The following is a 144,179-nucleotide window of genomic DNA, read 5'->3' on the forward strand; positions in this document are numbered from 1 at the left end:
CAGAATTTAAAAATACCACGACACCGCTTCTTATTTGAAACATTAAAACTCCCGATTTTGCTAGTTTTAATGGCATAATGTTTTGTGTTTAGATCAGTCTGTGTGTTTCCATTCATTCCTCGTCCAATCGTCTTTTATCCTCCACGTCACTTTCACGTCACGTTTCCACGTCCTACTGATCTACAGTACGGTGTTGTGCCAAAAAGTGACATTGGAAATCAGTTTTTGGCAGGCAATCACTTTTTGGCACAACAGGCAGCAGTGATCAGTGCTTGGCATATACACTGCTCAAAAAATAAAGGGAACACTTAAACAACACAATGTAACTCCAAGTCAGTCGCACTTTTGTGAAATCAAACTGTCTACATAGGAAGCAACACTGATTGACAATCAATTTCACATGGTGCTGTACAAATGGAATAGACAACAGGTGGAAATTATAGGTATTAGCAAGACATGTCCAATAAAGGAGTGGTTCTGCAGGTGACCACAGACCACTTCTCAGTACCTATGCTTTCTGGCTGATGTTTTGGACACTTTTGAATGCTGGCTGTGATTTCACTCTAGTGGAAATCACTTGAGATGGCGTTTACAACCCACACCAGTGGCTCAGGTAGGGCAGCTCATCCAGGATGGCAGATCAATGCAAGCTGTGGCAAGAAGGTTTGCTGTGTCTGTCAGCGTAGTGTCCAGAGCATGGAGGTGCTACCAGGAGACAGGCAAGTACATCAGGAGATGTGGAGGAGGCCGTAGGAGAGCAACAACCCAGCAGCAGGACCATTACCTGCACCTTTGCGCAAGGAGGAACAGGAGGAGCACTGCCAGAGCCCAAATGACCTCCAGCAGGCCACAAACGTGCGTGTGTCTGCTCAAACAGTCAGAAACAAACTCCATGAGGGCTCGACATCCACAGGTGGGGGTTGTGCTTACAGTCCAACACTATGCAGGATGTTGGGCATTTGCCAGAGAACATAAGGATTGGCAACCTGTATGGTGGCATTTCTTTGGGGGCCCGCACAGCCCTCCATGTGCTCGCCAAAGGTAGCCTGACTGCCATTATGTACCAAAATGAGATCCTCCGATCCCTTGTGAGATCATATGCTGGTGCGGTTGACCCTGAGTTCCTCCTCATGCAAGCAGATGCTACACCTCATGTGGTTGGGGTGTGTCAACAGTTCCTGCAAGAAGGCATTGATGCTATGGACTGGCCAATTCCCTAGACCTGAATCCAACTGAGCACTGTGGGACATCATGTCTCGCTCCATCCACCAATGCCACGTTATATCACAGGCTGTCCAGGAGTTGGCAGATGTTTAATCCAGGTCTGGAAGGACATCCCTCAGGAGACCATCCACCACCTCATCAGGAGCATGCCCAGGCATTATAGGGAGGTCATACAGGCATGTGGAGGCCACACACACACACACTACTGGGCCTCATTTTGACTTGTTTTAAGACCATTACATTAAAGTTGGATCAGCCTGTAGTGTGTTCTTCCACTTTAATTTTGAGTGTGACTCCAAATCCAGACCTCCATGGGTTACTAAATTTAATTTCCATTAATAATTTTTGTGTTATTTTTTTGTCAGCACATTAAACTAAAGAGCAAAGTATTTAATAAGAATATTTTATTCATTCAGATCTGGGATGTCTTATTTTTGTGTTCCCTTTATTTATTTATTTATTTTTTTGAGCAGTGTACACACACACACACACACACACACACACTATTGAACAACAACCATGTTCTCAATGAACCCAAAAAACTCATTAATATCAAAGCTGAATGTTTTTGGAAGTAGTTTTTAGTTTGTTTTTAGTTTTAGCTATTTTAGGGGGATATCTGTGTGTGCAGGTGACTATTACTGTGCATAATTATTAGGCAACTTAACAAAAAACAAATATATACCCATTTCAATTATTTATTTTTACCAGTGAAACCAATATAACATCTCCACATTCACAAATATACATTTCTGACATTCAAAAACAAAACAAAAACAAATCAGCGACCAATATAGCCACCTTTCTTTGCAAGGACACTCAAAAGCCTGCCATCCATGGATTCTGTCAGTGTTTTGATCTGTTCACCATCAACATTGCGTGCAGCAGCAACCACAGCCTCCCAGACACTGTTCAGAGAGGTGTACTGTTTTCCCTCCTTGTAAATCTCACATTTGATGATGGACCACAGGTTCTCAATGGGGTTCAGATCAGGTGAACAAGGAGGCCATGTCATTAGTTTTTCTTCTTTTATACCCTTTCTTGCCAGCCACGCTGTGGAGTACTTGGACGCGTGTGATGGAGCATTGTCCTGCATGAAAATCATGTTTTTCTTGAAGGATGCAGACTTCTTCCTGTACCACTGCTTGAAGAAGGTGTCTTCCAGAAACTGGGAGTAGGACTGGGAGTTGAGCTTGACTCCATCCTCAACCCGAAAAGGCCCCACAAGCTCATCTTTGATGATACCAGCCCAAACCAGTACTCCACCTCCACCTTGCTGGCGTCTGAGTCGGACTGGAGCTCTCTGCCCTTTACCAATCCAGCCACGGGCCCATCCATCTGGCCCATCAAGACTCACTCTCATTTCATCAGTCCATAAAACCTTAGAAAAACCAGTCTTGAGATATTTCTTGGCCCAGTCTTGACGTTTCAGCTTGTGTGTCTTGTTCAGTGGTGGTCGTCTTTCAGCCTTTCTTACCTTGGCCATGTCTCTGAGTATTGCACACCTTGTGCTTTTGGGCACTCCAGTGATGTTGCAGCTCTGAAATATGGCCAAACTGGTGGCAAGTGGCATCTTGGCAGCTGCACGCTTGACTTTTCTCAGTTCATGGGCAATTATTTGGCGCCTTGGTTTTTCCACACGCTTCTTGCGACCCTGTTGACTGTTTTGAATGAAACGCTTGATTGTTCGATGATCACGCTTCAGAAGCTTTGCAATTTTGAGACTGCTGCATCCCTCTGCAAGATATCTCACTATTTTTGACTTTTCTGAGCCTGTCAAGTCCTTCTTTTGACCCATTTTGCCAAAGGAAAGGACGTTGCCTAATAATTATGCACACCTGATATAGGGTGTTGATGTCATTAGACCACACCCCTTCTCATTACAGAGATGCACATCACCTAATATGCTTAATTGGTGGTAGGCTTTCGAGCCTATACAGCTTGGAGTACGACAACATGCATGAAGAGGATGATGTGGACAAAATACTCATTTGCCTAATAATTCTGCACTCCCTATATATAACTGTATACAACTTTCAACCAATCTGACGATTCTTTAAAAAAATAACTAAATAAAGAAATCAACACATAAGTCCACTAGATTAAGTTCAACTCCCTAATGAATCTACAAGGACACTTTCACATCAATTGATCACATCAATAACTGGCTTAAATACCAGTGGTCTTTTACTTAAATTTTAAAGAATAATACATGTCATTAGGAAATATGATTATAGAAAAAAAAATAATAATTATAAATTTATTAATAAATTATGAATATTATCGCTTCTATCAAACTTTCCCTGCAAGATCATTGTCACTCTTGTGGTGGTAATCACCAGTGTAGAAAGTCTGCATTTTACTTTAGTTTTTATCAATTCAGTTTTGTTTTATTTATATAGTGTCAAATCGCAACAACAGTCGCATTATGACTTTTTTTTAGTGTAAGGTTAAGGAATAGGGTTGATCTTAGTCCTAGTTACCTTCTCCATGGAGTGTACTGCTCCTGCTCCTCCTTCTAATGATGGTTATCATACTGCATTCACATTTTCTTGTAGACTTTCAAGGGGATATTCAGTTCAATTTTATTTATTTAGTAAGTGTCGCAGTCTGGCTGAGAAGCTGACTATGTGGAGTGAGGAGGTGGACCCAAGTGCAGACACACAAAGAGACAAAACTTGACGTAATAAAACAACAGCCATTCAATAAGGCTGGCAAAAATAATACAAAGGCAAAGGGAGAAAACTAAAACCAAAACTAGTTGAATTTAGGCTAAACATATAAAACCATGGAACATAAACATTAACAAGAACATAAAAACCTGACATGAAGTCCTAGCATAAAATCAAAACCCTAGAAACATGGCATGACGTGGAAACAAGGCAGGATAACAGACAACTGGACGAGAAATGAATGGAAACACACAGACTAAATGCACAAAGGAGGTGATCAGGGGAAGTGGAAACACACGGGGAAGCAGCTGATATGAATCAACATAATGATGCTACAGAGGAAGTAAAAATAAACACAATGAACATGGAACACCAGACCTCTTCAAAATAAAACAGGAAACATAACCGGACGCAGACATGACACAAGCTTGACAACATGGAACACGCAGACATGAAACACGTGACAGACTGAGACAAGTGGACTTTACATGACGAAGTGACAAGGAACACGCGCACTATAAATACACACAGAAAAAAAAGGGAACTGGAGAGGCGACATAGACATAACCAAGCACAAACAGAATATGATGGCTGCTGAAAATCAACCATGAAAGAATTGAGACACAAGGGACACAAAATGTAAACAAGAGGAGAAGATGGGAGACAATGACATTACTGAAACACATGAAGGGTGCGGGAGACATAAACACAAGGGGAGAAGACACAAGGGGAGTCTAATAGATAATAAACTATAACTGGGTAGCCTAGACAAAATAGATGCGCTAAAAATAACTACATGAACTAAAACATAAACCATAAACATTCAAATATATTAAAACTCAAAACGCTGGGTCAAATGACACAAAGTTTTCTTTTTTTAATGTCAGCGTTTGTTGATCAGGTGCTTTGATACAGGACTCTCGCTAGCTTTTTCCCAGTAAATGTTTTAATGATGATCACAGGAAGAGTCCTGCTGTTTTGGACGCTGGAAACATGTTTGCTTTCACTCTTCCTGAGCTCACTGTCTCGGTAACAGCTTGGCCTCTTTGCTCTTCGCGGTGTGTCAACAATTTTCCTCCTGTTGCTGTTGTTTGTAGTCTGGAACCGATTCAGAGGAAATTTGAATTGATTTGTGGAGAGAGGTCGTGCTCTGAAGCAGGTAAAGCAGTGAAAAACATAACAAACTCCCAAAGATATTAGAGCTTATAAGAATTCAGAAGCTGAGGATAAGTGTTTCAAACAAGTACAATGGGGTGATTGTGTGAAAAGTTAATGTCTGGAGATACAAAAATGAAATGTTAGAGACAAAACAGTTTGGGTGAGAAGTAGGGGGCACTGCTAGGCAGCAGAAACTTGCCAGAATTAGGGGAAGGATCGATGCATATACAGAAAGGTCTAGAGGCAAACCAACTGCAGAGCGTAGCATCTTGGATAACAGCTGATCTTTTAGCACAACAATCAGTGACCAGACTATTTATTTGTTTCAATATGATTATGTCAAAAGATCAAATGCCCTGTAATAATAACTTTATTTATTTATGTAGCTCTTTTCAAAACAGTTCATGCTCTGTTCATGCCAGCCACAATGTTCTGCATAAGTTCATCCAAGGCATTGTCTGTCTCGTCTGCATACAGTGACGTATGGATAAAGTGAAACAAAAAATGAAAAAAACTTTAAAAGTAACTTATAACAACCCCAAACAGCACATTTAAGTACTTGACTTATGATGCAAAGATATTCACACATAATTACGTGATGTTCCACATTAAAACTTTCACAATTATTTTTTTCACTAGCTGGGACCACATCCTCATGGCAGATGATGTGAGCATGAATTGAGGCTGCGCTTTGGAAGCCTTGATGTATAAGCCTTCATACAATGTTGTTAGATACAACATTGAAAAGGTAAAGTTGCATGGGCAAGTTGAGGTGTCACTACCATTTCAAGGAACACATAATAACACATAGTTTAATTCATGAAAGTTGTAAACACAAATATGTAGTATAAGCACACTTAAATGCAAATGAACTGATATATCTGGCAAAAATGATCAGGAAGGCTGGCTCTGTGGTTGGCATGAAGCAGGACACTGTTGGGACAGTGGCAGAGAAAAGGACACTAAAGAAACTGCTGGACATTATGGACAATGCTGGGCATCCTCTCCACATGGCCATAAACAACCAGAGGAGTCTGTTCAGTGATAGGTTGCTTTTCCCAAAGACAAGAACCAGCAGACTTAAAAACTCCTTTGTCCCACACACCATCAAACTGTTTAACTCCTCTCTTGAGGGCATAGGGAGGGGAAACAGGACAAAGGGGGCGGGACAACTAAGCTGTAGTGCCTTTTCACTGTGCAATACTTTTTGTTAATATCCAACGGTGCAATAGACTCACAATACTTGAAATGTGCAATTCCCTTGTATTCTTATCCTATTTATTCTATTTATCCCTTTTGTATACTCTGTATTTATATATATCTCTGTATTTATATATGTGTACATATGATATATTTCTGCTCACATTCTGTAACTTCTGTCGGTGCTGTGCTATTGGAAACCGAATTTCCCACCCGAGGGATCTAATCTAATCTAATCTAATCTAATCTCTATTGCAGTTACTCAAGACGGTGTCTAAATGAACAGAATGAACCTTTTTATCTGAAAGTGTATTGCAGTGTGATTAGAAATCAAATGAAATGACAACATGATCTGTGGTTAACAGGGTTGCCAGCATGATCCAGCAGTTCCTTCCTGTATTTACAAATGGTAGACGAAAAGTTACAATGAACAGTTTCCAGAAACTTTTCATCTTTGCCTGGAGTCCTGCAAGGGAGCAACAAATGTGAAGAGGAGGAAGCCACCACCTTCCAGTGCAAACGGTGACTCTGACTTGAGTCCATCAGAGTCAAAATCTCAAACTTCTGTGCTGCTCCATGATCTGCTACTGCTGTAAAAAAAAAACAAAAAAAAAAAAACATTCCATTAAAGTGAATGGAAATGCTCTACTTTATGCATGTGGGTGCTAAGTTCTGTGCTTGCAGGTTGTTGAATTTGTTCTCAAGCTATTTAATTGTGCATGTGAGGTTAAATATTTTCCTTGGATTGTATTTTTTTTCCTCACATGCAAAAAAATAATAATTTGATAGTTTTCTCAATATTTGCAAACACAGTTGATCCCTACAGTTGATCCCAAAGCTTGCAGTTTCTCGGACTGTGCAATTAACATTAAGTCAAAGAAGTCCAAGAAGCTGGGAAAGAAAAGCGTCTGGACTTCTCTAAGTTTCTTGAAGACGTTTCACCTCTCATCCGAGAAGCTTCTTCAGTTCTAAGAGCACAAGATGTGAAAAAGGGGGTGGGTCACACACACACAAACACACACACATACCTTGGGGGACACTCCTGGCTTGAAAACCTAACAAAACATTTTCCAAAACTTTAAATCAGAGGATTTGGAGTTGAAAGAGATTTCCACCTTACCTCTCGCGTTCTGCCTGGCTGCCATGTTCCTCATTTGAGGGAGCAGTCCCTCATCTTTTTCCTCAGACTGACTCATAGGACAGTTGATACCTTTACAAAAAAACCAAACCCAACATGCTCCATTATTATCAGGACTTGCTCATAACAGGGTTGTTAAATAATTTAAGGAGATTCATAATGAAGTAATGTTTAAATGACATAGTCACACAACAGCCTGTTCTTCCAGCTTCAGCAGGAGATGCAGGATTCACACATCTCGTACCAACTGACAAATGAATTTTTTTTTCCGTTATAAGACAGTTCAATAAACATGCATGAACACATGACAAAACACATACATTAACTCTTAAATATGAAAGTGCTATTACATAATCACACATTTGTGCACTGCTTTTTATTAATTGTTTTCTTCTTGAACACCTTGTATTTGTTTTGTTACGCCTATGTGCCTTCAGTAATGAATAAACTCAGTAAACTGATCATCAGGGAATACAGTGAGTGGCGTTTGATGTGCTAAGCTAGTGTGAGTGTGTGTTTCCTGGACCACAATGAGATCATACCTGGCTTTAGGACTTTTTAGGAGAATACAGGAATTAATCTGACATTCTCTTTTTCATTTCATCACTTCCACTTTCCCACACTGTAAACCTCAATGCTGTAGTCCAGTCATCTTTCTGCCCACCTTCTTCAAACCAATTACCCTCCACGCACCATACTTTAAAATCACACCGCTCATCTTTGATTTTCCCTTGCAGAAACCTATGTGCAACCCACCTCATGCAAGTCACTTCATCCAAGCCTCCATCTTATTTTCACCACCACCAGAGGGTACCAGAGGGACCTGCCTCGATTTACGAGCCAAAGAATTTCATTATGGGTAAATGTGGCTACACTGGTTATCTGTACATGACAATAAAACTTGAAACTTGATTCCTATCACCGCTGAGATTTCACTCTGTGATGAGCCATCGGAGTCTGATCAATTCTTTATTTAATTCCTTCTAATAATCTGGCTTTACTGAACTGCCAGCTGCTGGAATCAATATTATTTGCCAGTCAAAGTCATCATTGTTGCGACTGTTTGAATACAGTTTGAATTAATACGTTTCATTCCACCATCATCTGATTAAGATAGACAACTATGACTGAGATATATATATGATTGCAAATAATCGTGATGCTCAAAAGAGGGAGGTGAAAAGAGAGCAGAATAAGTACAGTGCCAGGCCTTTGGGACTGAGCCGTTGTTACTGACTTTGCCAAGTGCAAGACCTGAAAGATGATGTTCTGATGGGTGAGTAGTTTGTGTTGTTGCTCAGTATTTCATACTCTATTTCAACATTTTATAGTTGTTAAAAGCTGAATTCGTGTAAACTTAGTCATCTAATCAATTTCGGCATCAACGAGAACGACTGGGCTTTGTATCAAAAGATATTCTGATAAAGCTTTACCCCAAAAATTCTGTTACAGCTTTACAAAAATACGTATTTATATGTTCATACGTACTAATTATGATTGGCAGCGAAGGCAGCTTGATCATTGTCACTCTTGTGGTGGTAATCACCAGCATAGACTGTTTGCATTTTAACTTTAGCTTTTATCAGTTCAATTTTGTTTTATTTATAAAAAACAAAATTGAACTGATAAATTCAATATATATTTAATGTGTATATATATATATATATATATATATATATATATATATATATATATATATATATATATATATGTATATATATATATACAGAGGATCGCAAGTTCGATTCCTGCCTGGGGCGTCTGTATCCAGTAAGGGTCCTAAGGCTAGACCCCCTATGCTAAGCAAGCCTACCGCAGACATGAGCGAGACAGATAAATATGAAGGCATGCCGGCTCGGACGTCGCCCGGATCAACAAGGTCCGCGTCAGGTGTTGAGGAACCAGGGCACCCTGACGAAAAGTGGGCTACTGGAACAAGAAGGCATCGGTGGGCAAGAGACGAAAACAGGGCGTTGTTGGAATGCTACTACGCAAGTAACCCCGGCGGAAGGGGCTACATGAATAGGATGAGGGACCTATGGATTCTTCGATACCCAACATCCACAATGACGGCGAAACAACTAGTAGCTCAGTGTTCCAACATTCGAAAGAAGGGACTGCTCTCACAGCTAGAGATTGACGAGGTACAACACAAATGCTACGGCAAGGAGGAGTCAGGACGCCAGGTCAGGGGGGAGATATCATCACCCCCACCCGAGATTGGGTACACAGCCCCAAGTGCGATAGGAGAAGGATCGTTGAGTGCGAAAGGAACTGACCTGAAAAATAGGATCATGGCCAAGCTTGAAACCTTGATCCCCCGTAGCCGGTTACCAAGATTACGTGAAGTACGTACGTGAAGAAGGTCTGCTAGATAATGTTAATGCAGCACTACGGGCAATACCTACAACCACGATTACCGACACTAACAAGCTGATCTACAATACGGCAGCAGTGATCAGTGAGATGCTTGGCTACAAGTTGAACAGCCACAAGGTGCAGTACCCCCCATGGAGAAGGAGGCTAGAGGGCAAGATCAAAGTAGCACGGAGGGAGGTTAGCCAACTAACGAAGTTGCAGAAAGGTGCGACAAATGAGGTGCCTAAGAAATACAGCAAGCTGTCCATACCTGAGGCCTTGGAAACTGCCAAGCAAAGACTCACAGCCTTGGCCAGCCGCTTGAGGAGGTACACCAGAGAGATAGAAGGCAGGAGAATAAACCAGCTGTTCTCCACAGAACCAGCAAAGGTGTACTCTCAGTGGCAAGGGAACAATAAGAGAACAGCACCACCAAGGCTGGAGATGGAGCAATACTGGAAGAGCATATGGGAGAAGGACGCAACCCATAACGGCAATGCTCAGTGGCTAGGGGATCTGAGGGCAGACCACAGCGACCTCCCTGAACAGGATCCAGTAACCATCACAGTGGCAGATATCCAAGAAAGGGTCTCCAGTATGAAGAGTTGGACAGCACCAGGGCCCGACATGGTTCACGCCTACTGGCTGAAGAAGCTGACTGCACTCCATGAGCGTCTGGCAGCACAAATGAACCAGCTGCTAGTTAACGAGAGACACCCGGAATGGCTAACCGAAGGCCGGACGGTCCTGATCCCCAAGGACCCCAAGAAGGGACCGGTCCCCTCCAACTACCGACCAATAACCTGCCTCAGTACTACATGGAAGCTCCTGTCAGGCATCATATCGGCTAAGATGAACAGGCACATGGGTCAATACATGAGCGGGACACAGAAAGGAATTGGCAAGAATACCAGAGGCGCAAAACACCAGCTACTGGTAGACAGAACAATCAGCCGAGACTGCAAGACCAGACTGACCAACCTGTGCACTGCCTGGATTGATTACAAGAAGGCCTATGACTCAATGCCCCACAGCTGGATACTGGAATGCCTAGAATTGTACAAGATCAATGGGACCCTAAGAGCCTTCATCAGGAACTCAATGGGGATGTGGCGTACAACACTAGAGGCCAACTCCAAGCCCATAGCACAAGTCACCATCAAGTGCGGGATCTACCAAGGAGATGCTCTGTCCCCACTGCTGTTCTGCATAGGCCTGAACCCCCTCAGTGAGATCATTAACAAGACTGGCTATGGATACCGACTACGGAACGGAGCAGTTGTCAGCCACCTCCTGTACATGGATGACATCAAGCTGTATGCCAAGAGTGAACGAGACATCGATTCACTGATCCACACTACCAGGCTATACAGCAATGACATTGGAATGTCGTTCGGACTGGAGAAGTGTAGTCGGATGGTAACAAAGAGATGGAAGGTAGTCAGAACTGAGGGGATTGAACTACCAGAAGGCAACATTGCAGACATAGAGGACAGTTACAAGTACCTGGGGATCCCGCAGGCAAATGGGAACCATGAAGAGGCCGCTAGAAAAGCTGCAACCACCAAGTACCTGCAGAGGGTCAGGCAAGTCCTGAGGAGTCAGCTGAATGGTAAGAACAAGATCCGGGCCATCAACACGTACGCCCTGCCCGTGATCAGGTACCCTGCTGGGGTAATAGGCTGGCCAAAGGAGGAGATAGAAGCCACTGACATAAAGACAAGAAAGCTCCTTACCATGCATGGAGGGTTTCACCCCAAGTCCAGCACCCTGAGGCTGTACGCTAAGCGGAAGGAAGGGGGCCGGGGACTGGTGAGTGTCAGCACCACAGTCCAGGATGAGACAACGAACATCCAAGAATACATTGGGAAGATGGCCCCAACTGACAGAGTGCTCAGTGAATACCTCAGGCAGCAGAAACCCAAGAAAGAGGAGGGAGACGAGGAACCATCATGGAAGGACAGGCCCCTGCACGGTATGTACCACCGGCAGATAGAGGAGGTGGCTGATATCCAGAAATCCTACCAGTGGCTGGACAAAGCTGGACTGAAAGACAGCACAGAGGCACTAATCATGGCAGCACAAGAACAAGTTCTGAGCACAAGATCCATAGAGGCTGGGGTCTATCACACCAGGCAAGACCTCAGGTGTAGGCTGTGTAAAGATGCCCCAGAGACAATCCAGCACATAACAGCAGGGTGCAAGATGCTAGCAGGCAAGGCATACATGGAACGCCATAACCAAGTGGCCGGCATAGTGTACAGGAACATCTGTGCCGAGTATAACCTGGAAGTCCCGAGGTCAAAATGGGAGATGCCCCCAAGGGTGGTGGAGAATGACCGAGCTAAGATCCTGTGGGACTTCCAGATACAGACAGACAAAATGGTGGTGGCTAACCAACCGGACATAGTGGTGGTAGACAAACAGAAGAAGACGGCCGTAGTGATTGATGTAGCGGTTCCGAATGACAGCAATATCAGGAAGAAGGAACACGAGAAGCTGGAGAAATACCAAGGGCTCAGAGAAGAGCTCGAGAGGATGTGGAGGGTGAAGGTAACGGTGGTCCCCGTGGTAATCGGAGCACTAGGTGCGGTGACTCCCAAGCTAGGCGAGTGGCTCCAGCAGATCCCGGGAACAACATCGGAGATCTCTGTCCAGAAGAGCGCAGTCCTGGGAACAGCTAAGATACTGCGCAGGACCCTCAAGCTCCCAGGCCTCTGGTAGAGGACCCGAGCTTGAAGGATAAACCGCCCGCAGGGGCGTGCTGGGTGTAAAAGTATATATATATATATATATATATATATATATATATATATATATATATATATATATATATATATATATATATATATATATATATATATATATATATACACACACACACACACATATGTGTGGGCAGATTATGATACAGCTGACAGTTTTGGAGATAGTAATTGTCATTAATGAGAACGATTTATGTGTAAAGAATAAAAACTTAAAACAAGTGCTTATAAACTGTTAACACACGACCTATTGAACCTGCCAGATTGTTTCATGTTGTAACCTTTTAAACTTACAGAGTTCTGCAAGAAAGTGAAACTGAAATCGCGACCGCATTTGCCAGTTCCTGTCATCTCACCACAAAGACATGTTCTGCAAGAACAGAATATGCTGAAGAAGTCACGTACTGCTTGAAAAAGATACTGTATAACCAGTCAAGTGTTTGCCTTATATGGGATTATTTTGAAGCTTCTGGAAACGTATGTGACCCCCTCTGCTTATTCTTTATTCTTAATTCTTTAATGTTACAAAAATGAGGAATTGTATCCTGGTTGCTTTGACATTTCACCTTCTGGTGGTCACAGTAGTAGAGATTAACGGTGATGTTACTTCTTACTTTTTTTATTTCTGTTTTGTATAATCTGAATTATATGTCACATAGAAACCATATTTATTTGTGTAAGACTGCCAGTGTAACATGTAAAATGCTTTTTTTTAAAGACTGACAGAAAACTTCTGATGGAACAAAAAAAAGTAATACTTTTGCAAGCTGCATGAGTAGAAAGTATTCACAGTTTTACTTTTATAAACTTCACTGTGTTTAGATTTCATTCAAAACAATTCCCTTCAGTGTGCATTCAGTGTCCCTTAAGGATGTTGTAAATCCACGATTTTAAAAATTAAGAGTAGCATCATCTGTTGAGGTGCGTTTGGCAGTAGGGATAATGATGACACCTGACCTTGGATAACAATGCAAATGTCTAAATACTTTTAGAAGTTACTGTTTACATTTGAGAAGTCTTCATACTATGATTTTGTAAGTATGTTATTCTCTTTTTATTAAACAACCTATATAAACACAAATAATCCAAAATAAACATATAATCAAGAACAGACGTAAATAAAAAAAATAAAAATAAAAATAAGAAAGACAGACGGGTGTACCCTCTAGTGTGTATGTACTCGCACACACATATTCACTCACACACCCATATTCTTAAGCATACATACACATACCTACTTACATATGTGTTCACTTGTAGTCTCATACATACTAACATATACATATAAACACATAACGATTCAGAAATGTGGCATATATAGTTACAGAGATTCAAACAAGATCGGGTCTCCTTAACCGGATGTAGTGTTTCCATTTACCCCAAATTTCACTAAATATATCAAACTGGAGTCTTTTAATGAAGGTAATTCTTTCCATTTTAAACATCCCATGTACAGTCTCATGCCAATCACCCAGTGATGGAATTTTCGCACTAAGCCATTTCTTGGTAATAATTTTACGGGCAGCCAAACTCAGGATACCATACAACTGCTTAGACATTTTATCTACATTTACTGAGTATAAATATCCAAACAAAGGTTCGTCCCAATTAAAGGGAAGCTGCATACCAAAAATAATCTGCAACTCAGAGTGGATCAATACCCAAAAAATGTTGATCCTTGGGCAAGACCAGAACAGATGAAAATGTTTTACTCCTTGGGCCCCACAATTTCTCCAGCAATTAGAGTGATTAAAATAATGTTTACTTTGTGCAGGGGTAATAAAAAAACCTACAGATACTCTTCCAACCGTAACATCTCCATGTATTAGAACTAGAAATTCTCCACTGAAAAGCGCACTGCTCATACCAAATGTTATCTGATATTGCTATATTTGTTTCATTTTCCCATTTTTTTTTGATGTAGGTAGTATTCCACTTCTTAACCTCTTGTATACCCTTGTACAATCTTGAAATCACCTTAAGGCCTGTGTCAGCCTGATAAGCCTTGACAAATATACTCAGAACAGGTAAAGAAAAAAGATCTGTTCTCTTAGGTATAAAATTATATAGATGATGCCTAATTTGTAAGAACCTAAAAAAGTCCGTTTTACTTAACTGGTATTGATCTTTTATTGATTGGAAGTCCCTAAGAATTCCCTTATCGTAAAACATACAATATGCCGTTAAACCTTGTCCAGACCATTTTTTATATCTTACGTCTAATTCATTAGGTAAAAAATCACTGTCAAAAGCGCACCATCTTAAAATCCTAACCTCTTCAATCCAATCATTCTTATTAAGAAATTGTAACCAGAGTTTTAAAGGTAGGTTAATCCATTGGTTTCCTTGATGAATTTGTTTTTTAATAAGTGTCACATCCCCTAGAATTGCCTGAATTGGAGAATCTTTTAAGGTCACTGTTTCTAGTTCTTTCCATCTCGCTTGATAATCTACATTACACCAACACACTAATGTCCTCAATTGAGCAGAAATATAATAGTCTTTCAAACATGGGAACCCCAACCCTCCTTTGTCTTTAGCCAACTGAATAGTTTGGTACTTGATTTTGTAAGTATGAAGAAAGTACCAGATCTGGACACCTGCCATTTTATCAGCGATGTTCCACAAAAGCTTTGTGGTACATCCTGACCCCTAATCTTTCAGTTTACTTTACTGGAATAACAACAAATAAATGTAAACCTAACCCACACTATTGTTGCAGTGCTGTTGTTATTGTATTTTACTGGATGTATAAAAAATGTATTATTATTAAAACATTCATTCAAATCTTTTATTATTTGTAGAGAAAATATTGCTATTTTTCTTGTTATGCAGTCAGTATCTGACTATTTTCAGTACACATTTGGAGATATTTCATTTCCAAAGGGATGTTCCAGAGTGAAAAAAAGCTTACAAACACTTTGCTGTTTATGTGGGTACAAAGAATTTATTTGGCCAAGGAGAAGACAAGGACATATTTCACCACATATGTATATGTATTATTTGAGCTGAAACTATATGAGAAGTACAGTAATCAGTTGATACTGAAACACATAAATGTTAAGATATTGTAAAAATTCTTTGTGAATGCATGTCATCATATTCTAAATTATTAACTAATACGAATTACAACCAACCAACTACCTGATCATGTTTGGCTGGCTGATTTTGGATTTTTAGTTGACATAACGCGCTGAACACGAGCCTTCAGGGGCTAAATGCTGTGGTAAGCCAACTGTATTCACACATCAAACTGCTACTTTTCCAAAGACACCTCTCACAAACGCAGCCCAATACCACACATTTCCCATCACTGCAGGAAATAATGACCAGTTTTCCACAAACCAATATCAGTACACAAATGAGGAGGTATGTAGCAGACATCTCTTCTCTGACTGAGGAGTTTCAACACCGCTTTCAGGATTTTGCAGCTGTTAGGAGATCATGTTTTTTTCCTCTCCTTTGTCCGTGGACCCTGATGACACCGAGCATCGCAGTCGGAATACTCGTTGTTTATCCTGGTTGTTGGTTTAAAATTGAAAACACATCCATTTTTGTTTTTGATATCTGACTCAAAATAAAATAACATATTGTAGTTTTTTGAGGACTTTTGATGGTCAATTAAAAAACTAATAAACGAGTGATGTACGGATTTATATGGGCCATAATGTTTTGTACTTTTGAATAAGTTGACTCTTAATGTTATTTTCCTGTTCACGTGTTTTGAATTCAGATGTTTATTTTTTCTTCATTTTATGTGTTCTTCAAATACATGATTTTGGTGAAAACGTTTAATAATAAATCGATCATAATAAAAATTTGTGTTTGAAAAAAGGAAAAAAAATATTGTAAAATCTTTCATTTGCATTTAATGTTAATGGTTCAAAATATTTCAGGCTGAATGGTTGGCCCCCACACATCTCACCTTCCCAATCTGGCCCTCTTTGCAAAAAGTTTGGACACCCCTGGTGTAGAAATACAGAAATAGCAGTTACATTTATGGTACAAATGGAAATATGAAGAAAAACAAAAAAGCTAATGAAACAAATAAGACATGGTAACAGGCTTGCTGTCAAATTATTATAACGTATTTCTAACGGTTTCTTCTAATCATTACAGATAAGCCCATTGACGGTAAATACTGTGCTTTCGATTCTCTCACAAATGAGGAAGAACATAAAAAACGAAAATGATCTGGATAACAAGTTGACACCATCACGTCAAGCTGACATAATTAAACACATCGAAGTCATGAAAGCTGAGGAAAACTGTGGAAAATATAAACTCCTGAAGATTACATGAAGTCTTCATTGGAAATAAAACAATGAGCAAGATTCTGTTTTGATTGTGTCAAATTGAAGCGCTTCCATGCAGTTCTTATTTGTCTCATAAACGTGGACCCAACACAGACTGTTACTTACTATGTGGTCCTTTGCTCTTTCCCCCAATGCCATATAGTTCACTACTGTAGACTAAAAGCTAAAATGTTATTTAAGGGGGGGTTAAATAGCCTATACTTTGTGGTTTTGTGCATAAGTTTAAGCAGACATGTTGCAATCATTTGTTTTTCTAGATACATATTTACAGTCACTAAAACTAGTTTACATATAAATGTTAAATGTTCAAATGAAATAAATCCCAATAAAATAACTCACAAGCTAATAATATAACAAACAGTGTAATTAACCTGACGCTTCACTGAATTTATAAGCACCTTTTTGTCCTTTAATTGCATGTCTTGCATGCATTTAAAGGACAGAAAAGATAGCTTTAAAAGGACAGAAACTTAAACCAAAGGTAACAGAAGTAAATAGAAGCAAAGTATAAGTAAATTCATATATTTCTTTATTAATTCCATTAAAGTTCACATGCCACTGACCAGCCTGCGGGTTTACATCGTTACTAGTGGTAAGAGCCCATGCATATGTAAGAGTGACACTAATAAGCTCCAGTATACAGGCACTCAAATGACACTAGCACACACCGAGGTTACTTGTTCTTAAGTTTAACACTATGCATTACTTTACAAAAGGTTTTTGGTAAAATGGAATGTTTCAGTGACATTTTGTACAATAATGTGTGTAAAAATACATATGAAGAAATGCCATTAATATAAGATTTTAAAAGGTGGTGGGTGTCCCTCTGTTTCGTGCTGTCCTCTTCAAATGCTCATGGTGACCTGGATAAACTACGGAGACAAAGATAATATGTTACTCTACAACTCTTACACAGTTCTCCAGCAATTCTTTTCTTTACTACATCACATTTTTATTAGGATGTGTAATAACTTTAATAATGTATCCAATTGTTTCAGTTTTTCAGGCAACTGTTTCTGTTTGGTTAAGGCATGTTTGCAGCTTCCTGCTGCCACTGTAAGAAACAAGAAATCAATCAATTCATATTTGGTGTTAGTATCTTGCCCAAGGATATTTGGCATGCAGACTAGGGGAAGCCAGGAAACGAACCACCAACCCTCCGATCAGTAGATGACCTGCTCTACCACCTGAGCTACAGCTACCCCGTAGTCTTTGTAGTCTTTAGGAGATTTTTTTTTCTGTAGCAAATAAAACACTGTTGCTTACAGGTTTTCTTTATAACCTTAAAATGTGCCAAGATGTCTATATATTTCTAAAACATACTAAATATAAAGACAATCAGCATCACAAATCTGTAGAAAGGATGCCAAGACATCTCAGAAACAGGCACTGACATCCTGTTTTGGAACCAGATTATGCAGAACAGTTCTGTGGGATCGACACACGGTACTGAGGTCCCACGTCCAGCCCAGCCCCTCGAACCAAACTAGGAGCTAAACCCATCTGTAGTGAAGAAATAGCTGATATGTTGCTAAAACAACACAGCAAGAAGTTATTAATAATTTCCATTCAAGAAGGAAAGGCTGAGTGTATAACAAGTGTCAACAACAGTACAGTCAGGATTGTGGCAAGAGGGAATTCACATGGAATATTATTTCCAAGCACAGGGTGGCAGTGTTCATTTCCAACATACTTTAGTCTCACTTGTTCAACTTTAATGCAACTTCCAACTCGAGTGTTTCGGCTGGCAAACTAAAGTTCTGTGATGTCATCAAAACACAGTTTTACATTGTTTGAAAAAAATAGTTATCAGATTTTTGTAATTATTTCAAGTGTTTTTAAGTAATCTGTCTGAATAAAAGCTGTATTATGGTTAAAAAAAAAAAGCATATTTAGGTTTAATGAACATATTTACTATATAATGAACATCTTATTCCTTAAACAGTGACCAAAGCCTTTATCTGAAATTAGTCTCGAGTCTCGGAGTCTTCATTTCTAATTCTCTTTGTATAATTGGGTACAACAGTTCATGAGTCTTGTTTCCAACCCAGGAGCTCTGTTTTTGTAAGAGGGCTTGTTTTTTGTCTGCCTTTCAAACTAACAGCATCACATCTGTTAATACAAACTCTACACAAATTTCAAATTAAATACCCTCCAGCATTTGGTGACAAAATTATAAACTGTGTTTATTTTGACACAAGAAAACACGGCATTAAAACAAACTCTTCAGACAAAGAAGAAACACGTCAGCTGTAAAAAACTTACATCGTCATACTGAAATGAGGCGTTGCCAGTTTGGGTTGTGTCCCTCCTTCGAAATTGATCTGAAAAACAAAGACACATTAAAAAAAAGCCACATGAGTTTTATTACACAATTTATTTCTTTTGCTTTTCTGTCATTGTGGGTATTCTTTTCTTTTATTGTTTTAACAAAGCTGTATGACTATCTATAAAAACCTCATGAAAGAACATAATTTTATGTTGTCCTCTTAATCCTGTTTACAACTTAAATACACGTTAAAAAAAAAAGGATCAAGCAATATTCAAGGAGCCTAAGAAAGGTCCTCTGTCAAGAATATTTACTGCTATGTCCAGTTTAATGCATTTCTTGACCGACTCACCGGTGAGGGCGCGGAGCCTCACAGCGCAGCTCACAAACTCATCAAAGGGGATTCTGCCGTTCAGACTGTAGCGCTTCATGATGCAGTTCATAGCCTGAGGGCTCAGACTGTAACCTGAATGAACACACATACATTATCTAATGGTCATAGCACTTGGCTAACATCTACTTTATTGCCACTCTAAAACCCAAGGCAGTCTGTGCATGTATAGTCCATATATACAGAAATATGCGGGACAAAGTTCAAAGTCCTTTTCCCTTAGAGACCTTCTAGGCAGTCTCTACTGTCCAGAGAAGGGTCAGTATGAACTTTTGGAGAATTTTGCACTAAAATATTTTAACTTTAGATAACATCCTTTCTATTTGATGTATAAGGTTTAGAAAAACTTTGACATGTATTTTTACATCGAACAAGGATGCTGGATTCTATCCCTCATCACAGCTAAACTGACTTGTACATATACAGCACCTCTTTGGGATTGGTAAGAAAAGTGGGAATAACTCAAGCAAGCAAAACATGCTGCAATGCTCCAGTGGACACCTGACTGTTGTCAAAGTCATAACTTAATTTTAATTTTCTCTTACCCATGGAGTTGATGGCCTGCTGCAACTCATGGCCCTCTATTGTCCCACTCTGGTCCCGGTCAAAGGATGCGAAGGTCCCCCTCCAGCCATTCAGAGCCTGCCACAGGTCCTTGAACTCATTAAAGCCCATAGTGCAGGACAGATCCCTCTGAGATAGCAGAGTCAGTCAAGGACCCTTAATACATCACCCAAGTTATGGTTTCCTTTCCTTCCTATAGCGCACTGTGTCACATAGTGTTTTTCCATTAGCAACTGTCATCATATCAGTTAATCCACTAAACATGTCTTTTGGATGATTAGCTGAAGGATACGTCCAACATATTGATCATCAGTCTGCATGTCTCAAGGCTAAAGGCTGTGGAAAGAAACAAAGCTCATAAAGATACAACTGATAACTATGTTTGGATTCATCTGGGCAAATATACAAATAACATTAACTGTGTAATAAGGAGATCACTGTTATTAACAGGTATGACAGACCGATACAAACACTGATTTTAATCTGTATACAAGGTGGTTTAAAGATTGAACAAAAACAAACACTAACTGCTCTCATATGTAACCACAGTTGTGAAGTCACGCAGAAAGAAATGTGAACGAACGTTGACTAACTACAACAAACCACGTTCTCTTAACCCAACACCTGTCCCCCCATGTTTCCTGTCTGCATCAACTGTCACATACAAAAAGACTTCAAAAGCAGAACTATTATGGGCTGTTCGGTGTTTTTAAGCTATCTCATTGAATTCATTAACAGTGCAAAACAGTTCTCGAGGTCTCGAGGCACTGAATACAATACCAGTGAAACTGGTTAGCACTTAAACTGCTGCTTGCCAACAAGAGAGTTCCCCTTAATGCTAAATGATTTTTAGAGCAAAGGTTTTTATAACTATGACCAAAAGTCACACCACAGTACTATTTAACAAGAGGTACAGATATAATTTAGATATAAAATGAAATGACCAAAATCAGTATTGTGTTTGAGGTGCTTTTTAAATTCTAAACAGCCTTTGCTCTTACGTTGGTATGAGCCAGAGATGCCAGATTGCGTGAGGCAGCGCTGCAGCTCATCTGCTGAGATCTGTCCATCCTGTCGGGGTTTATGAAAACACGGCAAAGTGGGATACACAACACGGTTAAGTAACTATCAGCTACTTTACAAAGGTTTAAAGAAGCATGAATGGTCATTACATCAACAGTTCATCAGGTCCAAAATCAGTGAAGTGATTTGAGACTTTGACTTTTGTCTCTTACCTGACCAGCAACAGCTGAAAAATAACCATAGAGAGGATCTTGTTGCTGAAAGTTAGAACGAAAGAAATCAAAATCAGCGAGATTTAGCTGATTCTTCATATTATTCTGTATTTGTAGATATACTTGAGTTCCATAGAACTCAATGTCCTGCTATGAAAATAACAAACTATACTTTATACAAACTTTATTATAAAAAAATCTCAATATAAATAAACATATTATTTTTGAATTTCTTAAATGCTTTTAAATGAAAACCTTTAAATGAAAATAGATGATTTAGATATTTCACAAAAACAACAGGATCTTGAAGGATATCAATATAATATACTAATAATAGTATACTATACTCGTGTATAATAATACACATATAATAGACATTATCTGTCTGTTCATGGGGGCTTTTTTACCACCCAACTCCTCCTAAACACTTATTTATTTTAAGTTATTAGTTACGGAACCAAATATGACACTTTTTAGCCTTTAGCATTTAGGTTATATATAAAGGGCTTTATCAATTAGTATGACATCATCATGTTGCCTAACAATGGACTAAAATGTTTTTAGCAAAGGAATTTTAGCATAAAGGCAGGTGTGGCTCAGGTGAAGTAGATGGTCTAATGATCGGAAGGTTGTAGGATTGTTCCTGGCTCCTCTAGTCCATGTGTTGAAAAATCTTGGGGTAATACCCCGAAATGCCCTCAATCCATTGTAGTGTGACTGTGTTAGATAAAAGCGCATTATGAATGTGTGTCTGTCAACCAACAGTTCAATCATCTAATTACTTCAGCTGTAAAAGTGACACACACTAACAATAGTTAGGTTATGTAGGTTACCAACCTCCAGTTTCAGTCATTTTAAATCAGCAGGCAAAATCAATCATGACTGGGTGAAAAACTTTCTATCAGGTCTCCTGAGAGAAACTAAAATGTAACCACAGGATTTATAAACCAAAACCCATCTAGCTGATCATTTCACAATCCTGTTTGCCACTTAAAAGGCTTGAAATGATTCAGTGTATTTTCTAATTTGCGTGGCTGCTTTCTGAGGCCTCATTGAAGAAGATGTGCCATCCTTCTCCAACACCATTATTTCTGTCATTAATGGACACTGTAATCTAAATAACAGATATATAGATAAATAAAAGCTGCACAACACATCTGGATACAATCATTACAAGAGACTGTCAAATGTTTGAAGTCCAAATTTGTTATATAATTAGTATAATTATTAGCATAAATCTAACTGCTTTAGACTACACTGTGAACAAACTGCTATCTGCTCTGATGAGGTGTGGCAGCTTCAGATGTGCTATGGTTAGGATTTTAGAAACAATTAGGTTAGAAATATGATCCACTATGAGCTTATTAAATCCTACTTGATGCTACTTAAAGTAAAATGTGATAATATAAGAATCATGGGTATTTGTGTGATTAAAATTGTTCCCTCACAACAAGAAGATCCTGAGTTTGACTCCACCACCTGGTGAGGGGCTTTCTGTGTGGGGTTTACATGTTCTCTCCGTGTTTGCATGGTTTCTTTCCGACTTCCTCCCCACAACCCAAAGACATCCAGTTAGTGGGGTTAAGTCAAATGGTTAATATAAATTTGCTAATAGGTGTGAATGTGAGTGCGAATGCCCTGCATCAGGCTGCCGACCTGTCCGGGTAGTAGCCCGCCTCTCGCCTTTGGTACCTGGGATAGGCCCCAGCCCCCCGCGACCCTCATAAGGATAAGCGGAAGAGAATAGATGGCTGTGTGTTTGCAACACAAATGCCTACATCATCTTATACTCTGAGTACCTTTTAAGTAAAAACACCACTTTTGCTCGATTGCGGAATGCATCCTTTATACAGTCATTAGTTAGTACGAATCTAAAACACACAAATACTGCTCGAGTTTCATTTTAAAGCCGAAAAATTCTTTAAGATACTTTGAAACCAAATATATTGTCAAAATGTTTGCATGTTATTTCAAATGGAAACCTGTATGTAACGGATCTAAACGCGGAATTTCTGTCAGACCGTCCAACTTCCGGACTGGTTGGAAAAGACGCCCATCCCGGGACGAAGGTCGGCTACTGCGGTCAAGTGAGCCCTCACTTACGAAGTCGCAGTCAAGCTAGCCGCCCCGCCAGCCGCACCGAAAATGTGGTTGCACTACTCTTACGTATATTACGGTATGGGTGAAGACCGGCTTAGAAACGCAGTGTTTTGTGTCCTGACACTATTTTACTTCACAATCCACTCCCATTTTTAGTGTATCTCCACTTTCCCCCCTGTGATCCACAGCCCAAATTACTGTATGATTCAGAGAAAATTAACAATAAAATTTACCCAATTTGCTCAACTATACTTTTAATGTCCTCATCTTTGACCTCAGATTACAGGAAAACTGTAAGAGGTGACGCAGATATTTCACTGGATTATGACTCTGGGTGACCCCCACTCTGCACCCTGTGATCCACAGCCAAAATTACTGTACGGATTTTGAGAAAATTCATAGCAAAATCTTCCCATTGTGCTTTACTGTACTCCACATATTAACATCTTTGAGCTCCGATTACAGGAAAATTGTAAGAGGTGACGCAGATATTTCACTGGATTCTGACTCTAGGCTGTCGCCACTCTTCACCCTGTGATCCACAGCCAAAATTACTGTACGGATTTTGAGAAAATTCATAGCAAAATCTTCCCATTATGCTTTACTGTACTCCACATATTGACATCTTTGAGCTCTGATTACAGGAAAACTGTAAGAGGTGACACAGATATTTCACTGGATTCTGACTCTGGGGGACCCCCACTCTGCACCCTGTGATCCACAGCCAAAATTACTGTACGGATTTTGAGAAAATTGATAGTAAACTTTGCACAATTTACTCTACTGTACTCTATATATTCTCATCTTTGAGCTCAGATTACAGGGAAACTGTAAGAGGTGACGCAGATATCTCACTGTATTCTGACTCTAGGCTGTCGCCACTCTTCACCCTGTGATCCACAGCCAAAATTACTGTACGGTTTTTGAGAAAATTGATAGTAAACTTTGCACAATTTACTCTACTGTACTTTTAATATCCTCGTCTTTAACCTCAGATTACAGGAAAACTGTAAGCGGTGACGCAGATATTTCACTGGATTATGACTCTGGGTGACCCCCACTCTGCACCCTGTGATCCACAGCAAAAATTACTGTACAGATTTTGAGAAAATTGATAGTAAACTTTGCACAATTTACTGTACTATACTCTATATATTCTCATTTTTGAGCTCAGATTACAGGAAAACCATAAGAGGTGACGCAGATATTTCACTGGATTCTGAATCTAGGCTGTCGCCACTCTTCACCCTGTGATCCACAGCCAAAATTACTGTATGGATTTTGAGAAAATTCATAGCAAAATCTTCCCATTATGCTTTACTGTACTCCACATATTGACATCTTTGAGCTCTGATTACAGGAAAACTGTAAGAGGTGACGCAGATATCTCACTGGATTATGACTCTAGGCTGTCGCCACTCTTCACCCTGTGATCCACAGAAAAAATTACTGTACGGTTTTTGAGAAAATTGATAGTAAACTTTGCACAATTTACTCTACTGTACTTTTAATATTCTCATCTTTGACCTCAGATTACAGGAAAACTGTAAGAGGTGACGCAGATATTTCACTGGATTATGACTCTGGGTGACCCCCACTCTGCACCCTGTGATCCACAGCCAAAATTACTGTACGGATTTCTGATAAAATTAAATCCTATTCCATTACCAAACAAAATGAGTTCATTGAAGTATTTGCTTAGCTACAAGAAATGTCTTTCCACACACAATTTAAATTTTTCAAAATGTCATTCACACACCACCTCAAGTATCAACTTCAGTTTTAGACATTATTTATTCAGTGCTTAATCACAACAATAGTCAACTTAAGGCACTTACATAATAAGTTAAACCTTACAATAATACATACAGAGAAAAACCCAACAATCATATGACCCCCTATGAGCAACAGTGGGAAGGAAAAACTCCCTTTTAACAGGAAGAAACCTCCGGCAGAACCAGGCTCAGGGAGGGGCGGCCATCTGCCTCAACCGGTCAGGGTGAGAAATTACATTTCTCAGATTACTGATTTCTCATATTACTACTACACAGTTTAGATACACTCAACAAAAATATAAACGCAACACCTTTGTTACTGCTCCCATTCCCCATGGGATGGACGTAGAGACCTAAAATTCATTCCAGATACACAATATAACCATCCCTCCCAAACAGTGGTCACAAATCAGTCCAAATGTGTGGTAGTGGGCACATCTGCCATATTGAGATAATCCATCCCACCTCACAGGTGTGCCACATCAGGATGCTGATCTGACATCATGAGTAGTGCACAGGTGTACCTCAGACTGCCCACAACAAAAGGCCACCCTGGAATGTGCAGTTTTTTGCGCTATTGGGGGTCTGGGGACCCAGAACCGGTCAGTATCTGGTGTGACCACCATTTGCCTCATGCAGTGCAACACATCGTCGCATGGAGTCTATCAGATTGTCAATTGTGGCCTTTGGAATGTTGGTCCACTCCACTTCAATGGCTGTGCGAGGTTGTTGGATATTCGTGGGAACTGGTACACGCTGTCGTATACGCCGGTCAAGCACATCCCGAACATGCTCAATGGGTGACATGTCCGGTGAGTATGCTGGCCATGCAAGAACTGGGACATTCTCAGCTGCCATCTGCCCTGAACAATGTGAACCATGATTCATCCGTGAAGCGCACACCTCTCCAACGTGCCAGACGCCATCGAATGTGAGCATTTGCCCACACAAGTCTGTTACGGCGACGAGCTGGAGTCAGGTCAAGACCCCGATGAGGACGACGGGCATGCAGTTGAGCTTCCCTGAGACGGTTTCTGACAGTTTGTGCAGAAATTGTTTGGTTGTGCAAACCAATTGTTCCAGCAGCTGTCTGGGTGGCTGGTCTCAGACGATCTTGGAGGTGAACCTGCTGGATGTGGAGGTCCTGGGCTGGTGTGGTTACACGAGGTCTGCGGTTGTGAGGCCGGTTGGATGTGCTGCCATATTCTCTGAAACGCCTGTGGAGACGGCTTATGGTTGAGAAATGAACATTCAATGCACGGGCGACAGATCTGGTTGACATTCCTGCTGTCAGCATGCCAATTGCACGCTCCCTCATTGCTTGTGGCATCTGTGGCATTTTGCTGTGAGACAAAACTGCACATTCCAGGGTGGCCTTTTGTTGTGGGCAGTCTGAGGTACACCTGTGCACTACTCATGATGTCAGATCAGCATCCTGATGTGGCACACCTGTGAGGTGGGATGGATTATCTCAATATAGCAGATGTGCCCACTACCACACATTTGGACTGATTTGTGACCACTGTTTGGGAGGGATGGTTATATTGTGTATCTGGAATGAATTTTAGGTCTCTACGTCCATCCCATGGGGAATGGGAGCAGTAACAAAGGTGTTGCGTTTATATTTTTGTTGAGTGTATCTAAACTGTGTAGTAGTAATATGAGAAATCAGTAATCTGAGAAATGTAATTTCTCACCCTGACCGGTTGAGGCAGATGGCCGCCCCTCCCTGAGCCTGGTTCTGCCGGAGGTTTCTTCCTGTTAAAAGGGAGTTTTTCCTTCCCACTGTTGCTCATAGGGGGTCATATGATTGTTGGGTTTTTCTCTGTATGTATTATTGTAAGGTTTAACTTATTATGTAAGTGCCTTAAGTTGACTATTGTTGTGATTAAGCACTGAATAAATAATGTCTAAAACTGAAGTTGATACTTGAGGTGGTGTGTGAATGACATTTTGAAAAATTTAAATTGTGTGTGGAAAGACATTTCTTGTAGTTAAGCAAATACTTCAATGAACTCATTTTGTTTGGTAATGGAATAGGATTTAATTTTATCAGAAATCCGTACAGTAATTTTGGCTGTGGATCACAGGGTGCAGAGTGGGGGTCACCCAGAGTCATAATCCAGTGAAATATCTGCGTCACCTCTTACAGTTTTCCTGTAATCTGAGGTCAAAGATGAGAATATTAAAAGTACAGTAGAGTAAATTGTGCAAAGTTTACTATCAATTTTCTCAAAAACCGTACAGTAATTTTTTCTGTGGATCACAGGGTGCAGAGTGGAGACAGCCTAGAGTCAGAATCCAGTGAAATATCTGCGTCACCTCTTACAGTTTTCCTGTAATCTGAGCTCAAAGATGTCAATATGTAGAGTACAGTAAAGCAAAATGGGAAGATTTTACTATCAATTTTCTCAAAAACCGTACAGTAATTTTGGCTGTGGATGACAGGGTGCAGAGTGGCGACAGCCTAGATTCATAATCCAGTGAAATATCTGCGTCACCTCTTACAGTTTTCCTGTAATCTGAGCTCAAAGATAAGAATATATAGAGTATAGTACAGTAAATTGTGCAAAGTTTACTATCAATTTTCTAAAAATCCGTACAGTAATTTGGGCTGTGGATAACAGGGTGCAGAGTGGGGGTCACCCAGAGTCATAATCCAGTGAGATATCTGTGTCACCTCTTATAGTTTTCCTGTAATCTGAGCTCAAAGATGAGAATATATAGAGTACAGTAGAGTAAATTGTGCAAAGTTTACTATCAATTTTCTCAAAATCCGTACAGTAATTTTGGCTGTGGATCACAGGGGTGAAAGTGGAGATTAACCAAAACTGGGAGTGGATTGTGAAGTAAAATAGTGTCAGGACAGAAAACACTGCGTTTCTAAGCCAGTCGGCACCTATACCGTAATATGCGTAAGAGTAGTGCAACAACATTTTAGGTGCGGCTGGCGGGGCGGCTAGCTTGACTGCGACTTCGTAAGTGAGGGCTCACTTGACCGCAGTGGTCGACTGATGGCTGTAAAACCGTTTCATCACAATTTAACGGTTTCTTACCATTCCTGGAAATCCACCGGGGCCAGCGCCGTATCCGGGAAAAGCCATCTTATTCCTGTTACAAAACGAAATAAACATAAGAATAGTAACGACTCAGAGCAAAACAAATCTAGCGACTGAGGGCGTGTCTGGTGATGTACGCAGGAAAACACCGAGAAGTGAGGTTATAAAGTGCCGTGAAGTACAATGACGCACAGATCTAAATGTGAACTTACCTGATATAAAAAGTACGACCTCAGAGAAGAAACAGACAACTGTGAAGCCTCAGAGGGGCAATGTCCACTTTCCTCAGTGCGAGCCACCACATTAAGTTCTGATTGGAAGGGAGAGGACATGTGACCTCTAATTGACCAATATGATCAAGAGGGCTGGCTGTAAAAGTGAAACCTTTCTGCAGTAAATTAATGGATTAAAAATGTACACCATAAATATCAGTCAATACTTCAGTTTTAAAGTGGTTAACCACCACAGTCGAATTATTTCTAATCATAATTTTTACGGTAAAAGCCTTTAGTGACATTTTACTATCTATGAGCTGCTGTACAAAGCTTTTACGTACATACGTGTGATAACAAGATCATATTGCACATTTTATAATGCAAAGTGTCGTGATCTTTGTATTATTTCTGGTTATGTTGTTATTATTCTCTTTCTTCTTTTGTCTGTTTTTGAATATTGATTGCTGGGTTTTCGTTGTTATTCACACTTCCTGTTTTGCCAGTGGTTTTCTCTATGTGACTGACTCCTATGTTCGTCTCTGTCTGCAACTCTTTGTATGTGTTAGTTTCATTCTGGACCCTCATTCAGTTCACATATTGTTTCATTTTAAAGCTTAAATCGTCATGTGGTTTTTTGTGTTATTATTAATCCCATGTTTTGTTCCCACCCTCCCTAAGGGTTTTCTCGTTTCTCTTTTTTTGTCTCCTCTGGTCTCGTGCTCATGACCCAGAATCAATCATTGAGGTCTGTTCACCAAAATCTCGATTCCTTAAATGCATCTCGAGGACAGAGGAGCAGGAAGAGATATTAAACGGGAAAAATGGGAATGAGAGAAATTAAGTTTAGTTTATCCCCCTGCCCTCCTAGTGTGTTTGCTTTCTTTGTTTTCTGGATTTATCTTTTAGCTTAGTTGACATGATTTGTTTTTGTCTGTTTGTTTTGCAGTACTTTGTTCATGAGATTGAAGTGTTTGCATCAGTAAGTATCCTCAAGACCAAAAAATGAATCAGGAGAAATGTATTGATAGAAAAAGTTGTCAGTGGTTTATAAAGTATAAAGCTACCATGATAATGCCCTGGAGATTTTAAATTCCACTTTAAATTGCTTAAGACATACAGAATGGTTTTTTTTTTTTTTTACTTATAGTTTTTCTGTGATAAATCCTTATAATCTTTCCTTATGTTGGCCCTTCCTTAAAGATAACCACTTAAGTAAAAATAAATTCTCAGATGTTACTATTTAAAAAATGACTGGATTTGCCAAAAAGAAATAATTTTATTGCTGAAAGCTAGGTACAAAACTAAGAAGTTGATTTTATTTATTTATTTATTTATGTTTTGTGATTAAAATACAGGACTGATCCTTTAATGTAAGACATTACATCAGAGGCAGAAACAAACAGCCCAATCAGCTTCTTCTCTCAAGTGGCTCATACAGTCATTTCCTCTGCTTCCACCTCCAGTCCAGAGAAAACCCAATCAGAGGCTCCATCGTTTGTTTAGGAGGCAGAAAGGCAATCTGTTTCACCGCTTTAACCACACGCGTCAGTGGACGGTGCTGAAGTTGGCGCTGGGATGTACAGACTTAGTCATGAATGCTGGAATTGGTCACCCAGACCTTCTCTGTGTCTTCATCCTCAGCACTCAGGGAGCCTTGTTTCTGTCATGGTGAGCCACCGAGAAGAAGAGGAGGAGGGTGAAGAAACAGGAGAACTTCCAGCTGTATGTTGCTATAATACAGGTAGGTCTGAGATGTCAGGTTTTTGCAGCTGTAAATGCAGAAGGACAGGTTAAAAATGGGAAACATAACAAAAAGTAGGCACTAAAAATGCATAAAAAGCATATCTAATTATTAAATGACATCATACAGAACCTTACTCATTGAGAGCAAATCTACATGGAACGTATGACAAACATAACATTTTTTTAAAGAAAAAAAAGAAAATGCATGTGTGTTCAGTTGATCACAATGTCATTTAAAAAACTGAACGATATCACACATACTATCTGGCCTAGACTAATAAAAAGGATGTGCTGTTGTATTTAGTTATATTAACTGATAATAAAATAATAGAAATATCAATAAGGATCCAAGTCATCATTGTGGATAAAATGAAAGTGTAGGTTGATTTCCCAAGAGGAGAGCTAAACAAGTACACATGCTCAATTTTTTCTCTCCTTAGCTGCCACATTATGTAACAAAAGTCACATTCAAATCCAAGTATCTCTTATTGCTGAAGAATGAGTTTGCAAAGACTTACTGTTGGTAGCATGACTGCTTTCACCACTGGAGTAAATGGTATAAATTACAAATCTTAACAAATCTAATCCTATTTAATGTTGCTTTTTTGTTTGTGAAACCCCACACTCCCTGCTATTTCTGTATATTTGTTGTGTGTGTATGTGTGCGTGGGAATGTGTACCAGTATACTGCTGACTGCTGACCACGGTTTTAGTCCAAACCCAGCAGGTCTAATCAGCAGGTGGAGGAAACAGATGGTTCAGACATATGATTCAGCCATGACGTGTAACTCTAAGCCACCCTCTGCATTAATAAACCATGTATATTTTGGTTGTTGTTTAGTGTAATGTATAGCTCGACCTCAGCCACTGATTGGTCAAGTTAACTTTGTATCTCACATATCTTTCTTCAGGATGTGGTGACATTATCAGTCAGTCTGCTGATGGTCAGTGGTCCATCTATGAGCCTCAGGTCCACTCAGGGATTCCCAACAGCACAGGGCTGTGTCAGCATGACGCGGGTGCTCCTTTGCAGCAAATAACAGTGGTTGAAGCTGAGCAAGGAGATGTATTCCAGCATTTCATGGGTTGTCAGTGCTGTGGAGGTCCAGGGATGGAAACCCAGAGATGTGTTTATAGACAGAGGGAACAAGCTGTTTTGGGTCACTGCTCATCAGGATCTCCATTTATCTACTGTGGAGGTGAGATTACACCTAGTTTCTAGGGTCTTTTCCTTAATGATATCCTTTCCCTTTACCTTAGCAATTGTGATATTCAATGTACTGAACTAAGATGTTCCATCGGAGTGTTTAAAGCTGAGATTACTGTTGTCATTCAGCCAACACACACATATATTTATGCAGGCATCCATTTGAGACATATCAAAATGTTCTTGTATTTGATTTAAGCAGTGAGGAGGAACGTGATCATTGGAGTGGAGGTTGTAGAGGAGGTTGCAGTTGAAGACACTCTGGAAGTAATGTAAGTATTTAAGAATTATTATATCATATACCAAAATCATTACAGCAAATAAAGTAACTGTTTAAACATTATTTTGCACAACTAACACTTGTACACCTCATAACCTTTTTTTGTCTAACACATAAATACACCGCAGTTCATACAAACATACTACATATGGTTGAAAAAGTTTGTTGCTTGTGTATCTCTTCCCAGAACAGAGGATATTTATGCAGATGATCTGCTGGATCCAGATACATCACAAGAAAACCAGCCGTACCCCACATGAAGTGCCTTTCAGTGTTTCTCAGTTTCACTGTACGCTCTGTAAATAAAATTTAATTCACAGTCAGACGACAAATTTAAATGAAATGCATTTGTATGTATTATGAAGACGCAGGGCTGAAAAGCTTACCTGGTGTTAACATGTCTCCAAAGCTTAGGGAGTCAATGCCACTCTTCTAAGAAATGCCATCATTTGGTGTTATACGATGATAGTAAAAAATCCAATAGAAGATGTCCCATAGGTGTTTGATTTGGGTTAAAATTTCATCACTTTTCACCACTCACATCATATGACCGAAGTAATTCTTATGTTTATTAAACTGTACAGTGACAGGGTGACACCTCACACCCAATTAAAGTCCTACAAAGCACTAACCTGTTACAACGATCACCAATGGGACAGAAATATTATATCATACCGAAATGAGCACTTGGAGAACAATTTTCCATCAGTGTGAATTGAGTATACTCAAGGGGACAAGAAGAATCAAACTATGCTGCACAGTTCTAAAATCCACTGCGTTATGACTGTATGGTTTAGAGTTATGTATTTATCAGATATGTTTGTATTCTACATGAGTCCTTGTCTTTGATACTTATGTATACAAATAAAAAAGTTACAACTAATTTCTGAATTGCTATTATTTTTTATAATATAATATAATATAATATAATATAATATAATATAATATAATATAATATAATATAATATAATATAATATAGCAACTATTGGACTTCAACTACCAGCATGCATCGCTATTGTTCTTCCGTCATCACTGCGCGCAGGATGTTCCGCTCTCCAGTACAGTGAACGATCCTTGTGATGATTTCAAGGGAAAATCTTTGTTCATTTTGATATAAAAACCCATCATGTCGGATTCATTACCGCCGCCAACTCTCCAGGACCGCATGGAGCGTCTTCAGGAGCTGACGGAATTTACTGAAAAGTGCAAAAAACAGATAAACGACATATTTGAAACGCTGGGATGGTCGCTAGACTACAAGAACTCCAACCAGGTAGCTAGCGTTTGTTTGGCTAATGTTAGCATTTATTGTTCAGTCAAAACAGCAGAAAACCTTCTCGGAATGTTTTGTTTTCCGTAGCAGCAATAGAGCAGCATCAGATTTAAGCGTTTAACTAAGTTTGAGTCCAGAGAGATTTGCTTAAGTGACTATAATGGAGTTTTTCTCTGCTGCCTAAGCTAAGCTTGGGGCGTTTTCGGTGAGTTTCTAATATTTTTTTTTCTGAAGTCACTCAAGCTTGGTGGTAGATTTGCTGGTTGCTCTCGCCCAATTGGCACTTTTATTTGCTGTAATGTGGTTCTATTTTGGCTTTTTTAGTGGTCTACGTCTGATGTAATAAAAAAAAAAACTATAATTAATATGTCATGTGTCTTCTAATAGTGTTTTTATGCTTGCATCTTATAATATTTACCGGATTTTTTTAAGGCCGCTTTTCTTTTCCTGAGTTTTTTGTTATTTATTTCTTTAATGTGCTCTTCTCAAAAGTTTCAACGAGGATGCTTTTGAAGCTACACTTTGGTTTAAATGTCTTTGTTTACATGAAATAGTACAAGTTTTCCTTCTTTTGATTACCACATATACATTTGTATCTTCTTGGCGATCATTTTCTGGTACTGAAGATTCAAAATAGTGACATTTCAAGTCATAATTCCCGCTCTGAGCAGCATTTGTCAATGACTGAAAGGAAAAACTCCCTTTAAACTTTACATTAGGAACAGCATTCAATAGAACTTGGCAAGGAAAGAAGGACATACAAAAACAACGGCAAAACGCAAAGGGAGAGAGCAGACAAAAGTTAATGACATCTAAATCCAATTTTTACAAAGACATTTAATTCTCAGCTTGAATTAGACCTATTTTAACGAGTTTTGCTATGGGGTTAATTTGTGGTGCTAGTTGTTACATCATAGGAAAATATGCTTATTATTAGCTTTCATACATATTTACACAATTCAGATTGTATTGAATTCTGGCCATGAGGTTGTTTAGTCCTTATAAAACAGTTTTAATAAACACTGCAGAATAAAACCTTTCAGAAGGTAATTGTGTTACAGCAATGGTATATTAATAATGCTTCTGTGTAATTCATACCTGATGTTAATTTAAATTCATTATTTGCTAATGTAATATGCTTGCATTCTCAGGAACCAATGGAGCAGTGTCCCTATGACCCTCACCACAGGGTCCCGGTCAGGACCATGGAGAAGCACAAAGCCTCCTGCAAGCTAAAAAAGATGGGCTACTCTGCCGAGGAGCAGGTAACACAGTTAGTTACAGATTAATGTGTTGGTGCTGGAATCTGCTGCTGTAACCTGGCAATTGGACCAGAGACAGCAGGGCAAAAGCAGTAAAGTAGACTACAAAAGCTTCTTGTTATTGTGCAACAGACTACTGAAAACCTCCTAACCTCCAGTGTTAATGTAAAGTTGTGTTTAATAATTGAAAGAGCTGTAAAGCTTATCACTACTTTGCAGGCGGAGATGTACGACCCCTCCGTGAGCTATGAGAACACCAGCGTCAGAAGCTTTACAATGGGTAAGTCATCACAGAGGACTTTCTCTGGAAATTATCACCTTTCTTTAGTATAACCAAAGTTCACCCTAGTGAGATTAGATCTTTTTAGAAGACCACCTGTTTTCTTTTGAAGTTTTGCAACTTGTGTTGCTAAAAGAAGGAAGAGATAATTCATTTTTGAAAAAAATGAAATAAAACAATCTCAACAAGAAACACTCAATTTAGTTTTCTTCGTTCTTTTTAAATGTACTTTAAAAAGTTTGTAGTGCAGTAAAAAAGATGTATATTGTTATGTGCCCTGTTGAAAGCCATTTTTATCTAGTTAATTATATAAATCATTTTGAATATTACTGTTTTTTTTATTTCTTGGAAAAAGAACATATGTCTCCTTCATTTCATTGTTTACTAAATGTTCTTTGAACGTTAAGTAATAATGCTTTTGTCTTGGCGCGTAGTGGAACTCATTTGTAGTAGAAAGGAAGGTAAGGATGGAATTTTTCGGTCAGGAATGTTTTAGTAATGTTTTTTCTGTTCTCATTCATCATGCAGACAAAACCACCCAGCATCAGGTGATCCTACAGGCGAGATCTGCTGCACCAATGATGAGGATGGAAGGAGTCTTCTGGCAAGGTAGCGGCTCATTTTATTCTGTGCGTTATTTTTCTAAGTACAACACACCAACGTACATTTACTAGAAGCAAAGGTACAAAGTTAACTCTGTCATCGCCAACTCATCATTGGCGATGACTCAACCCCGCCACCAGACCTACATTCAGAATCCAGACCTGTTGTTAGATGTTGGAAAAAGAAAAAAGTTTGTTTTTTTCCCCCCTTTGACATGGTCAGATAGAATGGTTAGGATTAGGGTCATGCCTCTCCAGTGATAAACATGCTTTACAGGGTTATTCTTGAATATTCAGATGTTTAATTTTATACACCAAGAAAAATGCCATTAGTTTTAAAGTCCTCACTAAACTCATTGTAAATTCATTGTTCACTTTTTTGGCTCTCACCCTCACCAAATAGTAACTAGTAATTAGTACTAGTAATTAGTAAAAGAGGAGCTTTTACAATATCAATTTAGGATCGGCACGTCTTTTCTAGTTTTGCTCCTAACATCCATGTGTTGTTTGTTCTGTTTGCAGCGATTGGGGTGAGTATTAGAGGAGATGGGCTCTAGAGAGGTCTGCCACTGGTTTCATGCCTCATATCCTTTACTGTCATATCCTTTCAAACCACAGGGGTTTGGGTGCGGGAAGCTTATCAGTCACATCTGCATCCTTGAACATACAAATACTTTTCCCTTTATGTGATGGGGAAAGTCCATACATGTAGACTCATCAGTCATATTTAGACTGAATGTTTAAAATACTTATGTAGTTTCTGCTTTCTGTCAAATCTTCATCTAAAAGTATTCCAGTAGAAGGCCACAGTTCCTTACTGATGCTAAGTTATCAGTCATTGATGTTAGGTAATAACTAGGGACTAAACTTTAAAGTAACTTCTGTCTTTGTTCCTCACCCTAACATTAGAGCTAACAGGTGAATTTCCTCTTATTAGTGCAGCTAGCAAAACAACCAATTACTGTTTATTCCTTGATTTTAACATAAAACTCATTGTTACAGCCGGGGGCAGCACAAACGTGACCCCCTTAAACCGATTTTTAGTTAAGTCCCCATGTTTTCCCCTCAGTTATTGGTCCTGTTACTAGTTAGCTAACATAAACTAATGTAAGTCTATTGACTGCAGCCAACCGACCCAATGATGTCATGCTCTGTGCTGGCACAAGATGGCGCTAAACATAAAAAAAACCCCAAAAAACTTTAAGCACTTATTTCCTGTCAGTGTTAAATCTATGTCACTTTTTGAGAACAGGGTCCATGGTGTAAATTCGCCTTTTATGATTTTCTACTTTAACACTTAAAACCAAATTACTTTTATGTAGAATCCAATTTTGGCTGAATACAGAGCTACTTTGAGAAGTGATCTTAGGAATAATTAACCATTTGACTTGCATTATGTGGACGTGTTTTTGGTTTTTTTAACCTCATTAATGTCTTAAGAGCAAACAGGTTATTGGCGACTCATCTGGGGTTAGAGTTTGGTTTCCTGCAGAGAAAATTAGAAATTTAGAGAAACCAGAAAGATTGAATTTTTTGTTTTTCAGGATTCCAAACAAGCAAAACTTTAACTTATCTCAAACCTCTGACTCTGAGTGATCAGGTGGTTGTTTTGAGGTTGAAGTCCAGGATTTGAAATTAGATAAATTAACTAAAATCTTGTCAGTTTAGTTTGTGTTTTCTCACTTAGCTTGTAAAACTTGTCTGATCCTTTATCAGGTCAGTACTCCGGTGAGCCGGTCGACGTGCCTCAGAACCACAAGCGAGCCGTGTGTGATCTCACTGTTGCCGACCGATTGGCTCTGTACAATCATGTGGTCGGCGTCATCAATGAACAGAAGGAAGCATCGTCCTCCAACGACGATCTCTACGTAGATTTGGTGTCCAAACTCCAAAAAGGTGAGATTTAACTAAGTTTAACTCTACACTTAGAGTTGCTGTAATTTTAGTGAAGGAAAACTTTTTTTGGCTTTCTCTGGTGCAGTCCACATAAAAATTGTGTGTGTTTTTGTTCAGGTGAAGAACAAAATGAACCAAAGACTAAACTGGAGCTGATGGCAGAAATGAGGGACTACAAGAGGCGGCGTCAGTCCTACAGAGCCAAAAATGTTCACATCACCAAGAAATCCTACACTGAGGTAGATGAGTTGATAAAGAACAATAAGTGTTGTCCTGATTCTAATCATTTACTTCATTTATATATAATCCATGATGAAGGTGAAATAACTTTTTCTTTAAATTATGAAGGGTGTTGTGAATCACAAGAACCGCTTTTCCCATCTTTAGTTGGAAATGTCAAAAGTAACAGTACTTTAAAATGGTGAAAACGAAAGACAGCACAGTATAAATGACCAGTGGATTTGGTGAGCCTGATTTGGAAATCCAGTTACTGGAGCTATTATTGTGCTCTTGAGTTTCAACATATAGTGTTCATGAAGCTGGACACGCTTTTTTAAAATTTATATCATTTGACTTCCACAAAGCAGCAAAAGAACGGACTGTCTGATAAATTGTTGAGTAGTTCTTTTCCTCAGAAAACTCTCAGCCTCTGCTCCACTATCAGTTTTTCTGCTACATCACCCTACCCAACTCCAATTTGGACAGTTTCTCAAAAGGCCCAGAGACAAAACAGGCTTTATCTTGATGGACAAGAGGGCGAAGAATTCAGTTTCGATTCTACTGAGCAAGATGCTGGTCATCTGACTGTTGACTGACTGCCCAGATCTCAACAATACGTGTGTCTGTTTCACACAGGCAGAGAATTTTCGGTGGGAGCAGTATAGTTTTGAAAGACATGTTAGCTTATTCTGTTGAGCAGGGTAAACATTTATGGGAAGCAAGGCAAAGTTTGTTTTATAAGTAGTTTTCTTGTCTTCCTTCTCTCACCATAACCGGTCGCGGCAGATGAGATCTTGTTTAATGTGGCATTAATAGACACGTTTATTGAAACTCGGGATTTTAACTGCTTTCAGTGTGTTTTTCAATATAATATCTGCACTGATTTTCCAGAGTCTTGGCTCTAATATATTCCCTTCACACTGTAGCAATAACAAGACTGGAAGAAATAAAACGAAACATTTTTGAACATTAAAAACTAAACTGAAATAAGAGAGTCAACTGGAAACTACAGATTTTTATTTTTTTTTTAAGTCAAAATGAAATAAAAAAAGAAACTAATTAGAAAATGCTAAACTATGATAACTCTGACTGGAATACTAAATAAACTCTGCCTGGGAATCTCCGAACTGAAAATCTGATGCTAAGCTCAGCGTGTCGGTCCTCCTGTTTGAACCAAGGTTAGGAAACAGTAATGTGGTCTCTATGATCGCCCTGCAGGTGATCAGAGAGGTGATCAACGTCCATTCTGAGGAACTTGCCAGACAGTGGAAAGAGGAGGAAGATGAAGAGGAGTCGATGAGAGTGGAACAGTCTTCCCACGGGTACACGAAGCACTCCTCATGATCACTTTTATGCTTCATTGACGATTAAGATATTGCATCAGAGGAGTTTATAGGTTAAAGACAATTTTTTAAAATTGTTTTGTTTTTCAGGCGGCAGGTGGATGAAAGACGCTCACCATCCTCAGAGTCTCACCACTCCCACAGTAAACGTCACCGCAGCCGGGAGCGAAGCCACGAAAGGGAGAGCAAGAAGAAGAAGAGTAGGAGGGACAGGTGAGAAAGGACTTATCTAAGGGTTGTGGATGTGTATGGGAAGTTCTATCTTCTGTTCTAGCTCTTGTATACCACACACCAATTACAGAAACAACCACATAACATAATTTGCATCATCTTCACAGCTTAACCCTTTAAAGCCGGTCGGAGCGGACACGCTCCATTTTGCGTAACTATTTTTAAATCCTGGTAGCACTGCAACCACGTAAGCTAGCGCAATAATTTTTTTTGCATATGAAACCGGAGGAATTGTACTCACATCTTATGCCATCAGCTTGTCCTCGGTCACAGTTTCCTTCCACATAAAGCTTTGCAAAAACTGCATAAAAATCACTTGCAGCAACAAAAACATAATATTCCAGAAACACGCTTTGCCGATCCGATCAGCTGTTTGTAACACTTCCTATGTCCATCAGCGTGAACTGTCACATGACCGCATGACCTGCCCGAAACCGGAAGTGACGTCATTTTGCAGAAATGTAGTTTTTACCATTGTGGCCTTATGAGCCTATACTTGTGTTTTTAAAAGTTATGTTTGACTTTATGACTTTCTGTGACGTTTCTGGGATGCTGAGGACTCATATTGCACTGCTGGAAATATTTTATTTTGATGCATATGCTGCTTTTTTGCAAATTTGCACTATAATATATTTTTTCGTTTTTCCTGCAGTATATGAAAATTGATGTATCTCAAAAATAAAACTATGAAGACACTTAAAATAAATTTCCTTTGGTGGGAAACTAGTTTGTGCAACTTTTTTGTATTTACAGTTTTGAGGGATAAGCCTCTTAAATTTCTCTAACTAGAAATATATGTTAAAAAAATCAAAAACAATTTTCAATCTTTTTGTAGTTTATTGCACTTTTTTGCAATTTATGTAATTACTATGCACTTAATGCATGCATATTATTAAAATTTGGGCTATAATGGTTGTATTGATGTATAGCAACTTGAAATGCTCCAAAAAATGGCTCCACAGCATGTAAAAATATACTATAAGCTCTGGCGGACTTGGTTCTATGGTAGGTCTTAAAGGGTTAATGATTGAAAATATCTTGTTTTGTAACACCAAAATGTATTATGCATACTGCAGAGTTAACTTGGACTTTTTGGATCTTCACAGGGATTCCCATTCCCCAGATGACCACCACCACCACCACGATAAAAAGAAGAAAAAGAAGAAGAAGAAAGATGAGAAAGACAGGGAGAAGGAGAAGTGAGAGTGCTGAATCTGCAGTGACTGAAGTCGACTCTGAAGTCGCAGTGTTCACAAGGCGAGACTAAAAATAGGTTTACACACTGACGCATTTTGTAAAGATTTAAACGCAATAAAGTCTTTAAACCGAACATTCACTGGTTGAGTTTTATTTTGCTTCACTGACACCATTTTCAATCAGCACTTTGGCGTTTTACAACACAGCCACATCTTACCTCCCTCTGCATGATTGGCTGGGGTTTTTTTTTTTCTTTTTTTAATGATAACTTGGAATCTCAGACAGGAGTGTCTTAACTGTCCTACTTTCACCATAAGTTCAAAGGTTATTTTTTGGCCTTTAGTCTTTGCTGTAAGTTTGGGTGTGTTTACCTGGAAAGTCATTAAGAAAATGGAGTAAAGGGGGTTTGTGCAGTCTGTTTATAAAAAAACAAAAAACACTGCAAGCAAATGTAGGGTGATCATTTTACAGATATTTAAATTAATAGTCTGATAAAGAGTTCAGACTTTCAGGAAGAACATAAAAACTAAATCTGACTGCTCACTGAAGAATAGTTGCAAAACTATGCACCTGTGATTCTTGTTCCTAGGTTGAAGAATATAAAAATGACCAATTTATACAACAAATTATTATTATTATCATTAATTGTCTCTATAGTCACACAATCTATTTGTGTTGGCATAAATGACATCATTGTTTGAAATTGCAACACAGCAAAACATTCGGTCTTTTGATTTAAGAAACCTTGTTCTGAGGGTAAAATGTGTTCCTCACTAAACTAATTTGAAAAAGTTTTACTGAAGCTTGAAAAATCGTTAAATGACACAGTTTATTTTGAATGCATTTTTTATTTAGCTCATGAGAGGAAATACAAGACATGATTATGGGTGCAAATTGTGGTCTAGATGATTACAATCCTCAAAACAGTTTTTTTTAATCAGATGTTAAAACTGTTTTGCAACTCCAGACAGCAGCACATGGAAATGTGATATAGACATTAATGAGAAGACACAAAACCCCAAAATCTATTCATCTTCCTTCTGTCCTGGTTTTTCTCTGCTCATGCTGGATTCTGGATCTGGTATTTCTCACCCTTTTGAGAAGCACAGATAGAGGACGAGAAGAACAAAAAAAGTCTAACAGGATCCCGTCCGTGCCTGGGAACCTGACGGATCCTGGAGAGACGAGAGTACAGGGGGAACCGTTGGGGTGATAATAGTGTAAGGGAAACTCCTCAGGGAACGTAAAATCTGGCTGTTTTTGTTCTCATCCATATCCCCAAAGAATCCTTTAGCAGGTCTGGTCTAGAGGGAATCACTGTGCAGCACCATGGGGGCCTCCTGTGATAAGGTAAAATGAGATTATCATCATATGTGGATTTGGCCCTGCACATTTTGAGGGAACTGTTAAATGTTGTTTATGGTAAAATAATCAGGGGAAGGTTTTAGTTTGTCCTTAGTCCACTGGACAGTCTATAAAGTGCCTCTCAGGCTGTTAGCAAGACCTTAAAATGTTGATATAGGCCTTAAAAATTTCAATATAATTAATTTAACTTCCATATTAAAAATGCAGATCTTCTCTTTTTGTTTGTGTTAGCGTCTAAATCTGCAAAATCTGCAGACAGAATTTATCTAAAAAACTTTTTTGTTGTTGTTTACTGAAGTATAACTTGTGGTAATTTATTTTCATTTTTAAAGTCATTTTGGTGCAATACATCATAAACTAATTCTGTATTCAGCTGTTCAGTAAGTCATCTGTGTGGGAGTCATTTTGCTGAGCAGAAATTTCTGATGAATGTTTGTGGGTAAGTTTTAGGTTCTGGGGAAGCTTTTTAATTCACAGAGCAGGCTTTGTTTAGATTCTTTGCTGACTTTGGATTTTTCTCTAGAATTCACAACAAAGCCAAAGGGAAATTTGTACATGGTGTAATGTTTGGCCATGTGACCAAATAGATTTTGCACACATTGGGAATGTTGGAGCAGCCTTTGTTTCTTTATAGCAATCGACAAATATGAACAAAAAAGTTAAATATGAAATGTGAGAGTATTCACTACCTCACAGCCCCAGAGGTCCAACAGGGCAGAGTTAATTGGGTTTGAATTTGCTTGTATGGTCTGTTACAGCTGTTCTCTTGGGTTGTTTAAATTCATGCACAAACTAGCCTCTAATAAAGGTTAACAAGGCAACATTTGTCTAGCAGAAATGTGGCAAATGTTCTTGTTAAATTATTGGATAATGAGCTCTTTTTGCTACTTTATTCGGATCAATATTATATGAATAAATTGTTACTTGAATAAAGAAACAATATAAGAGTGAGGGATTCTTTAACACCAGAGAAGCTGAGCTCATTTGACCTTTTCAAGGTTTGAATCTTCCCAAAATTCTTTTTCAAACAGGTTTGATCTGAGGTTTCAGAAATGATTACAACAATGTGGTTGTGGTCATTTTTATCTTCCTTTTATCCAGTTCAGTGACCTTGTGTTAAAATCTAATACACAGCCTTCCAGGTACAGGGCAGGTTTTCCTGTGCTGGTCTGCAGCCTCACAGTGAGGCTTCAGGAATGTCAGATGAGTCTGAGAAGTGCTCAGCAGTCTTCCTCCTGACAAAGAAACCTCAGTCTGTTTAATTCTCAGGCAAACAGCAGCAACTCAAAACTCAGCAACCTCATTGCAAATAAAGAGTCCTTTACAGTGATTCTCCTTTGTTGGTGTAGCCCACCCAAACACTTCTCTGATCATATTTGATGCATCAAGTTCTGCTCTGAGGTCAGGAGGTTCATCAGTGAAAGCGGTTGCTTCACTTCTGATGTTTTTGATACTTGTCATTGGTTGTCCAACAAGTGGCAGTGTAAGATCTATGACTGTGAGTTAGAACTTAAAGTAAACTTTTAAATAAAATAAAAAAAGACTTTAAATACAAGAAGGAGTATTTTAAAATCACTTGTGCAAAGATTTTCTTATGCCAGTGTAGCTCTGCTAAAACTGGTTAACATGGTTATTAGTTTTAGTTAATAACCTTTCAACATAAATTTGAATAAGCTGAAGCCAATGATGGTCCTTTTAGGAAGTCCTTCAAAAAGAGCATTTCAGGAATGCAGCCTAGAGGTGAATGAATGAAAAACCACTGTGAGTCAGGAAAGGCTTCACAGATAACCTGCCTATTACTCATTCAATCAGACTGACCGTGTGGGTTAAATCAATATTTGCACATAGCGTTTACAGTGCTGGAAAAAATAACATGGAAATAAACAAAGGCCTTTAGAATTAAGGAGTTTTGTTTTTCTATTAAAAATTTGTTTGGCTAATACAAAAACTGCCATAGGGTTGTATTCTGTCAGTATCCTACCAGTAGTTTACTATGCTAGCTCCAGAGGGCAGTATAACACCTGTCACTGGTCTAAGCAGAGCCATAAAACCTGACAGTAATCAGTCACCTGAGCTGAGGCAACAAGACTGAAGACTGGAATTAGAGCTGAATTATGCTGAATTTCTGTTGATCAATATACTTAACACTCCCTTTAGGCTGTTTATGCAGCTCATGATTACTCTAAACTTTTTCTTTTTCTGAAATAAAATAAAGTTGGTTGGATCCTATATAAAAGTTTACAATGTAAAAACACTTTACATGATGCACTGAGTAAATGGAAGAAAGAATCTGACTTATCAAGTCCCCTGGAACTAAAAAGCCCCTATAAAGCAGTCAAAATACTCCCAGTGTAAAAAAATGAGGTCAAACAAGTCTTTGCTAAGTCAAAGTGGTGCAAAACGACATCAGCATGATTGCAATCTTTTTTCTTTTCTTTTTTTTTTTTTACCTTGTTTGTTTACAGTTTCCCTTCACAGAGAAAGAAGCACTGCTGCAGTCCCTGTAGAATAATTTGTTTGTTTTTAGCCTGTGAAATATGATGGATCACGAGATGGATGAGCTACCTCACTGACAGCTAATTCATACCCTTTTTGTGCATAACGTTAAAAAAAAAAAAATACCAACAAGGGACTCAAATCTAAAAACATGAGGTTCAGCATGGGCACTCTTCAAAGTAGAATAGTTTGCAACAGTCTTTGTGTAGTTAGGGCTTGTCTACGATTTAAAACGGGGACCTATCCCTCAAAGGATAGACCAAAGAGCACCTGCAATGACAGAAATGCAGAAGTCAAGCAGACGAGTGATTCTTGCAGTTGTCAGTGGGGGGGATCTGGCGCTTTCTCTGTGAATTTCACATTCCCGTGGCAGAAGGCCAGGTGCTTGCTCAGATGTTATTTACACATCTGTTGCTGCCACTGACGTCGCACGCGCTTACGTCATTGTCAGCAGACACTCTCACACACAAAATCACGGTTTAGTAACGCAGTAATGCAGCGTGCTTACGGGAAAGTAAGAGTAATCTAATTACTTTTTGTAGTAATCAGATTACAATAACACGTTACTGCCCATCTCTGGTGGTCATTAAATGCACTTAACTGTTTGTGAATACAGGAGCCCCACCCACCTGCCATTCAAATTCTTAGTGTGCAAGAAGCAGCCAATCAAAAGTTAGTTGGTTTAATTATTTAATTAAACCTAATTTAATTTAATTAATAGAGTCAAATGAAGGGATTTATTTAAATACAGCTAACAGCACTTGTAGTAGGAACAGTGGGTCAGAAAATAAACTCATCCAGCAGTGACATCTTAGTTTACAGTTTAATATTCATTCAGGTTGTGTGAAATGGTGAATTGTGTTGCATGAGTCTATCTGCTGTATTTGATGTGTACCCTGCAGGCGTCGCTCCTCTCGGGGCTGCTCGTGTTCATGCTGTTTGCCGTCTCTTCTCACTGCCAGGAGGAATTTTCTGGATACCACTCAGGTCAGGGCTTCCTCATGCTGACACTGATTTAACTTTAACCTCAGGTGAAACAATAGCTGTTTAGCCTTGTTTTACTAAAGAACAACAGGTGACAGATAACGCAATTATAGAATCCAGCTGAGGAATATTGTAAACTGGTTTCTTCTAGGTAACTAATCGACAGTTAATTATGATAAACACTGCTTAATTATTTTTAAGTAGTAAAAAGTACCTTCACAACTCATTAGTAACTTTCTTGTTTAATATCGTAGTCAAGTAAAAGCTTATGTGGAGAAAAAAAGTAACAACTTTAAATGAATTGCATTGTTAGGCGAGCACAAAATTTATCACACATTCATTACAAACTCATATTTATTCAATTATTACCACAAATTATTGTTTGTTTCTTTGTTTTTTCAACAAAAAAACCCTTCCGATCTTAGCTTCACTTTATTTGTTAACTTTAATGCACTGACTTAAATCACAGTTTTGCAAGAGAGGAGAGATGTTTTTGGAAGTTGTTGATCTGTATGTACAGTATGATGCAATTTTTATTCTCCCACATTTGCTGTAAGTTAAGGGCTCATCAGGGAATTGAACCCGGGATCGTGCACACTCAAAACAGGAATCATACCCCTAAAACGAGTCACATTTTCCCATGTGTCTCATACTGAGTTCTTACCTCATGTATTTTGCATGTCTATTCAGGTGAGGAACACACCTATGAAGAGTCTTCTGCAGTTGACCACTATGACAACTTAGCTGCTCCTCAGCCAGGTGAGATCAGTAACACACTTAGTGTAAACTGTACCAGAGGACACTCTCTGACTGTTTGAAGTCCTCGGGGCTCCAGACCAGGACTGCTGACTGTAACAATGCACCACAAAGTCCAAACAAAACTAAATGTCTTAATATTTCCTTAGAATATCCACCAGAGCCGACTCATAGCTATGATGTGGACCAGATATTCGAGGAGGAGGATTATGACACTTATGGCCCAATCCCCACCCAAATCACCATGATCACCGAGGACACCTTTCCCTACATCACCACCACTGAGTCCCACTATGCCAAAGAGGACACTGAGATCGTGCAGGTGGGACAGCTGTGTGCTTGGAGTGTCAGGGATAGCTCAACAACAATATTAAACTGCAGCAGGAAGAAATGTAGAGAGAGCTTTAAAAAACAACAATGCTCTTTGTTGCTCTCTTTGTTCCAAGCCCCTCAACAATTTCATATCTGCTAAACATAACTAGGAACTGAGTTTTAGTTTCATATAGCATTCATAAAAACCTGACCTCTCTCTTGCATAAAAATCTTCCTATTAAAGGGCATTCAGCCCATTGTTAAGGGTCATTCAGTCCCTGTACAGCCAAGTGAAAGCTTGGTCTGCATTGTTGGCAATAAGTCGGATTTATTCCTTATGGGTTTTGGACTTTGGCAAGTAGCAGAAGGTTTGTACTTTGGTGGTTTCAGGATCTTATCTATGCTTTTTTGCAGATGATGTGGTTCTGTTGGCTCCCTCAGGTGGGAGCCTCCAGCTTTAAGTGAGGTGATTGGCAGATGAATGTCCGCATTTCCAGGTCTGAGGTCATGGTTCTCAGCTAGAAAAGGGTGGAGTGTCCACTTCAGGTCACAGGCGGGTGGCTGCCCCCTGGAGGCACTTAAATATTATTACCAGCAGTCTTCTGTAATGGGCTAGATTTTCTACAATTTTTGTTTAGTGATGCTGAAAGCAAACTGCCTGCCAGAACTATCGGTCAGTAATTGCTCCAAAGTAAGGGCCAGGATTTGAACCTATGAGAATCATAACCCTATATCATCAAGCCTCTTCTGCAACTTGTGGTTCTTCATGATGAAAATGACATACTTGTTCCAAAGCATAGCTAATCTGAAGCACTGCACAAGGCCAATAAGCGATTAAAAAAAAAGAAAAGATTTTTACGAATAATATAAAATTATGATTATTGAATATTCCTCACCAATAATGAGATTTAAAATTAATTTAATGTGTCCATTTTAGTTTAAGTCAAGCAAATCTTACTATGAGGTTGATTTGGTAACTGTTCTCTTATCACACTGCAAAATTGTAGCAGCTTGATTTAAATTTCTTTAAAACAAGGAAAATGGAATCAGGAATGTCTACAAAACCATGTCTATGCAGGTGCAGGGCATTGGGTGTAGTGAAGCTAAATTTGAAGGACACCATAGGTGTGATAATATTTGTTAATGTTGTGTTTTAGGTGCCATATGAGCCTGACACTGGCTCCTCAGAAGAGTCAGGGGGCGATGCAGAGCTTGGGCAGGTGGGGCCAACAGAGTGTGACTGTGAGCCCGGAGAGCCTGGATTTGCTGGCTTCACAGGACCGAAGGTACAGCCACATTGCATCACATCACTGGCTAAATGCAGTCAATGGCCCCTTTGTTTCATTCTTACACTGCATGGCCTGATCCAAAACTAGGGTCAAATGTAGGTTTGTTCATGTTGTAGTTTTTGTTTTCCACAGTCTGATTCCTTTTCTCTTTCTCTCAGGGATCCAGAGGCCTGCAGGGTAAAACCGGTAAACCAGGGTCTCAAGGGAGAGAGGTAAAAGTCTTAAACATGAATAATGGATGTTTGTTTATGACAAGAATGCCTGATTAAAGTGATACTAAAGCAGCAGCTGCATATTCAAGTAGTTTAATTACTGGTTATTTATCCGTTTTGTGTTTTAGGGCTATAAAGGGACCAAAGGTGTTCAGGGAAGGAGAGGAGATACTGGACCAGTGGTGAGTAAATCATGCTACAGCAGTCACAGTTGATACTACCATGCAAAATAGCTTGTATTTACATTTGTAGCTCCCATAACACTGTGAAAGTAATGACAGCATTGGTGTTGTAACATAGAGTGAAAGTAAAAACTAAAGAAAAAATAAAATGAAACTGAAAATACTGAGTTTTAACGACCATAAAAGCCAGTCAGCTAAACAGAAAGTAAAAGAGGTATAAGCAGTGAAGGAAAGTTTGTTAAAAACCTGAAGCCAAACTGAAAGTGAAAGCTCTTCATTTGAAACTTAATTAAATTTAAAGTAATTTGGGTAATTTAAGTAATTAAAGACTAAAGCAGAAAAAAAATCTTGTCTATGACAGGAAAAGGGAAAAAAGTGTTTTCTGCTGTTTTAGTGTTATTTTACACAACACCTCGAGGTGCCCCAACTAAAGCAGGATTAAGATATAATCAGTCATTCCAATAATTTCATTATTTTTATTTTTTAAATTGATTTCACCATATATCAAAAATTCACTGTTTATAACTTTCAGCTGTTGCAATTTTTAAGACTATGAAACTGCTTTGTTGTGTGAGGAGAGTGAGTGTTGTGTATAAGCTTTGGAAATGTTTTTGCCCTTGTCTGTTGTAACCTTTGACCTCATTTTGCAGGGTGACCATGGTCCTGAGGGAGATGAAGGAGCTTCTGGTTTTTCTGGAGCCACAGTGAGTTAACCAGTCCATCCTGAAGTGAAAGTTAACTGGCTACGTTTACATTTTATTGTGACTATTAAAAGATATAAGTGCAGAGTGTGAGCTGTTAAGTTTCATTTAAAACCTTTTAAAGTAATAACTGAAATTTTTTTTTCACCAAAGAGTTAAGCTCTGTAAAGCTGCAGCTCCATCTGTGAGGATTTTTAAAACTTTCCTAAGCTTATTCATTGAATCTGTCAGGGAGAAACTGGACTTCCAGGAGAGCCAGGTGAGCCTGGAGATGTGGGTCTAAAGGTAAACACACACAAACACACACACGCACACTCTATCCCTCCCACCCCTCTCGCCTCAGTCATGTGGTTGGAGGGATGTTGATAGATGCATCACTGTTGAGTTAATGCACTGATTACAGTATACATTTAGTATTTCCACAATGTCATACCTGACATAATGTTTTCACAGTGTCAGGTATTTATCTACAAGTTACAGCATCTCTTCCCTTTGGAGCATTATTTTTTTCTGTGCATTATTTACAATATTTTTGTTTGTTTAAATGTCTTCTATGCTCCTGTCAATAAATAAGCAAAATATTTGCATAATGATAGACAGACAATACCTAAGCAGACTGCAATACCTGCAACAGCTACATTTAGAGAACTATATGAAGTGTAATTATCAATTGCATCAACCCCATCAGTAAGTTTAAAATTCACTGAAGTGACATGTAATATAATAATAATTTAAAGAAAGCTCATTTGACCTGAAATTATGTGATTTTATGCTGAAAGAATTACAGTTCAGGGCTTCATAATATTAGTTTGTGGTAGACGTCATAATTATTAGATCTATCTATTGCTGTTTATATGATTTATTATAAATATATAATTAATTAAAAAACATTATGGTTTTAAATTACAGATTTACATTGAACCATTGTATTTTTATACTGTTTTGCATTTGTTTAGCCCAGCAGTTATTATGTGTTATTAGCAGCTCAAGTAGCCAATAATTGCAGTGCCTCTTCTTGTTGACAGGGTGACATGGGATTGGAGGGACCCCGTGGAGGAGTCGGACCTCCTGGTGAGACTGTAAGGAACACAGCTACCTCTCAGCCTCTCTGTGGTGGAAAATTTAACATCTAAGCTAAACTTCAATAAGCTGAATAAGAACAGGTTTTTAGTGAAACATTTGCTTCAGCTCAACTAAATCAGACTAATTCTGATAAAAGTGAAAGTAAGGAAGTCGTGACTCCACGATGAGTCACACTATTTTTAAACTGGCAGATGTTATTTAGTCTACACTGAATCAATGGGTTTCCGTGTTGGAAAAAAAAAACAGTGCAAAAGTTACACAGAAAAGCTTTAATAATTGGATTTCAACTGTTGTAGATGCTATGTAAGCATAGCAAGCAAATTATGCAGGCACATTTTTAAAAAAAAGATTAAATTAGATTAATTTAAGGTATTTCACTGACATGCACTGACACATTCAGGAAATGAAACTGAAACCACCTCCCACTGCAGACTGAGACAACAGAGGTTGTGTCATTATCCTGGAAATCACCCAGAGTATCAACAAACAAATGACACATTTAAATAGCAGATTGGGGTTTTGGGGATTTTTCTGGCAGTTCCTGATAATAAACTTTATGACCCCTAACTGCAGTTACACACACACACACACACACACACACACACACACACACACACACACACACACACACACACACACATTTATTCATGCACAAAAACAACCCATTCAATCCACACATGCTAAGAAAACAAACCATAGATGTTCAAAGTTATCTGTAATAATGAGAAATGGCACAGGAAAATAATATTGAACACGCTGACTGAAATGTATGTAATACTTCGTAAAGAAGCCTTTGTCGGTGACAAGATGTCTCCTGTGTGGAGAAACTAGTCACAAGCATTACTCAGGTGTGATTTTGGCCCTCTCCATTACATAGTTTTCAAATTCAGATGTTCTGTGAGTTCCTTCTATGAACTCTGAGCTTTAGTTCTTTACATAGATTTTCCATTGGGTTCAGGTCAGGTCTGAGCCATTCTAGCAGCTTTATTTTCTCTCTCTGACACCAACTGAGTTTCCTTGCCTGTGTGTTTGGGATCACTGTCTTGCTGAAACGTTCCACCCTTGTTCCATCCTGGTATATGGTTGCAGATTTGAAACCATGAAATTCCCACCTCCAAACTTCAATGTTGCTCTGGTGTTTTAGGGTGATATGCAGTGCCTTTTGACTTCCAAACATTATGTGTATTATGAGATCCAAAGAGCCACTCCGTACTGGCTGAAGAATTGTAAAATATTATTACTACCATAGTTAAATAATATAGTTCCCTGCTCATGTATGAAAGGAGTTATTATCACTTTATCACAGCCCATCTCACATGATGGCCAAGATGATTACTTCATCTGTTATGATGCTTGTCGCTACCCGATCTGTACCACGCACGCGAGAATCTTTCGTCACTTCCTCTCTTTGCCAACATTGTGACAGTTAATGTATTTCAATGACATGGTTAGCGCCAAGTAAGCTCCTAGTATTTCTGGACATATTTCCTTTTCGACTGCCCGGGACATTTAAACAATGGATACCTCCGTATAGAAGCCTATTGTGTCTAAAAATAAACATTTGTAATGAGTCATGTGAAGATTCATTAGCCAAATTAAGTGTTTACTGACAATTGTCAGTGATAGCGGACATCATCGTCACAATTCCAATCAATCCTCTCCACATAGACAAACATAAACACACTCGACTATTACTAAATCAAATTTAACACGCATACACAACGAAACAGAAGAAGAAGAGAACATCTGCACGTAGGCGGTAAGATCGGGTAGACCGGATCTGTACGGTCTGACTTTTGAACATGTGAGTAAGGATTGGGGAGTCCTGATCCGTAACTTTTTTTTTTTGGTCTACATTGTATTGAAATGTTTCATTATTGCAAACATTTTAACAGATACTTATTATTGTTAACATCTTAACAGATACGCTGACCCGTAACTATAATAAAATGCTTCGAGTGGAAGTAGATGCCTTTCGCACATGCGTGGTACGGATCGGGTTTCCGGTACGGATCGGGTAGTGACATGGTAAATCACTGAAGAGTTTTTGCCTGCAAAAGAATCCTGCTCTTGTGAACACAACAATTTCTTTCAAACCTCTAGAGTCGTTCTTCATATTAGGCACAAAGTTTCACTTTGACTCAGGAAAGAACATAAATTTTGATGTTCAAATTAGGACAAAAAATAAATGAATAAATGACACAATTAACTAAAATTATAAAGTGATGATGCAATTTTTAACGAATGGATGAGACAGCATTTTCCAGTTAATGTTTCAGTGCCACAATTCACCATAAATCACCACATTTTACCTTTGGCTAGACCCTGGATTGGGGAGATTAATATTATAGACATGGATTATATATTATAGACCCTAGAACTTGATGAGCTGATGGAGCCACACAACTGGAAAAGGTGGTAATTGAGTTTTTTGGTTATTTCAGGGTCGTCGTGGTGATGCTGGGCCTGCTGGAGGAAGAGGGACTAAAGGTATCAAGGTAAAAGAAAAAAAAAGAGTGATAACTATGTCCTCATGATAATTACACGACTGGAATACAACAACGCAGCTGTGTTTTATGTTCAGTAACATTTTGATGAGGCAAATGCTGAAATTATTTTATTAATCATTTATTAGTATCAGTATTTATAAACTCAAATATTAGTGGTTCTTTTCAATTTTTATCTTTATTTATTTATTTGGCCAAGTCAATAGGCCCATAAAGACATGGAAATAAACTGATTTTTATTGTTTTGTTTTTTTCTTAATAAATTATTGAATAAAATACTGGTTTAACAAGTAATAACAGTAACAATCAGTACTTGTTACTAAAGTGTATACAGTGTGTATATGATTTTTTTTTTATTTTAAGTTTCTGTATTTTATGAATTTATTTACACTGAATAATATAATAAAGTTTTTAACCATGTGTTTTGAATGCTCTGGTGGTTTATTAGTTTTTGGCACTTTGGATGGATGTGTTTTTTCTTTTTTAGGGCGCTCCTGGTGACAAAGGCAGACAAGGTCCTCAGGGAAGAGACGGACCAAAGGTATATAAGTATCACGTACTTAAATTCTTCAAAAAAGAAAATGTTTGGTGATTTCCCCTGGCACACAACTGAAGGTGGTTTAAAATGTCTATGATCAAAAACTGACAGTTTCTTTGCTTAAAAAAAAATAAAATTCTTTTTATTCTTCTGCATTATGTCTAGCTGTTTATTGCACAGTTTTTTGCTAACCAGCAGTGCCGGTTAAAGTCACAGCTGTCTTGGTGTCGATCTAAACATGTTTGTTCTTCGTCAAAAGGGTCAAACAGGAGCACCTGGGTTTCCAGGTGATGTTGGCGAGAGAGGCTACACTGTAAGACACATCATTACTGGTCATGGAAACTACCTAAACATCTTAACATTTACTCTATGTGTCATCATTTGATTTGAATTTTAATCTCATTTGACTTCCATAACCTTTCCTTTCTTGGCAATTTTTTTTTAAATCAAAAAATCGATTCAAAAAATTGTATCAAAGGTTTTTAAGACATCTGAAGATGCAGTTTCTCTGGTGTATTAATATATATCTGGGACTCTATTCAATTATGCATTAGTTATGTTATGCAATAGACAAAATATCTTCAAATATCTCGGCATGCTTGTTTTAATCAGCATAAAAGTGTATTAATAACTTCTCTGTCTGTGCAGTCCCAAGTTTGCTCAATCTGAGACGCACAGTAGTTAGTTTTACCTCTATTAGCAAATGAGCAGGAGGAAATTTCATTAGCTGTGAGCTGTGAGTTTGATTAAATCTACACGAAAGGCAGAGCGTACAACTTTTTTTTCCTAAGTCCTCCAAACACGCTTTTCAAACTGTCCCATTACACAGAACAGAGTCACAGATATAATTCCATAAACCTTTCCTGGGTTGAGGAGATTCACGTTTCTCTTTTCTTCGGGTTTCCATTACAACAAATACTGACGCATACTATAGCGGTACACATGTGACTCTGTCAAGGGTTGCCTTGTGGTTTAATCTTCCTTTATTTAATTGTGTTCCATCTACGTAGCAACAGATGATATCACTCAGACTCCTCCTTTTAAAGTGACACAAGCTCCTAAGCTTCAGGCTCTAGTACAAAGCGGCTTATTTAGTGTTTTCATTTCTAAAATTTCCCGAATTCACTGTTTTATATAATTTTCTTCTTCACGTCATATTTGAACTCATTTCTCTTTTTTCTCCTTTGATTTAAAAAAATCTGAGAACAATATTTCTTGTTTATCCTCCTCAGGGTTATCCTGGACAGCAAGGCCCAATCGGAAAGAGCGGTCCGAAGGTACACAAATAAACTGAGGCACTTTTATTCTGCTCAAATCTTTTTTTTCATGCCCAAGTGTCTGTATTTAAGTTCACCCAGTCATCCTTTCAGTTTCCAGATTATGGCCTTCATGATTCAGCCTGGGAAGAAAACTTTTGCATTTTATGAGTCTGAGAGTCACTCTGGCTCCTGGCCACATTTCACAGGAATCTCACATAAATATTATTACTGCCCAGAGGGTACTTCTTTTGTTTTTCCAGTTTGGATATCTCATTTCTGCCCTTTTGCGAAACCCACATCACAAACTAATGAATCAGCCATAAAAATAGCAAAACTGTCTAAAGCCAAGGCACACTGTTAAGAGCTGGTAAAACTCCCTACAAAAAAGCTAAAATAAAGGGAATGATGTAAATATGGGCAATTAAAGAATTTAGTATTAATGTAACACACAAACATATGCAGTGTTAGTTGACTCTAAGTACACACTTTATTAAGCTGAATAAATGACAAAAACACTTTTGTATAACAGTATACATCACTGGCTCTCAAACTTTTTCTAACCTATTTCAGCCTAGAAGCCAAAATAAGTTATAGCAACACACAATAAAAAAACAAAAAGAATAAAAATGGTTGAAGTTGAATTTTACTTAAATGTGCCAGCACAAGCACATGTATGTTTCCTTGCCTTCCCCCCCAAATATTGTATTGTAATTTATTCATTTGTTTAACTTTATATTTTTCACCTGTTTGCTGGCACCTCACCAGTGGTCCTACTGAGACTTCAGAGTAGTAGTCAGAAAAACTTCATGTTGACTGAAGGCTTTCAAAAGCCTCCTTCAGGAAAACCTTTTAAATAAATGATTAACAAGAAACAGAAACATTTTTATCGTATTAAAAATAAAATTAAAATAAAATTAACCACAACAAGAATAAAACAAGATGATTTGTAGGAGATCTTAATAATCTTTTTGCTCAGTTTTATCAGAAAATCAAAAAAAAAAACAAGATTTCTATCTTAATGCATGCTCAATCATCCAGGTAAGTAAATCTCCAAAAAGTTGATTCTGTTCATCTGGACGTAACGTTTTCAGTGGGAGAAACGTTTCGTCATTCATGCAGGTAAACAGCATATTTGCATAATGACTGAAACCAGCCCACTGAAGGAACAATGGCCTGGGAGGTCAGTTCCTTCATCATGATTATGCAAATTCTCATGACCATTGATCAACAACCACTGATCAAAGCCCATTGATCAATGGCCATGAGTACCATTCACAGAGAGTTGGGGAATGGCTGCAATCACAGCATTGTACGATGGCGAAAGATGTACCCTTAGGCCCCCTCCTCGATTCAGAGATGGTCTTTCCCTTTTCACGTAAATGGCCTCCTTGACTCAAACCAGCATTCCTCCCTGTCCAGGATGTGTACATCCTCATCATTGAAAGAGTGTCCACTGGCCTGTAGGTGTAAATGACAAAAGTCCAGCTGGGATAACCACATTTACTCAGGGCCTTCTTGATGTGATGATGTGATGTTCTTCTGCTTCCCTGGCTGCTGTGTCTGTGGGGATGGTGTTCACTCTGTGTTGTAGTGTCCTGATGACACCCAGTTTATACTCCAGTGGATGATGAGAGTCGAACCTTAAATACTGATCCGTATGCGTAGGTTTATGGTACACATCAGCTTTTAGCTGTCCCCCATTACAGATGGAAATCTCACAGTCTAACAAGGCTAACCTGCCACTTTTCATATCCAGATGAACAGAATCAACTTTTGGAGATCTCTATCAATGGAAATCACTGACTGAAAAATGTGTATGTATATTAAAAATTCTATCATATTGAGAAAAGTGTGGAAATATATAAGAAAATTTGGGAAAATACATAATAAAAGAAGAGGATGCACAGTTTCCAGTAACAAAATTCCAAATATTTAATGTGTGTCAGCTATTAACTAAGTGGATCATGTGACAAGTTGGGTTATTAGGCAACACGGAGCCAGAAAATGTGCTATATAAAGCAATTACACTAATTAACTAAAGATGACACACACACACACGAGATGAAAGGATGAAGATACCTAAAAATCTGTTTAACGAGTAGAAATCAGGAGTGTGCTTAGCTTATCTTAGCATACAGACTGGAAATGGAGGGAAAAGAACTTGTGTGGTTTAGACAGCAAAACCACCTACTTACTAAATAAGAAACTCTTTGGCAACCCTTAGTTTTCACAATATTTTTTTATTGCAACAAACTAAACTTATGACAGACGATCATGTTTGTCAATCAGTCACAAGCGGAAAAAGATAATTTCTTCCTGTGCTTCATATGACCTTTGTAATCTAAATGTGACACTGAAAAACGGGAAATATATTTGATCTGATATAACTGATGATAAGAAGATTCAATAAATCAATGTAGATTCTCATTGGTGGCAGGCAAAATCCCCATAAGCTGTTTTTCTCTCAGTAGGAAAGAAAGTAATTTTCTTGTGAGTCATTTCTAGCTCTTATAACTTTAGGTCTCCCTGAAACTTTAAGTTCAGAGAGGAAAAAAAATACCATATATTACACTTATTGCTATAGGGTTTTAAAAAAGTATATGTTTACCTTTACCTTTTCTGTCTATATGTAAGTGAGCTATAGAAGCCAAAAAGAAAGTAGAAAAATGAAAAGTTTCAGTGATGTAATCAAAGTAAAGTAGAAACTGGAAGCACTGGATTAAATCACTGTATTAGCTGTTTTGGCAGAGAATCAAAAACACAGAGTAGTTTCTGAACTTTCCCAAAGAGTTCTCTATTACTTTGATCTCAGCCATCTGACTTTTTGTTGAATATTTTTACACTTACAGAGATGTTTACTGAAAAGTTTCTGTACAAAATTCTCACTAAAATACTGAGTCAAACTGAGAAATGCATGAACACCGGTGTCTAATAAGAGTGCCAGTATAACAAAACTGAGGCTAAGGTTCTTTGAAGAGCTGTAGTTGAAGGGTAGTAAGTAAAAGTGAAAGTAAAGAGTAAAAGTGAGTACAGGAGTTATCTTAATTTGACTTGGTTCCCAGAAAATCTATTTAACCTGTTTAACCAGTTCACAACCATTTAACAGTGTGCTGCTGCCAAAGTTATTTATAATGTGTAATGTAATGAACAACCCAAGTTTTTGTTTAACTAGTTTCACACACAGCAGCACGTCAGTGTGATTCACTGACAGGAACAAACAACTCAAAATTTCATTAATCGGTTTTCTCTTAGGATTTCCTGAAGCTGAAGCGGTTCTGATCATTATATGATTATCAGTTGATTCACTGAGTCGTTAAAAAGTAGATTAGCTAGTTACATTTTCTGGAGCCCGTTATTCTTACCACTCCTTTTTATTTTACTTTTTTCCTGAGTCATTTTACCTAATTTCTTTCTGATTGCATCTTGATCCTTGAATCCTAATCCTATCCTAAGATAAAGTGTAGAAGTAGATCAAAGATACATCTTTTACTCTTTGGGAACATTTTTGTAGCGTTTTGACTCACACATAGTTTCCTTGAAGTCTGTGTGTCAGAATCAGAATCAGAATCAGAAACTTTATTGTCATTGTCATGAGAACAACGAAATTAAGAATGGTCCCCGATCATTGCATCATCCCTAGCAATATCAAAATATAAATAAAACAGAATGGGAATAAAACTGTGTTCAGACTGTTCAGATTCAATTAAGTTTGTTGCTCACAAAGTTTTTAAAAGCACATTATGTAATATTATTGCTGTTCATACACTTTGTGCTTTCAGTGATTTTTTTTTTATTGTGTGATACAGGGAGTGCAGAATTATTAGGAAAGTTGTATTTTTGAGGAATAATTTTATTATTGAACAACAACCATGTTCTCAATGAACCCAAAAAACTCATTAATATCAAAGCTGAATGTTTTTGGAAGTAGTTTTTAGTTTGTTTTTTGTTTTAGCTATTTTAGGGGGATATCTGTGTGTGCAGGTGACTATTACTGTGCATAATTATTAGGCAACTTAACAAAAAACAAATATATACCCATTTCAATCATTTATTTTTACCAGTGAGACCAATATAACATCTCCACATTCACAAATATACATTTCTGACATTCAAAAACAAAACAAAAATAAATCAGCGACCAATATAGCCACCTTTCTTTGCAAGGACACTCAAAAGCCTGCCATCCATGGATTCTGTCAGTGTTTTGATCTGTTCACCATCAACATTGCGTGCAGCAGCAACCACAGCCTCCCAGACACTGTTCAGAGAGGTGTACTGTTTTCCCTCCTTGTAAATCTCACATTTGATGATGGACCACAGGTTCTCAATGGGGTTCAGATCAGGTGAACAAGGAGGCCATGTCATTAGTTTTTCTTCTTTTATACCCTTTCTTGCCAGCCACGCTGTGGAGTACTTGGACGCGTGTGATGGAGCATTGTCCTGCATGAAAATCATGTTTTTCTTGAAGGATGCAGACTTCTTCCTGTACCACTGCTTGAAGAAGGTGTCTTCCAGAAACTGGCAGTAGGACTGGGAGTTGAGCTTGACTCCATCCTCAACCCGAAAAGGCCCCACAAGTTCATCTTTGATGATACCAGCCCAAACCAGTACTCCACCTCCACCTTGCTGGCGTCTGAGTCGGACTGGAGCTCTCTGCCCTTTACCAATCCAGCCACGGGCCCATCCATCTGGCCCATCAAGACTCACTCTCATTTCATCAGTCCATAAAACCTTAGAAAAATCAGTCTTGAGATATTTCTTGGCCCAGTCTTGACGTTTCAGCTTGTGTGTCTTGTTCAGTGGTGGTCGTCTTTCAGCCTTTCTTACCTTGGCCATGTCTCTGAGTATTGCACACTTTGTGCTTTTGGGCACTCCAGTGATGTTGCAGCTCTGAAATATGGCCAAACTGGTGGCAAGTGGCATCTTGGCAGCTGCACGCTTGACTTTTCTCAGTTCATGGGCAGTTATTTTGCGCCTTGGTTTTTCCACACGCTTCTTGCGACCCTGTTGACTATTTTGAATGAAACGCTTGATTGTTCGATGATCACGCTTCAGAAGCTTTGCAATTTTGTGACTGCTGCATCCCTCTGCAAGATATCTCACTATTTTTGACTTTTCTGAGCCTGTCAAGTCCTTCTTTTGACCCATTTTGCCAAAGGAAAGGAAGTTGCCTAATAATTATGCACACCTGATAGAGGGTGTTGATGTCATTAGACCACACCCCTTCTCATTACAGAGTTGCACATCACCTAATATGCTTAATTGGTGGTAGGCTTTCGAGCCTATACAGCTTGGAGTAAGACAACATGCATGAAGAGGATGATGTGGACAAAATACTCATTTGCCTAATAATTCTGCACTCCCTGTATGTGCATCTTCACCAGTAGTGTTTCTTTGTTTTTCTTCTATGTTTCTTCTTATGTATAGTATAGTAGAAAAAGTGCTATATAAGAACCAGTCCATTTCACATTTATCATCCTTTCAATATGCCTTTTGAGTTTTGTAGTTTTAGCAGTCATTAAAACTTTTCATTTTGGATGACGTTTTGCAATATATTAAAAAAATTTATAGACAATCTTTGCTTTTTGTCTGATTATATCCTTCTCTCCTTCGGTCTCTTTCAGGGGACTAAAGGTTACAGTGGCTTGCCAGGACGAGGTGGTGACCCTGGAGAAGATGTGAGTAGATTAGAAGTAAAAGAAAAACTGTGCACTTGTTTCTATGTCTACAACCATTGACTCCTACCTTTTGTTTCCACAGGGTCCTATAGGAGTCCCAGGGTTTATGGGAGAACCGGGGCCATTTGGTGCCAAGGTAACCACAGGCAGAACAAGGCTTTGTTGTAAACATCCAGTTCATGTTTCTAAGAAATTGCATGAACCTCAGTAGTCATTTCATTGGAGAACACAGAGCTACGACTTCAGAACATGTAATTCCTACATGAATAAAAACATTGCGCTCTATCTGCTCAAGTACCAAATAAGCAGAAATAATTTGGTTCAAATTGCAAACTTCTCATTTTGTCTGTGCCCCACTGTTTGGAGTAGACATCATAGTTATAAGTTAGTTTTTACTTCCTGGTATTTTCTGAGTCAGTGTCTCTTTGTTTTATACTAATTGCATAAATAGCAGAATTTTTTGCGAGTCATAAAAAGAGTCTGGACTATTCAGTGTTGTCTAACTTACAAAACATGTTGCAGGGTCTCTGATTATTCCTCAAAATGACTCATGACATGACTCATTTTCCTGATGAAGTACTACGCAATTTCGTGAAAAACTAAACACATGTCAACAGATTTTAGAACTACCTTTAGCAGAAATAACCAGAATTAATGGTTTTCTGTATGACTAGAAGTCTCTCATATCGTTGTGTTCATGTACAGCATTCTTAAGGTCCACATCATTTCAGTCAGTTTCAAGTCCGGACTTTGACTGCACCATTGCAACACCTCAATTCTTTTCTTTTTCGTTCATTGTGTTGTAGAGTTACTGCTGTGCTAGGCAGCATTATCCTGTTTCATGATTGACATTTGACCAAGCTTTAGCTGCCAGACAGATGGTCTCACATGGTTGGGATTGAGGGTCGCGAATGCCAATAGGTTCAATCCGGTCTTTAAGTGATGATGTGATGAACCCTCCTTTCGGGCCCAAACTACCCTGCGTTTATTAAGGCTGTTGTGTTTTTAACATGTTTTAATGCTTTGTATCTTATCCTATCTTATCCTATTCTTATCAACAAGCCCTAAAAACTGTCAGTGATCACTGTTGGCCTCTCTCGGTTTTTATTACCGCTATTTATTTTAAAGCTCAGTTTTTAAAACCTTACGTTGTAACTACAGCCCAGCTAATAGAGCAATAAATTAATGATTAACCTCGCATTGTGGATGGATTATCTCAGTTTTTCTCTTGACTGAAGTTTGGTCCGTTTACATCATCCTGCCATGCAATTGCATTTGTCCCTAACAATCAGGATCCCTCACTATTGAGTGGAAAAAAGTTAGCGTTCATCCTCCAGCTTCACTGTGTTTATATTATGCTAACATAGCTGTGTCGCTAGTGTCGTAGCACATCATTATATACCAGCTAGCCCAACTTCAGCAACCCTACAAACGTCACTTCTGTTTAGTATTTTGTCTTCATTTATGTTGGACGTGATAGCAGAGGTGTACGTCTTAATTTTTTTTCCAGAAATCTCTCAGTCAGAACATGGTATATTATATTTAGACGGAAACTAGCAAGCTAACTTCTAACGCTGTTGAATTTAATAAATTCTGTTTTCATGGATGCCTGGATGTTAAACTTCATTGTTACACCTGGTAAAGCAGCCACACGGATCATAGTATTACAGATGAAAGAATTTAGACAGTTTTTCAACTCTCAGTGATGCCGCAGTGATCGTTTGACTTAGGGACCTGCGGCAGAGTTTGGGCACAGACACGGCTAATGACGTCAGACTTAAAGACCGGATAAACTGGTCCACAGGGCAAGTACCGTTGTGGGGATGGACTCTCTTGAGGTGGTTTCAGAGAGGCGGCTGTACAAGACAAGGACAATGCTGGACAGTACCGCCCATACACTCCATGAAATCTTGGCCAGTAACAAGAGAGACACGGAGATTACCCCAATGCACTACTGAACGACGCAGGAAATCATTCCTGCCTGTGCATCTCTGTACAACTCATCCATGTAAAGCACAAGTACACACTGCAATAATTGTACACCCATTGTACATTCTCTACAAAAAACAAAACAAAGTACAGTGTGATAAGATGGGCACCTAAATGTCAACCATATATGTTTAATTTGTGTAATATACTGGAATATTTATAATTAGGGCTATTTATATCTATTAGAGTCATTTTGTTGTATTTTACGACTTTCATATATGGTATTATTTATTTAGTTTATTTTATAAGAACAATAACTAATGTATTCTGGTTCTGACTCTAGAATACTTTGGCATACACAGGAAATCATGTTCAATTCAATAATTTTGAAGTGCCCAGGCTCGAAAACAAGCTCAAATCATCACCCCTTTTTTTTTTTTCTTATTGGACTGTCGTCAACTTTGACAGTTTGCTGAGGACTTTAGGATCTCAGATGTAGCTCTTGGGTTTTTTGCAGTTTCTTTGAGCACTGCATGGTATTGTGTTAATGCACACCTAAATGCTCCAGAAAAAATTTATGCTTTTTATAAATGTTCACACTTGCTGATGATCAGCTAATCAAGTGGATTTGATTTGGATTTCCGTAGTTAATTCCTATGGAAGCAGTAAATGTGTACCTTTTTTCAAAGGACTGTAAAATTCCAGTGAAAACCTTTTTTTTTCTTTTTTTTTTTTACTGTAGTTCTGCAATACTGTGGCCTTAACAGCAACACACAGCTGTAGCATATACCCTGGACCACCAATGTTTCTTTCACCATATGACTCCTTTTGTAAAAGTCATTGGAAAAATAGATCCTAAAGCCACCTACTGTACCAGGAATTAGCCCCAAAGGTGGTTTCTATACACTGAATGGTGCTTAAATGTCAGGACAGGTTGTTGTTAACATGATACTGAAATGTGAACTGTGGAAGTTACAGTCATAAAACTTTATAGGTTATTGTCATCCAGACACAAACTGGGCTCTAGTGTCTATTTTGTGTTTTCTTCCTTTAACCTGTTATTACCTGCTCTTCCTTGGCAGGGGAGTAAAGGCGATGGTGGCATCAGAGGACCTCGAGGCAGAGTGGGCGCTGGGGTGAGTGAGTGGCGTCACAGTTATAATACAATGTGGGAAAGACAAATTGCAAAATTTAGATACCCATAACCACTTAAATGTCTTGAAACACCAATCATGAAAAACACATAAATTTTCAATTGATCACACTTAGGAAAGCCCAGTCAATTAACTCAAAAACTCACTTTCAGTTTTTCCTTTTTTCTCCCACAGTCCATTTCCGTGTTTGGTTCTTTTCCTTATTTACAAACATACAACAGCTCTTGTGACAATTCCCACAATAAATCACGCCCATTCCAGTTCTTCTTTTGTTCCCTTAAACTGGAGGATTTTCCCATGAGCAAAAGAGTTACTTTTGCACATGTGTTTTACTTACAGGCCAGTCCAGTCTTTCTAGTCCAGTGATCTCAGGTCCCTGCCTGTCACAAGTGGTTCTCAGACTTTTTCTGGAATGCCCCGCTGCAGGAGCTGAAATACAGTTTATTCCCAATGCCCCACAATTTTTTATCAATCATTAAATGTAAGAAAGGATCCAAAATGTACGCTATATGGACAAAAAAGACCACCTCTGAATTCAGGTATTTTTAGCCCCATTTCCACAAGGTGCACAAAATGTAGCACCAAGCCATGCAGTAATGGTTAAAAAAGAAGCCATTTTGCGAAAATCTTACCTTCTTGATATTCAGTGATAAATTTTAAGTGTTGTTATTGCTTAAGAACGGCAGCAATTCAGACATGGAGTGGAAGATCACTGTTCAAATTACAGAGCAGGGTTTCTGAATACTGAGGTGCATTGTGCGATAAATTAAAGTAAGAGTTCCAAACCCCCTCTGGCTTAAACAGTAGCACAAAAACTGAGCTTCATGATACGGACTTCGATGGCCAAGCAGTTCCTGTACATCTATTATGCAGCTGCCCCAGTGCTTTTGTCCATGTAATGTTAGTGAAATACAACAGGTAAGAATTATAAGAACATTGGCAACATTGTCTTAAGAACAACTTATTATTTTTAGAATGTCATGTTGCCAGTGCCAAAGTTTTCATTTGGGAAGGTGGGTGACAATCACTTAACAGAGGTGATGACTTACGACACCAGCTGTCATTCACCTACAGTCCAGTCTCGAGATCCCTCCCCAGGTGTTTCAACCGCAACTCGCACCTTGTCTGGGTGACCTCCAGAGCTCAAACTATGAGCTCTTGAGCTCGATGATGGAGTTGGGCAACATCTTACAAAGATTTCACACTTTCACACAACTCAGTGACCGAATGACCCAATGCTTTTTTCACTCCTTGACTCATGTGACATCTCAGATGATTATTAATGTGTCAACAACCCTGAAGACCACTTCCAGTTCCCACTGGAGGTTAATACTGCATACTGTGTTAATTCTAACCCGCTCCTGAATAACTTGGAAGTCGGGTTAGAATTGTGGAACAAAGTTCCCAATTGAAAAGATGGAGCATACCAACATGGCAGCACTGAATGTAAACAATAGTAAAACTGCAAACTTTTATTCTGTACTCCAACTCTTGTGTATTTTTCACTCATTAAATAAGTCCTATGCAGAGCAGTGATCAGGTTCTATCCACAAATGTGTTTTTTTAAGCATAAAGAATAAATATTATGCTTTATTTCTAGTGATACCTGAATGGCTCTAGCTTGCTGACAGTCAAAAGAAATTCTGTTTTTCTTGGAGCGCTCTAACTCTGGAGTGATGCCACTCCCGACTTCCAAGATATCTGGAATCTGGAATGCAGCATAAATCCCTGGAACTTTAAAACAGCCTCTTGGATGAGAGGAGAAACATCTTCACAAACCTAAAAAAGTCCACTTGGTTTCTTTTTAGGCACTCGAGACTACCATGTCCTGGATGACTAAGAACCTACACTGACAATCAGTAAACTAAATACATATAACCTTTCATCAAAAACAAAACACAAATCTTCATAGCCAGTTTGTAAAAGTAGTTTTCCCAATAACAGAAACAAATTACTGAGAAAGAACCCTATGACCACCTGGGTTATCTGGTCTGAGAAGCCAAAAAGTTACACATGGGTTTAAATTGAGTAATAGGGACAGACCCTTTGGTTATCGCGACATCTGCTGCTTCGTTGTTATTCATTGTCTTACCACTCTTTGGCCAGTCCCATGTAAATGTCAAACTAATGTTGTGTGAAATCTATGGTCTCTGTAGGCTTAGGGGAACTTTAGCAGTTGCATTTAGCCTTTATATGCCAGTGTTTTTTTTTTCTTTTTAATTTTCTGGGAGATACCAAAGGGAAGTGAAACATATTGCTAGACATAAACAAATTCATATCTGTTTTTATCCATGAAGATAATATGAATAATAGGGCTGCATTTTATTTAAGAAATAGAAATTGAAAGCAGAAAACGTCAAACAGTTACAGATGAATGCGGTGAGATTATTTATAATCCTGGGAAATATCAAACCTAACAAATTATTTACAAAAATATATTGAATCTGAGTACATTCAAGCTATTTACTGGATGCACAGAATAGATACTTAGCAGTGGACTGATTTTTTTTTTTAATTCTTTCTCAGTTCAGCTGATCTAAGTTATGGAAACTGTCCATAGATCAGTGAATTGCAAGTCAGGGAAAATCCAGAAGTGGAAGTGAAGATAGCAGTTTTCATTAAAACATAACACTGTACAACTTTTAGCAGCTGTTCTACTGAATAAGTAAAGAATTTTCCCAAAGCTCAAATCAGCAGATTATTTTGGCATGAATCCAGTCAATGAAACCCATGTGACCTTAACAGTGAAACTATGAAAAGAGGATATCGCTAATAGTAAAAAAAACAAATAACAAACACACTGTTAGTTTGGATTATAGCTAATAGATCCAACAGGCAAACTTAATGTATTTTTATGTGTCTCTAATATACTTTAATCCAGAGTTACATATCTGGAACATCTGGAGAAGAGGTTGACAGAGAGATGAGAAGCTCAGTAAACTGGTGACTGACCATACAGTGCTTTTACATTTTTTCATTACAGTGGATTCTATCAGTTAAATCCTGAGTAATTATTTCAAAGTTGGTGTTCAGAGAACTTTTCAAAACCAAACATTGCTTTAAGCGCAGCATACCTGATATATACTTTGGCATATAGAAATGTAAGTGGTTGATGGATTTCCTTCAAATTCAGAGAAAACAACAAGTAACCCCAGCATAGACCCTTGTGGCACTCCACAAGATATTTATTCAGAGAAATGCAGATTTTTTCCCCCATTACTTGTTTTAGTCTTGACATGAATGTGATTTCAAAATGACTGAGTCAGTTTCAGTAAGACTGTTGATTATTCTGATGAAAGTCTTTTGACTGATTATTGTAATGTAAATAATATCGTTAAGTGACCAATTGTTTGATTTTCATATCTCATCATCGTCTATTCAAAGTTACCGTATAGGCAATAGCTTAAGATTTCTTTAGCTGTTTTTAATATAATTGTAAAAACAGCAGAAATGAAAGATAAAATATTTGCTCAGCGCAAGCCTATTTAATTTTCAGTTGCTTTTTTTATTTGTTCAACAGGGAGCCCAAGGAGAACAAGGAGATGCTGGAATACCAGGAAAACCAGGAGCAAAGGGCCTCCAAGGCCCAAAAGTGTGTGCACGCAATACTCTGTGTTCAACATCTTCAAGGATTTCTCTCTTCTATCTTTCAGTCTTTTAAGAAATATTAAACATTGCATTGTTTTTGCTGCACCAAAAACCTCCTTACACTTGATTTTGTCAGCAAATTACCACAGTTGCCAGTAGTTTGTTTTGAAGACACCAACCTGTCTGCAAACACTTGCCAACTACTCAAAAGAGCAGTAGTGAAACTTGAAAAAAGTGCCACCAAAAGTCAGCAAATAGTGAGTTTTTGCAGACAGTTCTGTGTCTTCCACGCAGTCTCCTAGTGACCAAAACAATGGGTGGTTACCAGGCGGTTTTGCAGTCAGGATTACTGTATTAGCAACTTGTAATAAACTAATAAAAGCAGTTATAGTTTAAATATTAACTTAAGTATTGTGCTAATCATTCTATTTGTGTTAGTTTAGTGTTTAGTCATTCTTCCAAATGTCTTCCACACATTTTGATAATTTTCAGAACTGACCAACAGACCTTTAATATCAAGATATATTATTTAGTTGTGTGTTTAATTGATTTTTTTTTAACAGGGGCCAAAAGGTGAGACGGGACCTGATGGGGAGAAGGTGAGTTCTTTAACTATACAGTCAAACTGCATTACAAAAGTAAAATAAAATAAAGGTATAGCGACTGTAACTTGTGACCTTTTGTATGCCTAAAAGACCAGACACACTTTCACTTGTAAACAAAACAAAACATAACACATTAGCTACCAGAGAGTGCTGACTCAAAATTCAAATTCAGTTCAGGCTTTGATGAAAACTCTGAGTCAGTGAAAACAGACAAACAATCTTTTGTCAGTTGTATGGTCAGAATAAGTAGCTAGTTAAATACTTTCCTATTTACAATCGCTTTCATGTGTCTGTGTGTGGACGGAGGTGCGGTTTGAATAGCTAAGTTGGGGAGTTCCCTTGTCTGTGTTGTCAGAGTTTTGTTGTGTTTGACATGAACTTTGTTGGGTATTATTTAGTGTCAAGGCTCAGGGGCTGCTAGTGTTTGTGTGTGTGCTTAAGGCTTAAGGCTTTCTTTTATCTCATGGGTGTAGCAGTTTCTCATTTATGTTGGAGTAGAATAAACGGAGGAAAAAACTACCATAGCAGTAAAACCACATGTCTTAATATTGTTGAGATCTAATTCAAAATGAAAGTTGGAAGGTTGTCGCTCCACTCGTAAATTTGGCTGAAAGTTAAAAATACTTTTCCTTTTCAACACATCTGCAAACTACTCAGTCCCCCACCAGATTAACACCCTCTTCCTATGAGGCAGCAACTATAGCACCACCATGATGTCCTCAGAGTAGAGCTGCTGCTCCTCCAGATTAAAAGGAGCCAGTTGAGGTGGTTCGGGCATCTGACTAGGATGCCTCCTGGGTGAGGTCTTCTGGGCATGTCCCACCGGGAGGATGCCCCGAGGCAGACCAAGGACACGCTGGAGAGATTATATCTCTCGGCTGGCCTGGGAACGCCTTGGTGTTCCCTCAGATAAGCTAGAGGAGGTGGCTGGGGAGAGGGAGGTCTGGGCTTCTCTGCTTAACTGCTGACATCTTGTGATGGTTGTAGAAACATGATCAAAATTTCTTAGTTGGCACTTTTTATTTCTTTATTTAATATTTGGTATTAAGTTGGCAGCAGCATAAAGAAGGTCGGGGAAGGGGGGCACAGACGTATCAGCATGGGGCCTATCAGTCCATCTTAATCATTTTTATCCTTCATGTTACCAGCATATTAAACATAAACAGAATACAGACTAAAGAGTAATTTACTGCAAGAAGCAAAAATAATAGCAAACTAATGCTATCATTTTTCTGTAAAGCAAATTTACCTACAGGTATAAATAAAGTAACCTTGAACCTTGATGTCCAAGATCTGTCCTGAGACCTCCTCCAGGACATGCCTTCGGAGACATCCAGTAGGCTTCCTGCCCTAACCACTTCAGCTGGCTTCTTTTGATGTGAAGGAATACCAGCTGTACTTTGAGTTCCTCCCGAATGGCCAAGCTCAGAACCCTCACTCTGAGCATGAGCATAAACATGCTTTGGACAAAGTTGTGCTGCAGTCTTATTCTTTCAGTTACTACACTGAGGTGGTGGCTCAGATGAGGGTGGAGATGTAGAATGAGCCATAAACTGAAAGCTTCACTTTCAACCCCAGCTCTCTCTTCACCACAGCAGAACAGTGCAGTATCTGTGTTACAGCAGATGCCTCACCAATCAGTCTCCCAGTCTCTTGCTCTTTTCTTCCCTCACTCATGAAGCAGATACATAAACTCTTTGGGCAGCAACTTATCCTTAAACCCAGACAAATTTCACTCCACACTTTTCTTGTGGAGAACCATGGCCTCAGACTTGGAGATGATAATTCTCAATGTTTTATAGTCAGATGCAAACCACCCCAGTGCAAGCTGAAGGTTACCACCTGCAGAAAGCAGAGATGATATCCTGACACCACTGAACTGGGTCTCTAAAACATTAGTATTTTTAGAAAGTACTACTCAAAATAGAAAATAATGGTGTCACATCATTTGGAACAAATTGACTGAAGTCTTAAAAAAATGGGAACAACAGGAAAAAAGTTATTCTGCAGGAGTCTGCGAGGACCCCTGTCAGTAGGATGTGGGTAAAGACATTGTTTCTGAAAATGTCTCCTGACCTGATTAAACGCAGAAGGGAATTACCCACCATTGAGTGGTGTTTTGTTATTCCTGCTTGTCCTGTTAGTTCTGTTATTGGTGACTCAAGAAATAAAGCACCTGCTGCTGGTTATATTTTATATCCTCTGCCAATCATAACAACTTCCTCTTTCATCATATTTACTTTCCCCTGCAGGGTGCAGCAGGGAAGAAGGGCACGAAAGGCGAGAAAGGACAGAAGGTGATTTTACCTGTTTACAGTTAGATAAAGAAACATCTTCCTACAAACCGTACTCTCCATTTCATTTCCTCTTTCCACCCCCGCTGGGATTTACTCACTGAGTTTGTTCCTTTTTTGTTTTACCTTTCAGGGAAGCGTAGGAGACCGTGGAGACAGAGGACAGGTGCGTACTTGATTTACATTTCTTGTTTTTACTCTAATGTCATAGAAATACATGCACATGATGCAGCGTGAGTTTCTGAATCCATAAAAAACCCATTTCATGCCTTTCCTTATTATACTGATTCCAAGTTGTTATCGGTTTTAGTAGAATATCCTACATATATCAGGCAAAAATCAGAACACATTACTCCATATGTAAAAGAAATATATAAATAATTTAAAACCATGAACATTAAACAGGGCTAATCGGTCTGGATAGCCTTCAGAGTTTTAAGGTCATCCTAAAGGAGTTGCATGTCATTGAACTCAGGTCAGGCCAGTCATTTCTTTCCCACACTAACATCAGAAAACCCACTTTTTAGGGAACAGGCTTTATACACAAGGGTATTGTCATGTTAAAGCTGAAAAAGGCAAAGTTATACAGGGACTGGTGTGGAGTACTGCACCAATAAGCTTAGAAGGAGATAAAGTTAATACTGAGTACAACTGAGTTAAGTTTGTTGGTTCAGTCATCCACAACAGCCCCAGTTAGTCACATGGCCCTTTGGGAAAACTGACAGTCCAGCCCTGCTCCAGTATTGTCCTTTGCTTCAGTGCAGCATGAAGTTTGTTCTAAACTATGAAACAACAACTTTCAGAATAAACATACAAACAGGCATCCAGTGTAACATTGTTTCAAAAGACATTCTGATGCTGCAGCTTTATCACTTGTCTCAAAGCAGAGGTATCTACATTAGCATCTGTTCTTCGTAGCTGGCAGAACTGTTTATGATTTCTCCACACTGTCTGCCAGGTTAACAGCTGACAGTTGACCCGAAGCTTATGTTATTATGATGGGATTTCAAGACAAAACATTCAAATTTTTTTATCATCATCACACATTTTCAAAATCCCTTCACTTCACTTCCCCGTTGCCCATGCTGTAATCTGTGTAAACATATAATTTGCAAAAACTCAGACAACTAACTAAAAATTAGTCATACTAATTACGCTTTTTGGGGTATAAACAGTAATCTGTTGTAGTGTAAAAGTACTCACATGCCTCTTTCTTCTTCATTTGAAACATCTTCTTTTGACAGCGTGGGCCTAAGGGAGCTGTTGGTCCCATTGGGGCTCCAGGCCCGGTTGGACCTCCTGGCATCCCAGGGGTCAGAGGACAACGTGGTCCAGCCGGGGACCCAGGTCTTAAGGGTCGAGCTGGACCTAAAGGAGTGCAAGGTCCATCTGTGAGTAACATCTGCATGGGAGAATGCATGGATTTTTGAATTAACCAAATTGAACATTGAAACAATATTCATTTGTAACCATTGTGAACACCAGTTCATCAGTGTTAATACTTGAAGGTTCATGTTTGCTGTTTTTCACCACTAAATAAATAAAATAAATTGTCCAAAATAAAGACAATGTTGGATAACACCTCCCACCCACTCCATGACATGCTGGTCTGTCTTGTTAATGTTGTTTATAATGGAGCACTGTAACAAAAAAATAATTTCCCCCAGGGATCAATAAAGTATTCTGATTCTGATTAAACTGAAAAATCCCTGTTTTCAACTTAAGTTAAACTTGAAACACACTCAGTGTGTTCTAAATAATATCTACTGCCTTATTTAAAAGAGGAACTAAAAGTATCGCTGAAACTTATTTCCCTGACGTCATTTCCTTCCTGGTTCCATTATTTTCACTTCAGTTAGTCATTTTGAAAAGTCCAAATGTTATATGAAAATATTATTGGCTTATATTATTTTAGCTTTTATACATCTCACAAACAGAAGGCTGATAATATCACAGAAAAAATTACTGTTGGATAAATCACAATAACGTGTCTTCTTAAGAGCTGGGCCTCAGTCTACTAAAATCATTAATAATTAGAATGAATTCCCATTATTAATTAATGTGCACAATATTTTCGTGACTAACTTATCATTCATTTTGTATCTTAGACGTCAGAGAAACTTCCAACACCTCTAGTGATCAGCATCAGATGTCTGATTTTGTCTGAACCTGACCAGTTTATTATTTCGTTCACACTTAAAGAGTAAGATGATAGCTTCTTACTGTAACGCTGGAGTTTTGCAGCATTGATGCAGAGAATTTGAATTGTTTGTTGTCCTGCAGGGTCCTGGGCTTACTGATGAGCAGGTCTTGCAGCTCTGCAGAGGTGTTGTTACAGCTCAGATCTCTCAGTATGCTTCCTCCATCAGAGCCAAGTGCTCTCAGGGCTGTCCCATCAACAACCGGACACTCATTGGGCCCCCAGGAGCTCAAGGGCCACCAGGGCCACCAGGCAAAGCTGCAAGTCCCTCTTCAGTCTTTTTATTATTTATTATTTATTTGTCATTTTAATAGCTGCTGTGAGATAAACTAGGGATGTGATATAAACTCTTGGATGTCCTGCCCTTATACCTATTAGTATATTAATATAATTTCTGCCTTCATCTACCAGGGTAAAGTAGGAAAACCCGGAGCAAAAGGAGCCAGAGCTGTTCAAGGTGACAGAGGACTGGAGGGACAAAAGGGAACACCCGGCGACAGAGGCAAGAGTTTCCTACTCCCTTGACCAATTAAATACCTATGTTATTTTTTTATATTTATGCTTTTTATTGAAGGTTTTAGAGTTTAAGAACTGTTGAAAGGTTAAGATGGACATATAAGGGCACATAGTGGGGAAAAAGTTGGATAGCTAAAGAACGGCACTAGTGTAAATTAAACAATTTAAAATCATTTAGAATAGTATTCTTGCCATGGTTTTTACTCACAGTGTCAGTATTTCATCAAAAGGAAAAAAACGTTTGAAAACATAGTTGTGCAGCTTTGTGAGTTGCATCTTTTATCTTTTTTAAAAGGTCGAAAGGGACCCAAAGGCATTGTAGGAGATCCGGGTATAGGGCTGCCAGGACTCAACGGACCACAGGGACTCAGAGGTAGGACACTGGTCGCATCCACACTGTCAAACATCCTGTAAACATTACTTCAGGACTGGGTTTTTTTTGTTTTTTATCTTGAATTAGATAACAGTGAAAGATAACAGTGTATCTGTAATAAACAAGTAGTAAAGCCTGAATTTTTTTAAAATAAAAAATAAAAAACATACTAATTTATTTATTTAGTCCGTAATTAGCCAAAAACTCAGTACTGTCTTGATATAGCGTAATGAATGTTTGCACCATGTTTTCTTTTTTCAAATTTTGCTTTTTACAGGTTCACCAGGTAACCCAGCAGAACCAAAAGATGGCATGGAGGGTCCCCGTGGGGCTCGTGGCTTCCCTGGTCCCGTGGGTCCACCCGGCATGGTTGGATTTGCAGGTGTACCGGGATTTTGCGAGGCACGAGACTGCAGCATTTATGCACCAGTGATGCGCAAAGAGCAGGGTCTGGTGAAAGGGCCAGTGAGTTAAAAAATCTGAAACTAAACATCAGATATTATGGTGCTTATAGGAATAACTTCGTGTTAACAATGAAATATTTTACATACAATATTGTGACAATAGTCTGTCAAAAGCTGTGATATAAATGTCAATGGATAAAGTGTAGTGTCATGATGCACTTGACTTGTGCAGAAATCTCATGCCTCTAGTCAACATCTGATACCACACAGGGATTATATTTCATACGTGTTCAAACTCTGCAGCAGTTTTTACTGCTGTGTATGTTGTGATTTTAGAAAATGATAAATTATCCCAAGCTGATGCCTTATTTCTTCATTTTAGTTTTTTAATTTCTCTGGTACCCAAAGAATAAATAGATAAATCTATGTAAATATTTTGTAAAGACTCTAAAGTACATGTACTGCGCTCTGAAACAAATAAACAGATGTGTTCTTTAGTCAGTCTGAGTCTTCAGTTTTTCTGACTGGGTGCATTTTTATTTTATTTTACTTTTTGCAAAGTTTTTGCAGTCAATGACCCCAGAAATGGCCTGGTTTCAATTTCCTGGATCTTCCACGACGTCATAAACATCTTTTTTTCAGTGATTCAAAAAAAAAAGAAAAAGAAAAATAGCATATTACACTCTTATTATCAGGTTTTTTTCACTGGATTTCTTTCAAGTATATGAAAAGTACACTTATGGTAATGTGTGGCTTAAAAATACACATTTACTAAATTCAAATTCAAATTCGAATTTTATTTGTCACGTACACAGTCATACACAGTACGATATGCAGTGAAATGCTTGGACAACTGCTCGTGACCTAAAGAAAACAAAAAAGGAAAGGCTATGAATGAGATAGGAAATAAATATGAAAAATTAAAAAGGGTAAATTTAACTAGGAAGGAATAAAATATAAATTAAGGTTAAAAATGAAATAACTGTACAACACAAATTAGAATGAAGGGTAAATTTAACTGGGAAGGAATAAGATAAAATATATAAATTAAAGTTGAAAATAAAATAACTGTACAACAAAATACACAATATAGAACTATATAAGAATGTATGAAGAAATCTAAATATAAATAAATATATACACAATAACAGCAGCTGTACAAGTATTAACCGGAAATGAAGAATATAGTGACCAGTGTTGTGCAAAAAAACAATGTGTGCAAAAACAATGTCCAGAAAGTCCAGTGTGTGTGTAAGAACCATATGTGTGGGTCAGTACTGTGTGGTGGTGTGATTGAGAGACCGTATCGCCTGCGGGAAGAAGCTCCTCCTCAGTCTCTCTGTGTTGGTCTTCAGGGAGCGGAATCGCTTTCCTTTTTTTTTTTTTTCTAAATGACATCAGAAACAGCAGTATGCGACATTACGTGATGGCAGAGCTTCAGTTCATCCTTTGTCATTTTTTTTTTTTTTTTTTTTTTAATAAATAGGACAGGGGGAATGAATGAGAGAGAGAGGGGGAGAGAAAGAAAGAAAACCAAAGGGGAGAAGAGACGGTGAGAAGGGGGGGGAAGAGAGACAAAAAAAAAAAAAAAAAACTCCTGGGTCACCTGTATGGAGAAAAAACAAACAAACAAACAAACAAACAAACAGAGGAGACAGCAAACAACAAAGAGCAACATAATAATAGAGAAAACAAAGCACCATCACAATAAACTAGCTAGTCATAGATATCAGTATTTACTAAGTAATAAACGATATTGTGCAGCACGCAAGATAGACAGCGCACAGTGTGCTTTGAGGCAGCAGCCAAGAAAGCTTTAGTCCGCGTCTGTGAATACCCATGTGTGCATACCTGTGTGGATCAGCATGCTTGCATTCCAAAGGTTTCTCCATGTAATGATCTGCTAGGGAGTGTGGGGGGGGCCACAGCCCCGTCCTCCAGGGTGTGAAGCGGGTATGGAGGAGATCAAAACTCCAGACATCCAGAGGCCCCCAGAACACAAGAGACCATGGAAGACCAACAGAGGGGCAGCCGCGCCACTGTTCCAGTAAGAGCTGAGGAGAGTCCCAGATGAGGGCTCACTCAGCAGCCGCGGAGCAGAAGCCAGGGGGGGTTGCAGTGACGCGCCCGTGAGCTCCGCCGGCCCCCAGCTGCGCCTGAGTGACCGAGCCCTAGGCCGAGAGGCCGGGGGCACCCCACCTCCAAAGGGGCCCGAGCGAGCCCCAGGCCCCAGGCCCCGACAAGCGGCCGCCAAGGAGTGAGCCGGTGTGTACCCGGACGCCCACCCCCAGACACAAAGAACCACCAACACACCGACACCTGAGGGAGTCCGCCACCGGCAGGGGAAGTGGTGGTGGGTGGAGATAGGCCTCCAAACCTTGGAGGGCCTGAGGTGTCCCCAGAGAGGTGGCGTCTGATACCCAACCTGACATATAGACACAGACATACAGGCACACACAGACACAAACATCCATTCCCACCCTCATGCTCTCATATGCACTCACTCCACACTCAACCAACGTGGAGACAGACATAAAGAGACGCTGTACACACAATCACACTCCCCAAGCGTACTCTACAATCCGGGTCTAGGTACCCTTGCCCCTGGAGGGGGGAATTGCACCCAGACCCAGGTGGTGTTACCCTTTTCCCTGCGGTGGGGAGAGGCAGACCACCCCGACTCCGCAGCAGCAGGGAGGCCCCACACCCCAGACCGCAGTCGGACGGCCAACTCCTCCTACTAGCCCTCCCGCTCCAGCAGGCCGCAGAGAATGGGGGTGGGAGAAGACTCCAAACCTCCCTCCACCCGCTCATTGTAGTGTTGATGCATATGTGTTCTAAGGTGCAATTAAAACCCAGGAGGGCATGGAGCTACCTGCCAAGGAGCAGCAGGTAAGCGCATAGTCCCTCCTGCTAACCCTCAATGACTAAGTGTATTTAAAATTGAGAGGTGGGCAACGACGTCAGGGGTGAGGTATACACCCTGATGGTGATTTGGACTCCGTGATTGTGCCCACCCCCAAGATCCTATATGTATGTGTAATGAGAGTGTGAATAATGTGAATGTCTAAGTTGTGGGATAAAATCGGAATCGCTTTCCTGACCTCAACAGAGAGAACAGTCTGTTGTTGGGATGGCTGAGGTCCTTCACGATCTTCCTGGCCTTGGTCCGGCACCGCCTGCTGTAGATTGAGTGCAGGTCAGGGAGCTCGGAGCGGATGGTGCGCTCAGCTGACCGCACAACCCTCTGTAGAGCTCGTCTGTCCTGCATGGTGCTGTTCCCGAACCAGGTTAAGATGTTTCCCGTCAGGATGCTCTCTATGGTGCACGAGTAAAAGTTCTTGAGCACCTTGGAGGGCAGTTGGAAGTCTCTCAAGCGTCTGAGGTGGTAGAGACGCTGTCGGGCCTTTTTCACCACGGTGTTGATGTGACAGGACCATGACAGGTCCTGCGTGATGTGAACTCCGAGGTATTTGAAGCTGTCCACTCTCTCCACTGGGCACTCGTTGATGACGGGGGTCTGGTAGTTCCTCTCCTGCTTAGTGCTGAAGTCCACTATCAGCTCCTTTGTCTTACTGACGTTTAGAAGGAGGTTGTTCCTCTGGCACCAGTTCTCCAGATTCCTAATCTCCTTCAGGTAGGCCGTCTCGTTGTTATCAGAGATCAGGCCCACCACGACGGTGTCGTCAGCAAACTTGATGATGGTGGTGGAGCTGGTAGTGGCCACACAGTCATATGTGTACAAAGAGTACAGCAGGGGGCTCAGAACACACCCCTGGGGGGCTCCAGTGCTGAGAGTGGTGGAGGCTGAGACATGTCCGCTGTGTGACCTAAGCAATGTTATAGTTTCAAACTAACATTTCAACAAAATAAAATGGCAGAATGAGTAGTACAGGACAATTTTGTGCACAACAAAAACCCAACTTAAAAACTATGATTATCAGTGACATGGACTTTTTGTATAAAACTACATCTGTTACCTCTTCATTAAGAAAGCACTCAGCACACACGATAATTGTGTTTTGTTTTGTTTTATTTCATAGCTGTGCAATAATATTATACTACCAGCATGGACAGCACTGATGCATTGATTAACATATGATAGCAGCAACACAAGAAGGAAAGCACATAAGTACCCTACACCCTACTGCATGAAATGACACATGACTGTAAAAATATGGAATTTTACATTCTAATGTTTGGTGCTTCAATAGATCATATTACAACAGTGTGGTTAAAACAAACAAACAAACAAACAAACAAACAAATAAATAAACACCTATTCGGCAGTAGGATTTTCAAACACAGCAATTTTTTATTTTTTTTTTTTTATTACCGGTAATTCTATTTGGCTCAGTTTTTGTTTTTTGTTTTTGATTATTTCACATTTTTTTCCAGTCTCTAATGAAGTCTCTAATAAAAACAATAATACTAAAAGTCCCCCACCCCATATCTCTCTCTCACACACAGACACACAAACACACACAACAAACAAACAAAAGCACCACTTAATTGGCTGCATAGTTTTTAAATACTCAGCTGTTACGTTTGATATGTCCTTTTTGTATTTCAGTGGGACAGCTTTTTAGTGCTTTTATTGGAATGTTTCTATTATTAACTTAATGCCCAATTTTAATGAAATAATCATTTTCAAAAGATAAGAGATAATCGGGAAGCAAAAAAGAGCATGATTGTTTGTTAATTAAAACAAATGTATTGATTTTATTTTATTTAATCAAAAGCTAATGATATGATTAAGAAACTGATTAAAAAAATCACAATTAAAACATGTTGTATTGAAAGTACATGGACTGTCTTGATGATAAAAAAAAAATTAGAGAAAATCTAAAGTTTGTATGTTTTTTCACATTTTTTAATGCATTTTTTAATGGGCAGAAAGAGTTTAAAGTTAATGCCTTATATATAATGTAGCAGATGTGTAGGACAATTTATTACATATTCATCTGGTCCAAATGAAAACACTGTTAATATTTTATTTTTTAATACTTTACACTTTAAGTTGGTAATAAAATGTAAAATAGTTTCCCTAGTTGGAGTGGAAGTGTCGAATATTTGTAAAACACATGAGAGGTCAATAAAAAAAAACAAAAGAAAATAATGTATTCCAGAAAGAAGACACATCTGGGTTTAATCTGGCTATTTTATGGCAACTGGCAAATGGTGCATCTGCCAAACATGGATAAAAGGCACAGAGTGGTCCTAACGTTGGTCACAGCTAGTGTTGGGTCAGATGTAGCCTGGTATTAAACTTACTCCACCAGTACCAGTACAGTACCATTAATCAAGGCCAAAGTGCCTGTAGAGAAAACTGCAGATATGGGCCACATTTGGGCGAAACAGTTATTGTAGGGAGGAGAGAAATGGAGTGGAAAACATTGGTAAAGAAATACTGGCAGTTTATCTCATTTCCACTCCATCTATACAGAGAATGGCTTTGATTCTGCTTTACTAGTTGTAGCTGTCATTTAAATGTAGTAAAACCGTTACAGTTACTATTCAAATACATATTGTAAACATTCATAGCTGCCATTGCATTAAGAGTTCTGCAGGAAGAGCTGTACATGAGAACTGTGTGTTTAGGGAATGTTACTCCTTCCACTGCTGGTGTTGTCCTTCAGCTATTTAACTATGTGCCACATAACTGTATTTATGTCATCTTTTAATAAGATGAGCCACACATAATTTTGGCATTTTGCAGAATAAGAATGGATCACAACATAAATAAAATTCTATAATCTATGAGTATTGTCTTGAATATTGACTGATTCTTTATTAAATCTCAGCTAAAAAGAGTTTACTTTAGCCTGTCAAAAAAGCTGTAAATACCTTATTGTTAGCCACTTAAAATGAATAAAAGCAGCAGATATTTTTTTGTAAAAAAAGAAATGTCAATTTCCCATTATGAAATTAAAAATAAAAGTTTTTAAAAACGCCTAATCTCAGTTTCCCAAGGCACCAATCACATAGTTTAAATAGCTTATTTTGTCATAACTTGAAATGTTTATATGGAGCATATTTATTCAAAAATAAAATTGTTCAAAGAAAGTAGCTTATTTATTAGCAGCTCAGTTAATGTCAGTAAGTGGTTTCAAAACAGATATTACCTGAATATTTGCTTTGTTACTTTGGATAGTGTCAGTGGTAATTGTTTTGACCAGTTTAGATTAGTTTAGTTAGTTTTGAGCAGTTTGTTTAGAGATGCTTGAAAATGTATGAAACACTAAAACAAGCTGTGTTCTGTGCTTGGTTTAGTCCTACAGTAGTAAAATACAGCTTTGAGGTCGCTGGTGCAATTCAAGTAAACCAAACAAACATAAGATGCTCTTTTCTGCTTCGACAATCTCTGACCTTCTTTCAAGTGTATTCAGGGTATTCTTTTAAATAAATAAATAATAAATTTGTCAGCACTTCACTGTATTTTTGTTTCCTGAGATTATAACAGTAAAGTGACAAGTGGGACCTGTTTATACTTTCAGTTTGTTAAAATTAGTACCTGGATTTTTACCATCACTGGTTTGTAAACATCAAATTGGCATGTACACATTTTTTAAACCTCTTCCAGTCCTATGACACAACAGAAACCTTCTTCCCTTCATAATACACTAGTCACAATTTCTGAAAGGTTTCTGTGAGCAGCTTTGTTCAGTGAACTCTGGGAGTTGTATTTACCAAGTGTAGCAGCTAAGTACACCTCTGTACTGTAGTTTAGTGTGTTTCAAATAAATTGAATGTTTATCTTCATCAATAAATTTGTCATTTAAATAGCAGCAGGTCATGTCCATACACATTCAGTGTCAATAAATAAATGGTAGCAGCAAATTGTCTCATTAATAAGGAAAATGTTACACTTTTTAAATATTTTGTCATCATTTAACACTAAACTTAAAAATCTTACCAAAAGGGGCAAGGAGACAAAAGCGAAAAAATTGACTGGTGATCATTATTATTTTGGCTTGTGGAAGAAATCCATGAAATTTTTAAAAGGGTCTTTCTTGGTAAATACACCCCTGAGAGAAACACGACTCAAAAAAAAAAAAAAAAAAAAGTGAGGTTTTTAGGTTGTAGGATATATTCCAATGCTCTCTAAATCACTTTCATTTTGTCATTTAACAGTAAAGGATGGAAACCGATATGCCTGAAGAATGATAAAGTGCTGTAAGAAGAAGTGTAAATATAATATTTTTGAGCTTATAGCTGTATAAAGTATGAAAGTATAAAATTGCCTTCATGGTAAACACTGTCTGCACGGCACTGCATGGCGAGACAGTGCAAACTGATTCAAGCTGACAGGAAGCAAAAGCATAGCTGTTCCCTTAGCAGAAATACCTTCCACCCCTGATATTAAAAGCATCTTTTCTTTCTGGCAAACGCAGACGACTCAGGAGATCATCTGCTTCACAATCCATCCGGCTGTCAGTAGTGCCAATCCAACGGTGCCTGCAGCAGAAAGAAAATTGGTTAGCAGGTTAGATTTTCATGCTTATAATAAACCACTATTCAGATAGGTGCTAATATAGCATTCACTAGTTTTAATGTGTGCATCCTTTGTCTCTATTGTGGAATTAAATATTTTTCAGCTTACTGAATAGATGCCATAACACAAAGTTTTGGATTCTCCATTGATTTGATTAAATGACTTGTACTGTGTGCTAATAAGCTGAGCACTGTTTGCAAGCAAACGGGAACATTTCCACCCTTATAACAAGATTGTTACCTGGGACATTCGTGTCTGGTTAGTAGCATTGCACTCCTATGTAAATATGTGTCATGTTAGACACATGATGGAGAGTTTAAAGAGTATTTTAAGACTGCCTCATTCTACTAGACCATCTACTTTAGTCCTGTATTGAACATGTGCTGTTCAACATCTTCAACAGCTGCTGATGTTTTGATATTGCTTGTGTTTTAACATCAATAACATCAAAACATTGCAGAAAACAAATAATTTTACTGTCACTCAGAAGACTGTGAGACTGTGATTCATGTCATGCACGGGAGTGGGTTTTTTTAATCCTTTTTTTGTTCACTGAAAAAAATCATGGCCTACTTTGACTACACCAATTCAAAATTGTATCATCTTCTTGAAGAGAGAAATAAAAATAAGCTTAAACATTGTTTGGAGAGTGGAATCTAGGTCTATGTTTATGTATCTCAAAAATGGAGTTTAAAAACACAGTCAAAAATTTGTCTGTCATTGTATAAAACAAGACTTACTCTGATGCCTACACGACCCATTAAAATCCTTAGGAACAGTCTGGGAGCAGGGCTGGCTCTGGTAGTGGATGCACTCCTCTTTAACAATACCAGAGCGCTGTAACAGATAAAGTGAAAATAAACCTGAAGAGTTCTTTCTTTATTGTGTTGACATGACTTTAAATGGATACTTTTGACTGCCATGCCTTTGGGTCACCACAGCACAGAGATCTATATATTTATATCTGGCACAGATTTGACATCAGATTCACCTCCTATGCTCCCATGTACCTGTGCATGGGACCAGCACTGGATATGTATCTCCTCTCAGCGTTGCTTTCCTCTAATCATTACAGGGTCAAAGTTATACATACAGCCCCACTAAAATTTGTTTAAACATCTCTAAACATCTCTCAAATGGCACCTCAAGCAGATGCTGTTGGTAGCCATCAGCAATCTGTTTATCTGGACATAGTGTTTTCAGAAGAGACCTGAGAGATGTTTCTCATCTAAGTCTCATCTAACTGCAGTTTTCCCTAACAGTACATTTGCATAATGGCCAAACCAGAGTTTCATGATTGTTAATATGTAAACTGCCATGACTACTTCTCAGTGGCCATAAGCACCAGTCATAGAGAGCTAAGGAATGGCTGCAATCACAATAATGCAAAATGGTGAAAGATGTACTATTAGGCTCCCTCCTCAGTTCATTTTCTTAAAGATTTATGGTCAGATGATGGCCACAGTGACAAAAGGTATGCTTGTAGAGGTAAAGGTGAGGCTTCCAAACCTAAGAGCTCTGTAACAACTGTAAAGCATGATGGTGGTAGCATCATGTTTTCATGGTACTGCTTTGCTGCCAGTGGTTCTTGTACACCCACAAAGTGAAGGCAGAAGTCATTTTGGTTGTCCATGTAGACAGATACAAGTTTTAGTTGAGCCTGAAGGTGCTAATTTTGGAGCACACACTTCTCTTGGTTGGCACCAAGAAAGAACCTTGAACATCTTAATCAATTTCCTCCTATTTGAGCATGACTGTTTGGGTATTCTTCCAGACCTTGGCAAAGTCATGATACATCCCAATAACTTGTAATTATGTACAGTTGTCTGAATTGACTTATGGAGTCTGTACTTAGTTAGAAATGACTCCAAGAAACCATGCTTTCAAACAAACCCCTTTTTAGGGGTTTTAACTGCATCATACATGACTTTACATAATGTTTTTCCCTCTAGAAAGGGCCTAAGTTAAAACAAATATGGTAAATGGTAAATGGCCTGTATTTATATAGCGCTTTTTACTAGTCCCTAAGGACCCCAAAGCGCTTTACATATCCAGTCATCCACCCATTCACACACACATTCACACACTGGTGATGGCAAGCTACAGTGTAGCCACAGCCACCCTGGGGCGCACTGACAGAGGCGAGTGGATAACGTACCATATGACAAACTGTGGTAACATTTAGATCCACGCATTCATCCATGACAATTGTTCCACCTTCAATTTTCTGGCATGGATGTACACAGCTTTTTTTCACACGTTTGGAGTGGGCAAAGGTCTGCAGAAAGGAACAAACCCAAAAGCAGAGTTAGTAGGTTGTTTTGGGGGTTTTATACCAGTTGCTCGCTTTAGAATTGTATTCTTGGGCTCTAAAGTGGCTTTACATGGCTTAATGTTCAAAAGAGTTCTTATTTCTTTTATATTGGACTCATTGATCCTCTGAAATAAGCTTGTTGACTGTACATTCTTGTCATAGTTGAAAAACTGCTTTCAACAATTGAAGTATCTCTAACCATGCCTTTTTAATTACTAGCCGACTTCAGCTGATGTGTGAAAGAACAGAACCAGGAGTTGACACTTTATTAGATTTTTGTAACACAGATTTTTGTGTGAACTTGCAGGAATATTTATACCTTGCCATTAACACTCCAGGTGTTCTCACAGTTTTGGTCAAACTCCAGTGCTTTACTTTGGCAGCAGGAGTAAGGAATGTTTTTCTGCATCACCTCTGAGCTGCTTATGGCCGACCCCACAGCAGCAACTTAATAAAAAAAAGAAGAAAAGAAATGCATTAGACTATGAACACTTCTGTGATTCACCGGTTTTGGTTTCATCTTCTTATCATTAATCAAAGACCTGGACAGTGATTGTTAATCTCTCTCCATTTCACCCATTATTAATCTCTAGGATATACAATATGTTTGTATCTTTATTTTTATTTAAACATTCTGACAATAGTAATGAACCCCAAAGCACAAATAAAAACATTAGCTTCGCATGTACACGACATAAAATCCAGCGCACATCAAAGAACAACCTGTTATATGGGACGTGTCTCTTGTTTTGTTTCTGATACTTCCACGTGTAATAGTGGTAGTAAAAAGAAATGACGTGACTCAAAGATGGGAATTTCCTACTTCAATGACATACTCTTTATTTCGCCATACGCACTGGAAAGCACCTCAGGGGAAAGGAAGGGGAATCCCTGGATGCTTGCGCTTTCGTTACAGTGACCGAAAAATTAATCAGATGATTAAAAAAACAACATTACGTATTCAAAATGGTAAGAACTTTCTTGCAGAATACAATTACAAAAATACGTGTCAGCTATAGCCTAACGGGCTATTCTCGCAAACAAGGCATATAAACGGTAATGCATAACGTTGAATAAGCTTTCAGGGCAAGTGTTGTGCTATTTCTTCATGCAGTATTTACACTACAAAACATTTCAAACCATAAGTTATGAACAAAAAACACTTCAATTTTGCCAACTCTCAGAAAATAATACAAAACTCGATTCAAACTCCCATCGATTGATTTATCGCTGCCATTTTACACGAAAGACAAACGTGTGTTCGATCTATGGGGTCTTTAAGGTCTTTAAGTCTGCTGATGCTAAAATGACTTTCACAAACTTTCTCTACTTTTTCTCCGGTGAAGCGAAACATAAGATTTGGAGACATAGGATGTTGTTTACTTGGTTATGCTAATCGAAATCGAAGTTGTTGTTATGCCGATGTTGCAAAATCATCTGAATAAAAAGTCGCTTTATTAAAAAAATGATATTACATACCGGTACCTCACCGCAACGTACTGAGAGCTTGGGTTGGCTTAAACGTACAGTAAAATGCATTACAAGACCATTTCTAATATACTTACATAGCAGGACGATAAGAACAGCGTTCATTGTTTTTAGCTTTACACTAAGTGAGAGTAGCAGTTGAATGAGACCTCGCGCTCATCCGCCCCGCCCCTTCCCTTCCCCACTTCCTTCTCACTACAACCCCATTTAAGGCTGAGGGCACAGTTCTCCTCACTCTCGATTTCTAAACATTCAGTCAACAAGATGATATCTGCAGATTTCCTTGGCTGTCTTCTGCTCTTCTCGCAGGGTGAGTGTCTTTTCAGTTTACTTTAGTCGAACGTTATATTATTAGAGTTTGTACATTCGAATAGCTGTATGGTATAGTTTGTAACCAAGAGCTGCATGTTTATATGTATTGAAAGAAAAATAAATACGTGTACTGAGAAACATCTTATTCTTGTATTCCTCAGGCGTGTGCCTCGCTGTGGGTGCAGCTGTCAAGGAGGACACACCAGAAGTCGTGGTCCTTTCGGGTGAAGACTCTATCCTTCCGTGCAAAGCGAAATTCAAGCCCGGAGTCCAGTACCTTGCAGTGAGATGGTACAAGGTAAAAATAAATTAAATAACCAAATAAATACAAATACAATTTATTTTTATTGTCATGCTGCACATTTAAGAAGAAAAAAACATGTCAGGCTCTCCTTGGCAGATTACTGCAAAGTAATATCACTTTCGTTTCTTTCGAAAGTCAAAATATTTGTAGTCAATCACATAATGAAAAGGTTATAACAATGAAAACACAAAGTACAGCACTACAACTGGGTAACATTATGAGTATGCTGCAGTAATAACAAGAGCTGCCGTACTTACAACTTAATTCTTTAGTCTATAAAGTCTAATTAGGAATGTTAAAGTAGAATTACCTGCGACTCAAAATGTACTTTTTCTTCTATTTCAGTAATGTTAAAAGTAGTAGGGGTAAAGTAAAAAGCAGCAGTGAAAGTAACAGTAAAGGTTTATTCATTTATTTCTTATACTGTCATAAAGATTATTGCTGGTCACAAGACACTGCTCAGCCGTGGTGTATAAAGGTCAGAATGGCAGTATAAACATGTCTGGTGATTATTTTAATCCTTGTTTTTATGAACTGGTTAAATATTTAGGCTTTTGCTTAAAACTACAAGGTTCAACTCAAATATGGGGTGTGCAGTAACTGTGGTTAATGGGTTAAAAGTTAAAAAGAAGAAGTGCTATTTATAGTAGTGGCATTTTTTTCCATTAACAGAAGTGATAATGACACTGACATCAGGCGTGTTTGGTTTGGCTGTCTAGTCTCAGATCCTGTTTGGTCATTCATCAGGCACATGACTCTAACACTGGACTGATGCTTTTTCAGGTTTCAGAGAGCCCATCGTCTGCTCGTAATGGCCTTTTGACCAGAGACCTCCCAGATGGTACGACGAGATGGTACGATGGCTTGGAGAGAGATGTGGCGCTGGTCAACGAGACCCACGACATCCTCCTGGCCGACACAACGTGCAGTGACGCCGGCGTGTACATGTGTCACCTGGCAGCACCTGTGGGAGAGCAAAACCAGGACGGCTACGTTCACCTGGTGCTGGCAGGTAAACGTTTGTCCCAGTTGTCTCTGGGTTCTTTAGGTGCTCATGCAAATTCAACATACAGGTTTCCCAAACTTTCCCAAGTTCCCTGAGGCATCCATGACTGAAATTTGACTCAGGGAGAACTTCCAAACTTGAATCAACTGTTATATTTTGAGCATCAGCTTTACAAAACTATCACTCTTTGGCCCAAGGCATAGAGTGTGGGAATCATCTGTCAAGCACATGATTTGGAAAACATCAAGAGCATTAGATTTCCATCAAAAGCTGGTTTAGAAGAAGCTTATTTTGGAAAAGCTTTTAAAGGCTTTTACGGTGGCTAATGCTGATGTTCAGCTTTTACCATGTTCTATATTTTAGCAAAGAAAGACAAAGAAAAACTCATTGGTAAAGTCTGAGCAGATTTATTGGGATACCAAACAAGAGGGGATGTTTCCTTAGATATCTACAGCAAAGTGCACCTCGAGTTTTCTGATATGAAAGTTTGAAAAATGTACAAAATCCAGCCACACAGGAGTTTCCTGTATGCAGAATAGCCTGACTAGGTTCACAACCTGAGCTAGCACAGTGTGGTACAGTTCAAGTGAGTTCAAACTTGAGTAACTTTCATTTGTGTTTTCATTTTCAGATTGTCCAGCTGCTCCCACAGAAAGTCTGGAGAGAGATGATTACTTGATTCTTTTCGCCTCCGTAGTGATAATGATAGCACTTCTGCTGTCTTTCATAAGCTACGTAAGTAATGGAGGATAATTATATATAAACACACTAATATTTAAACAGATTTTCCACAAGAGATTTCTATTATGTGCATCCACTTAGAACCCAACTTACCTAATAATCATTTTGTTGTACTACCAAAAGATTGTAATGATCATCTTTAAACATACTCAAACAATATGCATATGCTGGTCATTCTTAATCTAAATGTATTTCCCATATCTCCACCACAGGTTTGTTTGACGAATGGATTGAGAGAAAGAAACAAACAACAACAGCAAGAACAAATAACAAAAGAAGATTTTTTCCTGAACAAACCAGTGGAACCAAAAGACTTGAAGTTGATCTACACTTTGGGTCCAAAACCATCCACAAAAACTATACTCTGTGTGTAAAGATGAGGACTAACGTTGGCCAATAGAATAAGTACACTCTGCCCTGACATGTGGAAACTGATGGAAATCGGAAGATTATGCGACAACCTTTCAAAAATCATCAGAAAAGTCAGATATAGAGCTGGATCTCCACAGATGCCAAGATGCTGGAGAAACTGGTGACCTGGTTCAAAGAGCAGGTCCAGTAATCAGACGTCGGTTGGTCAGTCTGTGGGTTAAATATAAAAGAGCCACTGGTTAAGACAGAAAGACAGTGAGTTTGCATGAGCAGTCAGTCAAAGATTCACATTTATTTTGTAAAAACCTGAATTTTTCAGGTGATATTACTTTAATTGCACCCCATAGCTAAAAGTTTTATTAAGAAAATGACGTTTTTCTGCAGGCAGACAAACACAAACATATAAAAACTGTACTGTCAAGTCAGGCAAACAGTGACTGTGCAGGATGGAGCCAAGAAGGTTCACAGTTGCGTTGTTTGTGCACATGTAGTCATGTAGTGGAAGATGTGTGAGTATCAGGAGTAAAAGGCACTGATGTTATTCATGAGACTGAAATGTCCCACCGTAGTAAGAGGATCTGTACTTTTATGTGTTTGTCAAGAATTCTAATGTTTACACAGAGGATGGATGCATTCCTACAAGTTTAAAGTGTCCACACTGAAAATTACTTTAAACTACCTGCTTTAATTGAGCCATGACAGAAACTACCATTCTGGATTCTGTTAATTGTTTTATGTTCTCATATTTTCTTGTTTTCTTTCTTTAAAGCAGACCTTTTAATAAGCTATTGTTATATAAGTGATTTTCTGGATTAAATCTATATTATTGACTTATTAATGTTGTAACTTGAAAAAAAATTATGTTCAGAGAATTATTCTCAGGAAGTACCACATCTGTAAATGACCTTCAAGAACAACAACACCAAAAAAAGGAGACTTTTGTCACTTGAAATGTTAAAAAACAAAGTGACCTTCTAAAGAAGAAGTGAAACATGATGACATATAGGAACACCCGTGATCTATTTGCATTTAGCGTGACATTTGTTTTGGGGAAAGTCCTAAGAGCGGGTCAGTGTAGTCTGGATTTATTTTTATCGGTCCACTTCTTATTTTTTATGTCCGCATTTAGGTCTTCGCCTGTTCGTTCCAACGAGTTTGGTAACAGACATAAAAGTTATTTTGTTGCTGCTCCACAGCAACATGTATATTGCCTAAATCTTCAACAGAAAAAGAATATATATATATATATATATATATATATATATATATATACTTTCTTAAACTGAAAACAAAAGGAGACAGAAATGGGAACACTGATATTCTGCATTCAGTCAGCGTAACATGAGGAAATTATTGCTTTATTTTCTGTATCTCAATTAATGATTCATGGATACTTTTTTGATTCAATGATACACATAAGAAATACCAATGTATTTCTTATGTGTATGTGCATCTCCTAATGTGTGTTGTTGATAGTTTAAAAATGCATAAAAAAAACACTATATGGACACATCTGCAGTACCAGTGATCTCCCAAATACTGCCTGTATATTAAATAAATACATTTTTGAGTTTGGATCTGTGTCTCTGCAGCTTTTTGGGGTCTGTTCATCAACTAAAGTGCAGCACATTAGTGTCTAACAATTTATGTCTGATGGTGCAGAAACCGACTTTGGAAGTCAGAAATTACTCAGAAGCTTCTACCTCTCCTGGACAGACTCTGGGCATTCCTTGTTGCTTTCCAAACTCTGACATAAAATATAAGAGGTCATTAATAACTTGTGGGATCAGTTGTTCGATCTCCAGTTCCTTGAGTCTCCGTGCTAAAGTGTTGTTGGGCAACATGCTTGGTTTGGGATTGGTGTATGGAGTTTGTAGTGTAAAAGTGTTCTCAGAGTAGAAAACCACTCTACCAGTCAGTGCCAGTAAATTTACTACAAACTGAACTAGGTGATAATAGGAGTAGTTAGAAAAGCTAATCTATGAGTTATTACACTAACACTTCTAAGATGACAGCTGTTAAACTGCATCTTGGGCACCTGACAAACCTTCCTAACTTGAAAGTGTAGTTAGACAAGTTACATCATCATCATCATCATCATCAACTTTATTTATAAAGCACTTTAAAACAACCACAGCTGACACAAAGTGCTGTACATTGGAACTGTAAAATAAAATTACATGAGATATAAATAAAAAACAAATAAAAGAAGAGTGAAATCATTCATTAAATAACTACTTCAATTAAAAGAGAAACTAAGTCTCACTGAGGTTAAAAGCCAAGGAATAAAAGTGGGTTTTAAGATGTGATTTAAAAGTGGACAGTGAAGGGGCCTCTCTAACATGCATGGGCAAATTATTCCATAATTTTGGAGCCACAATAGAGAAGGCCCTGTCCCCTCTGAGCTTCCTCCTGGATCTCGGTACCTCCAGGAGCAGCTGGTCAGCTGACCTGAGAGACCGACAGAGTATGTGGGGATGAAGAAGCTCAGAGAGGTAAGGCGGGGCAAGGCATTTAAAAACAAACATAAGAATTTTAAAATTACCTCTAAAAGACACAGGCAGCCAGTGCAGAGAGGCTAGCACGGGGGTTATATGCTCTCTTTTTCGAGTTCCTGTTAGGAGTCGTGCAGCCGCATTTTGAACCAGCTGCAGACGTGAGAGCAATGACTGACTGACCCCCACATTAAGTGAGTTACAGTAGTCCAGGCGGGAAGAAATAAAAGCATGGATCACTGTTTCAAGGTGCTGCCTCGAAAGAAAAGATTTTACTCTTGCCAGTCGCCTTAAATGATAAAAACTGGACTTCACCACTGCTCCGATTTGGTTGTCCAATTTAAAATCACTGTCCAACTTAAAACCAAGGTCAGTAACAACAGATTTAAAATAGACTTCCAGGGATCCTAAAACAACAGAGGAGGACTCACAGGGACCACTGGGTCCAAACACCAACACTTCTGTTTTCTTTTCATTAAAATTTAAAAAGTTTAGAGCCAACCAAGCTTTAATGTCATCTAGACATGTCAAGAGAGGTTTTATGGTGATGCCATCCTTGTGTTTTAGTGGCAAATAAATTTGGCAGTCATCGGCATAACAATGAAATGATATCCCATGCCTTCTACGGATAGAACCCAGAGGCAGTAGATACAGTGAAAAGAGCAGTGGCCCTAAAATTGAGCCCTGTGGGACGCTGCATGACAGAGGAGCAGAAGACGCTAATAAATGAAGTGAAGAGCTGGGCAGCATGGCACTGCTTCCTCTCAACAGGACGATGCTGGAGTCCAGTCCTTTCCAGTCACCTTTCTCACTCACTATGTATTAATAGACCTCTCTGCATTGAATCATATCTGTTATTAACCTCTGTCTCTCTTCAGCATGTCTTTTATCGTGTCTTCCTTCTCTCACACCAACCGGTCGCAGCAGATGGCTGCCCCTCCCTGAGCCTGGTTCTGTCGGAGGTTTCTTCCTGTTAAAAGGGAGTTTTTCCTTCCCACTGTCGCCAAAGTGCTTGCTCATAGGGGGTCATATGATTGTTGGGTTTTTCTCTGTATCTATGAAGCGCCTTGAGGCGACTTTTGTTGTGATTTGGCGCTATATAAATAAAATTGAATTGAATTGAATTGGAGGTGAACCACCTCTGTCAGCTTGTCCTGGGAAAATGCCAAGTGTTAGCTGGAACAGGCTCATGTGAACCGGATAAGCATTTAAAAAGTGGATAGATAGATAAATGGCTGCATCTGAAGTGAAGGGAGGGCTGACACAATGGTTAAGGAAGCTTTATATAGATGAATACATACAATTCACTGTATATTATGGAATTAAGTTGCCGCTGGATGAATGCTAAGCTTCTAAATATATTTTATGTGTCATAATGGAAGCAGGGCAATCCCTCAACCTGAAGAGTATTGTATCAAGCTCTGTGAGTGTTCAGGGAGAGTAGTATTCTATTTTAGTATAATATTTGTTTTCATAAAACTGTGGAACTCCCTAAAGTCTTAATTGATTTCAGGAAATTTCGCGGAAAAGTGTTGCACCTGATGGGAAGGCACCTGAACTCATAATACGGGAATACGACTTGGGTTTTCTTTAATGTTGAATGAGCAGGAAGTCAGACTTGTTCCTTGACCCTAAATAACTCAACTACGAGGTTAACCAAGTTTCTTCCGCCGTCTTCACACTTCACCGTGTTTGAGTGGTTGGGACTTTTTCAAAGCAGCACTTCTTGTAAAACTCAGACCTCGCGCCTTTTTACAGCTCGATGCACAATATATGTTGGATATTTTCACATTCTAAGGAACACCGGTTTCAAATTAAACTGCAGTAACTACTGTAATGTGAGACTACAGCATGTGGGTGTGTAGAGCTGTTCAACTAAGGGAAGTAGGGAAATCGGTTGCAAATACTGTTGTAAATACAGAGTACACCACTGATATCTACAAATACACCTGTTCCTATAGCGTAGTTCTGCGGAACTGTACTTGTACTTTGTACAGTACAGTTCAGTAGAACTACGCTATGAACCAAAGGAACTCATTCTGTCGTTCGTATAAGACTAACTTGGCCTGTTAAAAACGTGCAATTTGAAGGTACAGCTCCATCCGGTTGTCGTGGCCGAGTGGTTAAGGCGATGGACTAGAAATCCATTGGGGTCTCCCCGCGCAGGTTCGAATCCTGCCGACAACGAATCTTTTTGGCTTATTTATTTATTTATTTTTAAAATGCAATTTGCAATTCTACATTCTCGGGTTTTCAAAGGACGGGACTGTTTTATTGTTGACAAATTAGCCTACATTAGTTTAAAAACGGTTGTTCTAATGTTATAAGCAACGAAAGAACAACTAACAGTACATCCTGTCACATTTTCAAAATAAATTTATTAATAAAATAAGCGTTCTAATTAAACTTAATGAAACATCACAATATATTAAAGAGTTACAAAACAGAACAAAATCATGACTGAGATTTATAAACATTTAAAAACAACACAGATGACCAAAGTGCTGTACAACTAAATGAAATAAAACACAGCAAGAAAAATACAAATAGCTCTATTTATAAATATCCCATTATAAATAAACATCCCAATATATAATAGAAGTTGCGCGCCCATGTTGTCAAATGTAATTATTTGATAGTTACCTGTAAGATATCAGTATACTTTAACCTGAAAAAAGGTTAGACAAAGTGTGTGTTCCTGTATGGGGTTTTTTGGGGGTCTCACTGCTATCTTGAGTATTTCTTTCTTCTACTGATTTTCATTCGCAATCTCTCTAGAGAACAATGACCCCACTTCTCCAGACCCTATTTTATCAGGTCCCTACGCTCACTATCGATAACACTGTTGTCTACAAACATCATAGTCCAGGAGATTCATGCCTGACCTACATATGTCAGGTAGACACAAACATCTGCAAACAAGCAGAGGCTCTGGGGCAAATCCCTAATGTAATACCTAATGTCAAGTATAAATTAAAACTTTCTTTGAGCATGAGTCGATTTAGACTTTTATTTTGAAGACTCCGCAGTTCGGCTTCCGCTATGTTCCGCTGTTGCTTAGCAACGATAAACGCTCTCATGGTTTCGGCCGCTAGCTTGTGCTGATTAGCTGGGGTGGGGGTACAGCATTCTGTGGGAGGAACTCTTTACGATGGATGATGAAGATTTGGACGAGTTGCTGGATGAAGTCGAGAAAAAGTTTTGTCGCAACGTTTCAATCGCGTCCTCAGCGGCTCGCACCAACTCAAATGTGGCTGGAAAAGACGAGAAAGACAAAGACGGACAGAAAAAGCACGGGTAAACAAAGCTAACTTGGCTAGCACATGTCAGGTATAAGTTAGCTGAGCATTACTTCAGCTTCCATGCATTGCTACAATTTAATAAACTTAATGATCAGTTCAGTTTATATTCAATGACTTCAGCGTTTTCAAATTATACTAGAAACTGCCGAAATATGCAGAATATGGGTTATTGTAGATACAGAGGTTTGCTCTTAAAAACAGTCATTAATATCTGTCACCAGCACCTGCTACAACCCCAAGACACTAATCCATGTATTTGTTTCTGATTTAGTGCCACAAAGCCTAAACGGTCAGTGAACAGTGTCACTGAGGATATTGACGCCCTGCTGGAGGAATTACAGGAGGAAGACTGCAGTCCTTTCCCTCAGCCAAAGGTAAGATTGACTTGAACCCGTTCTGAATTCTGGAAAGAGAACTGTGAATTACAAGAAGTGAATTACACCTTAAAACATTTTTTAAGTCTTGCATATGATTGAGGGGCACACTGCTGTCATATACTTTAAGTTTTTAACTGATGCTGAGCTGGCACTGCTTGTATCTGAAATTGTTAGGAAGACTTAATCTTGCGTTGTGGTCCCATAATCTTATTTTGCACTGCTGTATCATGTCTGAAGTGATGAAGTGGATGAATGAAATGCAGAGTTGTTCTTTCTTCTTTGTCAGGCTCAGGATCCTCATAAAATCTTACCAAGAGCTGGTGTTGGCCCTCAGGCTGGCATGCCCCAGAGATTTTATCAAGCCTTAGCAATAAGTATATTTATTCAACTAGTTTCACTTCACATGTTTGTTTTCGTGTAGGACCACAGAGTAAGTTCAAAATGTCAAGATTTATTTATCTCAATATCTGCATTCAGGTTAAGCACTTACACAAAGGTAGTTATTACCCTCATAAGTCTACCCGGCATTTGTCAGCAGTGCCTGATAGGAATATGTGTGGTTTAGTGCTTTAGTCAGTAAGCCTTGGAAGGCCCTATATACATTCACCAGCCATTTCATTAGGTATACACCAGTCAAGTGGTTGTTAATGCAAATCCAATCTAAATAGCCAATCACACGGCATACAGTCAATGCATTTAAGCATGCTGATGGTCTAGACAAGCTCCTTAAGTTCAAGCAGAGAATCAGAAGAAAGATGATTTTAGTGATTTTTGAATGTGGCATAGTCATTGGTGACATGGTCTGGGTCTAGCTGGTCTACGTATATCATAAAACGCTGATCTGCTAGGATTTTCTTACACAACCATCTTTGCAGAGAATTTTCTGGAAAAGAGAAAATATCCAGAGAGCAGCAGTTTTCGGGGTCAAAATGCCTTGACCCAGAGAGGTAAGAGGATTAAGGCTGTGGGCTGAATGGAAGGCAACAGTTACTCAAAAAACCACTTGTGTGAGACCAGGAATGCAGATGAACATCTCTAAATGCACAAAACATCAAAGTTTGAAGCAGATGAGCTACTGCTGCAGAAGAGCACACCAGGTGCCACTTTTCTGTGGTCACTGCTTTTTAGGAAACTGATTGGTCAGCAAAAAGTGATTTTTATATGTGTTGATTTGTAGCACAAGTTACCATCGCAGTGTATTCTTATAAGAAGTGAACCGCTTTTTAGGGTAAAACTTTAAGTTACTTTGATAAATCTCTAATGTTGCTTGAAAGTACGGTACTCTGATTGTTCATGAGCCACAGTTTGAGAACCACAGTCTTACAGTGCCCAATGAATGAAGCAGGTAGTAGCCTTAACTTGGATAATTGAGCTGATAGACAGGTATACTGAGGGGAAAAAACAGAAAATTATTGTTTGAAACTATTCTCAAAGGAGTTGCATTAGCTAATTGTGTTAATTTTGCAGAAAGTGAGGGAAAATATATAATAAAAGTAGAGGATACACAGTTTCCAGTAACAAAATTCCAAATATTTAATGTGTGTCAGCTATTAACTAAATGGATGATGTGACAAGTTGACTTATTAGGCAAGACCAAGCCAAAAAATGTGCTATATGAAACAATTACACTAATTAAATAAATTGCTGCCACAAAGAACCCCAAACACACACACACACACACACACACACACACACACACACACACACACACACACACACACACACACACACACACACACACAGGAAATATCTGTTCCTAATACACTGTAGTTCCCTGCGAACGCAATTTGTTGAATTTTTTCCTCTGTTTTGCTTTTGTGCCTTAGAAATTGTTCAGTTCAGCATCAATTTAACAGAAAAGCTATGATCAACCAATTTGACCAATAAAAAGAAAGTTAGTGACCAGCAGGTAAACACATCGGAGCATTTCAAGCTGGAGAACCAGATACTCAAAGGATTTTTTTTTTCAAGTGGGGGCAAAATCTATTAATTTAGGTACGGCTCAAATTCTTATGTCCAAATTATTTTTCAGATCCTCTAAATAACACATGACTCAGCCGCTCTGGTCCTCTGACAGAGGGAAACTCGGTCACTCTGACCCACAACACTAAAACTGGCTGTGACCAGCTACGTTTGGTACAAAGAGGATGCAGCTCAGGCACCAGGAGCGGGTTCTAAGAAGAGGCAGGTGGAAGAATACGATTATGTGAAACACTTAAAGTAAAGTGCCGATATCTAGGTTCAGCTTCTGCCTTCACAGTCAGACATTATTATGATGCACCTGTCTCATCTCCAAGTCTTTACCTGCATTATGAATAAACAGTAAGAGCCATAAACATACACCTGGGTTTTCAAATGTCCTCTTTGTGACAGCTCTACTTGATTATAACTACACATACACAAGAGGGATGGGGAGGAGCAGGTGGCGATAAATGTAGGTTTTATTTGGTTGAATTCTATTCACAGTTTAAGAAAGAAATAACTCTTTTTTTCTTTTCTTTTTTTAACCTTTCATTTTAGGCTGAGCAGTTTCCTAAAGGGCCACATGTGGAAAAGAGGCTTCCATCTCAGTCAGGAGGAAGAAAGTAAGTCTTTTAGTTTATTCAAAATTAAAAACAAACAAACAACAAAAACATGCAGGCATGCAATAATCACAGGATGCAAGGAAGTTAAACTGCATTTGTCTCCGAGTTAGCATTTCTACATGTGCCATAAGTTTGGATATTTACTAAATCAGTGTATGAAGGATAGTTAACCAAGATAAAAGTCAGTAACATATTATGTGGAAGCGTATCAGTGGCCAGATAAAAGTCTTTATATTAAATATAAAAGTAACAACCAGGTTGTGTGTTTGTTCAGGCTGTGTATCCTGTTTATGCAGGATTTTGATTTTCTTGCTCTTTCTGTTTGTCTGGACACAATCTGCACTGCGTGTTCTGCATCCAGGTGCTGTCCTGTTTTTATTGGCGGGAGCTCTGTCGCAAATGGTGTCGGAACAGCCGCATCCAAGAGGTGTGAAAAAGTAATTTCATACTGAGAGCGTCTGTCAGGTCTCGTCTGGTCCTGGTTTATAAAGATGTAGAACTCTAGGATCCACAACATACTTTTTATTAGTTTAAATAAATTATACCACGGTGCATTTTCAAATGATTATAGACCAATGAGTGATTACCTATAGTGTGTATTCATTGCCTATTGCAAATAATAACTGACTGTATACCAATAGATCATGTGACCAGCTGAGGTGTATATCCTGCGACTTTCGGGTGCTGATGTTTGATGACTGTGAGTGGGATTCAACCTGTGATTACCTGTTCCTCAGGTGAGTCTGCAGGCTCGATGCCATGTTTTTCTCATCTTGACAAGAAAATGCGTGATTAAAGAAGTTTTAAAGAGGAACACGAGTAGCAGATTTAAATTGCTCCTTATGTATGGCGCTAGTGGTCACCTTTTGTGTTTTACATATGGTGTGTCTATGGGAATGTATTTAAGGTAGACACACGAACACCTCACTGGCTTCAAGCGCAAGCTTAGCCTCTACAGACTATATATGCAGTTTAGTGTGCTCTGCTAGTACTTGTTAAAAACTTTGGTTTTTGGTCAGCCTATAACCTTCAAGTGATTGATCGGGATAATTTACGAGCCCAGCAGTGATTATTTTTAAATATTTGAACTCTATCTGCAACTTTTCATTGAAACTTTCGTAGTTTTTTACAGGAATTATGATGACTTAGAATAGTAGGATGTGCAACTGCATAAGGCTTGTTGCTAAAGTTGATGATGAAAATGTTTTGATTACTTTTTACATAATTCTAGTTTTCAGTCACGTTTAAGTCTATTAGAACATTTTAGAATATCTGTCACATATAAATGAAACACTAGAGGTGAGATAAACACGAGTAAAGCCATCAGAAAAAGTATAATAAAATGACCCCACTCTGGCATTTTAGTCTCTAGAATAGCTTGGTCTCTTGAGACTCAAGCTATTCTGTTTTATCACTTTTCAGATAAAACAGATTTTTTTCTGCTTCATTTTTCCTCTTGAACACATAAAAACAAAATACAAAAACTTGCAAGGAAAAGGATATATTTGTCTATAAATTTGCCATACATATTTTTAAACCTGCTACCGGTTTTATCTTGTGACCCCCCTCCCCCAACACACACACACACACACACACACACACACACACACACACACACACACACACACACACACACACTTATTGTCGTCCTTATTGGGGATCCTAGGTTACAAACCAGTACCAGTGGGGCTGTACAGAAGTGAATTTGCACAGCATTTCATTGTTCTCACCACTTTTTCGACTTATGTGGCATCAATTTGATGATCCATAACACACACACACTGAGATCCCCTGTGTGAGTTTCAACTGTATTCACCCCACCTTCCCCGCAAAGCCAGGGAGCAGTGATAAAGTAGTCTGTTACACATAAGTGCAGATCAGTTGTTGTGGACTTTAGCTGTTTGATGTGCGCGTACTGAGTTGTGCGCCTTGTTCTGACAGGTAACAGTGTGAAACTGAATGAGGCCACTTTATTAATGCAGCAGAGGGACAAAAAAAAACAAACTCTGAACATGACATCATCATCTGGAATGAGGCTTTACTGGCCAATCAAGTATGAGCAAACACATTTGTACCCAAATAACATAAAAAAAAAAGAATGAGTCATGAAATCCTATTTTACAGTATTAAAAGCCTCTGTGCTGCCTTTTATTATTTTATAAGGAATTTCCTGGATGTTTATCTTAATACCAACCTTGTTAAGTGTGAGACTCCAAATTATCCACAACTCTTACTCACATATAATGTCAGGAAGGCTGGATTTTTTGGGGATATTGAATGAATGTTCTAATTATTATAGTCTACTCACATTGTAAGTATGTAAGTGAATTATAAAAGTCTTTCATTGCTCTATTACAGAACCCTTTCAGTATCTCAGTATTTCAGTCTTAGTGCATGGAATGGCTACATCGACCAAAACAGTGTTTTTCACTTGTTCCCATATTTGGGACAGTGAACTTGTTGGTGTCATTACCTTTACCACATAAAGCACCTTAAGGTGACCGTTTTTGAATTGGCGCAATATAAAAACGAATCACATGGCATAAAAATTGAATTTAAATGTTTATGCGTTTTAAGAAAATTATATTATTATTTTTTCTCAAGATTTATTGGGTTTTTGTGCTTGACCAGACGGGGGCAGTAATGTTCTGTGGAGCTACTTTTAAATGTATATGTTTTTGTTTTTTTCCCTTCTAGACGAGCTGAACTCTGAGTAAAGTAGAACAGGGCACATTGTAAAACATGGTCAGCCCTCATTAATCCACCCACAGTCCTAATGACTGATAAGAGCAGTTATCTTTCCCCAATGGAAACAACTCAGCATCTGCAGATCTTTGTGACTAGAATATAAACAACCACACTATCCTACTCCCACACCCTTGTTAAGCCTCTCCAGAAAACTATAAACTAAGCAGACTGCTGGTACAAGCTTACAGACTGAGTATCACAGTTATATAAATGTGAGCATATTAGGTTTTCTTTCTGTAAACTTTCTCTTGACAGAATTCACATAATGTCTTAGTTATCTGTGAGTCGTGCTACTTGTCAGACAAGCACCAGTCTGTTTTTACTCTTGTTGCTTGTGTTTACATCCCAGTTCATAGATTTCTTTCTGTTGCTCAGAAAATATATGAAAACAAAGTTCATGAGGACATAAATAATTAGTAATATGTGATATTGTGAATGCAGTTTGAACTACACAAACAGGTTCATCCTCATGCTTTTATCTACTTATGATGATGTGATGGCAGCACGGTGGTTAGCACTGTTGCCGCACAGCAAGAAGGTCCTGAGTTCAATTCCACCATCAGGCCGGGGTCTTTCTGTGTGGAGTTTGCATGTTCTCCCTGTGTTTGCGTGGGTTCTCTCCGGGTACTCCGGCTTCCTCCCACCGTCCAAAGACATGCAGCTTGTAGGGATAGGTTAATTGGATAATCCAAATTGTCACTAGGTGTGAATGTGCGAGTGAATGTGAGTGCGAATGGTTGTCTGTCCCTGTGTGTTGGCCCTGCGACAGACTGGCAACCTGTCCAGGGTGTACCCCGCCTCTCGCCCTATGACAGCTGGGATAGGCTCCAGCGCCCCCCGCGACCCTGAAAAGGATAAGCGGAAGCAAATGGATGGATGGATGATGATGTGAGAAATGAGCTTTCCATAATTTTAATACTAAAGCAGTAGAATACCATTCAGATAACAGCACACAGGTGACGTCCATTAATGTTACAACGGGTAATGGTGTCATTTTGTCCGCACGTGCAGCTACAGGAGGGGCAAAGGTTGACTTCTGGTGACGCTGTCACTCGTTATAGCGGCGGTTCTTAGACTATGGCGGGTCACACTAATGGGCCACGGATAATCAGGTGAAAAGTATGAAGTGAGACTAAGGTGTCTGACCATTATTTAAGTAAAGTAAGTATTTGAGTAAAAGTTTGAGAGCTACTGTAAAGGCAAATAAATAAATAAATAAAGGAACTGAGGGTTTAACTGAACACTGAGGCTGATTAACGTCTGTGTCGAATGTATGGAGAGCCTACAGTGTGGATGATGTCGTTGCCAGCATTTGTATCTGCACATGGTGTGACTGCATTGTTCTACTGTTTGCAGGTGACTTTCTCTTTTCAAGTTGATCGATTCTCTTCCATTTCAATAGCTGGAAATACGTAGGTGTAAACTGATTGATTGATAATACTTTATTCATCCCGAGGGAAATTGGGTTAGGGCTGATGGTGCTAAGACACTGATTCATGATTGTTTCTACATTTCTTTTAATATTATTGGAGATTTGATTGAAGTCAAATTTGTTAGTAGATTAGCTGATGGTGAAATTCTGGTCCAGTACCATCCTTATAAAATTGCCTTAATTCCTCAAAAACGGAATTGATTTGCATCAGTTGGCAATGTGATCTTAAAGCATTCCATCTGATCCTTTCCGAATAAGGGAAACTCAATCTAGACATATTCTCACTTTGACAATGGAAACGAAATAACCTCATTAATGAAGAAAAATTGCTCCCCCATGTACCAGATGTCTATGGACATTATTTTGTGGATTAAGTCTCTTTTAAAAATAAATCTGAATTGAGTTGAAAAGAGAAAGGTTGGCATTTCAGGCCTTTACACTAACACGAATTCAACCTAATTTCAGCCAGTCATCCATATCCCACTGAGCAATTTTCTGTTGATTATGGGTCTGAAAGGGTGTGTAAATGGTACAGAGCTGTCGAGATTAAAATCATGTTCATTGTGGTTCAGAGGTGAAAGTTTAGTAGATGTCTAGATCACACATAAAGCTACTTTCAGGTGCTCCTTATTCACAATGGGTCACCACAGCAGTTATCTCCACACGCTTAATCTGGCAGATTTTTGCAGCAGATGCCCTTCCTGACACAGCTGCCCAAGAGATTGGTGTTTCATATGAGGGGTCTTTCACCTGTTAGGCAAATATGTAACTACAGTTTTAAATCCAGTCTTTGTCCAAAGCAAAGCATGTTTCCCATGGGGTTACGCCTATACTGCATGGTGAGCTTATTTGCATGGAAGTCTGGGAATTAAAAACTTGTGGTTCCCACAATAGTAAGCATGATGTGGCTGTGGTTAGATCTGCTGCCTTGTAGTCTTGAAGACTGCAGAGAAAATGTTTCCTTCAATTTTTTTTTTGATAAAAAGGCTTTTGTTTAGATGCCCATCAAAGTTGTCTTCTACATCTTTTCACCTAACTTCTGCTAAGTAGAAGGGAGATATTCTCAATCTCGTGACATAAAATATAAAGTTGTAATAGAGGAGCTGTTTGGTGCTTGGGTCTATATAGTTTCCTTCTGAAAGACAACACAGATATGCATGTAGGATAGATCGATCGATAGGTAGGTGGGTAGGTGGTGATTTATGAGTAATATCGGAATTAATATATAAGTACATACACAAAAGATCTAATACATCTAAATGAGTTGTTGTTAGTGTGCGGGTAAAACACCAGAAATCCTCTGATTATGAAAGGTTTCCAGAGTATATAGAAACGGTGAAGCTGGCTCTGTGAAGCTTAAGACGGTCTTAAAGTGTTTTTCACTGGAAAGTGCAGGAAACCTAAATGTATGTGTCCAGAAGGCTTTTAGTGCTTGGAAAGACATTATGAGATGTTAAGAAGGCTGTAAATGTGTCAAGTTTTCACACCAGGATATACCCAAAGATATACGTCCACACCAATGGCATGTCAGCACTTAGCAATGTTTTTACTCCACAAGTGTGCAATTTACTTTTAGTGTGATTTTAGGTTCAGAGCACTTTGAAGCACTCAGGAGCACTCAGGATGATGAGTTTGCCCTTCATGTCATCACGTCAGTGTTATCCTCAATAAAGCTTCAGTCCGTTAGGAGTAGAGTTTCGACCTTTCAGCTACAAAAGGTGAAGTTTAAAAAAAAAATTAATAGAAACATCACATCGGAGGCATGTACATATGCACTTCATAGCCTCTAAATGTAAATGTAGGGAAAACATATTCACATGCAAATTTACTTTTTTTTTTTACAGACCTGGTGACAGATTAAAATAAAAGTTATGCTATAATCTATTCAAACACATTTTACTGGAGGGTTAAGCTACCGAGCTGTAATTTAATTTCACACTTGATCTGTGTTGAACGAATTAAATTCATTGTTTTTGTCTGAATAGTACATTAAGTAGTTTACCCATAATTTGTTAATGAGGAATATCGTGTTTTCTGTCCTCAGTGGTCTGAGTAGGTGATTTTCCTTTCACACTAATTTGACATTTGCCTGGTCATGTGTAGCTTATGCATCCATTACTACCCACACGGTTGTTGTTTCTTCTTAATTAAGAGGCTTACACCAGGACATTAACAGTGATAGAAGTGCATGTCTGCTGTGCCTATAATTTTAAAAGCAAAAGGGAGTGGCACAGTATGCAAATTTAGAATTGTTTGCATAATTTTCTACTCATAAATTATTATGGGGTGACCTGCATGACGCAGATTTTATTTCAAGCATAAAGCAGAAGTTAAAAAAACATCAACCTCAAACAGCACAAAGCTAGAGGAAAATACATGTTAAGTACACTTGAGCGTAATGTTAATGACTGTCTGTATTCATTTGTCACGCAGAAGCATGCATTTTTATTTAGCGAAGATCAGGGTACTGTTATAGATGAATCTAGGTCAGTGGGTCAGGATTATTCATATTGGACTATTACCGGTGTAAACTTTAAATATGTTTGATTTTACGTTTTCATGTCTAAATCAAATGTTTCATATTTAATTACAGTGTTTAACGCAGTGCTTAACACATATATTCGACCACCTGTCATAAAAACAAAGAAATACAAAAAATTCAGAAATCGGTCAAAGACTTGTTTAAACCTAAAAATGACATTTGCATTTATAAGCAAATAACAAACCAAATTCGTGTTTTTCTACCCAAATTAGAGCCGGCACTTTGGACCTCTCAGAAATATATCAACCCAGACATTTAACAACTAAAACTAACAAAGAACTGTAATTTAGCATCTTCATCAAAAAGTAATCATCCATGCATCCATCTATTCAAAAAATAATGATAATGTGCTTTACTATTTTCTTTTCAGCTTTTTTTGGAAATTCGGAAACATGAAAAGGTTTGATTAAAGAGTTTGTAGGCACTGGTGGTTGTTAATCACTGTATATTTAAAAGATAAAAAATAAGTCATTATATAGTTATTTCCGATGAATGACTTTGATTCCTTTATCTAGCCCATTCAATTTCATGATGTTATTCTATGTAAGGATATTAAAATTCACATTTTTTCTCTCCTCATGCTAAAGCCAGGACTTTAACTCAGTGTTTCCTAAGTTGCAGAGTTTCAGTACTGACGGATGTAAGATCCGCTGATGTAAAAGTGAAAAGACCTGGGGCCCGTTCTTCTTACGTCGGTTACTACATCCAAGATCAAATGACACATCCAAGACCAAATCATCGCGCTAACCGTGAGCTCGCTAATCCGGTTCTCCAAACACACCTGCTGTTGACGATTAGTACAGCTGGATGAAGTAATGTGAGATCACTGGGTGTCGTAAAAGGGGCTACGCATCGATAGTAGAAACATTGATTGGCAACCCTCTGATTGGTCGGCGAAAATGTCGAAGGAGCGCGCTCGGTATTTTTCGGCAGCAGAGCAAGAACTCTTGAGTGAGGGATTTCAGGAGTTTCAGAGTTTAATTAAAACGCAAGGGAACACTGCAAAGGCTGCAAAAGCAAGGAGAGAGGGCTGGCAGAAAGTTGCTGACAAATTAAACTCGTAAGTAATTTAATAATAACAATAATAATGGAGTGGATTGATATAGCGCTTTTCAAGGCACCCAAAGCGCTTTACAATGCCACTATTCATTCACTCTCACATTCACACACTGGTGGAGGCAGCTACGGTTGTAGCCACAGCTGCCCTGGGGCAGACTGACAGAAGCCAGGCTGCCATATTGCGCCATCGGCCCCTCTGGCCAACACCAGTAGGCGGTAGGGTAGATTTATCATATCACACTATATTATCCAATATTATATTACATTATATTATATTATAATATGTTATATTATATCCCCTTTCACATTAGAGCCACAACAGGACCCACTAGAACATGGGAACAAGTAAAAGTGAAATATAAGAATATTCTACAGAATGGTAATATTTATCACTTATATTGCTTTTAGTCTCTTGGAAAGAGACCCTGGAATAATCTGTTTGTTTATAACAGCAACCAAGAAAAGGGCAGAGCAAAAAAAGACAGGTGGTGGTCCTGCACCCCCTCGTCAACAAGTTGGTTAGGTAAATAATACCCTCACAGGAATATCGATATCTCTCTATGAGCACACTGTCGCGCTGAGCTAAAGGATCCTGTCTGTCCCGCAATATACGCTGAATTCTGAAAACTCTCCTCATCAATCTTGCACCTTCCGCAATGGGTGGCTCGCGTAAACGGACAGGATATGACTGCGACAGACTTCCCAAATCCACCTTCGCTTTTATAGCCGTGGTCTCTCATCTTGATTACATGAAGTAATTTGCAATTACTACTCTGAAATATGACTTACATCTATAATAATCACATACATGTAATAGAATGTTAATAGTACATTTCCCTTTTTTAGGAAATGACCTGTATGTATCTGTGTGAAATCAATAAAAGGATCAAGTGCTGCATTATCTTTAGTTACATTGATGTTATTTATTTATGGTGAAACAGTGGTGGAATATCGCTGTTGCTTTCGTATGAATGAAGCGGACATACCTGCGTGGCCGCGAGCTAATCCTGTTTACATAAAGTAAACCTGCTCCCGAGCAGGTTTACGCTTACTGTTGCTATGACAGCAAGTCCCGGATGAGCTTCGGGGAACCGAACGATCCAAGATCACGCGAAATCGTCAACAATCAAATCCAGCTAACTTACTTAGCGAGGTACGAAGAACGGGCCCCTACTTTAACCCAAACTGACACAGTATAGGTTGGTATTATTGTTTGTGTTTTTGGAAAGGTTACTATATGGATGATATTTGTCATGGAGGATACATCATTGTAACAGTGTATACATGATTGAAAACAAAGAAGTAGAAGTGTACTTTAACTTCTATCTACTTTTAATTAATTACTGGAATGCTGCAGCCTTTCTGTTTATTAATAATAATGGATTGGATTTATATAGCGCTTTTCGAGACCCTCAAAGCGCTTTACAATACCACTATTCATTCACTCTCACACACTGGTGGAGGCAGCTACAGTTGTAGCCACAGCTGCCCTGGGGCAGACTGACAGAAGCGAGGCTGCCATATCGCGCCATCGGCCCTTCTGGCCAACACCAGTAGGGTAAAGTGTCTTGCCCAGGGACACAACGACCAGGACAGAGAGCCCAGGGATCGAACCGGCGACCTTCCGGTTACAGATGCGATTCCCAACCCCCTGAGCCACGGTCGCCCTATTGTCATCCATCATGTTCATTCTTATAAGGAAATAATTTTCCATGTTTAGTGGCTGCTTCCAGCATGAGCAAAAGTCATGTCAGACTGGTTTCTTGAAACATAACAAAGAGCTCTGGTGATGCATTAAAACGGACGGTTGTATCAACTCTGAAGAAATTATGTGATGGCATTGTGTCAAACTCAAAGGATTGTTTCCAACATCCTGTGGATTCCATGACTGCACAAATTGAGGTTGCTTTGTGAGCAAACTGAGGTACTGAGTGTACCCATCTACCAGTTACAGAGCAACACTGACATCAGTTTAAAGTGGTGTTTGTGTCCAAAGAACATTTTTTTTAAAATTACAAACTGTCTCTAAAGCTGCTAGATTTTCCCCTTGGTGAAGTCTGTCAGAGGCTGTGCGATGAAAACACTGCCTGAGCTGCTGGAAACACAGAAATGGAACCAGTCGGCCAGTGTGTTTCATATGATAAAGATTCCTTTATTGTCGCTATACTTTGGCATCATAGCTTAAAAGTTCCTTAAGGGCAAGAATCCTTTTTTTCTCTCACTTTCATCTGTGCATGTCAGATATTTTGTCCTTCCAGCAGACTGTCTGCAGGGCTGCAGCTGGAAGGGTAAGGTCTTATCCCTGTAACGATTAAAGTTCACTGTCTGTCTTTCTCTGCCGGCAGGAACAACATGCCGGAACGTCAGAAGCTTGGAACCAAGCTGAAGAAGAGGAGAGGCTTGCGGGCGTACGCCTGCCAGTGCAGCTGGATCTCCACGTTAGAGCCGACAGACCTCAGGGACCAACCTCAGCTCAGATGGGTCTGTGGCAAACACCAAGACTGATTTTCCCTAACCCCTAACCCTCAGTGCTAGAAAGACTGTTCAAGTAGTACAAAAAAACCCTCCAAAATTTCTGAAAATGTAGGAGTTTTTTTAAAAAAAAATTTAAATATTGTATAAATGGTAAATGGACTGATTCTTATATAGCGCTTTTCTACTCTCCCGGAGTACTCAAAGTGCTCTATACAACATGCCTCATTCACCCATTCTCACAAGCACTTTATCTATACATAGTGCTTTCTAAGTACATTCACACATTCATACTCCGATGGATGCATCGGAGAGCAAGTTAGGGTTAGTATCTTGCCCAAGGATACTTGACATGCAGACTGGAGGAGCCAGGGATCGAACCACCAACCTTCCGATCAGTAGGTGACCTGCTCTGCCTCCTACAGCCACCCAGGACAACAGGACAAAACTGCAAACGTGAACACATTTCTTTCTCACTCTTAACTGAAGTCTTTCATTGAACTACCTAATAAACAAATTGGTATTCTCTCTGGCCAGACACGTGGCAGCACATCTGCTATAATTTTGTTTGTATTTAACAAAATAAAAATGCAGACATAAGTGTACACATTAGTTTTTGACTGCCAGTGAAAACTGTTTTCTTTACAAATAACTTTTGCTGAGCTAACACAGCCAATCCCTCAGCATGTTTGTGCTCTCTGCTCATATTACCGTCATATTAAATCATTTTTGGGCTTTTTAAAGAAATTCTTTTAACATTGCACTCAACAACAAACAAATCCTCCCTAACAAAAAAGTAACTTCAAGGGCCAAATTGCATCATATCTCTTCACATCAATATATGAGCCACAAGTAGGGGTGACATGGGCTGCAAGTGGCCCCCCAGGCCGTGAGTTTGAGACTCCTGCTTTACACAGAGGGGCCCAGACTAGATTAGAATCCAGGTCCTTCTTTGCTCCAAATGTGTAGCTGTAAAATGATTGAAATTATCAATAAAATGAAAATTTTGATTGATAATTGATCTATGAAATGTATCTTTGTATTTAAAGAGTTTGTTAACTTCTAGTTTGACAGCTGGCATCAAAATTTACACCCAAGCGCAGAGTTTCGCTGTTTTTAAAAACAGTAATGTCAACATAATAATGTTTCTTTTTTTAAAAAAATGTCAGATGGCCTTAAAAGGCTTTGACTGCCAGAAGGCAGAGGAGTTCAAAATGAAAGTTCTGCAGTAAAAGGAGGAAAAACATCTGCAGCACAACAGAGCAAATGGCACTTGTGATGTAACGGCTGTATTTATTTTTTGACCTGCTTGGTTGTTTGCTGTCCCAGTGAATTAGAAAATCTGAGATAAACTCTATAGCTCTGTTGCTCAGCTGCTGCGTTTTTTGGGGGGGATTACTTATTGGAACATTTTCAGAAAACATCTTCTTCCTTTATTTCTCCCAATTTCTGAGTTGTGCTCATCTGAATGTAAACATGTTTAGCATTAACCTCTTTTCAGAGTTATCACAACTCATTTGAGTGTGTGGATATAAAATCCAGAGGAAATTGGGATATGAAGCAAAAACAATTACAAAGAATATTAGGCATCTGAAAATTATGGTGACTAGGGACTACCAAATGAAGCGCCGAGTCAAGGTAAGTATTTACTTCCTGTCGACTCCTCTTTAGCTGCTAAATCCTCCACAGGCTGGGCTCACAGGCTTTTTTTTTCTTGCAGAGAGCTTCTGCCTGCAATCAAAGGCAACCGTAGGAGTTCTCAACAATGAGGCCAAAACCTGATAAAAACTTGCAAAACCAGGTGATGCTGCAGATTCAGCTCATAATTCTCTGTGGTATAATTTCCAAAGTGACTTTATACATGTTGGATGTTAATATTTGATTCTGGTAGGCCACAACAGATCCTTGCATTTTAGTGTGTAATAATTATGACATTATATCTGCTGTTAATCTTTACAGTTAATTAAATTATGGCATCGCTGTTTTTTCACCAGCAGTGAATTTTGCAAACTGCAAAGACAACACTTGTCACCTCCTCCTCTCAGCTGAGAGTAGCTGCATGTAAACTGTGACTTTAGAGCTGCTCTGTTGGACAAACAGTGTAATGGCACCATTTCCAAATCACCCCATGGGTCTTTTTATGCATTATGTTGTCCATAAAAAAACTGCAAAGAAAAAAAAAAAGTTTGCATGTTGATAAATGTCCGGAAACATTTCCTGATGCCCGTTTGTCTTTCTGACAGCAGCATCTGGCTCCACACCAGTGTATTTGCTGTAATAAGCAAATGCATATTACAAGCTATTCAGTAATAGCAGTGTGTAAAAAGTGGGGTTAAGTATTAAAAACTTTTTAAATGTTAAAAGAAATGCTGTGTGAATGTGTGTGCACTCAAAGCGCTTTGACTGGAAAAGTGGTAAAACTGTTAGCAAAGGTTATTTAAATCAAGAAAAGTAAGCCAGAGAAACATGTAAGAATGAAGATATTGATGAGTTAAGACTCATCAATATCTTCATTCTATCTTTAAGATCTGACTGTAATTAGTTTTGTATTGCATCAAACGTGTGTTGCTTAGATGTTTTCTTTTAACATGCTCTATTCTTTCACCTGCAACGTTGGGGGTGTTAAACCATGTGAGGGTAAGAAAGTTGATTTACCCGTTTTAACAATTGTCAATATTAAGACTTATTGGGGTTTTTTAAGTTTTACAATTGTTTCTAAGGATCTGTATTTCTTGTGGATGTTCATCAAGAAAATACAAATTTGGTAGGTCAGTGATGATTTTGTGCATGTTGATCTTGAACGTAACCTGAGGGCTGCACTGCAAAGCAAGTGCTACATAGCCAAGCTCTCTTTACTTAAGCTGACTTGACAAAACCTAAAACCTTAGTGAAGATAAAGGGGTATCACAGTGGCGGTGGTTATCGCCTTTCTCCGTTAACCCAGGCATTAAAATGTGTAACGAACCTGAAACGTCTTACAGCAAATCGCAACACTGCTGTGACAAAAAAGAGAGAAACATTCATTCATTCCCAGCATCACAACAAAGCTTTAGAGCACGGCTTCACTGAGTCGTTTTTATAAAATGTGGAAAGACATGTTGATAAATACAGAACATATTTCCTGAGCAAACAATCTGTTCAACACTTAACGCATAATGTAAATTAAATGCTGAGTGAAAATATGACACCTCGAGATGGTTTTACACTGAAACTCTGACCTTAACCACTAATCTTAAAACTCAAAGTCCAACACAAATCATACCTGAACCATCATTGCAACCCTGAAAATGCAGAGTCACACCTGAATTTACTCCTAATAAGCTCCTAATCCTGCTTTATAGTGAAGACTTCAAATCAAAATGATAAAACAAATTAAAATTCTTTAAAAAAAAAAAACATATAACAATACAATAAGTATTTCTGTATTTTGTGCATAATATTAACCACTTAGACTTTTCTTAGTCTAAAATGAAAACCATCTCCGTCTTACAGCAGAACTTTATTTAAATGTAAATGTTCTCTGTTATATATCGTTTTTTAATCAGGACTTAAGCCAAGTCTTAGTCAATTTGGAGATTGTACACATCTTTTTTCTTCTATCAACGTGACATTAATGCTGTAACGTTTTCCACAATACTGTTTCATATTATATAAATGACTAACTGAACTAAAGCAGCAAAGAGCCCTGCTATGAAACAGCGTATTAGCTATCTCAGCTCGTCTCGTTTCGAGGAGGCTGCGTTTCCTCCATGTTGTGACTTGAAAATCTGCAGTTTTCTGCACCGTCGAGCTTCAGTAATGGCTTTTGAAGTGACGACAGTTTGATGCCTCCGAGATCATTTTTATGCAGCGCTTTAAAGTCGAGTCACAGTTTAATGAGATTAAGCTGTTTAGCTGTAAACACAGATAAAGCCACATGGAGTCACATCAGTGGTGTACTTAGTGAGCAAATGGGAGCAAGGTGAGTTTTCCTGACATGCGCTGAGAGTTGCTAACACGGTCGATTAAAAATCTCATAAATCAATTACTGATGATCTAAAAAAAAATTTAGATTTTGGTTCACAAAACCTGGTGATGGTTTGAAGTAAACAGTAGATCATCGGGTTTATTTAAAAAATTGCACCCACTGCAAAAGTATATTATTCTTTATTCATAGAAACCCTAATCTTATCTCAGATTAAAGCTTTAAATCTGGACCTATTTAGCAAATTCTTACTGCCAACAAATCCAGTAAAACAAAACACATCAACATTGGTTTTTCAGCATTGTGCCTTTTGCTTCCCCCTAAAGAAGCCAGCTCATTAAAACACTAAAATAGCTACACTATAGATTACAGCCACAGCTTCTCTAAAAGAAAACAAATCGTGCATTTCTCGGGGACTGGTCTCATGCACATTGGGTGCCTTGCAGGATGGTGTGGGTGAAAATGAGCCGAAGCTACTTTGTGTATGTTTTAGTAGTAATAAAGGTTGAGTGGGTACATTCAGTGTTGGTTTGGTTAAATGCAAGAACAATTTACAGTGTTCTGAAAAAGTTTTCTGCTCTCCTTCCTAAGTTATATTTCTTTATATTTTCCTATGAGTGGGTGCATGGATTTATTGAAACTATGGAAATATAGTTTATAGGCCAAGAAAAAGATTGTATAAATTTTAATGTGCTTGAAAGGTAAGCAGAGGCTTCAGTTTTCAGACCCCTCTTCTATGGAACCAGCTTCCAGTTTGGATTCAGGAGACAGACATCATTTGTCATATAATTGTTGGGTTTTTCTCAGTATGTATTTTTGTAGGGTCTACCTTACGATATAAAGCGCCTCGAGGCGACTGTTGCTGTGATTTGGCGCTGTATAAATAAAATTGAATTGAATAGAATTTAATTTAATTGCAAGTCAGTAATTAATATCATCACCTTTATTCTTCAACACAGCCGGTCTTATGTAAACGTTCTTGTAACAGCTGTCCAGGCTTCTTGAAGAACATTGAAAACTCTTCTTTGGATGTTGACTGCTGTTTGTTGTGTTCTCTGTCAAGACAATCCCACACTGCATCAATAATATTAAGGTCGGGGCTTTGTGTGTTTTTCTATCCAGTTATGCTTTTATTGCATTGACTTTGTGTTTATTATCTCTGAAAAATTAAGCTGTTGCTTAATAAAAAAAAAAACACCCCAAAACATTCCTCCTAAAAAGATGGAGGTACGTGGGCTGGACTGAAAATGAGTGAAAAAGCAGCCATTTCCCCCCCAAAAATTTGAAAGACCTTCACAAAAACTTGAGAATTATGTCTCAAGACCACTTTGAAAAGTATGAAAGCAAAATGTAAAGAAATGCAGGGTAACTCTAGACTTTTGCACAGTACCCTAGTTGAATACTGCATTTTATAACATGCCTTTAGTGTTACATAAAAAAAAAAAAAAAAAATGAGATAAAAGTTCATTCTTTTTCCTCCTCATATTGTTTTCCATGAAGTCCAATATACACGAAAGCTCAAATCAGCATGTACATATATATAAGGTGTTGAATAACACCATATATTATGGTGCCATCATGCCGCACAGCAAATATCAGGGTAGAGCGCATATCGGTGGTTATATAATACGAGTCATACATAAATAATCGTGGAGACTTTTGCAGGAAGATTTTGTGTTTTTCAGTAAACAACTAGACCGCATCACATCTGCCACAGGTGGATGAGTGGTGGATAAATGTTCTTCAGTCTTCTCCAGCGCTCCATAATCACACATATTGTGTTTAATACCGGCAAAATCATTGCTGAGTTGTTCATAATGACAGTTTTTGCTTTCTTCCTTTAAATAATGTAAACTACTGTAAACTAAGTAAACCAGTGTAGCAGAAATGATGATGGCAGCAGCAGCCGTTCTTCTCTGCGTGAGTAGCTTAATGTTGTTCATGTGTAATTTACGTTGAGTAGGCTAACCACGTTATTACATTAATGCATGTGAGGTGAACTAGCAAACACCATCATAGCTACATGCGGCTGTCTTCTTGTTTGATGGCAGATGCTCCCTTCACCCTGGCCAAAAAGGCTAAAATGACTAAAGAAAAAGAGGGAAACAGCTAAACATGAGAGGTTTTTGGACAAAGTTTGTGTTTTTTCCATTGTTTAAGCACTGCTTCCAGCTAAGAGTGATACCATATATGCCCCATAGCTGCAGAAAAGGCTAACTTTGTTATCTTTTTACAAAAAACCAGCTGACCATGAGAGGTTTTAGGACCAATTTTGTGTTCTCCATTCTTTAAGCACCGGTTTGAGCACCGGCACCGTTTCAAAAGTACCGATTTGGCACCGGTATCGGATAAAACCTAAACGATACCCATCCCTATTCATTAGCATGCGCTGCAGCTTTCAGCCCATGTCGGGCACTTTGCTTTGCTGTCAGTGAATCATTTTTCCTAGCTGAGATGTCAGTGAAATAGCTGCTGTGATTGCAAAGTCATCAGACAAAATAAGAAGTGATCACAGCAAAAGCTTTCCACTCAAAAATACAAAACCAATATTTTCAGAATTATTTTCTGTGGATTATTTTAAAAGGCTTCACTTTGGAGTGTAAAAAGCTTCTTTGAGCGAATGAAGAGTGAAAGTTTACTGTGACGTGATGCAACACAGACGCAACCAAACCCTGTAATTTTTCTTGAGCATGACAAACTTCTAAAAGCAAAGCAAGGACTGACGTGAAAACTTAGGTTGTAAAGCTGCTGGATACTAAAAGACTGATAATGTACAACTGATTAGTCTGATGACTGTGATTAAATATCTTTACACGAGATCTTTGTTGTGGTTTATGCAATTAGAGCATGTTATGATCTTTCCACTCCTCAGAATAGCACTCTATCTGCCTCTTCATGCATCCAATCTGCAGTATGATCTGTTTCTTGTGAGTGAGACGATGGAACATCGGGTCCGTAGGCAGAAACAACTTGTTTGGTAGTTGAAGTTGTCACACAGTTAATCGCCAAAATGTTTCCAGTTGGTTGGTATCTTATTTTTCCATCCACACTTTGAAAAGATCACTGCATGCACTCTGAGCACAGATGTTGTGGTCCTACATTATTGCACATAGTTGGGCATTGAGGAGCTGTGGATAGAATTTGTGCCTGACAAGATCATAAGACATGTACTAGGCCATGAAATTGCAAGGTGTCTTAACTGACTGTGACACATTGGTTTGGGGCTCTGAATTTTGAAGCCTCAGCATTGCTGTTTTGGCTGCCACCAGAAATGAGTGCAAAGTTATCAGCTAAGGCCAAATCGAAACACAACACAAATCGAAATTGAAGCAATGAACCAAGGGAATTTGGTTGGTGCTAAATTTTCTCAAAGTAGGTATTTCTTTCAGAGGAGGAGATCCAGAGGGGATTCGTTCTTCAGGGAGCTGGCTGACAAATGGTTGACGCACCAAGAAGAGTCTAACAGAAGAGAGTAAGTTCACCCAGCAAAGCATGAACAAGACGCTAAACTGAAGTTGTACGAGTTGGTGAAGAGTGGGTGACTGAGACGGACCTTAAATAGACAGGTGGGTAATGAGCCGAGCGAGTGCAAAAGCCAGAGATCTAGTGGGAATCTGCAGGAAGAGCTCACGGGAGCAGTAAAACCCGCTGACTCACAACCCCACACAAACACTATCTTCTGGGAGAAAGAGAAAAATAAAAGTACAGAAAAAAATGAAGTAGGCCAACCAGTCGGCAACAAAAATAGCATTTGTCAGATTATTCCTTTTAAAAAAAACTGCTGAAGAGTTCCAATGTGATATATAACACATATAACACGCACCTCTCTATGCTGGTATACCTGTCAGTCAAAAGGCCACACGCTTACGCGTCAGCCTTAATAGTGTCCATATGGATGGATTTAACAGAAAAACACCCACTATATAGTTGCAGTGAGGGGAGAAACTAACCATAGATACCTGGCTGTAAACATGGTTTTTAATGCTGTTAACTTGGGCTCGACTCAACCTTAAGCCATCATGGACTTGACTTGCAAACAAGAGCAATAAGACAGGATTGAGATACCTGCAACAGAGTCCTTCATGGTTTTACAAAGGCCTGTAGAAAGTAACAGAAAGGAGATCACTTTTATTTTGGAGTATTTCACAGTTCTTATATGGATCCCACCTCCACCAGACTAAAAAAGTTAAATAAGCTGGAAGAGTTCTTCACAAGCAGGAAGGGAAATGGAGCAAATCCCCCCTAAACTAAGGAATCACTGCATGTAAGATGGCATCAAATACAGAATACCATCTGAGACAGAGTTGGCTGGAAACTAAAATTGCCCCTTTTCTCATTCAAAATATTTTATCAAATAAGGACTTAAATCAATATCACAGAAGTAAATAAATAGTTTTATTTATTTGTGTAATGCATCATTCTTTTGTCAGAGGAACAATCACATCAGTAGACAACTGAAAAACACTTGTTCTTTGCTTTCTTGCACGCTGTCACTCAGTATTGCCAAACTTCTTTGTTTGTGAACCAATGTTGGTAAAGCAGTCTTCCTCACACCACAGTTTGTGAAGAAATTCTGCACACTGTTTATTGTCTTTGCTTATTGGCAGAAAGCATTAGGACCTGCTGGGATCCTTTTGACGCTCAGCCGGGGGCAGTTATCCGGCTCGTCTGATTATCGTATCTGAGGAAAACCCAGGCTCTCCTGCTGCGAGTGTGAAACAACAGCTTTGGGACAGAGGCCATTCACATCTCTGTGGTGTGATAGACTCAGCAGTGACAGCTAATGTGAAACAGGCTGCTCTTTGTTGAAAGCATGTGGCTGCTGGTTTTGTAATATGTTAAATGTGTTTAGCGATGTGTGACTGTTTTACTGACTCATGAAACTCAGTGTTCAGTCGCCGCTGCTGAGTAAAATTTATAAGCTTAAAAAATGAAAAGAATCTCAGCAGGTGACGTCAGATATACACCCAAGACTATTTGTTTCCCGCAGCTTCCCGCTGTCCAATCAATACATTTTATCAGATGCCCTTTTAATGATTCCTGGAGTCAGGATTTACACAACCCCATCTCCAGTAGCCTTGGGTGCCTTTCTTCTAAATAAACAATTGGATATGCAAAGGAGGATTCCTGAGTACTGCTCCACAAAATATCAACAGGGAGGTGCAAAAAACCTTTAAAGCCACTCAGGCTGAAAATTGCCAATTAAAAGAGGGAAGAAAGGAAGCCATGCAGCACATCAAAGAGATGTTGGCCAGAAAGTTCACAATGTGCAGCAGCCTGCGTGAATGTGAACTGAAAACAGAAAAACAGCGAGATGGTATCATTGTACAAAGAGGAGTGTGACGCTGACCACATTGCTGGAGGTGGATGGAAAGAAAAAAGTTGCTGGACAACCAGCAGGAGGGCCAGTTCAGAGGCTGATAATCCCATTTAGCGATTGCCAGGAGGAGGTAAAAAGTGGCAGTGAAATACTGGACATGGACACGTGGGATTATTATAAAAGTTCAAAAAAGACAAAACCTTGATCCAGCGAAATCCAGGACACCACAGAAGAGCCTGAGTGGGGGTGACAGAAAGAGAAAAGAAAAGAAATGCTCGCATAGAAACTATAAGAAACATGACCAGGATAAAGAAAGTCAGGAAAAGAAATAACCTAAAGGAAAGCAGCTGAGAAAAAGAAAGAATGGAAGAAGGTCGAGAAACAACTGACAAAAGTCAAAGTAAGCAGTAAAGGAAGGAAAAGAAACAGCTGAAAAAACAAGAAAAAGAGGCAAATAAGGCAAAAAGGGCAGGGGGAGAAAGGGAAGACAAAGAGTGGCATCTGGATTTGAAAGCATGCGACGTCTACAGAAAGCTGCTGATTCAGCTCAGGCTGAACAGGGGGTTTCTCTTCCTTTTCCTTTCTCCATTCTCCCAGCTTCATCTTCACCTCTGTAACTTTAATGCACTGCCACCTCTGTCTTTCCTCACTTTCTGTCAGCAACATCTTGTTTGATAAAAAACACATTTTATCATATCTAAAGCACTGACAGACTAATATTTTAGTGGCTTACTAAATGAGGATTCAGACATGATAGCCTGAAGTATTTGAACTAACTCTCACTGATTATTTTGTTAGAGCAAACAGTTCCTGCAGCTCTGTATGCAAGCACGCACGTCTTTACTGTCCTGTACAGACTCTGGTTTGGACTCCCTTGTTTCTCAAGGAGTGACGGGAGAAATGGAAGGTCGAAATGTGACTCAGATTCTCTGCTGTGAGACAGTCGGAGGAACAGAATGACAGCACTGCTGCTGAGGAGGAGGAGGAGGAGAAACTGCAAACAACAGCCAGAGAGATGAAGCTTTGAGCATGGTGGGATTGATGAGGTTTCAGCTGCTGTCCTGGAGAAAATTGAGGACAAATATAAGCTGCACTCAGGGCTTGAATATTTGATCATTTAACTAGAAACGCCCAGCATCCCAAACATAACATCTGTTTTTGGTTCGTTTTCCTTCTGGCAGCTTCATTTAATCACATTATCAAAATAAACTTTTGCTCTGTTGCTCTGATAAAGGGGGAAGTATTCCCTCAGTACACCACGCTTTATTTACAAAATTCAAAATCTGTTAATCGCTCTCAACTATTTTGCATTCGTTAGTCTGATAGAGACAACCGGAAGCACAGCTTAAAGGCTGGAGGAGGGCAAACATCCCAAAAGTTGTCTTGAAAATATTCTTCTGAGACTCTTGGTAATTTCCTGTGCTTCCTTGTTACGCACTGTTGGCATTTTTATGACTTCCAATTCTTTTATCTGTATGGTATTTTATAATAAAGGCAGCTACAACAGGGCGTCTGTTGATGACAGCTGCTTTGTACTGTTTGGAAAAAATGCTGGGTCTTCAGTTCATTAAGCCTCTGTGGCCATCTGAAGGCAGCAAACAATAGATGTGCTGTCAGAGTGCCTCGATATGAAGCACGACCGTCCACTGCGTTTGTCTTCAAACACTTTTTTGGGCCTCCTTGAGATGACTGTTACCATACACGCATTAGACCAGTGGCTCGAAATCCTTTTTGTTATGCTGGAGACTTTGAGTTTTGTTAATAAATGGAAAATGGGCTGATATATATTCACCCCTTTATTACTTAAGCAAAGAACTTTTTACTGCAAGCCGCATCAGCTCATCCTCACAGCACTGTATTCTGCAGCTTTAAGCTCCTCACGGACGCTTCAAAACGCAGACTGCATGAGCTGGGAATCAAACCACCAACCTCATGCTTGCGCCGTCCCCTGATTTAACCTCATCTCTCTATGCTCACCTTCTTCTTTCTTCTTTTGCCGCCCCACACAGAACCTGGTTCCTCCAAGTGCTTACCCACAGGAGATCGATTGTTGTGGTTTTCTCACTAACACTGTAGGGTCTTTACCTCACAACATCAGCCACCTTGTTGTGAACTGGCACTATACAAATACAAGTGATTTGCTGGGATGCAAAACTTACTGTACGTTCATCTTCAAATATCTAAAATTACTGTTTTCTATTGAATCAGTTTAACAAGCGAATATCAGGTGATTCAAATTTATTCCTGTGTGCTGTTTTATCTTTTAATTGTATGCATGTAGATGCCATCTGCTGTAAAGCCTGAAACCAATAAGGAGAGTCTTGATATTTAAGGATGCCTCTGGCTGCGTTGGCCTAAAATATCAAATTAAAAGTTAAAGAAGCTGTGCTGTGTTAGCTGTGCCAGGGATATCAAGAGGACCAAGAGGTTCTTCAGGCTGTAGAAAGCTGCATATGGAATCAAGCAAATTAGTGCTTTGAATATCAGCTCAGTTAGATATTTGTTTATTGCTTATTTTTGTCTGGGGATCGAGTACAAAAACAGCTCATATGGAGCCCATGCCAGCATCTGAACAGGGACTCAAACCAGCAACCTTTAGGCTACTAGTCAGCTGCACAGGCCTCTGTACTTGATTATCTGCTTCTTGCATCTGTTTGTTTAACGGATTAAGCTAGAACAGACCCTGCTGTTTTGTTTCTATCTAAACTTTAATATGTTACTTTTGATTGAGGCTCGCTTCCTCCAGACCAGCAGGTGGCGGTGTAGTTTTCATGAAGAAAAGAAGCAGTAGAATAAAAAGCAGAGGGAACTAAACAGGAAGTGGTGGATGATCAGCAGCACCCATGCCTGCAGGAGCTGTTGGGAGAGATGGAAGATGCAGAGTTTGAGGATATTTTAGATGACTGGTTTATCGAGTCACTGAAAACGTGAGTAAACTTTTTACTTTGTTTGAAACGTCAAATTTATATTTTTATTACTACTTGCTAACCAACATTACCAGCTTTGCAAAGCAAACTCTTAATTTTAGGCATTTTACCCTCCAGCAGCTTTCGATTGTTAATAAACACCACAACAAAACATTATTTAAATATATTTATGTTTATATTTAATTTATTTAAATTCGGCTTACGGATATCTCTCCTAAAATTTAAATAAGCTCCAAATTGTCACATTGTATTAGTTCATCTCCTACACTTATTACTCGTGGTTTAAGAGGTGTTATATGTGTGATTCATTTTCAAAATAAATTTAGTGAATTCGAGTTTTATAATCTAGACGAATTATATGATATGATGGCTCCACTGTAGGAATCAAGTTGTAGGTAAAAAGAAAAATGTTCGCGTTGATTCTGTAGACAGAAAATATTACATATCATAAATTGTGAATGAAGTCTGGTGTCGCGGTTAAAAGGCCTATATTTTAAACAATATGATTCTGTATCCCCTGTATTGTCATTGTACATGTTCAACGACATGCTGGGTGCTCCACAGGGACTAAATAGTTAGACAACAGGAATAAATACCAAACAGCACTACATACAAAGGAGAAGGCGCACAAAATGGACATTTGCAAGGAGACACCAAACAACTTGGAATAAACATCAGGAATGCAGCTGTAGGGCTGTTTTTGAAAGGTTTGCAAAACTAAGGCAGAGTGAATTTATATTTTTCTGAATTCCTTAAAAAAATTAAATTTTACAGAGTCACTATAACAAACATAAGGCGGGCTCACCTTCACTTTTGACTGTAGCGCTCAAAACCACGTCACGTCAAAATTGAGTTTCACTGTATTTTATGTTAAACTCTATACAGAAATTCACAAACCTTTTTCCTTCAGGTACAAAGACCTTCATGTGTATCAGCTTGAACATCCCACCCAGGTCCTCGAGTGGACGTCAGGGAATAGTAAGTTGATCTAATAATTTAAAATATGATGATGTGGCTTGAAGATATGGAAGCCCGTTTCCGCCACTAAAAAAAAAAAGAAAAAAAAAGAAGCTAGTATCCATATTATCTCGAAATTTCGAGAAATATAACTCGAAATTTCGAGTTACTTTTCTCAAAATTTCGAGTTAGCTCTGCCAATCAAAAATATACGTGAATGAGGTCGCTTTCTTGTTACCCGGAAGCATATGGTGCAGGACCGCGCACGCAAAAACGGATCCCAACAAATTAAAGTATGTTTGCTGATAGTAACACCATGTGATTCAGCTAATAACACAGGGATTTCATCATTTGTGAAGCCAGGCTGAAAACACTCAGCAATCTGCATTCACGACTGGATGTAATACCGGTAGCTTAGCTGTAGCATTTGTAGCTGAGGGCTTCAGCTTCCGGGTAACATGGAAATGACGTCATTCACGTAGATTACTGATTGGCAGCGCTAACTCGAAATTTCGAGTTGCTTTTCTCAAAATTTTGAGTTAATATGTCGAAATTTCGAGAAAATAACTCGAAATTTCGAGATAATAACTCAAAATTTCGAGATAATAACTCGAAATTTTGAGTTATGGATCCTTTTTTTTTTTTTTTTTTCTGATTTTGCTGTTATAGAAGACAGCTTTTCAGCTCTTTCTTCATTAGCCAAATCATTTGTATTAATCATTTTTTTTGGTGTTTGTAGGCGTCTGTGTCGCAGGCTATAGTCAGTCCAAAAATGAAATTTTAGAACTTCGCTTGCCGCTGAAACTTCTTGCTGATGAAAATAAGGTAAAAATCAGAACATTAGTCCAAACTTTGAGTTTATTTTTCTCTAGGAGGCGTTTCAGATGTTACTCTGAACTTTTCCTGTTTGCTTTTGTGTTCAGAGTCTCTGCGCAGAACGGGATTTTAAAGTTTCCCATGGTGGTTTCACAGATGGTCCGGTTCGCTGCCTCACACACATCCCTGGAACAAGGTGAGTTCAGACCAGTGCTGGATAAATTACCCTTATAAGTAACATGTTACATTAAAGGTACGGCCAGTCTTTTTTGAGGTTATTTAATAGAAACAACTTCCAACAGAGTGTTTTGCAGCTTGTGGAGACCGCCATGTTCCTCCCCTGTATTTGTAGTAGCAGCCACTAAGGACTTCACTTCTGACTAAAACTGCTTTATGCATGTGACAAAGGCAGAGGAGAAGAGAAGTCATAGGCATTCCTACGGTGCAGTGGAGCGACACTAAAATTCGTACGTGCACCTTCATACTCAAGATATGTTTGATCACTTGAGAAAAGGTCAACTTGACAAAAGAAATGAAAACGGGAAGGAAAGAGACACACGACTTAATTAAAAATAATCCTCTTCCTCCTCACCTCAAGCCTCATCTCCTGAACTGAAGTCTGGGCTTTAACACAACAACAACAGCTGGTTATAAGTTAATATTAGTGAAAATCTCTTTGAAGTGCATCTAACACCAGCTAACAGCGGGAAAAACAGCAGTGCAACCAACAGTTAAGTATATCCTCAACTTCTCTCCTCAGTTTAGCTGTCATCAATCAGAAGTGAGCTTCTGACTTATTGGCCTGTACTGGACTAAGAAGCATCCACATCCATTTCCTCTGGAGGAGACTGTAAAACTTGTAACTGGTGAATGTTTATCAGCCAGCATTGACAGCTGAGGTAAACAGAGGACTGACAGCCTTCCTAACAGAGGCAAAAACTCTTCTGCAGAGCCAGTCCAAACATGGCGTACAGTCTGTATCCAACGTTTTTGATCTCTCTGCTGACTAAAACATGTCTGTTCTACAGCGGCTACCATAGGTAGGATTATACACTTTTAACAACTATATAATTTGGAGGGTTAAGGAAACAACTCAGTTGACTACAGTCTACAATTTACTTCCATTATAAAGTAATCTGTAAGATTACAGCCTTATCTGCTGAGAAAATTAACTCCTTAACAATAATAAATACAACATTTCCCAAGCTCACGGCTGTATCCCAAGAAATCGGGGAGAGACAGAAACTTTGCAGATCCTTCAGGCTTTTATTCAGGAGCAGAAAAATGTAACATTTGAACAGTTGTTGATTAATTCTTTGAAAAGTACTTACCTGCTTATTTAAACTGCAAACCAGGCAGTAATTGGAGTACTGTTACTTTGTTTCATCAAACACTGGTTGTGACCCACTTCAGGGAGAGAAACTTGCTTCACTCTTTCCAAGGTTTTCTAATCCACACGATGCCTTTTCCTGCACCAAACTTTGGTTTCAAAGCTTCTTTTTGGGGAATAATGAATGAAAAGAGGTCTTCTTCAAAAAAGGCACACTGAAAAGCATTACGCATTATTCGGGTACTCTTTATATTTTCTACAGTTCAGTTTATTATTCTTACCTATCACGTATTTAACACATTAACAGATTTATAAAAGTACAGAAGGTCAGTCAAGAGCAATTCAGAGTATTGATGAACTGTTTAAAGGTTTTAAGCCTAAATGCTAAACGTACAATTCTTCAGTTGTCTAAAAATCATCATAATTGTATTAAACTTGTTTAGACTAAGAAATTACTTACAAAAACCTTTACTAGATGAGCTGATAATGACAATAATTAACTTTTAACAAATCATTGCACCAGAAGATATATCGTGCCTCACGGTGCGATGCACAGTGTGGAGGGTCTGTGTTTTGTAGTTGTTATAGGTGGTGTGAGTCAGTGCTTGTGTAGATCTTTAGATCTGATGGTAAATGTGAGGGGACGATATAATCAGTAGCTTCGCAGCCTTTTAATTAACGTTCTGTTATTTCGGCAGGTGTGCTGTGACCAACGACGGGCTGAGCTCCGACCTGCAGGTGTGGGACCTTGGAGGAGAAGAGAGCGGTGAGTGTGATTTCCCTAAAATTTCAAAGTACAAAAGTTAGGCACTTGCCTAAAAAAATTTATATAAGAGAAAAATAATGACAAAGAGAAATTTAGTAAGACAGGTCAGATAACCAACAATAAACCAGAACAAAGCATAAAAAACATGAAATTAAAACCAAGAAAAAGAATAGGAATCTGATAAAATTAAACTTAACAGCAGTCCAGTAAAATTAATTAAGACCAAGAACTAATTATGAATAAAATCTCACTTAAAACCTACAGAGTAGAATTTACTATCAGTCAAAAACTTGCAAATCATCGCTGTGATTAACGGTGATTTTCAGTGATATGAATTTAAAGTGACATGATCTCAGTACAAAAAGCACCAGATTTTCTGGGCATTATGAGCTGAATGTATTCATCTAAATGCAAAAAGGTTCTCACTTCTGATAGTGTTTCACAGAGTGCAATAAAAAATATTCAAGGCCTTTTTAAATGTAACTCTTATCTACAGAAGCTGTTTTGAGACGACTCACTGAATGGATGAACCTTTTTTATTCAAGGTTAATGACTTAACTAGTAAAAATCACTGAATCATAACAGACTAGATCATAAAAGAAACTTTTCCTGTTGAATTCAATATTTATTTATACAATTCTTTTTTTTGGGGGGGGGAGATTTTGCTGAAATAGATTGAAGTTAAAATTGTTTCTGTTGTAGCCCAAAGAAGACAAATATAGGAGGGAACCTAACCTGAGAGAAGAGTATTTGTATCATATCGTGCACATTTCCTGTGTTGAATTGTTCACCAATAATAATTGAGAGAAATCAGAAAGGTGGTCAGACGTTGACTGCCCAACCACTATTACAGGGTTCAAATTGATTCCTGACACCTGATACTTCACGTGTCTGACTGTCTTAATTTAAATGAAAGTGACGTTTAGACATAGACATCTCCACCAATTAATGCAAGTTAAAAAAGATTTTTGACGAGATTAGAGCAGTGAAGTGGGGTTTCACTTCACGTACGCTTTCAATTTCTGACCTTTTAACTGTGTTTAATATGAGAGTTTGCTATTGTAATAGCATATATAGGAAGAAAATACAGAAGGGAATAATAGGTCCCCTTTCCTGGTTTACAGCAAACAAGGTAAAGGGAATAATTATAAAATGTGGTGAGGCACTTCTGACAGTGTGACTGGTTTTCTTTTCCTTGTCATCCATGACAGATGTGATCAGGAGAACAGGAAGTATTAAAGGGAAAAGGAGTGCTTCAGAGAGAGGCAGCAGGATCGCAGCTCGACCCTCGTCAGCACCACAAGTTCTTCACGGAGCTCAGATCAGCGACGTCCAGCTGACTGAACTCACATCAGGAGAGACTCTCTATAAACTGGGTAACCCCACATTTACAGTTATCAGTTTATGTTCACGCTCGCCTGTGAGCATGGAGACTATAAGATTGGTTTAGTTTGTGTCTTATTTAAGTAGAGGTGAAAACTTAAGTCGAAGTGGTGCTTTATGCAGTTTTGTGAGACTGTTCATCTCACTGTTGTGAGATGTCGAAATTTGAGAAATGTCATAAATGCTTAAAAAAAATTGGAACAAAAAAATTGGGAGACATAGTCTTACTCTTTCTCAAGAAAATATAATCTAGATTCAGATTTCCATCAGCATCGAGACTAATCGTGAATGGCAGCGTGAAAGAATTAAAGTGACTTTGTGTGGTTTGTTTTATGCTCAAAATCTAACTGTATTCTTACTTTTGGTAAACTGGTTGTCTCTCCTACTAATACTATAGTAATGTAAATCATATTTGTAGTAAAGTTTTTATAATGAAAAGAAACTGTTCTTTACGTATAGTTTTTCTTAAAACAGTGTAATTATTGAGCTTACAGTTGGACTGGGATACAATCACTGTTTGTGAAGGACATCTAAGATTTAGTGTCACATGAAGATGAAAAAAAAAAACTGCATGTGTTCCTGAGGAGAGCGAGGACAAAAGCTTTCTGTGCAGCCAGGAGATGTTTTCCTGCTATTCTTTTGTGGCTCGCTTAAGTAAGTTTGATCTAGAAAGAAAGGCTGAGCTGTGTTATGATGCAGTATTATGTTGTAGGCCACCCACTGTAACCCCTAGGAAGATCTGTAACTTTCCATTTCTTTTCCCTGCTTTATTTTATTTATTTTTCCACACAAAAATAGTTTGCTGAAGCTCTGAGTGGAGGTGAGACTGTGGCTTTAAGGCCTGGAAGTAATACAAGTAAAGTGAGCAAACAATAAATATCATTGTTCCATGGTTCCCAAAAATTAAAAAAATAGTTGGCATCAAAGAGAGCGTCCATCTATCCACCTGTCTGCTCCTGCAGTAGAGCATCAGAAGTCCATCCCAGCTTTCGGAGGGAGATAGGCAGAGTGCATGCTGGGCAGGTTGCCAGTCTATCACAGAAAGAGGACCTTTCATACTCATCTATGGCCAATTTAGAATCACCAGTCACCCTAACATGTATGTCTTGGACTGTGGGATGAAGCTGCAGTATGTGGAGAGGCAGAGAGAACATGCAAAGGCCAGTGGATTCAAACCCAGGACCTCGTCACTGTGAGGCTACAAGGCGTGGAACAGTTCACAAAACAGACAAAACAGAAATTCTTTTTATCGTTTAAATTTGTTTCCTTAAACTTGTGCCAAGTACATAAATAGTTATTCTCCGTCACATCTTAACTAAAGGAATATTTTTCTCTATGCTAAAATACAATGATTCTGGCATCTTTAAGACATGTTGTGTATGATCAGAACATAAAGACTGAAATGACTGAAGTTTATACGCTACTGAACAGAGCCGATTTCTTCTTCTTTTTTTTTCTTTCCCCATGAACCATTTGATCTATAGATGCTCCAAAGTAGTAACCACTGCTTCGCTGCACGCTGCATATTATCAAATGTTAGTAGTTTCCTCACCACAGTCCTTTCTCTGCTTGTTTCTGATCATTATGCACAGCCAGTGCACCAAAACAAGGCCAACAAACGACCAGCCTGATGTTTTTGTTTCTGAGCACTTTGCCTGTAATTGTTGCAGCAGGAGGGCCATTAAATGCTCTTTCAGCTGGGGGTTTCCTCAGCTGTTCAGTTTCAAAACACTGATGTTCTAGTCATAAAACCATCTCTGCAGCAGACTGCAGTATGTAATCTCTCTGTAATGTGTGTTTTGAGACATTTTGCGTTGTTTTGTCCCAACAGAGACCGACTCAGCAGATCCTCTGAGTTCCTTACAGTTCGTGAGTGACACGGTTTTCCTCGCCGGCTGCTGTAACGGGAGTGTTTACGTTGCCGATACTCGGACGTCTGCTCCTCCTCAGCTTTCACATTCACCATCTTCAGCCGAGTCTGTCATCTGGTGGACGGATGCTGCTGCAGGTCCACATCCGTCCAGCCGCAGGGTCATCAGAGTCTCCTCGTCTGGACAGGCGGTGGTTTCAGACTTGAGAAATCTGGGAGGGGCGGGGTGTCAGGCTCAGCTAGACGTCCAAACACCAGGCCGCTGCAGCCAGGTCAAAGTGTCGTGGGCTCCAACACTGGATGACTGTATCTCAGTGTCAGGTCAGTTTATACAAACAGTTTTTTTTCAGATGTTGATGTAGAGGTGGCTCTTCTATGCTGTGCCATGCGTTTATGAAGTGGCTGTTCAGTCTCTGCAATGTAGAGTTCTGAGCTTTCCTCTCTGTACAGTGCAGCGAGGAAAACTCAGACCTCATTATTTGCATCACGTCACAGTGGAGCCCCCAGCATGACTCAGGATTGAGTTATGGTTCTGTGTAGGATTATGGAGGTGCATGTGCGTACAGTCTTCCATGTGCGTAGGTTAGATGCTGACTGGTTGAAATGATTTGAACAGTCATATAAAAGAAGACACGGAGGAAGTGAAGTGTTTTACAAACATGGCCTCTGAAATTACTAACAGAAACATCCAAAGATTGAAAGGATGTACTGGCAGATTTAATTACTCATAAATTTCAATCAGGGTAGCGTTATTGAATTCTTCCAGCAGCAAAGCGCCGTGAAATGTTTTCATCACTGAGCATCAACGAGAGAATGAGAAATCTGTCATCACTCTTTTGTAAAGGCTTCTGCTTGTGAAGGTCTTGTTTTCATACTTTTGGAGACGTTGCCACAGTGACCTCAGTCTTATAACAAATTAATTATGGGCCTTTTTAGCATTTCTGATCCTGCATGAGAGCCAGTGACATGAATATTGGTTTACAGCTCTCTTTAAAAATACAAATTAAATCTGTGAATCTGACGTGCAGCACAGTCTTGCAGACTATATGATTACCAATAGAAAAACATTTCATTAGGTAAGCGACTGCAGTAGAGGCCTTCATTTGTGTGCTAATTGTAATTATCAACTCTGTTTATAGCAATCAGATGTAAGTATAGTAATTTGTCACAAAAAGGCAAAAAGACAAGATGATCAAGGGGCTTAAAGTCTACAGTCAACATGTGGGTGTCTGCAGAAATGAAAGTTCAGTTTGTTAACAGACTAATGCTACCATTTCAAAGTAAGTGGATAAGTTAGTTATCAGTTTCTTGACTTCATAGTTGTTGAATGATTTGAACTTTTAGCACAATATTATCCTAATGAATATAAATGTGGGTCAGAAAGAAGCCTTTTAAAGTTTCTGCCTTCGTCCTCATCAGGTTTCAGTGGCGTTGTTCAGATCTACAACACCCGTCTCTGGGGGGCGGAGCCGCAGGAGGCTCGACCGCTGTTTGAGCATCGCGGTCACGCAGTTTCATCACAGCAGACTGATGACAGTGTTCCCACCTTCGTCACCTCCCACATCTGGCACCCCGAGCGGCCGCGGACGCTTCTGTCTGCAGCCTCGGATGGCTCCGTCCACGTCTGGGACTGGGTGGACCCGGATCGACAGGGTGGGAGCCCAACACCATGAACAAAGTGAAGGATCGCCTGGGACGAGTAAGATGATAGAGCCATGTTATAAATTACTGAGGCACTGCTCCACAAACTGATGTGTCTCAGTAAAAAGGATCAATCGCCTTTTTATGATCAAACTGGAATATGGTTAAAGAAACAATTTAGAAGGAAAACAAACTGATGGAAATGTGGAACTTGTTTCATGAGAATCAAACTGATCTTTGCCTTTAAATTACAGAAAAATTGCTGGAATGAATTCACAGCTGTTGGCGGTGACTGCTCTCATTTAGGAACAAATTAAAGCAGATGACTGTCAGGTTCGATTACACAACATATTTGTACTGCAGTTTTTATAAGGTGATAAATGTTTGTACCTCGGATGGCTGGGCCAGAACTACAAAACGTGAATTATGTTTTCATTAACTGTGTTGATGCTGTAAAAGTGGCATTTTGTTTACTTCTCAGTGCAAACGTGACCAACAATCTAGTGTTTAGAGTCTGTCTTTTGGCCTTGCTTTAACCCTGGTACTGAGCAGCAGGACCCCTGCTTTTAAGCACTTAGAGCCCAGCACATGAGTACCACGGGCCACCGATAGCTCTCGAGATGGACGACTGAAACAGTTGAAAGCTTTCTCCATAGATGTCTAAAGGTTGGCACTGACTCAGGACCACATCCAGATTTGGATGGCTATTTTTAAACCACCTTTTCACTTAATTAGCTCTTGCAAATAAACAAAGATCATGAAAAAAACTGCAAACCTCGTTCCCTTTTTTTCCAGTCCTCATTTTGGTTAGACGATTTTACAGTCTGATTATTTCAGATTTTAGTGAACTGACACTTGAAACGCGAGGTGGAGACCATTTCCTCTGTTCAAGTTTCACTTCTGTCTTGCATTTTGTTTAGTCTCTCTAAATGACATTTATCTCAGCTACAACTTTCTGCATTTGCTGGAAAATACTGAGACTACATGGGGGGGGAAAAAAATAAAAAATTAGGAAAGTGCATCTCCCTTTTTATAAAGAGTTCCAAAATCTGAAAACATCTGTGAGACGCCACATCTGCGACACAGCAATAACAGTGAGTGTGAACTGTTGAGCACAGATGAGGATCCTGAGGCCAGATTTTAGTTGAGTGAAGCAACTGCAGCTCAAGTCAGGAGAGTTTTTCAGAGTTACTCCTGACTCATGTTTGTTTTCATTTGCAGAAAAATCGCAATTTCCTGTTCAGAATCAAGGCCAACCTTTTTAATTAATACATTTTGTTAAAATTATAATATCATTACAGCAGGACAAATGCTCTTTAAACCTTTACACAGGAGGCCTTTCAGTATTTACCGAATATGAATGTGATGAAGGTAATATATAAAGGCAGAAACAACTATTTGACTAGAAGTATCAGACAAATTGAGGTTACAGTTGCTGAACTATAAATTAGTTTCTAAATTTAGATGAATTCCTAAAACCTTTTTCCTCCTGACTGCTCTAAAACCCACATACCTGCTGAGCTCTCATCATTTGTTCCCCACTGAACCGAGTCCACTGTCTTTGTCCACAGTGGCCAAGGTGCCAAATTACAAAAGATCTGGACTGAGAATCAGTGGCAACAGGAAGTTTTTGGTTCAAATGCTTATCAATATGTACAGAGGTGGTCAGGAGAGTGTCTGCAGCTATCTGTAAAACACAGTTAAGGCTCTGTCGTGACTCGGGTCTGCTTTTTAGCCACTGTAAATATTGATGGAATTAAAACACCAGATTCTAATGCACCATCAAATAAAATCAATTTTTTGGCATGAAAATGACCCCAAACACACTGCTAGTGCAGTAAAAGCATAACTGGATAGAGAACACAGCGGATTCACGTCCTCAGCATTATTGAAGCAGTGTGGGAAAAGAAAAAAAGGCAGCTAACATCTACAGAAGAGCTGGCCCAGGGAGATTCAGATACTATTCATTTCAAAAGCCTGCTGAGAGAAAATGCACAAATATTTTTCCAGATCATTGGAAAACGTTTTCTCTTGCAGCGTTACAAACAGATTAATGAGAAAACCTCAGAGTAATCAACATGCCCTGAGCCAATAGTCATGGGAGTCAGTCTTTTTTAAGAACTTCTGACTTTAGAAATTTGCCTAAAGATACCTTTTGAGCATTAGATTATTTTTATGACTATAGATTATTTATCTAAGGCAACGATCCTAGAAAATGTTCCCCATCTGAGTCCTCAGAGCCCCAATTCCCTGATGCTCTCCCACAGGCAATAAAAAGATTTTTCCCCTTTCCTTTTCCTTCTTTTCACCAGTGAACATCAAAGAAATGGATACAAAAGCAGGCAAAACTTAATTTCATACTTTACTGCCTTCTTTCTTGCCCGTTGAACGCATCATTAGACTCCCCTCGGACACTAACGTCACCAAATAATGAAAAATTGCAGCTCTGCCCCGAAGCGAACTCCAATTTCCTCCTAAACCTTCGTGCCTTCCATCAGTGCACTACTCGCCTCAGTCCCAGGTGAACAAAAATCCTGTTTTTAAAAACGCTACCACTCTTTCTGTTCAATCTTAAGCATTAGTCAAACTATTTTTTTTGTCCAGCTAGTTTCTTTGCCCTTTACAACAACTTAGAAACTTACCCAACAGATGGCTCATTCAAAGACAGCCGGCATCAAAATAAACCACGGAGCTGGCAGATGATTCATTAAGGATTCATCTCCACTTTGCTTTCTGCCTCCAAAGTTGTACCATACACTTGTCTCTTCTGGTATCTTAGTGCCCCTGCTAAAGGTTTCATTTCATGACTTTCTCTACTCGACAACGTGTGAGAGTAAAGCGTTTGTCTCTCTCTGTAAGCGGCAGATCTCAGTGTCTCTGCTGCTTGACATCCGAATTCTTGTTAATACTTTTCCCAGCAGCTCTTGAGCATATCGCAGTTTCATAACCCAGAGGCATGCTCTTTTTTTAAACTTCTATCACTCCTCTGATAATAACAGCACTACCCACCCGAGGCTTTGGAGTGTGAAGACTCACAATTAACGCTGAGGCTGTGGGACTGATAGCAACAGGCTGAAGAGAAGCTGCAATTTCATCTATTTGATATTGCTGGGACTTTTTTTTTTTTTTTTTAAATTCTCCATTGATGTATCTACTGAATATATGACAGTCCTAATTGATCATTTGTCATTCATCAAGAAAAAAAACAAACAAATTCTTGTTCCAGCTTTTAAAATATGGTAATTGCTTCTGGATCAAGATGTCATCTTGAGAGCTGGGATGTGCGATTGGTGTTTTTCTGACATTTGAAGTGAGTAATTCACTTATTTGTCACAAATATGGAATAGCTTTATCAAAATCGAAGTGACTCATTTCTTGCAGCCCTAAAATTATTCTCAAATGTTGCTTGAAGGATATGTCAGGAGATTTAAAGCTTTCCCTTTAACAAACTCCAAATGCCTTATAAATATAAATATAGTTGTAGATGCCTTGGCCGAACTAAATCTCTTAAAATTACAGGTATAAACAGAATAACACATAACGAAAATTTTGTCAGAAGATTTGAGAAATGCAGTTCTGAAATTCTAAGTGAATGAATCTGCATTACAGCCATGTTCATCCTTGTGTCCAAGGATACAATGAATAAATAATGCTGCACAGATGCTCTAAAAACTGTTCATTTTCATTTCTTTCATGTTTAAAAAACAAAACAACAAAAAAAACTAATACATTGGGCAATAATATTATACTGAGATAATAATATACTGAATAACACTGGTAGCAACAGCTACTCTGATTCTATGGCTTAGTTCACCTGCATGTGGTATTTATGCTGGCTATTCATCATATAGCTGTTCATTATATAGCACCAAACTATACAACAACAGCTGCCTCAGGGCACTAAAAAAAACCCTGAAAATCAAACTATCCTCTTAGAGCAAGCACTTGGCAACAGTGGGAAGGAAAAACCCCGTTTAACTGGAAGAAACCTCCGGCAGAATCAGGCCCAGAGAGGAGCAGCCGTCTGCTGCAACCAGTTGAGGGTGAAGCTAGGAAGACAGGACAAGACAAAAACACAATTAAGCGCACAGTGGCGTGTGAACACACAGAGAGCAAACGAGTGCATCATGGGAAACCCTCAGCAGCCTAAGCCTATTGCAGTGGAGCTAAGGGTTGTAAACTAGATGCTTTATCAAAAAGGACATTTTTATGGCTAATCTTAAAAGCAGAGCTACAGACGGGGCCTGAAAGCTAAACGTTCTGCATCCAGTTTTACTTTTTCTATGTTGGTATATTTCATGTAAATCCATCCATTTTCTTACCTGCTTATCGAATTCAAGGTCACAGGTGGCTTGAGCCAATCCCACCTGAGAACACAGGTCTACGTTAGACAGGCTGCCCACTCATCACAGAGCTAACATGATCAACATCATCCAACCCTAGTTAACCTAACATGCATGTCTTTGGACTGTGTGGAGAGCTCGATTGTCTAAAGTGATCCATGCAGCCATAGGGAGAACATGCAATTTGTAAAATGATGATAATAGTAATAATAAAATGATCATTATCCCAAATATTCCGAATGTAATGCTCCAGTTTGGTGACAAGTGTGATTAATGTTTGAGATTTCTGCTCAAAACATGGATATCTACTATAAAAGCCCATTTACCCCAGACTCGTGTTTTTTGTTTTTGTTTTTTCCCCCCCAATAAAAACCCAAACACAGCCAGCTGACACACAACAGATGCACACGCTTGGGATATGAAGTATTTCTTAAGTAAAGAGTGAATTTATTCTAGTCCAGCAGATGCTGAGGATCTGTGGGGAGAAAGCTGGAGACTCAAAAATAACAGCGTGGAAGAGAGACGAGCACAGACATAGGAAAATATAAATATATAAGAGTAGAAACAGACCAGCCGTAAGACTGAGCACGCTCTGTTCAACCATTTAATTAAAGCTGAACATGTTTGTTTGGCGGCAGCCCACTGAAAGCTTCTCTTCATTACATCATCAGACAACTCAGTTTTTTTTTTTTTTTTTAAATGACATCAGAAACAGCAGTATGCGACATTACGTGATGGCAGAGCTTCAGTTCATCCTTTGTCATTTTTTTTTTTTTTTTAATAAATAGGACAGGGGGAATGAATGAGAGAAAGAGGGGGAGAGAAAGAAAGAAAACCAAAGGGGAGAAGAGACGGTGAGAGGGGGGGGAAGAGAGAAAAAAAAAAAAAAAAAAAAAAAAAGAACTCCTGGGTCACCTGTATGGAGAAAAAAACAAAACAAAAAACAAACAAACAGAGGAGACAGCAAACAACAAAGAGCAACATAATAATAGAGAAAACAAAGCACCATCACAATAAACTAGCTAGCCATAGATATCAATATTTACTAAATAATAAACGATATTGTGCAGCACGCAAGATAGACAGCGCACAGTGTGCTTTGAGGTAGCAGCCAAGAAAGCTTTAGTCCGCGTCTGTGAATACCCATGTGTGCATACCTGTGTGGATCAGCATGCTTGCATTCCAAAGGTTTCTCCATGTAATGATCTGCTAGGGAGTGTGGGGGGGCCACAGCCCCGTCCTCCAGGGTGTGAAGCGGGTATGGAGGAGATCAAAACTCCAGACATCCAGAGGCCCCCAGAACACAAGAGACCATGGAAGACCAACAGAGGGGCAGCCGCGCCACTGTTCCAGTAAGAGCTCAGGAGAGTCCCAGATGAGGGCTCGCCCAGCAGCCGCGGAGCAGAAGTCAGGGGGAGTTGCAGTGACGCGCCCGTGAGCTCCGCCGGCCCCCAGCTGCGCCTGAGTGACCGAGCCCCAGGCCGAGAGGCCGGGGGCACCCCACCTCCAAAGGGGCCCGAGCGAGCCCCAGGCCCCAGGCCCCGACAAGCGGCCGCCAAGGAGTGAGCCGGTGTGTACCCGGACGCCCACCCCCAGACACAAAGAACCACCAACACACCGACACCTGAGGGAGTCCGCCACCGGCAGGGGAAGTGGTGGTGGGTGGAGATAGGCCTCCAAACCTTGGAGGGCCTGAGGTGTCCCCAGAGAGGTGGCGTCTGATACCCAACCTGACATATAGACACAGACATACAGGCACACACAGACACAAACATCCATTCCCACCCTCATGCTCTCATATGCACTCACTCCACACTCAACCAACGTGGAGACAGACATAAAGAGACGCTGTACACACAATCACACTCCCCAAGCGTACTCTACAAACCGGGTCTAGGTACCCTTGCCCCTGGAGGGGGGAATTGCACCCAGACCCAGGTGGTGTTACCCTTTTCCCTGCGGTGGGGAGAGGCAGACCACCCCGACTCCGCAGCAGCAGGGAGGCCCCACACCCCAGACCGCAGTCGGACGGCCAACTCCTCCTACTAGCCCTCCCGCTCCAGCAGGCTGCAGAGAATGGGGGTGGGAGAAGACTCCAAACCTTTTTTTTTCCCCCCCCAATAAAAACCCAAACACAGCCAGCTGACACACAACAGATGCACACGCTTGGGATATGAAGTATTTCTTAAGTAAAGAGTGAATTTATTCTAGTCCAGCAGCTGCTGAGGATCTGTGGGGAGAAAGCTGGAGACTCAAAAATAACAGCGTGGAAGAGAGACGAGCACAGACATAGGAAAATATAAATATATAAGAGTAGAAACAGACCAGCCGTAAGACTGAGCACGCTCTGTTCAACCATTTAATTAAAGCTGAACATGTTTGTTTGGCGGCAGCCCACTGAAAGCTTCTCTTCATTACATCATCAGACAACTCAGTTTTTCTGAAAACACAGAGGTTAAAAAGGTACACAAAAGGTTCAACAAGGTGTTGTAGGTATATTTGCTTCTATTGCTTCATATAGTTACATTTTCATTCAAGGCTTCCTCGGAGAAAACGTGTTTATTGAACCTTCTGACAAAAATAGGAGTTTGAATTTGCTACGGCCAACGTTTTTCTAGATCACACTGATGTAGAAGCCTTGAAACCCCTTGAAAATTTGGGTATCAAATATGATAAACTTGATGTTACAGGATTAATAACAGATCACAGATTTTTTTTCCCCATTTACATACACTCACCAGCCACTTTATTAGGTACATGTTGCTGAAGTGGACTGCCTTAATTCTTCAACAAAGGTGCTGGAAACATTACTCAGAGATGTTGGTCCATATTGAAAAAAATAGCGCCACGCAGTTGCTGCGGATTTGTTAGCTGCACATCCATGATGTGTAGCTCTCATTCCACTGCATCCCAAAAGTGCTCTATTGAGTACAATGAACTCATTGTCATGTTTAAGACACCAGTTTGAGATGATGTGAGCTTTGCGACATGGTGCACAAGATATGGTCATACCTTGTGTGCCTAATGGTCAACAGCAATACTCAGGCAGGCTGTGGTGGTTAAATACTGAACTTTGACCATTGCATCTGAATGTCACAGCAGGAACTGAAACTTATGAGACCAGGCAATCTGCCACCGTCCAGTTTTGCTAAGCTTGTAGATTCAGTTTCCTGTTCTTAGCTGAGAGAAGTGACACCCCAACTGATTGTTCTGCTGCCAAAGTGCTTCAGGGTTTGACATGTTGTGCTTTCAGAGGTGCTCTTCTGCATACCTGTTAGTTCAATACCCTCTGACATCAACAGAACTGCTGTTTACTGGGACCATTAATCCCAGAGATGGCTGTGTGGGGAAAAAAATCCCAGCAGTTTGTGAAACAGCCTCACCATTTACAGAGTCACGTAAACATGTAGTAATGCTACAAAGTTTTTCCAAAAGGTTACATACATTTATTATTGTCCTGACAGCAAGATTTAATGAAGAGACAAAAACAATGTATGTAGGAAAAACTAACCAGTTTTCTGAGTGACCTTAAACTTAATTTGAAATTTTTGTACCCTTCAGCCGTTGCTCTCTTGCACTGATCTGCTGACCGGGCTGCTGGGAATGAAGTGTCAGGGATGGGCCCTCAGTGTCCACCCACTCAGAAACTGCCACTAAGAAAACATCAAAATGAGGGGTGCTGTCATGGCCTTCATTTTGTCAATTACAATTTAGACAAATGAAAATAGTGACCTCCCACACAGCCTCTTTGCATTTCCATGAATGGAACCAAGTTTACATTCACTGAGTCTACAAGCTCGTTGTTTCCATGACTTCCTTGTTCTATACACCTGTCAGCCAGATGTGTTTCAGACAGTCTCTCTGAATGACAGTTTTGACTACATGGGTACCACAGAGAGTCTCTCTTTCAGTCAAAATAAACCCCGGTTTCTATTAATGGCAAAAAAAAGTATAATGAAAACTTCTGAAAGAAATTTTGACTCTTGACTCTGTGTTTGTGTTTGTGAAGGCTAAACTATACAGGCAGACGGTGAGGAGGCTTTTGAAAGGACCCGGGAGACGGTAATTATACTGACTGACAGAAGAGTGTGCCGTGAGCCTGAACTCTCTCATGGCCTAATGACACCACAGCCATTATAACATCTTCACCAAGAGATCCCAATGAGTCACGCCTATTCTCTGACACTGGAACATCGCAACGCCTGTGTGCGAAATCGAGCTTAAATGGAAATCTGCCTACATTTAAGAGGACACTTGTGGCCCCCTGAGAATGACTGATAACTGGCAATTTAGATTTAATGGACCATAAAGCTGCTACCTACCTGTGTTTAGACCTCATGTCACTGTTGAACATAATCTGAATGATTTCAGCTGTTAGTTTATTCCCCTGACAAAGGCCCAGAAAAATAAACCAGCACAATTTAAACAATTTTAATCATTTTCCTGCAACAAGAATGTGTTTCGAGTAATGTAAGCAAAATCTCATCTTAATTAAATCTGTAATTATCTCATTAAAGGATAAACAATTTGCTGTCCCGCCAGTCAGCAAACACTATGATGATATTTTACACCAAAGACAGTGTATACCCGCTGCAATTAAAAAAAAAATATTTATTCAAATACGCCTGCAGCCAGCAGAGAACTCTACATTAAGTACAGGGGCCTTCACGGAAGTGCACACATTTTGGACTGAGACCTGACTGAACAGCATCTTCAATACACATGTTCTTTATAGCCTAGGACAGCTAATCAAAAGGCATCCAGAAAGACCATAAAGCTGCAGGTGCAAAACAGGAAGTTCTCACAGGACTCTATTCTTGAGCTGTCGAAGAAATGGCCGGAGATATGAATCTAGAATGCTTTTAGTTGACCACGAACTCCTCTTCATACCAAAGGCTACGATGTTCCCAGGTCCTGTGGCTGCAACAACCCAAATCTTCACCCCTCTGGTACCATGCTTGTCAATTAGCATGAAGCATTTGTCTTGATATGCTGTGTTTAGTTTTTGCATAATGATGAAACATCTGTCCAAAGCAGATCTCTAGTCAGACCAAGTCTTGTCTTTGCACCACTTCCAAGCACTTTGCAACTTGTTCTGTAATGTGCGCTTTTCGCTTATTTTTGTATACATTTCTCTTGTTTCGACATATCCCTCTTGATTGTGTACATTTATTCCTGCTGTACAGTGACAATAAAGGGCTATTCTATCTTCTATTCTGTTATATCAATTTAGTGGTCTGCCATGTTATATTAGGGTTCCAACTTTTTTCACAGCAATGCTTTCAAACAAGCTGTACTTGTTTACGGAGCCCCCCAGGGGACATGGGAGAAAAAAAAAATTACGGAGGAAAAAAAAAATAATTAGGGAGGAAAAAAAAAAAAAATTAGGGAGGAAAAAAAAAAATTAAGACGAGCTAGTGGCTTCGAGCTAGTGGCCGCCAGCTCGAAGCCGACCGGGAGGTCGAGGCACGATGTGCCGGGAAAGCGGTGTTCCTCCCGGCTGTAGTAGGTCTCGACCTCCCGTTAGCTTCGAGCTAGTGGGTGTCAGATCTCCAAAAACGTCGGAGCTCTTTTGCAAATATGTGATGTCTTGTAAACCGAGCAGGTATCTGACGTTTACACAACTACATTCACGCCTCAAAATATCTTAAAAGTGTATTTTGTGACCCAGAAAGAGTAATATTACAACTAAGTAGCTGCCGCCATTGTTGGAGTTTTGCGAGCGCTCGCAATACTTTTGCGAGCGCTCGCAATACTTTTGCGAGCGCTCGCAAAAGTCCGTCTTAATTTTTTTTTTTCTCCCTAATTTTTTTTTTTTCCCTCCCTAATTTTTTTTTTTTTTCCTCCCTAATTTTTTTTTCTCCCATGTCCCCTGGGGGGCTCCGTACTTGTTCAATCTTTATCTAATTGTATTATCATAAAAGTCTGAGCTATAGCTCTTGGGATTTTTTTTGCAGTTCCTCAGAGCATTGCATGGTCTGACTTTGGTCCATTCCTTAACAGACACCTGAACGAAACCAGCAAACCATGAAAACTTCTGGTTTTATAGAAGTGATCACACTTGCTGATCAAGTATACTTGCTTAGCAGGTTAGCTGATACTTATCTCTTTCAAAAGGCATTAAAAGAGTCCTATTAAAACCTTTTTTTCTCCCCTCCACCACAGGACTGTATAGCTCAGAAAGAAAGATAAAGGAGAACTACTTCAACGGTGCCACATGGTGCCAGCAAGTTTCTGTGACCGTGCCAAGTTTTACTTTTTTTCCTTTTCTTAACATGAAAGTCATGTTTAGCTAGTGTTATAATACACTGACAGAGATCAGTGTGCACTGCAGAATAATTAACAAGTGCACCGTGAACTAAAAAGTACTTCACATTCAGCTCCATATGATAATTTTTACAGAATAGTTCAACCGCTCAGCCTTACCAGGACACAGAGAAAGCCTTTAACACAGTCAAAACCATAACAAAAGAACATTTTCTGTGTCGGTGTGAATCCGGCCCGTCTGTGAATGAGCTCCTGATTGGACTCTGTTCTGCAGAGTGTGCCGTGGAGAGCTAAGCCGTGTGGGTAATAAGTGGTTATCAAACAGCCATTATACTAGAAGTAATTTCAGCCCAGCGTCATCAAGCTTTAATATGAAAATGCTGCTTAAAGAAATCACAGCCAACCACCAGTAACGACTCATTAATCACCCATCAGCCTCAGTGTTCTCCAACAAGGATGATCTCCATTTAAAATAACATTCACAACGATTTTTTTTTCTTAAAAAACAAACAAACCCAAAAACGTTTGTTGGCAGGAGTGGGCGCCAATTTACATTCAAATTTTAGATGAATGTTGTGTTTTATTCAATGGAGAGTTAAATATTACTTTAAATTCCAGTTTTCTATTCATATTTATTTTTCTTGGCGAGGTAAAAGTCTTTCAGTTTTGCTTCTCCACTTGACCTTTGCAAAGTTTCAACTCATACCTCAGAAAAAAACAAAATGAAATGCAATGACCTCAGTGTGGAGTACAGAAAAAGGACAATCTTAAAACTTTTAAACAAACGCAAATCAATAGTCATCAAATAGTTAAGATCGCCAATCTATTGATGCATGCTTCTGAATATGAAATATTCTTCACTTCTCATATCTACTGCTTCCTCCAGCCGGCACCAATAAAGGGCCAGTACGTCTTTTTCAACCACATTTGCTGAACAGTCATCACGAATGTTAAGCAGGATGGTGCACACGATAACGTTAGGCGGAGCTTCCCAGAGGACTGGAGACTGCAACGGCTTTATATTGATGTTAATGATTTCTGACAGGCCTGAATTTATTGGTTTAAAGTCTGAAGGACTTTCAAACTTCATGATAAATTACCACTTGTTCTGGTTTTATATTACATCTATAAAGAAACAGAAACTCTTCTATTTAATATTTGATTGTTATGAACTGAGCATCTCTGGTGGGACATTGTGATGATCATTTAGTTAAAGTACCAATAAAAAGAAAAAAGACGCTCAGATGAGCTTAGAGCATTTCATTTCCAATTTTCATTCGAGCTGCAGTTCTGGTTTTCAATTTCAAAAACTGTGTCAACATTTAATTAAATCATTTCCAAGCCAATTTAATTTAGGGCCTCACACTAGAGACATCTGTACAGCTCTGGGAACATGTCTACTCTAACAGAAGGTCTTATTTATAAAACTGATGATCAATATTGACTTGAGTAGAACCCATGTACAAGTTACTTAGAAAACCTTATTTTGAAATGGAAACGATCTTATCTCCTAGAAAAGTCATCTTCGCACTCTTGCAGTTTCCACTGCGAGACTGAAAGCTTTATGAACAATGTGATAGGAATGATAAACCACATAGAAATGAGCAGAAAAAGGTCTGTCTTCCCATTTTTTTATTCATGGACTCCACTAGAGTAGTTCTGCGTGACTTACAAGTCAAAATAATCCCTGTATAGGTCAAACAAGGACTCAGTTCCCCCAGTTTGTGAAACAAGTTGCTTAACAAACTTTCTTCTGATTGGCTGTCCCTGAGAAGAGCATGTGAGCGGGGTTTGTTTTGCTCAAAACTCAAGCTGTATGCCTGAGATGGCAGCAACTCAATGCATTTATGCATGTAGACATGGTCAAAGCATCAGTCAGAGTGGGGTAAAAAAAAAGCAATTTAAATGACTGAGTGAGGCATGGTTGTTGGAGCTAGACTAGCTGATCTGAGTATATTTAGAAACTGCTCACCTACTGGAATTTTTCCCCCCATACAACCATCTCTACAGTTTTCAGGTAATGGACCAAAACGCAGAAAATATCCAGTTTTTCAAATGTGAGAGGAGAATGGTCAGACTGTTTTGAGTGGAGGAAGGAAGAAAAAAAAAAAAGCTTCATCCTGTTTAAAGGGGTTTTTCCTTCCCACTGTTGCCAAGGCCTCAAAGGGTTTTAGATTGTTAGTTTTCCATTTAACTTTGTAGACTCCTCACTCTGCAGTAGGTGCCTTGAGATTACTGTTGTTGTGAATTGGCGCTACACAAATGAAACTGAAATCACCAGATTCATTTATTCAACATGTTTTGCATCAAGAGTTCAGGCTGCTGGTGTTTGTGTAGTGGTCTGGTGGACCCTTCACTATCACACTTTGAGCCCTTCAAAATAAATTATTTATATATATATATATATATATATATATATATATATATATATATAAAAATAAGGAAAAGTAGGTCTCCTTATATATATTTTTAATACAAAACTTTATGAAGACTTCCACCATGAGGCGGCAGTATTTTACCAAAACGTATCCACCTCAACCAACATTAACTTCTTCGGTGTACTTGTGAAGTTTTCGTGTTGCCATCTTGAAACTAATTCCTAAACTTCTGACTAATCTGATGTTTCTGTGTTCAAGATTTTAGAAAGTGTCTCATTTGTGCTTTTCTACTTATCAAAATAGGTCAGCTAATCTTTGCTGCCATTGTATTCATGTTGAGCTAACACTAGCTTCAGTAAGGTTGCTTTGCCTCATGTTAGACTCATTGGATGCTATACTAAAAATGTACATTTAAACGTGCAAGAGGTGACTGGCAGAAAAATGAGTATTGGGGTGTGCGTGTGTCTGCGTGTGTCTGGGGTTGGGTCATAACTCATTATTTGTACATCAAGTTAGAGCTTGAGCTAAATAATTTGCTGCCTAGCTTCAATTACCTCGACCATCACCGTGATCTTGTCTTTCTGAATCTTTGCTTTACTGTTTTGGTCCCTAATTATGCATAAAACCTCATTTGTGCCGGGAAGGGAAACAAGAAACACAGATCACAGCTCTGTAAGATTTCTGGCCCAAGTTTGTGTTTTTTTTTATTTAATGCTCAGCATCATTCCCAATAAACACAAGCATACTGTTTGGAAGGATTAATGTAGGAATATTTTTGTAAATGAGGTCTTTGAAGATTTAATTCCTCAGAGGTATTTAAATTAAATACTGTAATCATGCTGCTCATGCTGCCATTTTACCCAAAGCTTCAAATTCTCCCTTTGTGGCGCTTTGTTTAGTTAACAGTTACACAGATATTAAAGTGTAGCACCATTTTAATTCATTTGAGGAATACTGAGTAAGCAAAAAGCAGGAAAAGCAGACAAAACTACAGTGTTTCAGCGATTATTGTCAAATAACAGAAACAAAAATCCTCAAAATGGCCATAAAAAAAACAAATCACACTATCACCATGAATAAAGTCAATATGATGATTTCTTTCATCATCTCAAGCTGCGTCCATAAACAGGCAAGATACCTGCAAATTAGTGCTCAGTAACAAACTAATCAAATGCAATTATTTCCCCTCTCAAAACTGATGCACAGACTTATTGGATGGTATGGAATCACACAGCAGACCATATCATTTGTCTGACAATCCATTAAAAATGCTCCAAATGGCACAAACAGCATGAAAACAGTGTAGAGGTCCAGTTCAGTTACTCCAATTAGCAGAGGTGATGCCAGCAGTGATTGGCTACAGTCCAGAAACCTGCCAATCAAAGCAGCCACACTGCGAACTCCACTGTCCAGGTGTATGAGTAAGAAAATATCAGCTCCCTATACAGTGGTTACGAAGGGAGGAAACTATCATTACAGGCCTAATATGCATTGGACCTGGCTTTTTTTATATTCCCCAAGGTTGGTCATTTTAACCAGGAAGTCTCTGGGGATGGATTTGCTTTTGGAGTCAGCCTCGAGCAGCCACTGAGTGCAGTTTTTGGCTCTTTTGCTTTTGCTCCATTTTTCAGTTTTAGGGGTTTTTCACTTGGTCAGATCAGACCCATCTCTGAAGCCTTCATTTTGATTTCAACAACATGCCTGTGAACTTATCTTCCGCAGCTGTGATGCTATCACTGTACAAGATTTTTAAGGTGCTATAATGTCTCAGAATATCATCATCTACAATGACCCTTAAGAAAGGAAAACAAATTGGATATTTGCTGCAGAGGTGCAAAAAAGGAGGGCAGATAATGATGAAGCAAATTTCCAGATGCATTATTTATTATAACCACTGTGTTAAAAAATGGCAAGGTTGAGAAATGCGTCCAGTTTCAGACTCCATCCAGTGTTAAGTGAATCGTTACTGGCAGAGCCCGGGGCCTCAGTCTGACCTGGAGTTATATCACCCAGCACCGGTGTAACACAGGATTGATATCTCTTTAAAAATAACCATCATGATTACTGCTATTACACTCCATTATCAGCTTACTAATAGCAACTGCTTGCTTTGATTACTTGTCACTCACAGGGACGCTGCAGACAGTGCAGTCTTTAAGGCAGACCTAGGCTCAGTGTAAGGTGATCAACTCTCTCATGACTTTCATCTGGAGAGAAATAAATATCACACCGCGAGGGATCATCCGAGGGTGCAGTGTTTGTCTCGTAGATGAGGTGAGAGGAAGAGAGAGAAACCAGACACTCGTGTCTGCCTTCAGTCTGATACTCATCCATCACCTCTTCTTTAAATAATCCTACTCACACAATGTTAAATTAGCTCTTTCTCTTCAGAACTTTCAAAAATAAAAAGCACCTTTATGGCCTCATGCAGCTCTCCTCACTGTTAGAGGAGTTTGTAAAACAATATTTCTATTTTGTGGAAAGTTTCTACTCCACCACATCTCTGTAGTGCATCCCAGCTGTCCGAAAGTTTTAGATACTTCATGTACAAAGACATGCTTAAAAAAAACCAAAACATAGTGTTGGTTATCATTGTATATATGGTACTAAAAACGGTGTGCTAATGCACCTGCTATCATTTGATAGCTACAGCAACCAGGAAACATGGGCAACACACGGGCACAGCCGGGCCTACTGTATTTATATGATCACTTTTAAAAGATGGCTCTGAAGCAAGAAGGTGTTTTCTTCTTTAATACCTCGACTCCTCGGTCCTCATGCCAATCAATTTCTTTACCACCACTAGCTGTCCAGTTTCCTCAGATTCTTTAAGTTCACACGACACATCATGCTGCAGCAAATTAGCCAATAATTGCCAATCAAGCCTTGTTTTCCCACTCATGCTTATGCTTTCAGAGTAATGAAATGATAAAAAAAATTACTGTTTGTATTAGGGATGTATCAATATTGGTAAGATATTAATGTTCCCTTTCTGTTCCTTATTTTAAATCAGAGTCTGGGCTCATATAGAGTTTAAAATGCTTTAGATGTGACTTGGAGAGTGTCAGGAAAAAAAGAAAGAAAAAAGTCACAACCAAAGATCTGAATAAATAATAGAGTGGACCACTTGGGCGGGGTTCTTGATTTTCATATACTTTGTACATTAATGCTGTCATTTCAGAAACCTGTTTAGTCTCTGGACACTAAATAGTTAAAAAAAAAAAATCAGAATCCCGTCACAAGTGCAGCTCATATGAAATCTTAGATAAATATCAAATATGCCCCTATAACCTCCTTGTGCCATTTCTTTTATGCATGGTGGACATTCTAAAATCTTCCCGTGTCTGTATTTATGGTTTTAAATCATTTTTAATGCAAAGCAGGAGTTCTGGCATCACAATTTTTCCAGGACTTTATGTCACACTTGGATTGGTTTAGAAGAGAGACATTGCATGAAACTGTAGCTGGCACTGAAAGCTACCGGCTGTTAATCTACACAGAGATAAAATAGCAGGAAGGTAATAGGAGATAGTATTCAGATAACCTGGCTACAAACCAATTGCAAAAAAAAAAAAAAAAATCTCTGACAGCAGCAGGTTTGTTCATATCCTGTGTGAACCATAGTTCCCTACAAAACAATATATTACAGAAAATTACAATAAAATCTGTCTATAAGCCAAAATTGTTTAAAACACATGAAACGGTGTAGTAGCCACTGACAAATTCAGAGCATGAAACTGCCATTTAAAAAAAATGTTGCAATGGCACATAAAAAAAGAAGAAATGACAGGTGGCATTAGCACAATGTGGCACTTAAGAAAATGTTAAACCCCATCCTGTCCATTTGAAACTTTTCTTCATCCACACAACACACAAAACAGCCACCTTACCTTAGGCCAGGTTAATGCTGCTTTCACATGAGCAAGCTAATCCATGAAGGAGAATCCATGGCAGGTGTCATTTAACTGCAGTAATTGTTTACCTGGCGCCAGGCCTGGTGACGTAGAGCTTTGTTGAACAGGTGAGTGGACTGAGGCTTCTGCTACCTCTGCTTTGCGATCACACTCCACGATGTGACCTTAAAATCCACCTTTTCAATGCTGCCGCTGTCGATTTCTGCATTTTATTGTGTTAAATCTGTCGTGTAGTATATCATATACTGTCTATAGTCAAGCCGTCTACAGCCCCCTGTGGTGTCCCGTGTAAATGCAAGTGAAACGAACGTTGCATTCAATGCAGCACGTAAATTGGGGAACGAGTAGCAGAGCGTTTTTGATCATTTACATCACAGTTTTTTTTTATGACTTTTAACTTGTAATGTAACTTTCTTCAGAGGGTGAACTGCATGAAATGAATCAAGAAAAATGTGAAATTTCAAAAATCTTTCACTTTTTCCACATCAGTGTAATCTGCTTTTGTAAATTACAGATGCACGGCGGGCTCAGCGCTTTGATTCAGACAGCTGCAAAAGTGACAGTTGTTCAAACTTCTGCCTCAGAAAAAATGAGCAGTTTGGACAACCACTCTGACATGATCCATTAATAATGACTTGCTGCAGAGTGCTCTCCAGGTGCAAAGTACAGTCCAAAATTATGCCCTCTTTCTCTGTAATTTTCACTCTTTGCAAAGGCATCCAATGGACCATAATGGACACTTTGGCAGACAGGCTCTGGCACCCCTGCTGCATGAGCATTAGATTCCTTTTGATCCTCAGTTTAATCATGTTTTAGATGAGATATGAATATGACCATGTTTGATTCTAAAAATATCTTGTG

General features: G+C 39.0%; 6 protein-coding genes and 1 non-coding gene across 7 annotated transcripts; 6 read left to right on the forward strand and 1 right to left on the reverse strand.

Moving 5' to 3' along the window:
* Positions 1-17,390: 17,390 nt before the first annotated feature.
* Positions 17,391-28,520, reverse strand: sri (sorcin). Its single transcript, XM_085365316.1, has 9 exons — positions 28,437-28,520; positions 28,222-28,276; positions 21,291-21,335; positions 21,057-21,126; positions 20,348-20,391; positions 20,037-20,184; positions 19,453-19,566; positions 19,097-19,155; positions 17,391-17,703 (listed from the first exon to the last, which is right to left on the reverse strand). Exons 2-9 carry the CDS (start codon positions 28,267-28,269, stop codon positions 17,677-17,679), a joined length of 555 nt encoding a protein of 184 aa, XP_085221442.1. The 5' UTR covers positions 28,270-28,276; positions 28,437-28,520; the 3' UTR covers positions 17,391-17,676.
* Positions 28,521-32,717: 4,197 nt separating this feature from the next.
* On the forward strand, positions 32,718-40,061 carry snrnp48 (small nuclear ribonucleoprotein 48 (U11/U12)). Its single transcript, XM_085365317.1, has 9 exons — positions 32,718-32,943; positions 34,095-34,208; positions 34,425-34,485; positions 35,014-35,094; positions 36,804-36,983; positions 37,101-37,222; positions 38,421-38,524; positions 38,636-38,758; positions 39,883-40,061. Exons 1-9 carry the CDS (start codon positions 32,797-32,799, stop codon positions 39,977-39,979), a joined length of 1,029 nt encoding a protein of 342 aa, XP_085221443.1. The 5' UTR covers positions 32,718-32,796; the 3' UTR covers positions 39,980-40,061.
* Positions 40,062-41,302: 1,241 nt separating this feature from the next.
* LOC146622649 (uncharacterized) lies at positions 41,303-72,468 on the forward strand. Its single transcript, XM_085365318.1, has 26 exons — positions 41,303-41,323; positions 44,737-44,821; positions 45,509-45,577; positions 45,724-45,896; positions 47,044-47,172; positions 47,334-47,387; positions 47,516-47,569; positions 48,220-48,273; positions 48,502-48,555; positions 49,296-49,349; positions 51,798-51,851; positions 52,348-52,401; positions 52,658-52,711; positions 53,631-53,675; positions 59,282-59,335; positions 59,418-59,471; positions 62,347-62,400; positions 65,939-66,010; positions 66,570-66,605; positions 68,864-68,908; positions 69,039-69,071; positions 70,150-70,296; positions 71,189-71,365; positions 71,517-71,607; positions 71,917-71,994; positions 72,272-72,468. Exons 1-26 carry the CDS (start codon positions 41,303-41,305, stop codon positions 72,466-72,468), a joined length of 1,992 nt encoding a protein of 663 aa, XP_085221444.1.
* Positions 72,469-83,950: 11,482 nt separating this feature from the next.
* Positions 83,951-86,892, forward strand: cd83 (CD83 molecule). The gene is made up of 5 exons (XM_085365319.1): positions 83,951-84,005; positions 84,169-84,305; positions 85,095-85,323; positions 85,949-86,052; positions 86,271-86,892. Exons 1-5 carry the CDS (start codon positions 83,960-83,962, stop codon positions 86,430-86,432), a joined length of 678 nt encoding a protein of 225 aa, XP_085221445.1. The 5' UTR covers positions 83,951-83,959; the 3' UTR covers positions 86,433-86,892.
* A 4,138-nt stretch (positions 86,893-91,030) lies between these two features.
* trnas-aga (transfer RNA serine (anticodon AGA)) lies at positions 91,031-91,112 on the forward strand. Its single transcript has one exon. It is a non-coding gene; the product is annotated as a tRNA-Ser (tRNA).
* Positions 91,113-92,076: 964 nt separating this feature from the next.
* cfap418 (cilia and flagella associated protein 418) lies at positions 92,077-105,527 on the forward strand. The gene is made up of 6 exons (XM_085365320.1): positions 92,077-92,222; positions 92,499-92,601; positions 95,125-95,189; positions 95,551-95,616; positions 95,831-95,926; positions 105,316-105,527. Exons 1-6 carry the CDS (start codon positions 92,077-92,079, stop codon positions 105,473-105,475), a joined length of 636 nt encoding a protein of 211 aa, XP_085221446.1. The 3' UTR covers positions 105,476-105,527.
* Positions 105,528-117,588: 12,061 nt separating this feature from the next.
* wdr73 (WD repeat domain 73) lies at positions 117,589-126,503 on the forward strand. Its single transcript, XM_085365322.1, has 8 exons — positions 117,589-117,653; positions 118,564-118,631; positions 119,350-119,435; positions 119,534-119,622; positions 121,455-121,522; positions 122,734-122,898; positions 124,737-125,096; positions 126,195-126,503. Exons 1-8 carry the CDS (start codon positions 117,595-117,597, stop codon positions 126,446-126,448), a joined length of 1,149 nt encoding a protein of 382 aa, XP_085221448.1. The 5' UTR covers positions 117,589-117,594; the 3' UTR covers positions 126,449-126,503.
* Positions 126,504-144,179: the final 17,676 nt, after the last annotated feature.

Source organism: Diplotaxodon limnothrissa, linkage group LG11 (genome assembly GCF_057381915.1).
Source record: "Diplotaxodon limnothrissa isolate DT_005_m linkage group LG11, D_limnothrissa_male_GT1.1, whole genome shotgun sequence".
NCBI lineage: Eukaryota > Metazoa > Chordata > Actinopteri > Cichliformes > Cichlidae > Diplotaxodon > Diplotaxodon limnothrissa.

Excerpts from the sequence above, each read along its gene's own strand:
- wdr73 (XM_085365322.1), top strand. The coding sequence starts at position 117,595 with ATGGAAGATGCAGAGTTTGAGGATATTTTAGATGACTGGTTTATCGAG. Across the intron at positions 117,654-118,563 it reads TTTATCGAGTCACTGAAAAC|GTACAAAGACCTTCATGTGT; the intron begins GTGAGTAAACTT and ends TTTTTCCTTCAG. Across the intron at positions 122,899-124,736 it reads AGAGACTCTCTATAAACTGG|AGACCGACTCAGCAGATCCT; the intron begins GTAACCCCACAT and ends TTGTCCCAACAG.
- cfap418 (XM_085365320.1), top strand. The coding sequence starts at position 92,077 with ATGGATGATGAAGATTTGGACGAGTTGCTGGATGAAGTCGAGAAAAAG. Across the intron at positions 95,617-95,830 it reads GGAACAGCCGCATCCAAGAG|ATCATGTGACCAGCTGAGGT; the intron begins GTGTGAAAAAGT and ends GTATACCAATAG. Across the intron at positions 95,927-105,315 it reads TGTGATTACCTGTTCCTCAG|GAACAACATGCCGGAACGTC; the intron begins GTGAGTCTGCAG and ends CTCTGCCGGCAG.
- LOC146622649 (XM_085365318.1), top strand. The coding sequence starts at position 41,303 with ATGGGGGCCTCCTGTGATAAG. Across the intron at positions 41,324-44,736 it reads TGGGGGCCTCCTGTGATAAG|GCGTCGCTCCTCTCGGGGCT; the intron begins GTAAAATGAGAT and ends TGTACCCTGCAG. Across the intron at positions 70,297-71,188 it reads AAGGAGTGCAAGGTCCATCT|GGTCCTGGGCTTACTGATGA; the intron begins GTGAGTAACATC and ends GTTGTCCTGCAG.
- snrnp48 (XM_085365317.1), top strand. The coding sequence starts at position 32,797 with ATGTCGGATTCATTACCGCCGCCAACTCTCCAGGACCGCATGGAGCGT. Across the intron at positions 34,486-35,013 it reads CGTCAGAAGCTTTACAATGG|ACAAAACCACCCAGCATCAG; the intron begins GTAAGTCATCAC and ends TTCATCATGCAG. Across the intron at positions 38,759-39,882 it reads AAGAAGAGTAGGAGGGACAG|GGATTCCCATTCCCCAGATG; the intron begins GTGAGAAAGGAC and ends GGATCTTCACAG.
- cd83 (XM_085365319.1), top strand. The coding sequence starts at position 83,960 with ATGATATCTGCAGATTTCCTTGGCTGTCTTCTGCTCTTCTCGCAGG. Across the intron at positions 85,324-85,948 it reads CGTTCACCTGGTGCTGGCAG|ATTGTCCAGCTGCTCCCACA; the intron begins GTAAACGTTTGT and ends TTTCATTTTCAG. Across the intron at positions 86,053-86,270 it reads TGCTGTCTTTCATAAGCTAC|GTTTGTTTGACGAATGGATT; the intron begins GTAAGTAATGGA and ends TCTCCACCACAG.
- sri (XM_085365316.1), bottom strand. The coding sequence starts at position 28,269 with ATGGCTTTTCCCGGATACGGCGCTGGCCCCGGTGGATTTCCAGGAATG. Across the intron at positions 21,336-28,221 it reads CCGGTGGATTTCCAGGAATG|CAACAAGATCCTCTCTATGG; the intron begins GTAAGAAACCGT and ends TCTAACTTTCAG. Across the intron at positions 20,185-20,347 it reads TGATGATCAATATGTTGGAC|AGGGATCTGTCCTGCACTAT; the intron begins GTATCCTTCAGC and ends CTGCTATCTCAG.